This window comes from Pimephales promelas, chromosome 19, assembly GCF_988280905.1.
Source record: "Pimephales promelas chromosome 19, fPimPro1.hap1.1, whole genome shotgun sequence".
Lineage (NCBI taxonomy): Eukaryota > Metazoa > Chordata > Actinopteri > Cypriniformes > Leuciscidae > Pimephales > Pimephales promelas.
The window spans coordinates 16,435,411-16,557,306 of record NC_142787.1 but is presented as its reverse complement, the minus strand read 5'-3'; the positions used below and the strand labels follow the sequence as shown (position 1 = coordinate 16,557,306).

The 121,896-nt window shown below is 37.0% G+C and overlaps 3 protein-coding genes and 1 long non-coding RNA gene across 10 annotated transcripts in view; 2 read left to right on the top strand and 2 right to left on the bottom strand.

The window, feature by feature from the left end:
• Positions 1–316: 316 nt before the first annotated feature.
• On the bottom strand, positions 317–90,808 carry LOC120490733 (putative E3 ubiquitin-protein ligase HERC1). Of its 6 annotated transcripts, none has more exons than XM_039688121.2 (78): positions 90,505–90,808; positions 83,854–84,820; positions 82,366–82,461; positions 82,036–82,221; positions 80,539–80,850; positions 80,175–80,271; positions 79,752–79,895; positions 78,396–78,523; positions 78,138–78,282; positions 77,253–77,424; positions 76,734–76,868; positions 75,059–75,224; positions 73,761–73,886; positions 73,326–73,547; positions 72,189–72,341; positions 71,017–71,149; positions 70,526–70,717; positions 70,108–70,320; positions 69,828–70,001; positions 68,590–68,701; positions 68,085–68,211; positions 66,782–66,953; positions 65,212–65,500; positions 65,034–65,112; positions 64,873–64,921; positions 63,606–63,844; positions 63,267–63,464; positions 62,658–62,778; positions 60,705–60,945; positions 60,253–60,407; positions 59,097–59,356; positions 58,884–58,988; positions 58,625–58,792; positions 58,305–58,544; positions 56,665–56,748; positions 56,331–56,547; positions 54,230–54,539; positions 52,722–53,497; positions 51,644–51,845; positions 50,788–50,945; positions 49,845–49,928; positions 48,513–48,720; positions 47,624–47,751; positions 47,108–47,316; positions 46,281–46,549; positions 46,150–46,202; positions 45,707–45,904; positions 45,417–45,591; positions 44,712–44,970; positions 44,327–44,543; positions 43,288–43,550; positions 42,542–42,669; positions 42,260–42,384; positions 41,249–41,464; positions 41,028–41,155; positions 40,027–40,226; positions 39,260–39,374; positions 38,965–39,096; positions 38,795–38,896; positions 38,506–38,679; positions 36,678–36,983; positions 35,580–35,645; positions 34,392–34,517; positions 34,136–34,274; positions 33,859–34,040; positions 33,622–33,777; positions 33,400–33,522; positions 32,774–32,876; positions 32,462–32,631; positions 32,228–32,366; positions 7,732–7,898; positions 7,293–7,462; positions 6,321–6,486; positions 6,174–6,250; positions 5,358–5,610; positions 5,109–5,261; positions 2,618–2,923; positions 317–1,865 (listed from the first exon to the last, which is right to left on the bottom strand). In XM_039688121.2, exons 2-78 carry the CDS (start codon positions 84,784–84,786, stop codon positions 1,680–1,682), a joined length of 14,400 nt encoding a protein of 4,799 aa, XP_039544055.2. In that variant the 5' UTR covers positions 84,787–84,820; positions 90,505–90,808; the 3' UTR covers positions 317–1,679. The 6 variants fall into 6 exon arrangements, with proteins under 6 accessions (XP_039544055.2, XP_088980018.1, XP_039544059.2 ...); XM_089123892.1 differs by having other exon boundaries at positions 43,288–43,547; XM_039688125.2 differs by having other exon boundaries at positions 52,722–53,473.
• LOC148970787 (uncharacterized) lies at positions 16,991–21,298 on the bottom strand. Its single transcript, XR_016147685.1, has 5 exons — positions 20,565–21,298; positions 20,145–20,251; positions 19,486–19,648; positions 19,310–19,391; positions 16,991–19,129 (listed from the first exon to the last, which is right to left on the bottom strand). It is a non-coding gene; the product is annotated as an uncharacterized LOC148970787 (long non-coding RNA).
• A 6,652-nt stretch (positions 90,809–97,460) lies between the features above and the next one.
• esm1 (endothelial cell specific molecule 1) lies at positions 97,461–100,090 on the top strand. The gene is made up of 3 exons (XM_039688130.2): positions 97,461–98,013; positions 99,558–99,701; positions 99,836–100,090. Exons 1-3 carry the CDS (start codon positions 97,608–97,610, stop codon positions 99,916–99,918), a joined length of 633 nt encoding a protein of 210 aa, XP_039544064.1. The 5' UTR covers positions 97,461–97,607; the 3' UTR covers positions 99,919–100,090.
• Positions 100,091–114,257: 14,167 nt separating this feature from the next.
• The window catches only part of arhgap24 (Rho GTPase activating protein 24), a 133,447-nt gene continuing 125,808 nt past the window's right edge, over positions 114,258–121,896 (top strand). The window contains exon 1 of one of the 2 annotated variants that reach the window (XM_089124034.1): positions 114,258–114,412. The gene's annotated coding sequence lies outside the window, so the exon portion shown is untranslated. Of the gene's footprint in view, positions 114,413–117,275; positions 117,699–121,896 lie in introns of those variants that run through there. The other variant, XM_089124033.1, reaches the window with a different exon arrangement.

The following is a 121,896-nucleotide window of genomic DNA, read 5'->3' as shown; positions in this document are numbered from 1 at the left end:
GTGAATCAGACAACACATTTCAACCCATTTTTTTTTTAACTTGTGTTGTGTTTCAAACATCTTTTCATGTCGTGTGCATATTATATATACATACTGTACGTGTATAGCATGCAACTTCCAATCTTTTGGATGAGTAGACTGCTTCAGAGAGGAAATGCAAGGTGTTTTCCCTTTGTCTTGTCTTTGGAAATTAGAGACTCTGATTGCACTAGAATATCTGGAATATAAACAGAAAATCATAAACAAAAACCTGTGCATAATCAGAAAGAAAAACATTGACAAGCAAATTAAAACGACTTACCAAGATGACACAAAAGTCTGTACACAAAATTTAATTTACAGTACAGTGCATTTTCCATCAGAGAGGCCATCGTCAGAAGATATCGTACAGTTTAAGTAGACTTCTTTGAATCATTCTTGTTTTATGGCTTAATCTGAAATTTAAGCATCGTAAAATTCCACCATACCGTAGCCTAATGAATCAGCCTTAAAGAAATCTTTTGTTGTTCAAGTTAATTCTGGATACTTATATCAGTAGTGGCTCAGGATGAGAGAATATCTAGATAAAGGAGTCTGGAATCTTTAAATATTGTAGTGAATAAGATTTTCCTCTAATGCCAAAGCGCAATGCATACAGGTCTAAAGTGCAAAACAGCGCAACAGTCCTCATTCTCTCTTCCAACACAAAAAGCTCACTCAGATAATTTTTTTTTTTTTTTTTTTGGGGGGGGGGGGGGGGGGGGTAAAAAAACAACAACAATAATTTAGCAATACTGTAAACCACCGCATACAGAAGTACGAGGGACTCCCCTCTGTGAAACGCATGTTCACCACATGAGTAAAAACAGTCAAAATATGTTTTACGTACATCCAGCACTGAGGCATAGAAGCCCCGAAACACATAACACTGATGATCAATCAGCATAGCGTAACAAACCTGCACTCTCGCTCTGTGAGAATGCACAGACGTACACAAGTCGCCAAAAGTCTCCGCACGCTATTTCACAGTTGCAAAAAAAAAAAAGGGCTAAAATTCATTAAACCCTATATAATGTACAGCATCAGTACAGTATTTGGCAAATAAAAACTGAGTGCACACGTGCATGGCATTTGCAAGTATACATTCATTTAAGATACAAGCTAGCTCCACACAAACGCCCCAATGACGTTTGCTCTGCGGCTCGTTTCCTAGTACTTTCCCTCTACCACTTAGTCAGAAGGTATCGTGTATAGTACAGTACAGTAGTTTAAAAGCCTTTGGCATAAACTGGGACAGGAAGCTAGCTGCCAAGTGCTCACCGACAAACCGACCCCAGTTTCTGTCGCTAGCGCCAAGAGAAATCTCGCGACCAATCTACGTGTAGGCACAAGAGCTTGTAATGGTGTCGTAATATTTTTTTAGAAATTCTTTTTTAGGAAGCAACATTCAGAGACACGAATGATATTGACAACGATATAGACAAATGAATTGCTTAAATATCCTCCCTTTGACCAGGTGGAAGAACTGGCGTCTGCAGTGCGTTCTGGGTACTGCAGAGAGTATGTACGTGAGGCTTTATGACTGAGAATTGTATTGCATGTATGAGGAAGAAGTGCAGCCGGAGACATTTATAAGATTGTTATTGTGTTGTTTTTGTGCTTTGTAGCGTAACGGTGTCTGTTTTTTTGCGAGCACCGCATCAGTACTCCGTGTCAGAGCCGTCCGCTGGGTCGGTGTTGCGGGACAGCATGTAGTTGTCCATGTCTATGGAGGGGCAGTTGTGAATGGAATAGCGTAGGCGCTCAGCTAATATGGCCTGGCTTGTGTAGGGAGGAAGGCGGAGCTGAAAGAAGCACGTCTGGGCCGTAGGAAGGCCGTTCAAAGGCTGTTGAGAGAACATAAAGGGAAAGTAAAGACACAATGCAGACACTGCTATTAGGCAAGGAAAGTATATACTAAAGTATTCTGACTATTCCTTCCAGACACCTTTAATCAGCCAGCCTGATTTATCATAGGCCGGTAACTTTAACCCTTTCAATAATTTCTCTTTTAGTGACCAAAACTACTGACAAAACTACTGAAAACATTAATAATAATTTATTAATAAAATAAGTAATTTCCAAATTCATTTTTGGGTGAATTCTAAATTAATTCAAATGTTATATTTTAATGTTATATATTACAATGTTATATTAAAATATAATAAAAAAGTAAAAAAAAAGAAATATATATATATATATATATATATATCCTTCTGTATTTTTTATTTAAATAAATTCCTTTTTTTTCTCTTCTTTACAGAAAAAAACCCTTTTTATTCATCAAATAATCCTTAAAAAAACCAGCATATTAGATTTCGATTTCAGAAGGGTCATGTGACACTAAAAACTGGAGTAATGATGCTGAAAACTCAACTTTACCATCACAGGAATAAATTATAATTTAAATGATATTAAAGTCTACTAAAGATACTAAAGTAGTTCAAAATAAAAATTATATCAAATAAATGAATCCATAAACTTATTTCAAAAATATTTTAAAAAAATCTAACTGACCTCAAACTTTACATATTTTCAAGAAATATTTAAATAAAATAATATTTAAATGTCATATTTAATCATTTGACGGTGGTCTTACTCGATCAACTTTGATGATCTGAAACTTCTGTGTGATGTCTGCCGGATTGGATGGCAGTCTGGAGCGTCCGGACACAAAGCGCAGGAACAGTACTCTCTCCTCATTGGTGAATTCCTCAAGGCTCTGCCACAGCCAGCCAATGAGTTGGTGGCTGTCGGTAACATCACGGTATCGCACCACCTTCTTCAGCATCTCCACAGAGACCTCGGGCAGGCCACAAACCAGCTGTTCCAGCTGCCGAGCCGTGAGCAGAGAGAGCAACGGGACTGGGATGATGGAGGACATGCCCTCCCTCACTGCTGCCACCTACATAAACACAGACGCACACATGCTGCGTTAACACTGATGTTCTGTTGGCATGCAAGATCAGTTTATTGGGATTATTATACACTGCAGAGCCACTAACACTGCTTGATATGGCATTAGTTGTTTTAATTTACCTTTACACATAGAGAGAGTCAATCTTTGAGTATTTGTGTCAATTTGCAAGAAAGACCAATAAGAATAATTCATAATACCGGTTATAGAGATCACAAAAATTCATTATTTTTTAAAATCAAAGACATTGAAATTCACTGATCTGGTTCATGTTCAAACAGCACAAATAATGTATAAAGCAAAAAACAACCTACTTCCAGGTAATATTCAAAAACTGTTTTTTAATAAAGAAGAGAGGTATAATTTTAGGGGTGAGTGCGACTTTAAACATTTCTGTGTCCGTACAACATTAAAACGTTTTTTTGTATTTCTATATGTGGAGTGAAGCTGTGGAACAGATACAAAAATATGGTTAAGAAGGTCATTGACTAGGTGTTCTCAGTTTATTTATCATTTAAGGTGGATATAAACATAAATAAATATGTATGTTATTTTTGTATTTCTTGTTGTGTGGAGATAAACCGATTAAGATGATCACCCAACTGGATGATTTTTAATGGGCAGAGGAGAAGGGGTAGGATTAAATAAGCTTATGCTTCTTCCTACTCCTTTTCATACATGTATAAGTTAATATTGTTTAGCTTTCTGTTTTGTTGAGTATTTTTTTTGGCCATTAGCTTTTATTGCATTATTATTATGGTTTCTTTTACGTGTTTTGAAATAAAGCCATTCAATCATTCAGCTATTGTAGCTTTTAGTTCATTTCTGTTTGCTAATATGCTCCCAATGTTGACAAATTCCCTTTTAGCAAATAAGTGGACTGAACATTTAGACATTTTCAGGAAAACATAAATAACAAAACAAAATAAAAGCTTGATGGTTTAATACTTGAATTAAGAAACACAATAACAACTGTAAAATGGCAATACTAATAATATGTTATTAATAATTAATTAATGCTAATTATATTAAGTATTAATTTATATTAGTATGTTATTCAATTGTATTGATTACTAGATGGTATTTTACAGTGAAATAGTAGTAAAATAGTCATTTCTATATTTTTTTAAAATAATAACAGATCATAATAAAATTACGTTATTATTATTAAAAATTTCAGTTACGTTGATTTAATTAATCACAATACAATTTTTTGGCCAAACTGTCCAGCCCTACAAACAAGCAAGCACAGTAAACCTTTAAAATAACATTTGAAACTTTTCCACACATTTTAATCAGAATTAAAGCTGCAAGCAGCATTTAGCGGGGTTCAAGCATTTAAGGCCTTTAAGCACACAAGGCAATTTAGTATGTTTTCTGAGTTTTCCTTTAGGATTTATAGACTTTTGAGTGTATTTTGTCACGCCCCTTCTAAATGACCCTGTTACAGCCACCCAAATGCAAAAGTTTAACTTTTCTTCAATTATGGATCTAGAAAGTCCAGAGAATTGCCCAAGACTGGTCCGGTTCTGATTGGGTGAAAAAACTGTGACTAGGTCGTAAAAGTACGTTTTGAACAAAATTGGACATAGCAGAACCTCTTTGCTGCCTAATTCGAAACTGCAGATATACATTTTGTCCGTCTTGAGCAAGTGATCACAGTGGTGTAAAAAGCGGTTGATTTGATTCTAAGTCAAATGGTCTAGGTGTTGATCAATTTAGTACTTTTGGTTGATGTAGCGCCACATCCGTATGGGCCAATCGGGGTCATAATCTGATAGGTTCTCCCCAAATTGAGGCTAACCATCTGGCCATGTTTCAAGTCTCTAGCACTTACGGTTTGGTTTGCACGATTAGTTTTACAAATCCTTGCAATTACAATAAGGTTTCAGCACTTTGAGCTTGAACCCCAAAATAATCATGTCACTTTTTCAACATTATGAATTAATAAATTATTCAATTATCATCATGGGGCGTCTCAAGATGGCAGTATCCAAATCATGAATTACAAATCTTCTAAAACCTCCTATGGTGTTTCATGAAAAAACAAAACATGGGTTTGGAACAATAATGGCAGAATATCCATTTTCGGGTTAATTGTGGCTTTAATTGAGAATTTTGTGAATATAATCCCATTCTATAATTCTAAAGTGTCCAAAAGAGAGGCAGATACCTGTCTGTCCATCTCATGAAGTCTGTAGTGCAGGGCTCTCTCCACATAATCGTTCCTGTTGGAGAATGTCAAGGGGAAGTTATGCCCACCAGGAATCACTGGAACCAATGTGCCATCAGCACTGTGAGCCACAAACGAGTCCAGAGGGATCATCTACAAATCCAGAAATAAGACCAGATAGTGAGGAAGTGATGTGTTTGATAACTGAATGGGTGATTTCAACTAGTCTCTCAGGATTGCATGGCTCACCACTGTGAAGTTCTCTTCATTGATCACGCTGCTGTCCAGGTGTAAGATACCCTGAAGTGAACGGTACGTAAGCAGGTCCACCTCCTCCAGGTCGGCAGCTCCCAGAGGAATGCAGCACATTTGTTTCCACACCCATGGCGCCAGGTGCAGATCCAAGGGCTTTTTGGTTCGAATGGCCACCGCCATTAGGATCCCCAAGAAGCGAAACTGCACCATGTGATCATCTGAGACTGCTGCTGGGCTCAGCAAGAACCTGTCCAGACAATGGAGGTTAGCAGAAAAACAGTCTCTTTTTTTTTAGAACCTACAGTGCTGCAGGGATGACATATTTTTGTAGGCCAAAACCCAGAAACAAGTTAGCATTTTAGCACTTCCGGTTTTAGCGTCCTGGGTTTTCAAGGGCTCAAGGGCTCACTGTTTGGTTACCAAAGAAACTCATATAGGTTTAGAACAAAATAAGGGTGAGTAAATGACTACATTTATAGCTCTTTAATGGTGGTTATGTTTAAGTTAGTTGACCGTGGTGTAGTTTGTTTATATCTTACAATTCACTTTTTACTTTTGTTGATTGTATTCAGGCTAGTTGTGTTCATTTGTGAAGATTATCTTAAAGAAAAAAACATGTAAGAATCATAAACTTTTGCCGGTCACAAAGTTTGTTTTCTAAATTAGTCCAAAAGCCAATGGGAAAAAAACAAAAACGTTTTTGTCGAGGGAATCAGGGTGATGCGAACTTCTGGGTCGGTCAACAAAAACACATCATCACTGCCACACTTTATTACATTCTGCTTGCACATCTCATTGTCTACAACATACCGGTCCGTGTTACTACCAACATCTGCAGTGCTGTTAGGAGTGTGAATAAGAAGGTCGACCACACCAGACTGCAACTCCTAAGAAAAGAGAAATCGGTTTTGAATGCATGATTTCAGTAAAAAGCGACCCCCTGGATGTTGGAGTTACCTGGCACATCTCAGTGATGGTGTCATCAAACACGCCCCCGGCGTCATCCGCCCCCTCTCCAACCAACTTCACCTTCCATGCTCTGGAGGGCAGACGCAGCTCAGTAGGGTTCAGGTTCACCACCTGCTTGGCGATCTGCACGAAAATGGGCTTGCTAGAGCGCCCCCTGTGAATTTGGTAAAAACACAAACATTATCAACTATCTGTCAATAAATTCTCTAATAGTGTTGTCAAAAGTACCGACTTCGGTACCAATTGGATACTGAAATTTTTAAAAAGTTAAGATTTCCCTCTAGCATTTTTAACGCTGTTGAACTGATTCTTTAACACCTCTGGTTGGCCATTGCGTTCACACAATCAACACGTATGTCTGGACATTGCGTTCACGTGCTCAACATGTACATCTCCGATTGGCCATTGTGTTCATGCGCTTAACATCTACGTCTGTGATTGGCTTCAATGATCAACACTTCAAAGACATTTCGTCTTCACCAAGCGCTTACACAGATACACATGGGAGCATTTGAAAGCAGTCATCAATCAGCAGATTACTGCTGTGCTTTCCAACGTTCCCGTGTGTATCTGTGTAAATGCTTGGTATTGTCACATTTTTTTAATTTCAGTACCAAAATTGTACCAAAGTCGGTACTTTTGACAACACTATTATCTACATTTCCTAATCCAGTGGTGTTTCTCTAATCCAGTGGTTCTCAAAATCTTGTTGTGGCCTCATGAATTTTCCATTTTGGATAAGAATTAAGGATATGATTTAACTTTCTCATTTCCATCCGAAACAACATTTCTGAGCTTGGCAAAACTAGAAAAATTTCCATGGAGCTCTAATATTTACATGTACTTTTCCAGGTCTAGAAATCGAACTTTTAGAAGTAGGATAATTCATATATCCAGGTTTTTCACAATTTAGGTTTTATTTCGATTAATTGTGCAGCCTTGGTTAAATTATTCTTGCACCTGGTGGAGATCCGTTTGACTGTGATCTGTGGGCCGTAGGTCTTTCCTTGTGTCATGGTTCTGCCGATAGTGCGAACGAGAGGAAGAGTGTTGACTTTCGGGGACAGGAGGCCTCGGAGTTGGCCTTGTACGATGGCAGCGGTACCTGAGCTGTAGCGTGAAGCACTCACCTGGAAACCAGCCAGAGAGTTACATGGTCAGACAAAACCCTAGCTCGAATATCGAGCGACAGAGACCTATTAGTCTGGAAGTAAAATACAGGAATCGTAACACTCACACACTGGACACAAGGACACAAATTCAGCTGAGCTTAGGTCAAATGATGAAAGGTTCTTGGCAGGAAGTCAGAGTACAGTTTCTTTCCAGTGAAACAGCAGGCAATGTTGTGATTGATACGAATGTGTGAGTGTGTTTATGTTTTATTAGCGATTATGCGTACCTGACTGCGAGGGTCGAGGTTCAGAAGCCTCCAGGACTTGTACATAAGATCAGAGAAGTGGTACAGGACTCTGAGACGAGTGTTTAGCACTTCAGGGCTGCAGTCTTTAAGGGCATTATACTGCGGGGGCACGGACTGAGGCAAACCCAGCTGAATTCCTGAACAACCTGCAAAATCATAGTCAGAGTTGTTGACATGAGATGCAAAAACAAATCTCACATCCAAACGCTGAGGAACTGAACCTAGAACAGTACGGTTCACTGATAAGGTCAGAAACTATGGAGATGTTAAACAAGCTGAATTATGCCAGGATTCAGCAGAAAACATATTGCATATCTGAATTGTGTATATTACTAGACTTCCATACATTTTGTACAATAAATAAAACACATTTCCAGTAGTTTGTGAAAACTAGATATGGATTTTTTAAAAATGATTTTTGTAGAGATTACTAAAAAAATTTAATATGTCAAAGGCAAGCATATCTATAAAGTTTGAGGTCAGTAAGATTTATGTTTATGATTTGAGTAAATTGACAATTTAAAACAACCGTTTTCTATTTGGATATATGTTCAAATCTAGTGTTCAGAGTCACGTGATCCCTTCAGAAATCATTCTTATGTGCTGATTTGGTGCTGATTTGGAAAATGTGAAATTATTTGTGATAATATTTTTTGAAAGATACTTTGATGAACAGGAAGTTTTTCAGAACAGCATTTTTCAGCAGTGCTTAACAAATGTATTAAACCTCCACCCAATGTAAGGTTTGTGCCACAGCTGCCCTAAACTAACAGTATTGGTGATAACCAAAATATAGTATGTACTGTATGTGTAAGCTATTAAGTCACAGTTGGCCGAGTCAAGTCACCTTTATTTATATAGTGCTTTTTACAATACAGATTGTATCAAAGCAGCTTGTATGAAAATAATACAACAAGTTTTTTTCTAGAAGAAAATTGCGTCAATGTCCACCTTAAGTAAGGCAGATCAATAATATTGTTGAATATTAAATGTCCCCAACTAAGCAAGCCAAAAGCCAAGGCAACAGTGGCAAGGAACCAAAACTCGATCAGGTGACAGAATGGAGGAAAAAAAACAACCTTGGGAGAAACCAGACTCAGTCAGGGACCAGTTCTCTTCTGGCCACCGAAAGAACAGAGAACAAGTCAAAGTGAACAAATTTGGGATTTAGTGGATTCAAAGATAAATCACACAAAAGTCTTTGGGAACAACATGAAACTTCTTGGAGGTCAATAGCAACAGAGACTGTGGAAAAGTACTGTACATAAAAACACATGTGTGTACACACATACACGTCTATATTACTAAAAGGGGACTATCACTCTACACTGGCCAAGAGGGGACTAGTGTTTCTGGTCATTTTGAAGAAACAAAAATGACGTACAAAATTCTCTTTTAAGGTCTTTTTTCATAATATAACTTTAAATATGCATTTTTTTATTTTTAAAAAAACATGCCAAGTGGGGACCTGAAACTCTGGCCGATGTCTACCTTACCAACAGGGGACTCATATAGCCTGCAATTGAACTGTGTGTCTGTGTGAACAGTGAAGTGAACTGGCAGTGAAATCTTGTCTTCATTTTGTAACTTATACATACTTATACACATATATGTGTGTGTGTGTGGGTGTGTCATTATATAATGCTCAAACATATACATGTCTATATTGCTACACAGCAGTGTCGCTGTACACTGGCGAAGAGGGGACATTCTGAATGATATCTATCCAACCAAGTGGGGACTTTGTGTGTGTGTGTGAACTGGCAGTGAAATCTTTCTTAATTCCGCTTACATTATATATCTATTATATACATTATATATATATATATATATATATATATATATATATATATATATATATTTATATATTTATATATATATTTATATATATATATATATATATATATATATAATATATTCACATAGAAAAACGCTGTTTTAAATTGTAATAATATTTCACAATATTACTGTTTTTTTTTTTAAATAATTGCAGCCTTGGTGAGCAGAAGAGACTTCTTTTAAAAACATAAACAATCTTACCGATCTAAAACTATATATTTCTATACTACTAACAGCAGTGTCGCTGTACACTGGCAAAGAGGGGACATTCTGAACGATATCTATCCAACCAAGTGGGGACTTTGTGTGTGTATGAACTGGCAGTGAAATCTTTCTTAATTACGCTTACATTATATATCTATTATATACATTATATATATATATATATATATATATATATATAATATTCACATAGAAAAACGCTGTTTTAAATTGTAATAATATTTCACAATATTACTGTTTTTTTAATCAAATAATTGCAGCCTTCGTGAGCAGAAGAGACTTCTTTTAAAAACATAAACAATCTTACCGATCTAAAACTATATATTTCTATACTACTAACAGCAGTGTCGCTGTACACTGGCAAAGAGGGGACATTCTGAATGATATCTATCCAACCAAGTGGGGACTTTGTGTGTGTGTGTGAACTGGCAGTGAAATCTTTCTTAATTACGCTTACATTATATATCTATTATATATATATATATATATATATATATATATATATATATATATTTATATATATACTGTATATAATATATTCACATAGAAAAACGCTGTTTTAAATTGTAATAATATTTCACAATATTACTGTGTTTTTAAAAAAAAAAAATTGCAGCCTTGGTGAGCAGAAGAGACTTCTTAAAAAACATAAACAATCTTACCGATCTAAAACTATATATTTCTATACTACTAACAGCAGTGTCGCTGTACACTGGCGAAGAGGGGACATTCTGAACGATATCTATCCAACCAAGTGGGGACTTTGTGTGTGTGTGTGAACTGGCAGTGAAATCTTTCTTAATTACGCTTACATTATATATCTATTATATATATATATATATATATATATATATATATTTATATATATATTTATATATATACTGTATATAATATATTAACATAGAAAAACGCTGTTTTAAATTGTAATAATATTTCACAATATTACTGTGTTTTTTAAAAAAAAATAATTGCAGCCTTGGTGAGCAGAAGAGACTTCTTAAAAAACATAAACAATCTTACCGATCTAAAACTATATATTTCTATACTACTAACAGCAGTGTCGCTGTACACTGGCAAAGAGGGGACATTCTGAATGATATCTATCCAACCAAGTGGGGACTTTGTGTGTGTGTGTGAACTTGCAGTGAAATCTTTCTTAATTACGCTTACATTATATATCTATTATATACATTATATATATATATATATATATATATATATATGAAGAGTTCAGATGCAAAAGCCTCTAAGTGCCGTTGGAAATATTCTTCAAAAATGATCATTTTTTATCAAGCTTATATATTCAAGTTCAGTAATTTCACTTAAATTACAATTAATAGGTAATCCTCGTTGTTATTTAAGTGAAAGTACTGAATTTAAATATACAAGCTTGAAAAAAATGATCATTCTAGAAGAAAATTTCAAATGGCACTTAGAGGCTTTTGCATCTGAACTCTTCATATATATATATATATATATATATATATAAAATATATTCACATAGAAAAACGCTGTTTTAAATTGTAATAATATTTCACAATATTACTGGGTTTTTTATCAAATAATTGCAGCCTTGGTGAGCAGAAGAGACTTCTTAAAAAACATAAACAATCTTACCGATCTAAAACTATATATTTCTATACTACTAACAGCAGTGTCGCTGTACACTGGCGAAGAGGGGACATTCTGAATGATATCTATCCAACCAAGTGGGGACTTTGTGTGTGTATGAACTGGCAGTGAAATCTTTCTTAATTACGCTTACATTATATATCTATTATATACATTATATATATATAGATATATATATATATATATATTTATATATATATATATATATATATATATATAATATATTCACATAGAAAAACGCTGTTTTAAATTGTAATAATATTTCACAATATTACTGGTTTTTTTATCAAATAATTGCAGCCTTGGTGAGCAGAAGAGACTTCTTAAAAAACATAAACAATCTTACCGATCTAAAACTATATATTTCTATACTACTAACAGCAGTGTCGCTGTACACTGGCGAAGAGGGGACATTCTGAATGATATCTATCCAACCAAGTGGGGACTTTGTGTGTGTGTGTGTGTGAACTGGCAGTGAAATCTTTCTTAATTACGCTTACATTATATATCTATTATATACATTATATATATATATATATTCACATAGAAAAACACTGTTTTAAATTGTAATAATATTTCACAATATTTCTGTTTTTTTTATCAAATAATTGCAGCCTTGGTGAGCAGAAGAGACTTCTTTTAAAAACATAAACAATCTTACCGATCTAAAACTATATATTTATATATTACTACCACAGCAGTGTCGCTGTACACTGGCGAAGAGGGGACATTCTGAACGATATCTATCCAACCAAGTGGGGACTTTGTGTGTGTGAACTGGCAGTGAAATATGTCTTCATTACAGTTAAATTATATATCTATTATATACATTATGTATATATATATACTATTTTTCTTATTTAACGCTCTCTCTTCATATACTTTCTATGCTTTGTTATGCAGTCCCTAACAATTTACTTGCCATAGTTATGTGCCATTGCACACACACGTCTATATTACTAACATATACATGTATTAACACAGAAGTGTCGCTGCACACTAGCCAAGAGGGAACTTTCTGAATGATATCTATCCAACCAAGTGGGGACTTTGTGTGTGTGTGTGAACAGTGAATTGAAGTGGCAGTGAAATACACATCCGTAAAGGGGGTCGCACACCGAATGAGAAGCGCAGCGCTGCGCCACGTCTAGGACAACTCCAAGTATCGCACACCGGACTCACACTTTCTCATCAGTGTATGGGCAGCAATATTGTTATGTTTAATGACATGAAATGAAGATGTTTGTTCTATGTTATAATTGTACTGTACAATTAAATACAATCGTTGCTGAGTCTGCAGTCTGAAAACTACCTCAGAGCATCAGTTAACTGAATGAATTGAGAATCTCACATGAAAACCCAATTACATCAGCAATTGTCATTCAAGCAGCTGATTTATGTAAATGAATGCAAAACTAAATTTATTGCAGCATAGGGCAAAGTCAGTATACATTATCAACGATTTGAGACAATAAAATAATTTAAACTTTATATAAAACTAAATGGCACTCTGTGGCGGCAGCAGGATTACGTTCAAAAGGTCACGGGCGATGTAGCCGTAAGTACAGAGTCAGTGTTTACAAGTTGAACGCATAGGTTGAATGTGCAAACTAACTCAAACGCTGTTTACAAAAAAGTAATTAAAAGGTAAAACAACGATGTCGGACGATTTTGATTCTGTACTTCCGGCTACGTCGCCCGTGACCTTTTGAACGTAATTACGTAATACGTGACGTTACAAACGCGCCTGACAGAATAGAGCAAGGCTAGCATTTGTCCTTAGAAAAGTTACATTTTTGGAATAAGTTTTGAAATAACCGATCGTTTTGCATGATAAGACCCTTATTCATCGTCTGGTGTCGTTTAAAGACATTTGAAGCTGCATCTGAAACTGTTATTAACCGTCTTTTGGACCTTGAACCGTCTGGTTCCCATGTAAGTCCATTATATGGAGAAAAATCCTGGAATGTTTTCATCAAAAACCTTAATTTCTTTTCGACTGAGGAAAGAAAAACATGAACATCTTGGATGACATGGGGGTGAGTAAATTACCAGCAAAAGTTTTTTAAGAGCCACAAACCTGTATATAAAACTCTTTTTATTCTAGATACACTAAATGCATACAAAGAATAGACAGGATTTTGATGCAATATGCAAAAAAAGTCAGAACAGTCACACAGCTTGATCAAACAGGATCATGTTATTTTATGTTTGAGATAGATATAGATAAATTTTGTTTTTTGTTTTTGTTAAGAGTTTAAGTAACACATGGAAGCTTGATTTCAATCTTCGAATTAAACTGAAAAAAAGTAGCAAATAAATAGAATAAAGAGTTTTTTTGGTATGTCAGAAATACTACAGAAACTGAATAAAGTAATCCAATGTAAAATAACACTGGATAGTCTTTTTAGTCCAGACTGAATTAAATACAAAGGCTATTAATTCTGATTGCTTAGAATTAATGCTATATTCTGTTGTTTTAATTCAACAGAATTAATGACAGACACATATGGCTGCGTTCACTTTAAGAACGGATCCCTGTCTCATTTGTACTGTCTGTCTGTCACACGCGTTTAATGCTTATTTAAGACATTAGACTGTCTTTACGAGGTTACTCACCAATACCAGAGTTTTGACATAATGTTGCGTGTTTTTAACTGTTAAAGCGATATAATCCAGGGATAAAACGTTTGTTTCAGGCGAGCTGTTTGAGGCGGATTGGCTTTACTGTATGTGCACGCAGTGAAAGACATCTCTGAGAGTGCGCGAGCACGGGATGGTTTAATATTGCTTGAATGTTTAAACTAAAACTTAAAAAGACGTGAAAATTATAAACGTTAGTTACCATCATAGGTTACGATGCAATGCTGGCCCGATTGTGCAAGTGAATATTTCGTCGTGTCCCGACTCCTAAACGCAAGTGTGTATCGACAGCTGCAGCGCTTAGTGTAGGGCTGCAGCTATCAATTCTTTTTGTAATCGATTAATCTAGCACTTAATCGATCGATTAATCGAGTAATCGGATAATTTGTTTATGTGTGTTTTTAAGCAACCAAAACAAATAATGTATTACGAAAATGATAAGGTGTTTGGCTTTTATTTATTTAAAAGAAAATAGAGGTATTTATTCCAACTGCAACATTTGGCTCCACAACTAATTATTGCAATTTTTACCCGTGTTTATAAGTGCCAGTGCCAACAATTATATAACAATACAGTTAAAACAATTTACTGTAAAACCTGTTACATGTAGCCCATAACATGTAAAACTTTGAATACAAACTTAAATAGTAAAGCCCATTTGGCCTTAGTTTTGTCTTCTTAATACAACATTACAAAAAAAGGATTGCACCTTCTGCAAATTACCCACCTGGAAACAAAAATATATTAATATAAAATATCAACCCAAACAGGTACACAAATGTGTACAATTTATAAAAAATAAATAAATGGAAATAAAACAATTATAAATAAGAATCAGACTTTTTCAACTGTAATCTCAAGACAAACATCAGAGTGTGTGTGTGTGTGTGTGTCTCACAATATTTGTTCCTCCATCACGTCCCGGTGAATGTATGCTGAAATTTTTGTTGCGTGGCTACATAAAAGTTTAAGCATATGATGAATTGCCGCAATTGGTCTGACTGGCGCGTGAGAGAGACATGGGTGCACGCGCTCGCTTACCTCTCTGCCGTCGTGCGCGAGCCGCGGTTAGGAGCTCAACATCTCGCATGCGCGCTCGCACTAGATTACAGGATATTTTAACTTGCGAATTAATATGCGGCGGTAAAACTAGTCGATCACGAGTGGCTCAACAGGTAGATCTATAGACGAACTCATCTTTCAGGCATTTGACCGAAGGGATATACACGCAGCGTGAAAAATCGAATTGCGCGAGTCTCACGCTGAATGCGTGAGAGTTGGCAGCCCTGCCAGGTATACTTTGCAGACACATTGCATCTTGTTCTCTCCCTTTATAAACATATAATGATCCCAAACTTTAGACATTCTCTGCAATTTATGAAGTCATATGTATCATGCGCTGTGGTGTGCTTCCTGAATAACGGTCCGTGTGAAACAATCAGATCCCTGCGTGCGCCATAGGAACTGCGTCATTTAACGAGGCTTCGAGGCAGATTTTTTGCCTCAAGGAATTTTTGTAATCGAGTAACTCGAGTAACTCGAGGAATCGTTTCAACCCTAGCTTAGTGCTTGCCTAGTGCAGTGAGACGAGAAGACGCCGCACCGCGTCCGCGAGCCCTTTATATGGAAAAAATCGATTCGAGGCCGTTGAGAATCGATTTTGAATCGGCCACATTTTAAAAAACGATTAATCGAAAAATCAATTTTTTTTGCCCAGCCCTAACACACACACACATATATATATATATATATATATATATATATATATATATATATAAATCACATAAAACATAAAAGCCTGCCGGAAAAGATGGGTCTCAAGGCAAGATTTAAAAACATGAATACTTTCACTGTTTCGCACATCCTGTGGCAGCAGGTTCCATAAATAAGGAGCAGCAAAACTAAAAGCCCGGGACCCCATAGAAGTAGTGCGGGTTCTAGGGAGAACAAGAGTGAGCGAGGAAGACGATCTTAAAGTCCGAGATCGAATATAGATATTAAGAAGGTCCAATAAATATGAAGGGGCAAGGTTATTGAGTGCTTTAAATGTCCGCTTTGGACAGTATTCATGTAAATTATGTCGGTTATGTCTTAAACAGTTGTGAGTGTATCGGATGTGCATCAGTGCAATTGGATCCGCATGTCATTGGAAATAATCCGACGTCTTAAAGTGAAAGTGGCAACAAACATAATGTGGTCTGTGTCCTTAATATTGATCAAGCAACCAAAGAAAAAGAGAAAAGCAATCACAGTTTGTTAATAGCTTTAGTATAATAAGGATTAATTATATTTAATTTACACAAAGAATATTTCTGCTTGAAAGAATAAAGAAGGATGTATGCATGGTTATAAAGAATGCATACTGTATATCATCCATTGAAAAGGCTGTGTTGTACTTTAGGAAAAGTGGTTTTTATTTAATTTTAAGATATTTTTTAAATCACAGTAGTTAAATCCGTATCTGTATTGCATGTTCAGACTTTTAAATCATTTATATTAATAGGTTAATAGATGTTTTCTTCGGGAGTGTATGGGTTTGTACATTTTATTCTATTCTAAATTCTAAATTAACGCATTACAATTTAACTAAACCCATTATATTTTAGTCGACTAAAATCCAATGTGATCTCATGAGAATACGTATGCATTTGTACGTAAAGTGTAGTTCTATCATACGTACATATAATTACGTTTTATATGCGCAGAAACGTATAATACTGACGTATTTACAGAACTAAAATGTAAAATATTTACGTTATTGACAGCACAAAAACGTAATTTATTTACATTTGAACAAATCCACCGATGTACACATTTGTACATATCACAATTTATGCATATTAAAATCGTAGCATTATGTTTTGACTCTATTGCATTCAACTGTCTTATTTATTACGTTTTCAGTCTCATTTATTGATATAATACTCATAAATATTAACATTTTGCTCGTTTCGCCTGCATGGTGTTAAACAATACACTATAAAACCTTAAAAATACATTCTTTAACTTTACTCGTTTAACCATTTTGTAATATAGTTTATTTGCCGTGAGGCACAGAAAGTGTTTTCTCCTATAAAACAAAACATAAATTCACAAAAGACATCAATTTTATTAGTTTGATGTAATCCAAATCTTTAGAATCCATAGCCTACGTTGTTTACAAGAAAAAAATCCTAATTCAACCTTTTATCCAGTCGTGATCTTCGCCTCCATTCTCAGCAGCAACCGTACACGTCAAATCCCGCGCTGGTGATGAATTCAAATTCAAAAATCGCGCCCTTGAGAAGCGATACGTCGTGTTTTACGGCAGAGATATCAAATGGTCATTGGCTCTTCCCTGCCTCATCACAGATTGAGACATGAAGGACTGTGACGGTTGGTTTAGTTCTTTTGAAATAGTGCGAAGCTGCGAACTGAAGCCGGATGAACATTTTCATTGATTATTAATTTAAATTCTGCTCTGTACTTCATACAAAACTATTACAATGTTGCCAGAGAGGACTGCGACTGCAAAGCATCTTCATGTGAACGGCTTTTGGTAGCGGTTTTGACATTTTCGCAATAAATATATTATTGTGATTATACTTTTCTGTTAGTCACGTTTTTCTTCATAATTGTAACGTTAGTTTACGTAGTTTTAACGAATTGTTAGGGGTAGGTTTAGGGGTAGGAGTAGGATTGGTGGCTCAAAATATATTTTAATGCCATATTGTTAATACAACTGCCATTTCCCAACACATCTGTCCATTATGTTTTATCCTTTTTTTATATTCTGTATAAAATACACTGTAAAAAAATGTCTTGTCAAATTAACAGTAACTTACTGGCAACAATTATCCAGTACTTGCTGTATTTCATTCAACAATAAAATTACTTTAACACTAACTACAGTACTGTTAAGCATACTGTAAAATCAAATAACATTATTTTACTGTAATTTCTTACCATATTAAAGTACAGTATTACACTGTTAATTTTTAATAATACTGTATAGTATTATACAGTTATGAAATGTTATTGTATTTATTTGGTGCTACTGTGTAACCTGTAGAATATGTAGAAAATCCGTAGAAATAGAGTATTATTTAACAGTTAAAATAATATTTCTATGGATTTTCTACATATTCTACAGGTTGCACAGTAGCACTATAGGAAATAGAAAAAAGAACAATTGAAGCTTTAACTGCTCAAGGTTTATTGTGTATTTTCAAACACATTACATTTACATATATACATTTAAATACATGAATAAAATTAAATACATGAATAATAATAATGTAATATAATACAATTTAAATCATGCATGAAAATCATGAACAATCATGCGTTTCAATTCATGCAAAAATGATTATGAACAGGTAAAATAGAAAAGATTAAAGGGGCGCTATCTGATCAATCTATTAGAAAGGGGGGGCTTAAACTAGATAGTCTATTGGTTTGAGATAGACTGTCTAACTGGTCAGACTGGTCTGTTGCTGATTTTAAAGGGTTTTGGGCTCCTTTATAACTAGAGGACCAGATTTGCAGGGCTGGGAGAAATGTATAACTACACTTTAACAACTACAGACCAGTGTCATTGCTCTCTCGGTTTTCTAAAATCCTTGAAAAGTTGTTTGCTCAAAAATTATTTTTTTTTTTTAGAAAAACACAAATTATTTAATGAAAAACAATATGGCTTTAGAGATAAAAAAGATTAACTGCTTTGGCATTAATTGAACTCATAGGAAAAATTACATCTGCAACTGAGGATAAAGCAATACACAGTGGAGGTCTTCATCAACTTAAGCAAAGCATTTAAAGGGTTAGTTCACCCAAAAATGAAAATTCTGTCAGTATTTACTCACCCTCATGTTGTTCAACCCCGTAAGACATTAATTCATCTTCCGAACACAAATTAAGATATTTTTGATGAAATCTGAGAGCTGGATCACTCCTGCATACTAGTCCATAGGCTTTGGTATGATTTTTTCTTTGGTATGATTGGCTTGATTTTTGTTAACGCAAATACACACAAATGTGGCATTTTCTTTTCATCCATTATCTGTTGGTCACAAAAGTACACAAACACACATTTGAAAACAAAAACAACAACATTTGAAAGACCCACAACTGTCTAGTTTGTAATGTCAAATAATGCTACAATCAAGATGAGGCTCTATAAAAGGAGTAATTAAAACAAAGAATAAGACAAACAATACGAAAACATTAAATACAGACTTACTATTTTAATTTTGCTGTTTGGCTTGATGTGGTCATCATTTATGTATCGTCCGAGATTTTCTGTAGCTTTACTGCCATCAACACTGTATGGTGAAATATTTTAAAAACACTGTATATAAACATACCATAATATGATGTAATTATACTTCATTAGAACATTTATTAATTTAATCTTACCAGTAAGATTGTCCCTGAAAGGAGTAGAAATATAAAAAAACTGCATCTTCAGCTGAGTAGTCTTTGAGAAGGGTCTCTCCTTCAGATCCAGCCATGTGTCTTCCAACATACTCCAGTAGGAATTCACCTGGCTCAATATGTTTTGTGGCGATTACTCCAAAACCTAATAAATTGGGTATAAATAAGTGTAAATTAAGTATGAGAAAAGATTCATAAAGTTGTTATGGTTGTCTAAACTGTTTTAAATGGTAGCCCTGCTTGGAAAACAAATACGATATCTACATCTAAAAGTGCAAAACTACAAAACTCATATGTATCATGACACTGAATATTGATAATTTCCATTGTTAAACAGGCCCCCGGAGTCTAACTGGCAGTTACATACAAATAATATCAAGATCACTCGCACATCTACACAATGGAGTTTAATTTGGACATCAGCAGCTAGCATAAATACAGGCAGGAAAACAGATATAAATCCACCTTTAACTGATTCAATCATGTTTTTTTGTTTCTCTTGTGTTTTTTTTTTTAACAGCCTGTTGTTTTTAGCTACACATTTTAAACCCAACCATTCGACATTATTTAGAGACCAAACTTAGCTTTTAATTAAGTTTTGCAAAGTCATATTGATGGCAGAATTGAATGCCGTAACTTACCTTTCTCTTCACACATTAATTTTTTCTCGAATGTGTCTTTATCTTTCCCCGAAGCAATGAAGTACAAGGCTTCCTTTTCAGGAGAAACTCTTTTGGGTCTCATTTTCCTGTGAAATATAAGAACATTTTATGCAGGATATAGTGCATATGCTAAGTAAAAAAAAAAAAAAAAAAAAAATAGAAAAAACTTAGATTTGTGTAGACAATAACTTATTGAAAAGATGACAATGTGGCTGATAATTTACTACATTTTTACTATACTTTTTATATCAAGTATTTTTATAAAATCATTTTAAAAAGAAACTGAATATCAATAATACCAATCTGCATGCACATTTACATTGTAAGAGGATGCAAAAACATTGTATAATGTTAGCATTTACAAATCATCATAAAATGAAGTTAGAATGTACAACTTACCTTTTACTTCGGAAAGAAAAAAAGTGAGATGAGAAATGGCTCAGTGCGCTTAGGATCTTGGGATCTTGTAGGTAGATAAATCTTTAAACTATAATAGAAAGATAACTCTCCAATGTAGGAAACAATCTCGTTGAAGTCTTCTAAAGTTGTGCTCTTCCAAATGCCAAACATGAAGTGTGAATTAGGAACCTGGAATAGAGAGATATACGTTCTGCTATCGGAGCAGTGATTGGGCCATCGGATAAACCACAGTTAGCCAACATTACTATTGGTTCTGTTATGCAAATGTTTTGTGATTGAAATCAAATAGCTAGATTAACATAAGGGTAGAATCTGTTGGTAAATTAGTTTTAAATCCAGTTGTAAACATCAACTGGATCAGGAAAAAGTACTTTTCATAATTAGTATTATTTTGCATGCATTTTAAATAGAGCACAGAACACAAACCTATATCAATGGCAGATAAAACATGATAAAGTTAATAAAGGAAAAGTTCAAAAATAATATCAAACTATGGGATGGTGCAGCATTTAAAGAAAGTAGGCGATATACAATTAATTTACTATTTAAAATATTTTAAAAGACAGAAAAAAGTAATTTACCACAATGTAAAAAAATAAATAAATAAAAAATCTGCTCATTTATAAATCAAATGATGTTATAGGGATGTAGCAGATTACCATGGGCATTCATATTTTTGTTGGTTTAACTAAACCTTTATACCACATCTGAAACGAAAGTGTTTTAAGTATAGGATGACTTGTTTAAGCATGTGTATTTTTAGGTCTAAGGTAAACTTTCACAGCCTGGCCTTTGAAGCCGTTCTCCATAGAGATGCTAATGTCCTGCAGGTAGTGGGGGTTGCAGCTCAGTCCACTCAGGGACTGAAAACACAGTGAGAAAGCGTCCGATCACAGCCATTGGGATATGTTTCAATCAGCTCTGTAATTTAGCAGAGCTGTTTACAATACAGTCAAATCACACCACATGTATTTTTACACGTTTATATATCAATGTTTATACTTAAACACATTAACATTTTCTAAGACAGCCCTTGTTTTAGCAGGTGGGGAATAAATGAAATATGATGAGTATGTCATAAATCTTGCTTTAGTAAGCAGACACTTGAGAGCTTAATGTTACTTACTCAGACTGTTAGTATTAAACAGATATGTTAGCTCAAATACAAAAACTTATACAATTGATAATACTTGATAATACATATTTGGAATGTCTAAAACATGGATGTGGTAAATGGATCTAGGAACACAACAAAGCTAAAACCATTACTGAAACCATTTTGATTCTGTCAAAAATAATTTCTAACAATTGCACCCCTTACATGTCCAGTCAGTCCCTAATTCAATTTTTTAAGATGTTTTCAAAATATCCACAGTGTATTTTTTAATGTATGTTTGTTTTTATTTGGTGTGGCTCAGATGATGAATGGAAGTGCATGTTTATGTTATTTTTGTGTTGTTGTTTTTTTGTCCCAAAATAAGAAACCGTAAGTGAGTGCTTGTAATAACTTCCAGTTAAAAAATATTCATAATTACCGGTTGCTTACATGCGCTCCTCACAAAGATTAATACATTTTTTAGGTTAAAGAGCTAAGGATGTTAAATCCACAAATATCTTAACTGTTATCCATAAGCCAACTGCAATTAAGACATTTGATCAAGAAGTTTATGACAAAGAGAACGATATATCTAGCACAGAGAAACAACCTGTAGGAGCGGGATTTGATCAGATGTGAGTGTGAGCGGCACACAAGTGGAACGTTTGCTTGGATTGGGTCGAGCGCAATGCAATCTTTGCTCAAATGCTCTGATTGGGATTAAAGATTTTTAAATAAAATGCCATAGAGAAACAGATACCATATTATTAAGATATCCACAGAACTAACCATTTAAAAAGTAAAATTCCTGTTTTTTACAACCCGGTCTCATCCCAAATCGTCATATAACTGACGTTTTGGGACGTCTTTTGACCATACGTCAATATTCGCCTTTTTAGGGCCCCCTTAAACGTCGGTAGATGAGGTTATGGGATCCTAACTCTACCCCATACCTAAACTTAACCCTAAACCTAACCCGTCACCTAACTGACGTTAAAGGTAAAGCGTCAGTTGTATGACGGCCCGGGATCGCCATCTACCGACGTTTAAGGGGGCCCTAAAAAGGCGGATATTGACGTATGGTCAAAATACGTCCCAAAACGTCAGTTATATGACGATTTGGGATGAGACTGTGTTATTTTTTACATAATGAACCTAAACAAAAGTATTTTACTTTTAAAAATCCTATTTACTTTAACTTTTTTAACGTTTTACATCAACCACCAGTATGTAAACGTTGAATTAACTATAAAGTAAGGTGAAGTAAATGAGTGACAGCCCTTTTCACGTCCCTAAGTTGTGGCCAAAATGTTTTTCCAGCTTTTGCGAAGAGTAGAGCAGACAATATAATAAGTGCCGAAGCAAAAACAGTCGATACACTTGTTACAACTGAACAGGTTATTTACAAATAGTTGATGAATGAATCCGCTTAGATGAATAGCTTATTTACAACAACAATATGATTTTCTGTCTTAATTCTGCCTCTGATTGTTTCACTGCTAGTATATCTGCTAGTGAATTGAAGCATTTAATGTAGTCTATTAACACCTGGTCTAGCGAGATAAAAACATGCAGGAAGTTACTAAACTGCAATCACCTGTGATTATCATATGTAAAGGCAAATTTACCTAGCTTGAATGTAAATCGTTAACCACACATTCCAAAAGAATAGTTTTAAGCACTATGTCAATGAAAGGATATTGCTGTTTTTTGTAACTAAAACAACTCAATTCACACTAGTGAATAGCTGCTACTATATGGCTACTTCACATCTGGGTCATTCACCCTTCTCAGTGTTTATTTTGCGATAATAGACGGCTGGATGTAGCCTACATCCCTTACTCACTTTACTAACTAACCAACAAATTATTTAAACAACAAAAAAAAAAGTTAGTAAAACTTAATGTTAGTAAAAAAATAAGTGGTTGGTTCATTTTCATTAATTTGGTTAAAAAACAATATTAATAAATGGAAACTTATAAAGTGCTACCCATTTTCAATGAGGTTGTGTTTTTTAAGAGTTACTATAAACTTATAAACGGTTGTGTTTTTATGAGCTCATATGAATAAGATAAATACACTTAATTAATGTATTATAATAGCATTGGTTACTTCAGATTACTGAATGCATTAAATTACCGACATTAAAGGAATAGTTCACTTTGAAATTAATTTTTGATATGTTTTATCTTACCTCAAGGGCATCCGAGATGTAGGTGTCTTTGTTTCCACAGTATTTTCAATTTTGACATTTTTTGGTCAAACCGTTCTTGTCTATCAGTCCAACACTATCTCACGACCAATTCGTACGAATTTGACGCATGATTAAAAAGTGTCTAATTCGTACTAATTCGTACGACCTCACTCGTACTAATTCCTACGATTTGTCTAAACCCACGTGATGGTTAGGTTTAGGGGCGGGGTCAGGGGTGGGTCATTCGTACGAATTCATACGAATTGGCCAATTCGTAAAATATGTACGATTTAGCAAAATCTTATTAATTCGTACGTGTGAGGTCGTATGAATTGTTACGAATTAGCCACTTTTTAATCATTCGTCGAATTCGTACGACTTGGTCGTGAGATCGGGTTGATCAGTCATACACTGGAGGTGAAGGGGGTCCACCAAAGAGCAGCACAGAGAAGTCCAAACCGCAATGGAAGACGATTTCGGGATATCTAAATATGTTTAGTAAAAGGTAAAACTTCCGAAATCTCTGTGTAAATATTGAGTGACGTCACACGCAAGCGATCACTTCCGGCGTAACATTGAACTGATTCAGTTCGGTTCAGTTGGACATTGAACAACAGATTCAGATCACTGTGATTACACGAGGTAAAACGATATAAATACTGTTGGTTTTCTCACACAAACCGCTCATTTCGTGTCTTAGGCCATCAATGTGTACTTACATTTACGAGTCATTAAATCATGTTTAATTTGGACTTCTCTGTGCATGCTTTTTGGTGGACCCCCTTAGCCTCCAGTGTATGACTGATAGACAACAACGGTTTGACTGAAAAATGTCAAAATTGAAAATACTGTGGAAACAAAGACACCTACATCTTGAATGCCCTTGAGGTAAGATAAAACACATCAAAAATTAATTTCAAAGTGAACTATCCCTTTAAGAAAGTACTGGACCATGTGTTGTTTATTTGGAGTTCCATGCATATTTAATCTAGTTCACTGTTTACTCACCAATACATTGGTATAACCCCAATTAATTTACTATTTAAAATATTTTAAAAGACAGAAAAAAGTAATTTACCACAATGTAAAAAAATAAATAAATAAAAAATCTGCTCATTTATAAATCAAATGATGTTATAGGGATGTAGCAGATTACCATGGGCATTCATATTTTTGTTGGTTTAACTAAACCTTTATACCACATCTGAAACGAAAGCTCATATTAATAGTTCCTCTTGTTGAATCTCTCAAAAAATACATGCAGAGTCCTCAGAGTGTTTTAAGTATAGGATGACTTGTTTAAGCATATGTATTTTTAGGTCTAAGGTAAACTTTCACAGCCTGGCCTTTGAAGCCGTTCTCCATAGAGATGCTAATGTCCTGCAGGTAGTGGGGGTTGCAGCTCAGTCCACTCAGGGACTGAAAACACAGTGAGAAAGCGTCCGATCACAGCCATTGGGATATGTTTCAATCAGCTCTGTAATTTAGCAGAGCTGTTTACAATACAGTCAAATCACACCACATGTATTTTTACACGTTTATATATCAATGTTTATACTTAAACACATTAACATTTTCTAAGACAGCCCTTGTTTTAGCAGGTGGGGAATAAATGAAATATGATGAGTATGTCATAAATCTTGCTTTAGTAAGCAGACACTTGAGAGCTTAATGTTACTTACTCAGACTGTTAGTATTAAACAGATATGTTAGCTCAAATACAAAAACTTATACAATTGATAATACTTGATAATACATATTTGGAATGTCTAAAACATGGATGTGGTAAATGGATCTAGGAACACAACAAAGCTAAAACCATGATATGATTTTCTATCTTTTAACTTATTTATATTTTTAAACATAAACGAGGATATTGTAGAGATTACCATATTGTTGTTTTACTGTCTACCTCTCAGCAACAAAAACTAGTGATTGAATGTGTATGTATGTAAATATTCACTGATTCAAAAAAATAAACAAGGTCCTATACACTTGGCATTAACTTATATATTTTTTTAGATACAATCATATTGGGACAATGATATACAGATGTAATCAGGATCTGAATGAGTTTGATCTTGTCTACTTTCGGCCATGATAATTGCAAACGAGGATGAAATAAAAGCTGTATTTAAATGGAGCAGTCCAGTTTATTTAAAGTACATTGGTAAAACCACAATGAGCTGAAAAACCATACACTGATAAGAACCGACAAAAAAGGAACAAAACACAGACAGAAACCTAACACTTTCAAGTAGGTTGAAATCCAATCACACATGGTGACATACACGTTTAAAGTGACTATGTGTAAACAGCCATTTGTCTTTTTAATTTCTTGTGATCAGATTGATGAAAATTCATGTTAATAACAGGTGTAAATGTGGCTCGATGTACATAATTTTCTTAGATTTTTAATTAAATTCATTATTGCTGTTGTTTTGTTTTGGTGTAAGACTACCCCAGGTGAAATACACCAATATGAAATTAACAGGAGTAAAAATGTATTGTTAATTGTTAAACGGTAATTGTAACAGGACTTTTAATGACTTACATAAAATGTTGCAGACAAAATAATCTGAAAGTTATATGGTGTTTATTTCTTTGGGACATTTAAAATAAATATATTTTATTAAAACTAATCTGAAGTAAATAATAAGATCTATCACAAAATCTATGTTATAACTAAGTCTTAAATTTACTTTTATATTTGTTTTTTTTTTGTTTCTTTTGTTTTTTGCAGTGTATAAGGTCAAAATTTTCTTGATTGACACTGGGCTAGTCCAATCACATCTTTAATCACCTCCCCCTCTGGGCTAAGAGAGCGTGCAGTGTCAGTGAGTATCTGTCAAAATAGTCAGAGCGATGGAGAAGAAACACAAGGAATGTGCAGAGAAATGGCGTGAAAAAAAAAAAAAGAAACCGCCTTCAGTGTCTGATTAGGAGTGAGGGGGATCATGAGAGACATTGAGTGTAGAGAACTGTTTGTTAGAGATATTTGACAATTACGCATTTAATTAGAATTATAATGAGAGTATAAGACCCGTTTGTAAACCATGTTTTTTGTCAAAATAAAAGCTGAATGCCGTTTCCATCAAAATAAAAGATAATGTTTTTATATCTCTTTCAAGTTACAGAAATTAGTTCTAAGCTAATAATGAAAGTTGCTTTTATTTTTCAGTGCATGTGTTTTACAATATATGGCTATAACTGTCTTGTGATTAATATTATAACTATGATTAATTATGTATTTAACATTAAAGGGTTAGTTCACCCAAAAATGAAAATTCTGTCAGTATTTACTCGCCCTCATGTTGTTCCAACCCCGTAAGACCTTCGTTCATCTTCGGAACACAAATTAAGATATTTAAGATATTAAGATCGCTCCTGCATACAGTCCATAGGCTTCTTGAGGGAATGACTCTTGATGGCATAGAAAAGTCATTAAAGACATCGTTAAAATAGTCCAAGTGACTACAGTGGCTCAATCTTAACTTTATCAAACGACGAGAACACTTTTGTGTGCAAAAAAACAACAAAAATAACAACTTTATTTCAACTATTGGTTTATTTCTCCCTCTGCGCGAGTCAGGTTACTAGTTTAATAGCGTAAGCTTCTGTTATTGTACGTCACACGCATCACACACACATGACCAGCGTCGGCCAATAGTGAGCCTTCGTGTGACGTAGCTCTACGCAATCACACTACGTTAACTGACTACAGGCCCATGGAGAAGGAAGTGAATAATTGAAATAAAGTCGTTATTTTTGTTTGTTTTTGTGCACAAAAATATTCTCGTCGTTTGATAAAGTTAAGATTGAGCCCCTGTAGTCACTTGGACTATTTTAACGATGTCTTTAATGACTTTTCGGGGACAGCAAGTGTCATTCCCTCAAGAAGCCTACGGACTGTATGCAGGAGCGATCTTAATATCTTAAATATCTTAATTTGTGTTCCGAAGATGAACGAAGGTCTTACGGGGTTGGAACAACATGAGGGTGAGTAAATACTGACAGAATTTTTCATTTTTGGGTGAGCTAACCCTTTTTAAAGCATGCCCCCGAACCCCCCTAGAGGGACAGAGGTGCGCTGACCAATACTATATTTCATTTATTCGGTTTGGTCATTTACAGATCATTCAATCAATCAATCAAAACATTCGAAACATAAACAGGGATTAAAGTTCTCCGTCGCTTCGACGGATTTCCTTTAATTGCAGCGGGTCTATGACGGATATCCGTCAATTGCAGGGTTCCCGTCTGTCCTTATGTCTTAAATTAACTTTTCATAATTTTAAGGCCGTAAATAGGCTTTCATTTCGCAAACAGTGTGATAAATGTCTTAATTTTAGTTTGAATAGGTCTTAAATTAAGGAAAGATGATGCGTATTCACCCTGCTGAGGGGGGATGTGATAAAGCCTGGAGTGGAGCGAAAGCACGTTACTCTCTCCACTCTAAGCATTCTGTAATCACTTTGCTCATGGTCCACTCCGGTTTTTCAATTCCCGCTCACGGAAAAACTGCTCCCTGGACCCTGTTCACTCAATCTTGTCAGGCGAGGCCACAGCTCGTTTGCTGCGGTCCCATGATAGAAAACAGAACGTGGGTCAATATTGGTCGTTTCTCAATACCAAGTACACAAACTTCGGACTTGCGTCCTTGGTAGTTCGGACTTGCCAAGTTCGACTCGAGAGAACAAACTCCCGAGGACGAGAGGACGCTGCTAACAGCGCGTTCTTGATCGCGTCACTCAGCACGCGGCTACTCCGGTTATCAACTCGGCCTTTTTTCATCAACACCACTGTGCCTCTTTTCATTTATAAATGAACATAATTATTATCAAAAACATATAAATGGCCACACAAATGTGGTTCAGGCAACGCACATTGATTATAATATATTTATAACAACACGAAATATAGCTAAAACACAAACCTGCTTCTTTTTGTTTTCATTTTAAAAATATATAACATTATTTATCATTAAAACTGACATTTAACAAACAGACAGGGTTGTGTCGTTTTATTGTATTATGCGTACACATACAGTGAAGAGAATGAATAGTAATATAATATTTTATATATTTTAGAATATATAAAATTACACAACCATGTCTCTTTTTTTGTTAAATGTCAGTTTTAATGCTAATATCCCGTTCAAAAGTATAAGTACCCTAATAGGTAGGCTATAATAAGCTATACAATGAGAAATAAAGCAAACAATTCAGTTAAACATAAGTAGGCTCTCTAATAGGCTACAAAGTTAAAGTTAAATAGCCTACATAATAAAGTTATAAAACTTCACTTAAATAAAATAAAATAAAAACATGCACTGAAAACTTATGTATATGGTTGATTATTTGTCAAGATAAGTAATTGTTTTTCATAGATTAAAATAGCTTTTAAATTACGCAAACTGGCAATATTATATTGGTTTTAAACATCTCCCCTTAAAACGCTATTGGTCTCGACTATTTAAATAAAGTTACAGGAATTTGACTTGGCCTGAAAAAAATTTCAGTCAGAAGAATTTTTTTCACTTTAATCCCTGCATAAATACTATAGATGACCAGGTGCAGGCAGAAGCTAAAGCTTATTATGCCTGCCCTTAACTTTAGAATGAAATGTAACTTATTAATGACAACATCTGTTCATAAAAATAACATTAACACTTTCGTGAACCATTGTCCACACCAGAAGCAAGCCTGTCTAATTCATTTTTATTCTTTTATAGTTTTCCAATGTTATTCTCTTGTAATATTGTTTAAACTGAAAAATAGATGTGGCTTGTTTTAACTCATTACAACAGCTATTCCACAATTTAACTCCTTTATTTGATAAACAGTGTTCTCTTAATGTAGAATGTACTTGTGGTTGGTTAAATATACATAATCCTCTAAGATCATATTTACTTTCTCGTTGGGAAAATAATAATTGCAAACATTTAGGAGTTTTATTATATTTGACTTGATAAATAAATTTTAACGTGTACAAATCGACAAAATCATAAAACTTCAAAATTTTTGATTGATGAAACAGTAAATTACTTGGTGCATTGTATGGGGTATAATTAATTTATCTAATAACCTTCTTTTGTAATAAAAAGATTGGATTAGTTCTAGTTTTGTATGTATTTCCCCAAATTTCAATACCATACATTAAGTATGGTGTAACAAGTGAAGTATAAAGTAAATGTAATGCATTTTTACTCAAGATATACTGCAACTTGTACAAAATTGCAATCATTTTAGATACTTTCTTCTGAACATTAAAAATATGCGGTTTCCATGTCATTTTACAATCAATAATTACTCCAAGAAATTTTATATGATTTACTCTTTCTAAAATATTTTTATTAATAGTAATCCTGATCTCATTATTTAACTCTTTATTACTAAATACCATGAATTTCGTTTTATTTAAATTTAGTGACAATTTATTTAAATCAAACCAATTCTTTAGTTTATACAATTTTTTCTCTACCACCAACACAAGCTCTGTAAGATTTGGGTCAGAACAATAAATTGTTGTATCATCCGCGAAAAGAATAAAATTTAAAACATCCGACACTTTGCATATATCGTTTATATATAACAAAAATAACTTAGGGCCCAAAACAGAGCCTTGCGGAACGCCACAATTAATGTGGCGTTAATATACAGTTAATATATAAACATCTTGTGAGAAAGACTGGTATTGCCAATGCAATTGGAGAATTGTATTTTAAACTTAGTAGTTATTTCATCTCACTCATTAGATGGGGTTGGTGGTTTTAATAGGAGTTGTTGGTATACATATTCAAGGGCGTACACAGTTCAGTTGTGTGTATGTTCATATGTAGTGGGCCAGTCTGGGCCAAAATGCCCAGGCCGATTTTTTTGTCCCAGTCCAGCCCTGGGCGGACTGATAATACTGGAGCACCAACTAGCGTTCATGACTTTTTTTTACAGTCTATACCTCAGCTAATAAAAAAAAAAAAGCAGTGAACATGAACGAAGACGCTGACGAGACCCCTTCGGTTGGTCCTGTGGATGGGAAATTTAGTTATAAGAACGAACCGATGGAAGCGTCATTAAGAGCATGGTTGTTGTGTGCAAGCTATGCAACAAGGAATTCGCATATCACATCGACCCTCAAGTTTCACCTCAACGCAAAACATATACAATTGCACTGGTCTGTTGGATTTGGTTGAACAAAAATAAACAATATTTTGTTGCTTAAGCTTATGTATTCAGTCATTATTAAATGATATACTAAAAAATCTTCTCACTGTTCTCAGTTCAAATATTTATGCAATTAAAATGCGCTTAATTTCGATTTATTAATTACAAAGCCTCTAATTAATTAGATTTTTTTTTAATCGAGTCCCGGCCCTAAAAATAATATATATAATTTACTCACACATTCTAAGTGATCTTATGAACCACTGACAACTCCTAAATAACTGGTTTGTAAATAATGCTATACTTCATTTAGATGTAAATTGATCATTAATAAAGTATGAAAATACAATTATTAAACACATTATAGATATGCTATTAAAACAAGAAAAAAAACATTTATAGCTGTATTTACATATATACTGCTTATTAATGTATTTTAATGCTTAATAAATGGTGAATTATCAGTTCACTAATGCTTAACTAATGATTAATACCATGCAGTTATTATAAAGTTACTGAAAGTTCCTATAAGCAGCCAGTTCACCAGCAGCTCTACAGTCTCAGAGCCTCTGGGACAGCAAGGCATTCAGACAATAGAGAAGTGTGAACGACGTGTGTTAATGGGCCATTGCAGTTCTTGCTCCAGCCTACAGGAGCGCTGCTGAGTATGGGCTTAAACACACACACACTCGCAAGTCCCCACTTGGTCAAAAATGTAAAAAATTCACCAGAGCGTTTTTTAGTTGATTTTAACATGTTTTAAGGCATAACTAACAGGGGACTTGAAAAATGTCCCCACTTCGCTCGGCGGTCCCCTGTTGGTGAGTGTGTAACGACACCAAAGTCCCCTCTTAGATAGGTAGACAAGTACACTGTACATGTGTGTGTGTGTGTGTGTGTGTAATGTGTATTGTATATGGATAAAATTAATGACCCAAAACACTTGTATATTTACTGTTGTTTATTGTATACAGACTTTTTTTTAGGATTTTGTTGATTTGTATAATGTCTTCAGGCCTAAAAATCAATTATTTTTATTTAAAAAAAGATTGCAATTAACCAAAAGGTGCTAGTTGTGTGGTGCACATGAGTGAACATCTGCCCATGGGGGAGCGTTCCAAAAAGTTTTACTTATGAGGTTCCAACCCAACTCACAAGAATTTTTTTCCAAGCCTGTGGTGGTGTGTACCTGATGCTCTGGTTGACAAAGCTGGTGTGGTCCAGGCTGAGGTATGACAGCGTCCAGCAGAAATCTGCCTGATGTTCTTGCCCTGCAGAACAGTAACTAGAGTGGGCTCTTTGACGGGATTGGAATGGCCCAGACCCAGCTGCAATGTACACATAGAGGACATAAGCTCAACTAATTATTCACCCAATCACACATGATGGTAAAGGGTCAGTGCAGTATTCCAGCTAACTTTACCTGGGCCTCACAGTTGCAGCCCCATGCGTACACATCTCCAGTGTTGGATAAAGCAAGAATGTGCTCGCAGCCCACAGCGATGTCCTCAATAAACACGCCCTCCAAAGCAGGAATAATTTGTGGCCGGTTGTGATTCTTTAGCATGGAGTCTGGCAGACCTATCAGACGCTCTGTAAAAACATACACACACGTCAGGGCTTAACATCATAAAGGTGCTTTTGAAAAACACACAGTCAGCTTTACGTTCAAAAATGTAAATGACGGCACATTTACACATAAATACATTTGGATGAAGATTCCTTGAGGGACTACCTTGGCCAAATGTGTAGACGTGCCCATCTTTTGCCAGAACCACTGAGAAATGCGTTCCACATCCAACCTTTTTGATGCCTTTATTGCAAAGAGCCTCCACTTTCTGCCAACCAATAGAAACGCAGGTCAATGAGCCAATGGGTAAAACCCATATATTACACTTCTGTTTGAACGTTTGGTGTCAGTAAGACTTTCCTTTAAGATTTCAATACTTTTATTTGGTAAGGATACTTTAAATTGATCAAAAGTGACCATAAGGGCCTGTATCATTCAACACTAATAATAATAATAATAATAATAATAATAAATGTATCATGAGCACCAAATCAGTATATCAGAATGATTTCTGAAGGATCATGTGACACTAAAGACTGGACTAATGATGCTGAAAATTCAGTTTTGCATCACAGGAATAAATTACATTAAGAAAATACAATAAAATAGAAAACAGTTTTAAATTGTAAAAATATTTCAAAAATTTACTGTTTTTACTGTTTTTTTGATCAAATAAAAGCAGTTTTGGTGAGATTTCTTTAAAAAAAATCTGACCAAAACTTACCAAACCCAAACTTTTGAACAGTATTTTAGCTTATGATCAGCCAGTGAGAAGATCAGTACAATGGTACCTGTGGGTAGCACTTCACTGTGCATGGCCCGATACCAAGTTTTCCATAATCGCCATCTCCGAAGGCCCAAATGGTCAGGCCGTCTGATGAGAGGACCAAAGTATGATTGATACCACAGGACACCTAAACATGAGAGGAAAGGTCATTTAGACTCATCACGCATTGGTCAAAGGTCATATACGCACATAGTAGCATGCAAGTCAAAACAAGGCAAAGTAGCACCTGTCCAATGTGGCATCCATCTAATGCTGTAACCCTCTCCGGGATCATCTTGTTCGAAGTTGACCTTTGACCCAAGCGTCCAGAATCTCCACTGCCAAAGGTGAAGAGTTTTCCGTCTGCTGTGACGACAGCTGAGTGTTTGAATCCACAGGCCAGCTGAGAAGGGGAAAGGTTGTTAAAATGAAAGCTGATCATGTGATCCTTTTGGCGATTATCTTAGACAGTGATTTCCTATACCTGCACAACTTCCTCTCCCTGCAGAGCCTCGATCTGTTTGGGTCGCCGTTGTCGTTCGCTGTTCCCGTGGCCAAGTTTCCCATAATCCCCATCACCCCAGCTGAACACCTCTCCAGTCTCGGTGAGAGCCAGTGAGTGTCCATCTGACCCGTATGATGTCACTAGTTGCGTCACTACATAACCTATTAGAGAAAAAATAAATCATTTTCCATGCAATACATGCAATATATATTTCCTGCACAAGAATATAACATTGAATTCAAGTTATTTGTAGTACCTTGTAAAGCTGAGATGATAGTTGGGGTGTAGAGGTCGTCTGAGTTACCCTGTCCGAGTCGCCCATAACTGCCCTCCCCTACAGCCAGAACTGAACCATTAGCCTGAACCAGGAATGTGCAGTTCTGACCGCACACCACCTAAGAGAAACACACATCAGAAGAATATAAATGGATAAATGGAGAGGATAACTCTTATTAAATGAGCACATGCATGTTTTGTGCTAGTTTTGCCAGCATTTTGTGTTGGCACTCTACCTGTTGAGTCTGAGAGAGGGAGGGTGCAAGGCTTGGCACAGATGCGCTGGTTCCAGCATCCGCCAGCTGCCCGTGACGTCCATTACCCCACAGGTACACCTCACTTTTACCACCCTGCTGCCAGTCCTGTAAAACACAAACACAATTTTATTAGATTCAAATAATATGTTTCAGAGCATATTATGCTATTTTTAAGGTTCATAATTTTGTTTTGGAGGTCTCCTACAATAGATTTACATGTATCCAAGGTCAGCACTTGATACACAAACTAGAACAATGGAGTCGGTTTCACTGCAGAAAAAAAAAAATGCCTTCTCTACATTTCGATGACACGATTGATGCAGTTCACGGGCAGCCAGTGAAGATCATAGACTGGTATTATGCAAATTTGTTGCAAAGAAAGACTGGATCAACTGATGATTTGTTTAATGGAGTTCAGAAATGTTTTTTTTTTCTTTTGAGAGAAAAATCACACTTTAGATTAGAGTCTAATTCTCACTATTAACTATGACTTTTGCCACAATAAACGCTTAATTGATGCTTATTCACAGAATAAGGCATTAATGTGTGCTTTATAAGAACTAATAAACAGTCAATTCAGTCAATGCTAATAAGCAACTAGATAATAGTGAGAATTGGACCCTAAACTAAAGTGTAACCATAACTTTGTTGTACACTTTGATTTGAAACTTTGCAGACCTACATTCACAGACAGATATTACACACTAAATGAATGGTAATATCTGCAAAAGCCTATTTGGGGCACTTTAAAATGACAACATTATTTCCTTTTGACACAACAAATTACAAAAGCATTTTTCTTAAATGCAATCTCAATGTACTGATGCGAAATAAGACAATGTCCATTAAATAACCAATTCATCAAGCTGTAAAGATAAAAAAATGCAACAAAGATATGCTTTATATGAGTACGAAACGAGTTTTAATGTAGAGACAGCCAGGTTGTGTGTGCAGCTAGCTGGTAGAGTTTGTGTGAAGTAATTTATAAAAGACGAATGAATAAAAACATGTGAAGAGCGATAAAAAACTGCCTGAAAGAACAATGCTAAACACAAAGACTATACTGACAGAGACGAATGAGGAAGATCAAGGAACATCCGGATGCCGTAACGCACGCTTTCACATATCTGCTAAACCTCACACACATTCAGGAACACACAGACTTACTTCAGGTCTGCTGGTCGCCCAGGACATGAGTTGTTCATCCATCATGAAACTCCATTTACTGTTGTCCTATAAAGAGAACAAAAGAAACTCTGCATACATTCTCATATCAAAATAACCTTTAAAGGGTTAGTTCACCCAAAAAATAAAAATACTGTCAGTAATTACTTCTATTGTAATTGAAACCTGACGGCCCAGATAGTTAGTAAAAACAGTTAGATAGTTGTTTAAATAGACCAAGTGACTAAAGTGGCTCAACCTTAAGTTTATCAAGCAACGAGAATACTTTGTGTGTGCAAAAAAACAAACAAAAATAACGATTTCTTCATCTTCTTCTATGTGGGCCTCTGAGTGAGTTCACCTCGTGTAACAACCCAGCGCTTCTGGGTTGACCATTTGACCATGCTGGTCAATAGTGAGCCTACGTTCTAACGTAGCGCTACGCTGTTACACTACATGAACTCACTCAGAGGCCCACACAGTAGAAGATGAATAGTTGAATCAAGTTGTTATTTTTTTTTTTTTTTTTGCGTACAAAAAGTATTCTCGTCGATTGATAAACTTAAAGTTGAGCCACTTTAGTCACTTAGACTATTTTAACAATGTTTTTACTAACTTTTCTGGGCCGACAGGTTTCAATTACAATAGAAGCCTATGGATTATATAATAATTGTATTGGTTTTTATTCACTTTCATAAGTTCATTCAATCCCTTCAAATACAGACTCTTGTACTTTGTACACAATTTAAAACACTGAATTATCAATATGAAATTGTCACGATCACCAGCTGGGGTGCCTTTGAGAGCCACCATCACAGACTATTGTCATTCCCTCAAGGACTACTTTTCCCATAATCCATTGCCTAGACTCATTATGCCTGATTGCTTACAGCTGTGTCTCATTAGCTTGTTGTTTAACTCTGCCTATTTATTTCGTCACACCATTTACTTGAATAGTGGGTAACAGATATCTCAGAGGGGCTTTTGAAAGCTTTAAACCAGTACTTCATGAAGTATTTTTAGGATATATAGACATTTAGCTGTCATGTTGGTACTCAAGGATGCACAGGTGTATAATCCGAAGCTTTCTTAGCTTCTTACTAGAGGTTTGGTGAACTCTGTGGCTCCAGAATGATGGAACTCAGGTGCGATGAAGGCTTCTGGGAAGGGCGTGCCACGAGCAAATGCCTCGGCGGTCTTCACTGTGGTTGAATATGTGGAAAGCCAGTTCCACTCTGAGGGGCAGAAGGATCCAGGGGCCCCGTCCCGATCAGGCCCCGTCCCGCTGTGATGAGGAGGTCTGGGCTGACGGCACAGTAACTGATCCAAGAAGAGACCCACAGCCAGTGTGGCCAGACTCTGAAGAAATGCACTGTGGGTCAACTGATCACCCGCCATCACATGACTCTGTGGAGCAAGACACACATAAAGGGATATGATGTGATATAATATATTTAATGCATATAGAATACTTTTTTGAAACAAATCTTTTATGCTCACTAAGACTGCATTTATTTGATCAAAAATAGAATTGTGAAATATTATTAAGTTTTCTCTTTTCAATATATTAAAAATATAATTGATTCCTCTAATAGCAAAGCTAAATTTTCTGCATCATTTCTCCAGTCTTCAGTGCCACCATTCCAATATGCTGATTTTGTGCTCAATTTTGATAGGTGTCCGTCCTATTATTAATAATGGTTCTTATAATTATCAATGTTGAAAACTAACATTGAATTGCTTTTTTTTTTTTTTTAGCAAAATGTAATAATTTGTTTTTCAGTATACGTTGATGGATAGAAAGTTTAAAGAACAGCATTTATTTGAAATAGAAATCTTTTTTTAGAAGTGCATTTTAGATCAAATAACATAAGTTGACAGAAAATATTTAAAAAAAAATCTTCACATTCCTAATGTTTGACTCAAAGGGTACAAGGTAAAAGCTTGAAGGAAAGTTTCTTTGATGGTTTTTACAGAGCTGTTTTGGAATATCTGATGTGTGATCTTCATTCAACTATTGCATCTCAATGACTTTACTGACATAAACAGGAACATTTTAATATTTAATGTTCTTGGCCTGTATAAAAATCTCCAATTAAATAAAAATAGGTTGTTCTGAGGTGCTGTTGACCCAGAGAGCTGCAGTTCATTTATCAGAGCAGAAGTGCAAAGTGCGCTCCCAATTCCTAATTATAATTCCTAAAAAGTTCCCAAATAATTCCTATTAATTCCTAAAAAGCTCACATCAGTTCATCGCGATCTCTGTTATTATCAATGCATCTTTCATAATATCTACACTTTGTTTGTTATAATTCGAGGATTTGCCAGCTTCTCTGTACATAGTAGGCATTATTAGTATGGTGTTTACTGAGTTTGATAATATCATGTATTTCTTTTAATATTACCGTCTAATGCATTGAGCTCCGTTCAGAACGTCTCCGAGGAGGACGTGGGTTTTGTGACATCTTTGCGTTCAAAACAAGTCAAATTTCATCGGCTAGGCACCAACCAATAAAACGACTCCTTTGCCCCCCTCCCCCGCCTTTCTCTCTCGCAGCCACTGAGTTCCAAGTGCACAAGTTTGTGAATGGCATTTTACACATTTGTGACTACTTGTCTGCAGCTTCAAATTCAGAAAACAGGTGTGTGACTATTGAGACTATTATTGACTATTGACAAATCTCAAAAGTGAACTTCAGATTAGAATTTTACAGGTTTTTCTATCAGAGCTGTGAGTGTAAATTTTAGCATAAAAGTACGAATATTTATTGTACAAGCTCTGAAATACACATCTATATGCTCTCGAGTTTTGCTACCCTTTTACCTTCATAGTTATCGGCCATATAAAGAGAGCAAAATATAGCTCATTAAAAGGACAGTACATGTAGTGAATTTTGAATTTTCAGTTTTGATGAGAAAGTGTATGTACCTTCTCATAGCTGTACTGCTCCTGAAGCAGTGTGGGAAGGCGCTCAAGAAATACAGCCATGCAGGGAGCACGATTCAATCCCAGAATGCCCTGACTGCGTAGAACAGAACGGCAGGAGGCCAGAATATGATTTTGAGATATCCAGTCTGGGGTACAGCGAATTAGCAAAACATCCTGAGATTGGAGAAATAAATAGATACATGGATTAAGCAAAAAAAAAAAAAAATAATAATAATAATAAATTAAATATTTATTCAAATTAAACACATTTTTAGGAAGTATTTAGTACCTTTGACCTTCCAGAACAAGCAGTCACCCCTATATGTTGTATCCAGGTGGTACAAACTACAGAGCCCATTCCTGTAACCACAGTCTGCAGGACTGAACCATCCTAGAACAGATGGGAGGAGTGTTAACAATCAAAAACAGGAGTTTTGCAAAACTAAGCGTTTGACTCACCCTGAGAGACCAGATGTTGAGCACCCCTCCGATTCCTCCGGACACCAGAGCAAGCCCACTGGGGCAAAATGATAGCGTCTTTACCGCGGTAATGTGTCCACACAGTCGGAATACACATTTAGCATTACCTCGCTGAAGCAAACACACCAAAAAAACTGCTTTAGTGACACATTTAATCTAACAGAGCGAAAGTGAATTTAAAAGGTAAGGTTAAACAGGTAAGAAATAAGAAAGCTTCATTTACCCCAAGCAAATTATCTCCCCCCCAAAAAAAAGATTAATATATAATTCTGACCTTGATGGCACTGTTCTTGTCTTGGCTGGTAGATGGGGTGAGGAAATTGGGCACTGAGACATTAGTGCCCCCTTGAGGAAGAGTCCACACATACAGGAGGCCATTTTGACATCCACTGAGGAAATGAAGAAAGGAAAATCAAAACACTTGGATGATGGATTATACACCTGTGCATCCTTCAGTACCATCATGACAGCTAAATGTCTATATATCCTAAAAATACTTCATGAAGTACTGATTTAAAGCTTTCAAAAGCCCCTCTGAGATATCTGTTACCCATTATTCAAGTAAATGGTGTGACGAAATAATAAAAGTGCCATATTATACACGTTTGATGTATACACTTATAATGTTAGTCAAGATTTCATCCACCAAAGCTGTTGTAATTTAATTTGACGGATAGAGGACTATTTTCACATCCCTCTAAGACCTTAAAGTCGGCATGAAATGAAAATACACCCAATTTTGTAAATGCAAATTTTTAATTGTAATGTTTAATCAACATGTCATAACTGAATCTTCAAGTGAAAATGACGGAATTTTGTATCTATTGGCATATGCAGGACTTTCTGCCTTCTGCCTCAACCACATCTCTTCTTGCTTAATTCTATATGTAAAAGGATTCTGTATACTTTTTCATATGTGAAATGAGTTGTAACAGCACCAGCAAGTTGCTAAAATTTGAAGTGGTTGGAATTATTTTAATGTGCACAAGTTCTGAACATGTATGTTTGCTTTAATGGTTATTAAACATATGCCACACTCACACTGCCATCATAAGACGAGGCTCCGCCCCTCTCCCGGGCAGAGGACACCACTCAGCCGTGTTGACAGTGCCCGTGTGGAACAGAGAGTGGAGGGTGACCCACGCGCCGCTGGCACGACCCCATATCTTCACCACCTCAGAGCGGCCCACAGACAGCAGCAGATGCCCTGTAGGGTCCCACCTGAGTGCACTCACACTCTCCTGTTAAAAAAAATAAATAATAATAAAAAGCATCACTCTCCAAAAATATGGGTTTATTTGTGTAAAAGAATGGGTTGGGTTTTACACAAAATCCTAATCGGTCCATACAAATAAACTTTTGTCTTATACATGTCTTATTTATTTCATATATATATATATATATATATATATATATTTGGGTCATCATTTAAAAGTTTTCCAGTCCCCATGTAGCATTCTATTTATAAGAATATCATTTATTTTTGTGATTAAGTAATGAATCTTTAATGTTGAAAGCTCTCTTATGTTCATCAAGGCTGCATTTATATGATCGAAAATACAGTAAAGACAGTAATATTGTGAAATATTACTACAATTTAAAATAATTATTTTCTTAAAATAATTATTATTTTCTAAAATAATTATTATTTTAAAATAATTTATTCCTGTGGTGCAAAGCAAAATTTTCAGCATCATTACATAAATCGCATTGACCCCAAACTTTTGAATGTTAGTGGAAATATTTAAAAGCTACAATTCATCACCATTATTTATTAAATTATATAAATGAGAGTGGTTTTATTCCTTTAATGACATCACACTAATCAGATTAATAAACAAAAATATATCAAAAACTAACAGAAGAGAATATTTTCTAAATCCATGTCACTTATTACTTACAGTCTAGTGATTTATAAATGCTTACAAACTTCGGTTCAACTGAATCATTAAAATGAGCTGGTATCTACCTGCTCATTTCCTACTAAGAAAGTATGCGATTTCGCATGCAGCGTGTGAGTGTTTTGATGACTTCTTACTCACAGGAAATGCTGTTAGCAGAATGGGTGGGTCGGTCTCATAGCTCTCTGCTGCTGCGAGGAGAATTTTACCATCAGGATAGCCCACAGCAAAGGGTTTATCAACACTGTACCAGGCCAGACACTGAGGTGCTGAACAGGAGGAAAAACACACAAAAGTTCGCTACAGAATTTCTCCAAACATGTTAAAACAAAGATATTTAGCACTTTTTTTTTGCTACCAACCTTCTTTTCTGTGGCAGTGAGTGAGCTCTGTTCTCCCCACCCTCAAGTCCTCTGTGACCTCCAGCCAGCAGAGGGAGCCGTCCAGCCGTCCCACCAGCAGACTCTCAGGAGGACTGACCTGACTACAGGCTTCCTGACTGAGGAACGGAGAAGAGGTCTGAACCCACGAGAGTGCCGTGACCCAGGATGACTGAGCCTCTACGTGTGCCTGATTACCTAAAGGAAAGAAGACAAACACAAATAAAGGTGCTTGTACTAAATCCAATAGGTCCAGGACATTTTCAGATCCACGTATATATACACTGCAGGACGTTTCAATCCATCAGGATTTGGCTGGATTGGGAATGTTAGACTATGAAATTATTAGTCAAGACAAGCACCACTAAAAGATGACACAATTTGTGAAAAACACTGCATAGAACTGCATAACAACTAGGCAAAAAAAAAAAAAAAACGTTTTTACTAAGTTTTTATTTTATTTTTATACAGTAATTAAAATAAAGTTGAAATAATAAAAAAAAAAAATTAGATAAAAAATGTAGACTAATATTTTGATAGTTTATATTTTTATATTTCCAGTTTACATTTAATTTCAGTTAGTTTCAGTAATTCTGTTTTGTTTTGTTTTTATATTTCTATATAGATTTTAGGACAAATACCACACTGACCATTCTGCTAGTACAACGATAACAAACGACAATAACAAGCACATCTCTTCACCCCAAACTAGTGCCAGAGGCAAGTACGTGACATTGTGTCGACATTTTTATATTCAAAAACAAACGATTTGCGAAATCAGACACTAGTAAATGTTCCACATATATTCCGTATCTCAAATGAAAAGAACGATGGGCTCTCAAGCAACGGCAGCAAGGCATTTTCAGAAGAGTGCTGGTGTTTCTCTTACAGTCAACTATAAAGTACATTTTACATGTTCCCTTACACAAGACTTGGCAGCAGAAGAGCTGTAACTGTGTGTGTGGATATGTGACAGTGTATTGCTGGTCTGACCGTTGATGGTCCAGATGTTGATGAGTTTGTTCTGGAACGCAGCCAATAGAGTTCCCCCTGCGCTCCACAAGACAGAGGACAGCAGATGAGATCCCATCGAACCATCTGAGCTCTGAGCATCCTCACTGTAGAGATGACACACACAAACACAGAGCTGTCAGTCAGAGCCCAAAGCATACATTTCCATCTCATTCTACAGAAAAATGAATTTCCCATCAGACCATTTAAACATTTGGATTTCTCGCTATCCTAATCAAAGAGACGAAAAGCAAGGAGTCTCACCTGACAGTGCAGGTGTGTGTGTGCTGCAGCTCTGTTGTGTTTGGTGTTATGGCCCACAGACGAACAGTTCCGTCCTGTGATCCGGTGGCCAACAGACCTTGTTCTGTATTCCAGCTGCAGCTGCTCACCTACAAACACAACAGCCAATTACATACAAGTCAAGGCATTCTGTGATGCCCTGGGCAAAGTTCACAGTAAGAATAGCTCTGTTTATATTTAGAATATAGAACAATAGCTCAGACAGACAGATAGATGGATAATTATAACATTTTCCGGACTTGAAAAATAGAAAGTTCAAAAGATAGTTTTAATATAAAATAGAAATCTTTTGTAACATTATTTACTGTTTTTTACAAGTATTTACTGTCACTTTTGATCAATTTAATGCATCCTTGCTGAATAAAAGTATTATTTTATCTTTAAAAAAATCGTATTGACCCCCAAATATATAGTTCAAATACATAAAGTGCAATTCAAATTTGAAAAAAAAGTATATATATATATATTACACACACACACACACACACACACACACATGCATATATGCACACATACATGCATACATACATACATACATACAGTATATCATATATTATTTTTATTTAAATTTATTTAAATTTTAATGCAAAGTATAAGCAGGATAAGCATCAAAATGAGTTGTATCTATTAGCAGTTGTGTACCAATGAATTAATTTGCGAGGCTTTCTAGCATGTTTCGATAAGTGTTGTATTTATGTCCTCTTTACCCTGTTCTGATGTCCCTCCAGCTTCCTTACGGGGCACTTGCGCAGATCTCCGGCCATGTCACTGTATGTCTGGGGTCTGGCGGTGTTGTCTTTCTCAAAAACCGCCAGAGCCTGGACCAGCTGTTGTGCCGCCCATTGACGGTGTCTGCTGGTCAGCCTGGCCGACAAGGCACATGCAGCGAGCGCATTAGTCAGCTCCAGAGGTCCGACCCGCACCCCTGCTTGAGAGAGAGGCGGTCCTGGGGGTGGAGGGGTTCCACCTTCTGTCCAATGACATGTGGCGTTAATTAGAACAAATTAATAGCAAATATTTTATTAGTATTTAAAGTTCATACATGGGTAGATAAGAGAGTCACTTGAATCAAAACCAGCAAGGTTCCCAAAACCATTGTTCATGACTTTTCCAGTCATTCATGATCACTGGTTAGTTAGTTAATTTTTTTGTAGGGACTGCATTCTCAAGGAACACTTTCTAACCAATTACATATTTTAGAGATACAATATTTAAATTCACTATAGAATATTCTTTATTGTAACTTTTCAGTCCTGGTAATCATGATGTTAAAATTCCCTGATACTTCAATAGACAGTTTAGGCAAAAAAATTTAAATAATAAAAATTTAAAATATAATTTATATGGCAGTGGAACTTATGAGAAATAAAAACTAAATTAATTAATTAATTAATTTATTAATTGAAAATAGATCAAGTAATCAAATATAAATCACTTACCAAAAAAAGAAATATTTTATTTTAATAATTTATAAAAATAAATATTTTATTACTATTTAACCACCGTCAAAGCACCATAAATTTCCAAATGTGATGTTGAATTATTTAAATATTAACTTAAAATGTTAATTGTTCAATTAATCATTTTAGATCCAATGGGTTTGGCTGAAAATACATTTTGGGAATTCCTGGTCTAAATTAAACAAAACTTTTATGGAGCATGAAATACATTTTTCTTTATTTATATAAAAAATAATTATAACCATTTAATATGTACCTGTTTGAGTCAAAAAAAGTTATTTTTTACCCTTTGATTCAGTGGATTCGCTTCTTTCCACCTTGTAACGGAATCGGACTCCTTTCTCAGTCAGGAGGGACACCAGACTCTGTGTGACCAGAAAGGTGGGTGGAGTCAGATCTCTCGGCTCCTGCATTGCTCCCTTCAGGGCGGAGCTTTGCCTCATTCTCTGCTGCGGATCGGTGATAGCACTGATGTTCATCCCTGTAGCTGCTGCCATGAGATCCTGAGAGGAAGGACATGCAGGGGGGACAGCATTAGGAGGAAGGCAGGATGATGAAATGCGCTCAACAGAGAGAATGATGAAGAGAGTAACAAGGATAATGAGCTGAGAAACATTAGCAGAGGAGTCGGGAGGATGGGGAGAGAGAGAGAGAGAGAGAGAGAGAAGTACCTGAGTGCAGATGTCCACTAACTCTCTGTAGGCAGCAGGACTGTGGGACACTAAACTGCCGATAGCTGAGCTGAGGAAAGACAGAAAGGCGGAGCCTGTGCGATCGTTCACAGAGCCACGCCCCACCCCCTGCTGGTCCACGCCTGTGTGGACCGTCTGGACACGCCCTCCCGCTGCTAGACACATCAGTCGCACCAGGATACGAATGTCAGCCAGACCCAGAGCTTCTAGACCACTAGACTGATTGCACACTGAACTACTGTAACACACAGGGACAGAGAGAGCTTTGATAGACAAAATGTGCATCGTAATGTACAATAACATGTTCATCACATTGTGTATACATATGTATATAAAAACAGACTATGTTGTGATGTAACGGAAGTAGCAACCGATTATTTGTTTCATATTGTTCTGTACATCTGAAAAACAGAAAAAGAAAAAAATGAAAGACAGGTACTTGGTTCTATCCATATGATGTGGACTGGATGGAGGCAGATCTAAATAAGAGCATGTGGTTGACAAAACATTTTTGAATGATGGGTGTGATGTTGATGGGTGAATGATGGAATTCTGCAAGGCTCAGGTCAGTCAGGCATTGATGGATCAATCACAGTATGACATGTCAGACTCGCTGTGAAGGAGTTCACAGAGCAGATGATATTCTGCAGGGCACTCTGGTAGAGGTGTGTGAGTGGTTGTTACCTGGAGTAGGTCTGTGAGAGAGCTCTCATCACCATACTGTAGGCTAGCAGGATCTGAGCGGTGGAGGTGACTCTCCTCAGAGCTAACAGTCTCTCCTGGGGTTCCCGAAGGGATGCTGCCTGCTCCCCTAGACTCAGAGGAACCGAGGAGCTCTTCAGCTCAGTGCTAACAACGCCTAAACACAATGAATAAACAACAATGTGATGCATTTCACTGTGATTTTGGAAAGCTCTTACATGCAATATGTATTGGACAACTGTAAACATAGTTGTTGAACATGAAAATATTACCTTTGTAAAGCAGATTGGTGTCACCACTGACCAAACCACTGACCAGAGCTCCAAGAGGGTCGTGTTCCATGAAGGGGATGGGGTCGGGCACGGGCTTCTTCTCACTCAGACCTAAAGGTCTCAAAAGAATCCCAAAGTCCTCCAAACCCGTAAGCCGGTCCGAGTCGGAGTCTTCCTGATTACCTGGATCCCACTCATCTAATACACACATTCAAATCATTACACATGAATTCAAGGTAAGATACCACTGGTGAATACAGTAGTTTACCTAATATACATCACCATAATTCCACCTTAAATTAAGAATTGTAAACCTTTTTTGCATTACCAGTTTTCTGAAATGTTATGTTTAAATATGCATAAAAAATATGTTTTTGCATGTAGTGTTTTGCCTCAATAAACAGCACAAGTTTGTTTTAACAGAAAAATAACTGGACACATACCTTCTGATGTACCATCCAACTGACCAATCAGATCAGACGCCAAACCTCTTGCCCTGGAAAAAAAAAATATATATTATATATATATTAAAAAAGTAAATGCCTAAACATGCTTATAATTTCCTATTCTTCACCTATCCTGTTTGGAGTTCATAATGCCCAGATTTGAAGCCAGATACTTTTCCCTGCATGCACTGCACAGGAGGTAGTATGGGCTTCCTGATCCGCATTCGCCTCCGAACCAGCCGTCCACGTAGGCCCCATTGCTGCGGTAACCACGGCGACCGGCGCTCTGACCGCAACCTGGGTGGTGACGCTTCATGTGGTTGTTGAACTGCAGGGTGAGAGTGTTACACAGCTCACACTCCACCATCTCATGTGGATCTGGATGCTCTTCTCTTCCCTGAGACAAAACAGACGTATGTTGACTCAACTCTGAGGTACAGGAAGGAAGGATAAATGAAAAATACATGTATACAAAAACAAGGCAAGGCAAGGAATAATTAAATAATTAAATAAACAAAAGATAGAACGATGAAAGAACATAAAGATAAATGTTTCACAGAACGTTTCAAAATTTTAAACGAAAGAATGGAAAACAATAAATTATATTTGATTGAAATATAAATCAACGGATATATGGATGGAATGAGAAAAGGATGGATGGATGGATGGAATGATAAAATGATGATTGGAGGGATGGAATGAGAAAATGATGAATGGAGGGATGGAATGAGAAAATGATGGATGGATGGATGGATGGATGGATGGAATGAGAAAAGGATGGATGGATGGATGGAATGAGAAAATGATGAATGGATGGAAGGAATGAGAAAAGGATGGATGGATGGATGGATGGAATGAGAAAAGGATGGATGGAATGGGAAAAGGATGGATGGAATGAGAAATGGAAGGATGGATGGAATGGGAAAAGGATGGATTGATGGTCAGTCTCCAGCACCTCTACCATCCACAGCGTGTCCCTCTCAGAGGTGATGAACTCTGGGGTGAGCAGCTCCTCATAGGGCTCTTCATGGTACGGATCATCCATATAACCCAGCTCTGAGTCTTCTTCAGCAGCAAACGGGTGCGTTTCAGCCCGCTCCGGCCACTCTGCCACTCCCACGTCCTGTCTGTACAGCGATGGGACAGGACTGGGAGATGGGGAGTCTGAAACAGACAAGATAGGGGGAGCAAATATCAGGGCAGGGTCACTGAAATGTGTCCTTCATAATGTACGGTACACTCTGGGTAATCATTTCACATCCACATAAATTTACATATCCATGTACACTAACGTTTAAAAGTTTAAGGTCGTTGTTTTGTAAGATTTTTAATGTTTCTTAAATAACTTTTTTGTAATATTAAATTGCATCCAAGCTTGAATAAATTAATTCATTTCTTAAAAAAAAAAAACATACTGACCCCAAACTTCTGAACGGTGGTGTGCATTAATGTAAACTGTGTGAAATCTGACCTGCTCTCCTGAAGGATGTTCTCTGACCCACTCCAGATCGCTGTCTCCGTGCAGGAGGAGGTCTGTTCCTCGTGAGGTGAACATCTAAGAAGTTCTCTCTCTCCACCAGGTCCAAACCTGCTAACAGACTGGAAAACACATCGGAATACACACAGTGAATAAATACAATATGCTATACAGTGTGCTCTGTTGTGTACCCTATTTCTTTTAGGAAATGTAGTATGTCACTGTGATCTTGCAAACAGAAAATGAGCATTTTGTGCAACTATAGATACTTTATACTAGAAAGTAGTATGCTATTCCAAAAATAGACACCAGATACACTACCATTCAAAAGATTTTACAATTTTTTTGTAGTCTATTCTGCTCAGAGGCTGCATTTAATCATAAATTGTGAAATATTTGTTGCAATTTAAAATAACTGTTTTCTATTTGAATATTTTGTAAAATCTAACTTATTCCTGTGATCAGAGATTAATTTTCAGTATCATTACTCCAGTCTTTAGTGTCACATGATCCTTCAGAACAATTCTAATATGCTGATTTGCTGCTCTAGAAACATTTCTTATTATTATCAATGTTTAAAAAAGTTATCATTACATAATGAGTAAATGATGACAGAATTATAATTTTTGGGTGAACTATCCCTTTAAGTTTTTTATGCACATTTATAGAATGTAGCTTGACATTTTTGGACATTTCCATAGTGGTTCTTATGCAATATCCCAATTTATTTGCATAAAAATAGGTGGATGGAAACAGCTACTGAAACCAAGAGGCCATCAAAATATCTTACTATCAGTTGCGGTTGATTAGGACTCAGATTAATATGCAAGAGATGTGATTTATTGCTTGTCACTTTGTCTTGTGCCTGGATGTGTGAATTCACCTCTCGCTGGGTTCTCTGCTATCCTGTAGGGTCAGAGGAGCAGGGGACTCGGGGCACTGGACCGTCTCAGGCCCTTCAGATGAGGGTGTATCAGTGGCGCCCCCTACAGACGAGCCCTCTCCCGCCTGCTGCTCCTCTGTGATGGGGTGTTCCAGCATCCAGCTGGCCAGCACCTCGATGGTGCGCGAGTCCACCTCTCCAGTGACCCCTAAGAGATGTCACAAAAAAGGGTCAAGGAGAATGCCCCCCCAAAAAAGTTCGGACACACTTGACTGAATTTATGATTCCTCATAAACTTAAAAAGTTTGAAATTATTCCAATTATGTCTGAGAATATTTTTTTTAGAGTTGTTTTTAATTTAAAAACAAAAACAATGGATAATGACTTGAACCAGATAGTGAAGGGAAAGCAGCCAAAATGTAATAAAAAAATTTTTTTTGTAACTGACTAATTTTTTAAGTTAGTTTTGCAAACAAAAATAAATAAAAATATATAACATTTTATTTTTGTAATTTGTACTGCTCAAGAAAATCTAAGTATGCAATAAAAATGATACAAAGCATACAGTACATACACACAGACGCGAGTATATACAGTATGAAGAGTTCAGATGCAAAAGCCTCTAAGTGCCATTTAAAATTTTCTTCTAGAATGATAATTTTTATCAAGCTTGTATATTTAAGTTCAGTGATTTCACTTAAATGGCAATGATGATATTAATTGTTATTTAAGTGAAATTACTGAACTTAAATATACAAGTTTGATAAAAATCATCATTAAAGAAGAAAATTTCAAATGGCATTTAGAGGCTTTTGCATCTGAACTCTTCATATATACATATATATAATATATATATATATGCATGCATACGTGCATACTGTATATGCGTGTACACACACACACACACACACACTTTTGATTTTGATAGCAATACGTATGCAAAACATTATGAAGAAGTTAGTTAAATTGTGAACATTTGCAACGCTTAATAAGACTTCATGCGGTGCTCCACTAATATTTCCCGTGATTCCTAAGTGTTACAGTGAGGAAGAACAGTGAGGGGGGAATTGAAGCAGGATCTCACAGGGGAAGTGTAATGAGTGAATCAGCAGTAAATAATTATTTAGTTACAAAAACAACCAAATGCAGTACAAAACTTGACATAGTTATCCAATATTTCCATTTATGAATAACTACATTGCTTTGAAAATTCAATAAAACTGACAAGTGCAACAGTGTAAGAGGAGTTTAACAGTAATCTAATAACATGATTGTCTCATTCCTTAACAGCAGGTAAGAATGAGTCTAGATGTTGCAAGCACTAGTTGGTACCTGCTGCCTCCATGGCCCTGTAGATGTGCCTCATTGAGAAGCCCATTTCAAGCAAGCGAACTGGGACAAACATTTGGGGCTGTTCTGAAGGACAGAAATAAAAAATATTAAGTGATGAATCAGAATATGTCTGGACTGGGCTGACTGATCCAGGCAGGAAAATATGATTCACTAATTATATTATTAATATCTCCATTAAAAAATAAAGTAAATGTGGTAAAGCAGGCTTGGGATTACAAATTCAATTATTATTTTATTAATCATTTCTTTTAACCATTTTATATATTATATTTTATATTATATTATACATTTTATTTTTTAAATAAGGTTTTATTTGAAGTAAAAAAATGCCTAAGATCATTTTTCTTAGTCACTAATAACATTTTTGATAAAATAAGGCATAGTGAAATTATATTTTAAGTTTTATTTATTTATTTTTCAATTGACTTTCACTCAGATTATGCTGATAATATAATCAAATATATAAGTATCATATACAAATATTTTGTAATATAATTTTTGTAATTATTACAAATAAATGTATTTACTTTATTAAAATAGCAATATTTTCATTAAAATAATTCATAAAAATAAAAATGTATAGAAGCAATTGGTCTTGTAATGCATTGTGAGATTCAAGGTGCCATTTAACAGGTGTGAAAATGCACAAAAAAAGGCAAACACTTTTTTTGCAACCAGTGAGTAAACAAAACAAAACATCCTATGCAAGACTCAAGTGTAAAACATGCACGGGCCATCAGGTTAAGTTAAAGGAAACTTCTCAAATTCCGGTGCTACAATCTTCATGTTAGTTTGTTAAACAAAAAAAAAACAATCATCTGTTGACCAGATAAAGCATGTCCATGGACAGCATATGCTAGACATCCACTTTTACTAGTCTCTTATATTCCAGTTTGTCTAGAACCTGCGCTGTCAGTCTTACCCACGGGAGTCCTGGTCTGACCACAGGGCTCCAGGAAGCTGGTCTGCTGCTCAGTGAAGCCCTCACAGGACGCTGAGCTCGTCAGGCTGAGCCCGGGGGGCAGAACCGGACTGTGGACAAGACCTGCCAATGTGGGAAAACGGGCCAGCACCATCCGCCTAGAGGAGCCCAGCCACACACACATGCACACACAGACACAGGAGAACCGCTTGCACCAGCTCTAAAACAAACATTCAGTTGAGCGCGTGTTATATTGAGGTGTTAAATCACCCTTGTGTCATTAAGCCATGCTCAGACACTTGGGGTTAAGAGAGGAGCATGTGTTTGTGGGGTTATAACGCACACAGCCATAGCTTTACACTCACACACATACCTGTATTCTCATTCACACTCTCAGTAACCTGTGTCTCAGACGACTGCGATCTGGAGTGAGAACATCCAGACACGTCAGAGAGTTTACAGTGTGTGTGTGTTGGACTGAAACTCTTTTCATGCCCCTTTGCTTTTGTCTTCAAACTGACAGTGAATGGCAGAGTAATTATGATGTTACAGGAGATGTCATCATTAAACTGGCATTAATTCACAGTACTTCATAATTATTTCACTAATTCATTGGTTCCTTTAAGGCCAATTCAAAATGCACCGACAGACTCGTTCATCGGATTTTGGCTGTTGGAGCTTGTTTTCACTGATTAACTTGTCAGTCTGAGAAGTGGTGGAATCTGGTGATGGTCTACGTTTGTGGAATATATTTTATTATTGCTTAATATTTTCTATTCTATTCAATTACATATGCAGATATTTGAGGGCTCACTGCAATGAGAATAAATTGTAACGGGATCAAAGAGTAACTCACTGGAGCAGGTTGATGGGCAGGAAAGGGTTAAAGTTGTCCAGGCCGTCAGCCTGCAGGGCAGTGAGGAGGGAGGCTGTGAGGTCATTGGTAGAGGGTGAAGCGGACTGCCCGAAGATGGCGGTGCCCTCAGAGCCGTTGCTGTAAAGCGAGACTGAACTGGAGGATTTGGACACTGGCTGAGAGGAAGAGTGACCCCCTGGATCTATGTACACAAACACAAATGACTTCATTAATAATACACAAGAAAACAAAGAAATTAAAAATATATCTGAATTATTAGCATTATTATAATCAGCTATTATTACAGACTTCTACTTTTCTAAGCTATATGACATACTACAACTACTGCTATTATTAACGATGTAATAAATTATATTAATAAATAATGAAAACCTAAATAAATAAACAAACAGCAGATACAATAATAATTGCACACACACACACACAAATTACACACACATACATATATTATATATTTACAAACTTATGTTAGATGTGATTAATCGTGATTCATTAAAGGTTTTCAAAATATATGAATTAATTAAAAACAAATAATTAGTAATAATAATAATAATGTATTATTATTAATAATAATACATTACATTATTATATAAAAAAAATTAAATTACATTATAAACAGTTAAAAACAATAAATGAACAGTAGTAATAATATTCTTAAAATACATTAATAATTATTTTCATCCAGTTTACGAAGACAAACGTCTGTAAAAAAAACAGCAAATAATAACACTGATAATAATACTATTATTAATAATAAATAACATTATTATTACTACTGTTTGTCTATTTTTTTGTTATAAAATAATAATCTAATTTATTATTAATAATAAATTACATTATTATTACTACGGTTTGTTTATTTGTTTTTAATTTTAATATAATAATGTTTATTAATAATAATAAGTATTATTATTATTATTATTATTATTATTATTATTATAACTACTATACCAAGTTAAGTTAACCAGGCTTACTATTATTTTTTGAACATTAAACAACTGAATAAAGCACATTCAGCATTTCAGCTTGATCACATGTTCATGCAAAAGCAACAAACCTTTGTGTTCCTTGCTTCCATCCTCATGCAGTCTGTTCAATGCTCCTTTAAAGATGATGATCTGGGCCCTCTCGAGGTCTGATAAAGCCATGGCCTGTTTAATGGGACAGGGTCTGACGGCCCACTTCACCATGCTCCGCACCACAAATTGCAGCACAGAGCGCGTTTCGGCGTTCTCCTCCCCACCGGCAGAGGTCCTCGCTGGGTCAGGGCTAGTTACGCTGACCCCTGCATCTGATTTGGGAACCAGGAGAAGATCCGTGAACTTCCCGCAGCTCAGAATGACAGCCAGAGATTTTAGCGCCCCCAAGAGGAGGTAGGAAATGCGGACTGCACGAAGTTCCAAAGCAAAGAAGTCCACCCTGGGTTGGAGTGCGAGTATTGGTGGACAGGGGGCGCCAGCGCGGTCCTCGTTCGACTGTGTGAGGGTTCTGAACGCGTCATCTTGGTTCTCCTCTCTTCTCTCCTCTGCGTTATTTTCGCCCTCATTCACGGGACAGCTCGTTCCCTCTTCGTCCATCATAATGCGAGCGATGTCCTCATCCAAACGTCTCTCAAGCTCATTGCGTGGGCCGCCCTCTGAGCTGATTCGGTTCCTCTGCAATGCGGATGATCCGGAAGGAAGCTCCTGCTCATCTAAGATGCCGGTCATCAGGATGAGGTCGAACAACACAGATGCTTTGAGGCCACGGCAGCGGGACACGTCCAGCTGGGGGATGTCACACGGCTCCAGGGAGGAAAGAGGCGTGTCGCTAGGTGACCAAGAATTCAGGAAGCTTTGGGTTAGTGGGACCACAGCAGGTCACAAGCAGTATGAAGATGAGGAGAGGAGTGAGACGAAGGGGGCAAGACAGAAATAAAAGAGTGGAAAGGAAAGGATACCATGATTAGAAAAAAATGAAGAGGACAAAAGACAATACAAGAAAAGGGAAGTGAAGAAATCAAAAAGGAAAAAATGCATGCAACTGGCAAAAAGAACAGGACAGATATAACATACAGAATATACATAAATTACAAAGGCATCTGAACACAGAAGCCAAACGACATTACGTTTTACTCTAAAACAAGGGTTTCAAAACATTTTGATGCCAAGAACTCCAAAATATGAGGGAGCTCTTTCCTAAAATAAAATATAAAATAGCAAAATAATTACACTGAACTTGGTAAAGGTGTTGTAAATATATTGTGTTAAGAATAAGATACTTGAAATCTTCAGTTACGGTAACAAATAGTAATTTCTTAGTCTTCTTTGTTTCTCTAAATTTAGTTTCTCTTAAATTTTTTGTTCCCACTCACAGACCCCAGCTTGAAACTAGATTTACACAAGCATTTTCATTTTTCAAATTGTTATTATTATTTTTTTGTCTGCATTTAAGAATATTGATCACATAGCTGTTGGTGTGATAGGCTCTTACTCCCTAATTTTATATTACAGCAAAATAAAATACAAACTTTCAATTACTTGCATGTCTGTAAGAGTGCTGTGTACTGTATGTATGTGTGCTTACCTCACAGTATAATCGGTCTCCTCCCACTGAAGCTTAGCCAGGGGGCTTCCGTCTTTCAAGACCCCAAGCAAGGTGGCCCGTCGGCCGCTGGGTTTGTGGAGGCAGGTCCCCCCAGCACGGAGACCGCTGTCCACCCCTCCGATGAGGGCCATGACAGGCCAGACCTCAGTGCACAACATGTTGAGCTGGGCGTCAGAGAGCCCCGCCGGGCCAGAGAGGTGGTCTGTCGACATCCCAACATCTACCCAAGCAGAGCCCCTCTCTCTGTTCACTCCACATTTCTCTTCAGACTCATTACTGGCATGACCTGCTGGCAGAGGACAGAATACAGAATATATTAACCTTTCAATGAGCCCTCTGTTCTTCATTGTTTTAAATCATCCTGTCTTATAACAGGAAAATGTACTGTTTACCTGCACTTATTGGTTTACAATGACATAATCAGTGTACAAACTCAACCTTTGTTTTGTGGATTATACAGTTTAAGTGTATAATTAATATATATTTTGTATACATTTTAATGCATTGTATATAGATTTTGTATTTGAAATATTTGATACATCTAGTTTATTTCTATAATTGATATACTACAGGCTGATACAGCATAGTAAAGCTAACAAACATGGTTTAAACATTTCCAAAATTACCATTTGCAATGATACCAACTAGAATTCCCAACTAGACTAGAATTATATATATATATATATATATATATATATATATATATATATATATATATATATATATATATATATATATATATATATATATATATATATATATATATTAGGGGTGGCACGGTACATGAAAAAACACCCGAACCGTTCGGATCGCTTGTCTCGGTTCGGAGCGTGTGTGCGTCTCACGGTTCGACGCATGCGCAATGTAACCTCGTGCCCGTATGTGACGTGTGTTTTCTTTTCGCGCGACATAAGCTAGTTCGACTTGGACCGGTGTTGTGCCGAATTTCGACCCCCGCCAAATTATTACCCCCCTAGTATTGGTAGGTTTAGGATTAGTTGTGGGGGAGGGGTTAAGATTAGGGGCGGGGTTGGGATTAGGCAATCAGGTACTGACTTCAACGAGGGGGGTAATAATTTGGCAGGGGGTTGAAATTAGGCACAACACCGGCGCTGCACAGAGCGACCGGTGAATAACATCACACTAGAGCGGGAACGACGGCTCCGTCACTCACTTTCGCGATATTTGATGTCATTACCGATCGCTCTGTGCAGCGCCGGTTCAAGTTAGTAAACAAGCCAGTAAAAGTGGAGTATGGAGCGCTGCAGCAGGTCACGGCACGCGGAGAAATGGCAAGTGGAAGATATGAGGGAGTTGGAGGATGCGCCAGTGTCCTATAAGTCTATAAGTCCGGTGTGTGGGGACATTTTTGATTTCATGTTATGGTATTTTAATATAACGTTACAGTGGCACTTTATGTTTAGATAAGAGCTTCGGCCTTTGCTATTTCTATAGCCTAATTATAGGCAATGAGGTTTCATGTATATTGACTTATTCATAAAAGACAGTGTAGTTCCTCTTTTTTTCTTTTAAAAGATAGAATTTTTGTAAGAGCTACAAAAGTTGTCAGTTCATAAATGCAAGTTAATTTCTTTGTGTAAATAAGATTTGTGTGATAAAAATGCACAAGTTCTTGTAGAGATAGTGATACACATTCTCCTTTTTTTTGCCAAATAAACGAAAAGCATGTCAATTTCTTCTCTCTTGCTGTGTCAAAATCTCACCTAGCTTTCCTCTGAGATAGTCCCAAAATGTGCTTAAAGTCAAAGAGTCAAATTCAGTTTGTGCATGATTGCATGAATATAATTTTTTTTTATACTGTATCCTAAAGTGTGGATAATTAAGCTATATATCACATGCTGAAGTACATTTCTGAAGTGTTAAAGATTAAAAGAAAAAAATAACAAGAACCATACAGAACCGAAAACCGTGACACTAAAACCGTGATACAAACCGAACCGTCGGTTTCGTGAACCGTGCCACCCCTAATATATATATATATATATATATATATATATATATATATAACGTGTCTATTCTTGTAAACAAAGTAAGCGTTTATATTAAGCAGTTAACAGACCTATCTTGCCATGTCCCTCCCTCATGAGAGGGTTGATGAGCTGTAGTTTGTTCAGCATGTGCTGGTTGATATGTTGAACCCAGTCATCGTTCACATACAGTCGTCTTAGCAGCTGAATCGTGGACTCCAGCAGAACCGTTGCCCGCGGGCTGCAGAGTGGCTCTCCTGGTAAAAGATCGCTAGGCATGCCACGCATCTGAAGGTCACACAGCGCCACCTAAAGGCCAGCGGAGGAACAAGAGTCTTTTTTAGCAAGCTTATTATGGATTGTATTTCTTTTCCGGTATAAATTTCTTATAATGGGCCCTTTAGTGTATATGTTCAAGAGACTGACCTTTTCTCCTGGGTTACTGCTGTAGAACAGAACACAGGGGTAGAGTTCTGTGGCATCCACTCCTTCAAACGCCAGCTTGGGCTCCTACACACACATAGAAATAGTTGGCCCATAGATTTACATTTCAAGGTCATTAGTCTTTATATATTATTATTCTATTTATGAGTGCAAAATTATTGTCTGTAGTAATACAGTTTAACACATGCCCTCACCTAAAGGATAATAGAGGCATACACCTGTTCAGTTTCTCATTAATGCAATTATCTAATCAACCAATCACATGGCAGTTGCTTCAACACACTTAGGGGTGTGGTCCTGGTCAAAACAATCTCATGAACTCCAAACTGAATGTCAGAATGGGAAAGAAAGGTGATTTAAGCAGTTTTGAGCGAGGCATGGTTGTTGGTGCCAGACGGTATTTCACAATCTGCTCAGTTACTGGGATTTTCACACACAACCATTTCTAGGGTTTACAAAGAATGGTGTGAAAAGGGAAAAACATCTAGTACTATGCGGCAGTCCTGTGGGCGAAAATGCCTTGTTGATGCTAGAGGTCAGAGGAGAATGGGCCGACTGATTCAAGCTGATAGAAGACCAACTTTGACTGAAATAACCACTACAACCGAGGTATGCAGCAAAGCATTTGTGAAGCCACAACACGCACAACCTTGAGGCGGATGGGCTACAACAGCAAAAGACCCCACCGGGTACCACTCATCTCCACTACAAATAGGAAAAAGATGCTACAATTTGCAAGAGCTCACCAAAATTGGACAGTTGAAGAATGGAAAAATGTTGCCTGGTCTGATGAGTCTCGATTTTTGTTAAGACATTCAGATGGTAGAGTCAGAATTTGGCGTAAACAGAATGAGAAAATGGATCCATCATGCCTTGTTACCACTGTGCAGGCTGGTGATGGTGTAATGGTGTGGGGGATGTTTTCTTGGCACACTTTAGGTCCCTTAGTGCCAATTGGGCATCGTTTAAATGCCACGGCCTACCTGAGCATTGTTTCTGACCATGTCCATCCCTTTATGGCCACCATGTACCCATCCTCTGATGTGCAGGATAATGCACCATGTCACAAAGCTCGAATCATTTCAAATTGGTTTTTTGAACATGACAATGAGTTCACTGTACTAAAATGGCCTCCACAGTCACCAGATCTCAACCCAATAGAGCATCTTTGGGATGTGGTAGAACAGGAGCTGATGTGCATCCCACAAATCTCCATCAACTGCAAGATGCTATCCTATCAATATGGGCCAACATTTCTAAAGAATTCTTTCAGCACCTTAATGAATCAATGCCACGTAGAATTAAGCAGTTCTGAAGCCGAAAGGGGGTCAAACACAGTATTTAAGTGGTGTTCCTATATAATCCTTGTATAATATTCCTTAAAATGTGTCAAAAAAGTACAATTTGCAATAGAAAAACTAAATTATTTTTGACTTTTGAAACAATATTCATTTTTATTTCATGTCATCTTTAAGTGTAACTACTGTAGCTTCTAAATCAAGCAACAATTTGTTTGATGGCAATTATAATTAATTTGCTACATATGCTATTGCAAATTATACCTTACATTGTTGAGCTACAGTAAGTGGGAAAGTATTCTTATCTCATAAACGTGCACTGACCCTGTTGTTTTTGGCAAAGGAGATAGTTCTAGCCTCCATGTCTAGGATGCAGGTTATTGTGTCGCCCTGGGTGAAGGAGGGCAGGGCTCGGCCCAGTTCTCCTCCATGATACAGGCTACCACTGTAGGCCCGGTACAGCCACATGTCTGTGGTGGTGCGATGGTTGTAGTCCCGGATGGGCCATCGGGACACTCCGATACACGTCCCTTCATTTCCCCTGTTCTCCTTCGTGATAAAAAACTGAGATATGGAGCCAAAAAAAAACACATTAGAACATGGACCCTGTTAAGAACACCAGTGACTGTATTTTGCATTGGTACCTTCCAGATGAAGCATCCAGATGTGATGGCAGTGGTGGCCAAACCGTACCCTTTCCCCCCCGATCCATGAGATAGTACACTCCCACTCTCCAGAGAACAACAGATCAGTTTATGTGGGTCAAAAGAGAAATCACCAATAGGAATACATTCATCTTCACTTCCACTGTCCTGGAAGACACATAAGCACATATAAAATAATCAAAAATCAATGAACACAAATACAAGTGTGTAAAATGTGTGCAATAGAGATATCAAATACCCTATTTATATTTTCAGAAGTTCTCTCTTTTTCTAATTTTTTTCTCTGGGCCACAGGTTCCTCCCACATGTACTTGGACAAAAGGCTAAATAATTGCTCCACAATCTAAAACAAAACAAAAATGAAATGCTTATTAGTCGGAATCAATCAAGAACCAATCATCCAGTGTCAAGTGAACAGCACTAATAATAAAAAAAGCACTTTCTTTCTCACCTGTTTCATGACGACCGGGTCTGAACAGGCTGGGAGAAGAGCTTCTAGAATGTGGAAGGCAAGCAGCTTCGTACGCAGGTTGTGGAGATGAGGATTTCCAGAGTTGCATTTATATGAGATAATTGACATCAGTGGATCGATCCACTTGACAAACGCAGAGACTCTTTTGGCCACCCTTAGTGACAAAATGCGCCTTAGGAAGACTAGAAAGTCAGAGAGCTGGGACTCCACGACCCTGCTGCTGCGAACTATATTTGCACCTAAAATTAAACAAAAAGTTCATATATAATACAATACAATACAAAATTTACCATACCGTTAAATGTTTGGATTTTGAAAGATTTTCAAAAATGTTTTTGAAGCAAGTCTCTTATGCTCAAAGCTTTATTTGCTTAGTGAAATATTATTATAATTGAAATACTTAATTTTTCTACTTTAATATATTTTAAAATGCTATTTCATGTGATGCAAAGTTGAATTTTCAGCATTATTTCTCCAGTCTTCAGTGTCACATGATCCTTCAGAAATCATTCAAATATGCTGATTTGGTGCTTGAACATTTCTTATTATCAATCTTGAAAACAGTTGTGTAATTTTTTTCAGGATTTTCAAAAAAACAGCATTTATCTGAAATGGAAAGCTTTTGTAACAATATACACTATCAAAAGGTTTTTTTTTTTTTGAAGAAATGTATACTTTTATTCAGCAAAGATGCATTAAATTGATCAAATATGATAGTAAAGACATTTATAAAGTAGCAAACACTTTATGTTTCAGATAAATGCTGTTCTTTGAACTTTCTATTCGTCAAAGAATCCTGAAAAAAACTGTACACAACTGTTTTCAACTAAAATGATTTCTGAAAGATCGTGACACTGAAGACTGGAGTAATGATGCTAAAAGTTCAGCCTTGCATCACAGGAACAAAAACAATTAATTTCAATTGTAACAATATTTAACAATATTACAGGTTTTAGGATCAAATAAATGGAGCCCAGTTGTTAAGCAAAAGAGACTTCTATTAAAAAATATTAAAAATTCATACTCATCCCCCATATAAATATATAAAATACATTTTATATGAACAAACAAGTCTGTTAAAACAGTAACGACTACAGTAATACTACACTAAAGAACATGTGTTGTAATGACTCACTATCTCGTTTGGGTGTTTCTTCTTGGATGTGTTCTGTAGAGTCACTCTCTAGCACCTCCTGCTGGTGGACAGCATGTAACAATCCCTGAAGCTGCTGGCTCATTACATCCATGAGAGCCTGGGACACGTCCAACGGCAAGGTCTCTTCACAGGAACTGGAGAAACACACACATACACGTTAACTGCAACTGTACAACTTGGCTTATCTGTAGCCATGTGCTGTAGCAGGTGGCCACTCATTGTGGTAAAAGTAATGCTTGCTGATACTAAAACCTTTAGATGAAATTATGTTTTGAAATTTCTTTCATTTATACTTCTTTCTACTATGCAAAAACTATTATGATGTTAACATGAGGAATGCTTTGAACGTGATTATCTAAGGCAGCAGTTTTCAGTGTGAGAGCATATTATGGGAGGCGTTTTGTATTTAATTTTCTAGTTTATAATCTCACCTGGCCGCTATGGCAAATATCTGTAGGAGTCTGGCAGCGGCCAGCTTCACCGCCCCACCGAGCTGCATGTGTCCGGACATGGAGGCGGCCAGCCAGCGTTGGTTTAACAGCACACAGGTGTTATCAGTCAGTGTGGACAAGATCTCCAGCACGCCACATTTAATAATCACTACCAGATCCACCGGCTGATAGTGAAAGTTCAGAGCAAAGACTGTAGCTAACAGCAGGTGCTGATAAGAGCCTGAAATGAGACAAATCTATGTTAAATCATTCACTACTTACTTAAACTGGTGTATTACTACAGTAATACTGTGCCAAACTACAAAATGCAGTCAAGCTCAATTTTAGGCTCAAAAATGAATGGCATTGACCACAGTTGAAACAATGGGCAATGATAACAATAAAAGCTAAACAGTTTAAATTTTAAACATTTTAAATAAGAAAATAAACTGAACTACTTTTAGTTTTTTTTATTTATTTAAGGGGTTACTGGAGGAGTTTTGAGATAATAGTCCAAATAAATTTGACCCTCCCCTCGCCAGAAATACATTTTTCTATGACCTACAGTAAATGTACCTAAAGTACTCTGTTACTTGTTTTTGTTTTCAGACATGATAACAGTCGTTTTATACAAATTTTTGATCGTGGACGACGAACAACTTAATCTGTCTGAGCATATACGTCTCATCACACCGGCAACCAGTTTGTGTGTCTATAAGTTGCTTAAATTTGCAAAATAAGCCCTTTTAATTATGGTCTATGTTTTATAAAAAAAATGTTTTGGAAACTAAATAATGTTTAGTGAAATTAGAAAATATGTAATTTTAATCACTAATACTATTGTTACTATTTTAATTTTTTTTTTATATATAATTTGTATTAATAACATCAAGATACATTGTAAAGTACAAGATAGTTCATTTAAACGGAGTTAATATTATTTTACCTGTTTGTATATGATCTACTCACTAATAGCAAGAATAAAATATAAAACAAATATAATTGAGTAAAAAAAAATTTGCAAGTACAAAACATTTAGTTTAAATGTAACCGATATTGTTTACATTATTTTTATACTATTTATTTATATTGTTAATTATAAATTAAGTAATTTTAAAAATGAAGTACTTATATAAAAATTAAAAAAATCTATGAAACGATAAAAAAAATATTTAAGTTTAGCTGGCTTAAAAAATACAAATTTAATGTCTTTTTTTTAAGTTCAGATAAATTCTACATGCGTGAATAAAGGCCCCGATATTCTTCAAGCGAAATCCAATAACGAATTGATGTGACGTCATTTAGAACAAAATCAGGCCAAAACAAACTTCATTTGGAGTTTATTTGGAAGTTCGAAACAGGTTGCCAAAGCGAACTTTACGGAAATGCTTGCTACGACTGGTAAACACCTTTTCACGCAGAAATCTTTTCATTTCTCCTGCTCTGTCCGTCAAGTTCAGACGACTACAAGTGAAAACATGAACACACTGGAGAGCCGCTTTTCAGCAGAAAATGAAGATGTACTTCTGTTCTGATGAAACGAGACCCTAACACTGTTTTTCATGTTTAATATAGTAAAGCTGCTTGTTTTTAAGCAATCTATTGTGTAAACTGCTTTATAAATAAATGTGGCAGGACTTTACAAAAGTGCCAAATTGCAGAGCTTAACCAAACATATCCACACTGCTATGATCAGATGCTTTTCTTATGTTTCATTAAATAAATGCTTGCAGTTTTCTCAATTGTGTTGTGTTTATTTTGTTATTTAAAGAAAAACATGCTGCACATTTTTTTCATATTCATTTAAACGCAGCTTTCAGCAGTGTGGGCCATGTAGGAATTTCGATAACAGTATAAATCTGCTCAAACATTCCGAACTTCGTTTTATCCCTGACCGGAGAACGGAAACGAACTTTGAGTGAGTATATCAGGGCCTTAAGAAGCATTACCCACCTGCTTGCTCTCTCTCTAGCGCCACCTTCTGTCTGAGCACACGCACCAGCTGCTGATAGAGTGTGTGAGCTGCAGACTGTAACTCCCTCTGAACACAGATAGGGGCCGACTGAGTCCCAGCCTACACACAAAAACACAAACAAAGTCATCTAAACACCTGCAATTGTATTTTAATATATGTTTAAGATCACGGTCATTGTGCATGTGCATCTAATGTAAGATGTTTGTGATACAAGTGCTTTTGTCTTTGCTTGCAAAAAAAAAAAAAAACATTTACCCCAAAAAATGGGTGGGAGTTAATTTTTAAACCATTATAAAAAACAGTCACGTCACAAAATTATTTTTGTTTTTACTTAAACAAAGGATCACCTTTATAAATGTTAATTAATATTTCTTGCATTCATTCAATAAAATTCAACATAAGCACGATCTACATTTACGTTTATTCATTTAGCTGGCGCTTTTATCCAAAGCGACTTACAATTGCTATACATGCCAGAGGTCGCACGCCTCTGGAGCAACTAGGGGTTAAGGGGTCTTATCCACTGCGCCATCACCATCTAAAAATGAATGTGTATTTAGGCTGATGTCATTAACAGCATGTCTTACTGTATAATGGTGAATCTTGTTGTTCTGAGCCACTAGACTGCCGGTGATTGGGGCTCCCAGGCCAAAGCAGCCAGAGAGGAACTGCAGCTGCACTGACTGCAGGAGACCTGGGAAACGTGGGGGCGCTAGTGAGCTGACACTCTTTTCTTCCATCTCTGACAGGAAGGAGGAAATCTGACACAAGGCCTCCAAACGCACCTGGACAGAGAGTATGAAAACAACTGTAGTGTCTACATCATTATTACTGTGTGAGAATATTACATAACTGTTAATGCACTAATTTCTTCTGAACTTTAGCCAGTAATTGAACATAAAAACGCTCTGACATGGCTTTCCCACCTGAGCTCTTTGGTGTTGCTGTGCCATGGCTACAGTGATGGCTTTGGGGTCCGCCTGTGTACCTCCATCTTTGTCCATCAGAGAAGAGGTCCGGAGGAGGCTCCCACACAGGAAATGGAAGACCTGGCTCAGAATGGTTGTGCCACCTCCGCCCGGGCACAGCATGGTAGTGGGACTGATGCACTGCCGCAGTCGTTCCCAGGCGTCTTTCATGATGCCCAAAGAACAGAGAGGAAGGCCTAGCAAGGAACATGACTGATTGGCTCTCCTTTCATATATACTGCAGTCATACATTTGAGTTGTCTTAAACATCACACCTCTGAGCTAGAGAGATGTAATGTGAGATATCAGACATGTGTGAAATTAAACAGATTAGACATGCGAGATCAGATTTGTGACATTCTTCTGAATTCTTCAGAAATCAGATCAAACGTGAGATCAGGCAAGCGAAAGGGAGAGATCAGAAAGGTGAAAATTAAAATGGGAGAAATCAGATATGAGAGAATATTCTTTTTACAAGATCAATTATGTGGGATAGGAGTAAGATGACACAGATCAGACATGTAAGAATATGTGACTTCAGACACGAAAGATTATTTATATGAGATGAAACACATAATATATTAAAAATGAGAGATAAAATGTAAGATTAGACAGGTGCATATGAAATTTGACAAAATTAGATCTTAAAAGATCAGGCATTTAAGAGATCAATTATGTGAAATATGTGAGATCAGACATGCAAGATAAGCAAGACCAGATGTGAGAAATTAGACATAAGAAAATATATGAGATGAGACACATGATAAATAAAAAATGAGATCAGTTATATTAGATGAGACATGAGAAATTAGAAACATTAGATCAGATATCAGACATGTGTCAATGGTCTGACATGTGATATCAGATATGTAAAAGATCACGCATGCAACAAATCCACTATGTGTGAGATCAGATATGCAAGGTAGATGTGAGAAATCATACATGCGAGATTAGATATGTTAGGGATCAGTTATATAAGATGAAACATGAGAAATTAAAAACGCGAGATCAGACCCCTGAGATCAAATGTAAAAAATAGATGTCAAAAATCTGATGTGATATCGGACAGAAGAAACAAATGCACTTTGTGTGAGATCAGATATGCAAGATGTAAAATATTAGACATTCAAAATCATACATGCGAGAACAGACATGTTAAAAATCAAATCTGCAACAGATCCAATATTTGTGAGCTCAGACTTAATATGCTACTATAAACACTCACCCATTTTATTCTTGAATGACCCTGTGGAGCTTTTAGACTGATCTATCATCTTTAAAAGAGACGAAACAGACCACAGATGAAAAACAAACAAACAAAAAGACCCATATGAGATATCAATTCATCAATATTAAACTAAGGGGAAACATGGGATGTAGAAATACCTCTCTCTCACTGAATCTTCTCTCAGAGGAGGACTGTAACTCCATCTTTGTTCCAAACGCCTCATAGTAGGGTGGAGATCTGTGAAGTGAGAGATATTTATCACTTACAGACAGTAAATGTACTGTATCCCACCAGCATGTGCAAGCAAATGTTCTGTAATTGTACACAAAAGCAGACCTTGCCAAACTGCTCTCAGTGGGCGTCGCAATCTCCTCCTGCCAAGCAGCTCGAACCCCCAGCAGAAGGAAGAGGCATCGGGAGACCAGCAAGTGGCACGCGGCCGGGAAGGACAGGCCCTGGTCACTGGTGCTGTGGTGGTCCAAGGGCCGCTGAGGAGGATCCCTGTCTGGCGTTCCCGGGCTCTCTGTGCTGCTGGGTAACGTGCTAGTGCCAGACGACTCATACACAGTCTCGTTCTGTTGGAGCTGCATTGCCTCACGGGTGGCCAGGAAGCACTGCAGCACCTCTGCAGGGAACATGCAAACAGTTTGCAATTACACAATACAACACCACAAGTACTTTAGAGCAAATAATGCCACATATCAATCACAACCATGACCATATACTGTAAAAAAAAAAATGATAGGCTTTGGATTACAGGTAATAATGCTGTAAATTAGGTCAAGTTCCTTGCACATCCCGATCATTTGGCTTCATAAGACCTCAGTGTATCGTCAGGATACACTGGCTATTAACTCTTTCCCTGACCCTCTGATTTTCCAGCTTGATTCTATTTTTATCAACACTTGAATGTGGGTAAATTACATAAAAACAAACATTTTAAGCAAAAAGCTGAGAAAAAGTTGTTTTTGTCAAAGGCTACATCCAGATCGGATTCAGAACGATGATCAAAACATAGATGGAGTAGATAGAGTCCATCAATATCCCCAAAGCTTCAGAGTGCTATAGCTCGTCCTGGATCGACATTTCATTCAGTAACATTAGGCAGTTTTGATTGATATGCTGTTTAATGTTGATGATCGCGTTATTTTACATATGCATACAATTACATAAGACATTGCTTGTGATATCACATGTGTTTTGATCAGGAGATTCAGTACTCTTTGAAAAGATGTGTTATCGCGCCCCTAACGCATTGAAATTTCCATCAATGGTGGGTAAAGAGTTAATGCCTGTATTTTTTTTTACTCTCAAAGTGACGGTAGCCATTGACTTGCATGACATGAATCACCAACGACCACAGTTTTAGCTAGAAATCTTTATTTACATTTCTACTGAAGAGAAAAATCTTGGATTGCCTGGGGTTGAGTAAATAAACGTCAAATTTTCATTTTTGGGCGAACTATCCCTTGAATTCAATGTGTCTGTTTGCAAGTTTACTAGCAATTATTGAATAAAAAATTGTTTCAAAGTAAATCCTGTGATAATGTGTTTCAGTGTAATGACAACACAACCTTAAATGTTAAATATAAAATGAAAGAAACAAAAGAAAATAGGTCTCAAGATGTGAAAAACTAAAAGAACTAAAAACCATGCAAATATCCTCCTAGTCATTGTAGTCAATACTTACTCTCCACTTGTATATAAAAAACCCCTATATATTATTATTATTATTATTACTAAATTGATTTTAGGCATTTAATCCCAGAACAATGGCCAAAAAAAGGAGGAGTGCACCACAACACTGAGATTGTAGAACAGGCCTTTTTCTGAGACAAAGAAGCCTTTGGTATACTGCACGGTGGAACAGAAGCAGAGGGAAGAGCACAGAAAGCAGCGAGTTTACCCGGCAGGTACATACTGCTGATGCTGGGTGTCTCCTCCTCTAGGGGTTCTTCCTGGTTGTGTTCAGCTGCGTGGGATGTCTGGCTGCTGGGATCTGTGTCTCTTCCCGTCTGCTCTCCTGAGCTCCCTGCCTCCTGTCTCTCCTCACTGGGGCTCTGAGAGCCTAATGAACTCTGGAAAGGACGAAACACAAGGAGGAACAGTGATAATATTGGTAATATTAACCGAGTGGCCTGGGGTATCAGACCATATCAGTGTTATCATTGTTCACTCGCACAAAAATCGCTGCAAAAGATGCCTTCCAAAAGGTTTTATAGTAGTAAGCATCTTTTGCAGCGATTTTTGTGTGAGCATATCAGTGAACACCCCAGACCACTCTGTGAGTTTCACGTCTCCTCAACCACAGAAACCGAAAATTCTTGGGCCAGCAGCATGTGTCCAAATTGCAATCTTAACCGTTCTATTTCATCAGAAACAATCTTAAAACAGGGCTTTAAGAGTAAAATACAGAACTTGTCTTTTAATGTTATTTTGTTCCTGGTTGCATGAATTTGTTTTATTACATTACAAGTTTGTGACAATTTGTTTTTTCTAAAGAATAAGTGCATTAAATACTAATATGATTTTTTTTTAAATATTTTTGAAAGAAATCACTTATGCAGAACCAGGACTGCATGTATTTGATTAAAATATGTTAAAACAGTAATATTCTGAAATATTATTACCATTTAAATGACTGTTTTCTATTGTAATGTATTTTGAAATGCAATGTTTTTTCCTGCCATGAAAAGGTGAATATTCAGCATCATTACTCCAGTGTCACATGATCCTTCAGAAATCATTCTAATTTCCTGATTTGCTGCTCAAGAAACTTTATTATAAGTCTTGAAAATAGTTGAGCTGCTTAGTATTTTTGTGGAAACTGCAATACATGTTTTAAGAATTATTTGATGCATTGAAAGTTCAAAAGAACAGCACTTAATTAAAATAATATAATATTATAAATGTATTTACTGATAATTGTAATCAATTTTTAATCAATTCAATAATTTCTTTAAAAAAAAGGGATTTAAAATATAAATTGGATATGTACAGTATATAAAACAAAGACATGTTTTAACAAAAAATAAAGAATAAATATTTATAATTTTGCACTATTTCTAAGTCAACAATGAAATATAATTTGTGACATTAATCATGTGATATTTCATTATTTATGTTAATTTTAACTGAGACATTTAAATCTGAGACTTATAAAACCTATTATACTACATTTACATGAAATGTTTTTTAATGTGTTTTACCTGTTTGGTGGCTGTTGTTGTTTGGACGCTGCTTGTGTTTCCTATGCTCTCTTTATAGGACAGTAGAGTGCTGCGGATTTTATACACCACTTGATATATTTCAGTCAGCACCTCACAGGGCTCATATCTGCAATCAAACACACACACACATTAATGGACAGTTTAAATGATTGGTTCATCCCTGCTGTTGTCTAAGTACTGAGGAAGGTTTATCTGGATTCATGACTATCAATTCATATTTACCAAACTCTCACTCTCACAAATGAGTCATTATGGCTAAGGCATTTATCATGTGAGATTTCACACAGCACGGAAAGAGACATGGACTGACACTTTAATATTCACATATAGATCATTCTTTAAATAGAGCATATATTCATTAAATCTAGGTCAACTAATTACAGAGTTCATTACACCATAGCATAAGTGAGACTGGGGAGGTAAAGGTGTAAAAAAAGATGTAGGTAAAGAGAGAGATAAAGGGCGAGGTGTGAATCTCACTCACTTATCCTGCCAGTAGGCTTCATGAAGGCCAGCATGTTTGAGCAGAGCAGCCAGACTACAGCGACACGCCATCTCTAATAGGGAGTCTCCCACTGATCCACTACTGTCCCAGTCTATAGAAAAACACACACCAAGGTCAATATTTAGACAAGCACATGATGACAGAGCTTATTGTAATCTGAAATACCTGACTCTAATTGGCCAATTGCAGGATTCTGCAGTCAACAGTTTGATAAGACCACTGAACAATGTACTATATCTATATACATTGACTGATTTCCTACATTTAAATATTGAATTAATTATATATATATATATATATATATATATATATATATATATATATATACACACACGACACATTTAGTATATATAAAACATTTACATTTATTTTTATAAATATAATTATTTCAAATAATAATACAGGTAATGTAAATCAGTAAATTAATATCTTGCAATGTTTTTTACCTTCTTTTCATATTCTACAAACCTTAAAGGAGAACTCTGGCGCAAAATGAACCTTTGGTCTACACTAGTATATGGGGGCATTGACTAAGTAAAAAGAAATCGCTAGTTTATACCACTAACAAGGCTCAAAATAGCCTGACACTAACACAGTAACATAATGAGGGTCCCTACATGCAAAACGAAGCATTGAGAACTTTGTAAGTGTACAGACCGTTTAATAAGAAGATACTTTATGAAGACAGTTCACTTCGCAAGTATACAGGCAGGAGCCATCTTTGGAAAACAGTCTCGACAAGTCAAACCACGAACGCCGTTCATACAGTTCAGAAGTTTGCTGAACTTCATACAGTTAAGCTCACTTGGCACGTCGTTCGTAGTTCGACTTATCGAGGCTGTTTTCCAAAGATGGCTTCTGTCTGTATACACACTAAGTGCACTGTCTTTATAAAGTATCTTCTTATTAAACGGTCTGTACACTTACAAAGTTCTCAATGCTTCGTTTTGCATGTAGGGACCCTCATTATGTTACTGTGCCAGTGTCAGGCTATTTTGAGCCTTGTTAGTGGTATTACCTAGCAATTTTTATTTTTCATTACTCGATGCCCTATATACTAGCGTTATACGCTAAACAGTTTTTAGAGATAAAACTCTTTATATTAAATTATCATGAAAACAAATCTCAGAGAACGGTCAACTAGGAACCAATGTGTAATTAGACCAAAGGTTCATTTTGCGCCGGAGTTCTCCTTTAAAAAATCCTGCCTCTCTTACCTCGATTCGCTGCAAACTCCTTCATTTTCCTCCAGAGGGCGCTGGCTGGTTCTCGCGGGGAGCCGAGGGCGAGTTCCACTAACGTTGTGTTCTCTTCCGACAGGCACAACTCAGCTATTCTCACATCCCCACAACCCACGAACACAGCCTCAGTCAGCCAACCCATTGCCCAGTCTACAGGAACATAGATGAGTATTTTATTTATTTATCTATATTTATGTATGTGTCTATGCCTTACAATACAAACAAGGGCTGATGCCCCCTGGTGGTAGGTCATTACCCAGCTGATCAAAGTCAATCTCCAGCCCGTTTCTCAAGAGTGGGTTACAAAGCCAGAACTCTGCCGTCTTCTCCTGGATGGAAGGGGGCTGCCCCTGCAACATACCTCCCAGGCAACGGCCAATGGCAAGAGCTACAGACCTCTCCAGGTCAAGAAGCCACGCCCAGTCATCTGATTCTGGTGGCAGAATTGGTTCAGAGGTTTCTGATGCTTCTGTAACAGGAAGGAAGGGTGTGTAATTAGCAGTAATGAGTGCATCTCAGTAAATTTCTTCACAGTGCATCACTGTGATGATCTGTCATTTGTAATTGAATGTAATTGAATTGTAATTGAATTCTTTCTGAATCGTTTGAATGCCAAACAATTCATTAAGGTATCTGAAATGTTTTCAGAGAAATTCTGAATTCTGGTGCTTTACCCTGTGAGTTTCCTTCCAGCTCCAAGTTCTCCAGGTGTGAAGTATTGGGCAAGTAACAGTTGAGCTCGTTGAGATGTTCAAGCAGAGTGAGCAGGTGAGGGAGGAGGGGTTTGACAACAGCCAATGGCAGCAGGAGCAGGGAGTACATCACCTGACACAGTAGACTGCCAGCTACCGAACCAAACAGCACAGCTACAGAAAAACAAGACAACCAACTCAATGATTGATTGATTGATTGATTGATTGATTGGTGGATGAATGGATCCAAACCAAACAACACAGCTACAGAGAAACAGACAATGGATGAATGGATAGATGGATGGGAGGGAGGGATGCTTTCCTCAGTAAACCCCTGTTAAATAAAAACATGCTTTGTTTTTCCCCCCGAACCGGAATTTGTTTGTACCGTTACACCCCTAATGGATGAATGGTTAGATGGACGAATGGATGGCTAGATGGACGAATGGATGGCATGTAATGTGTGTTCTTACTGTGCAGTTTCTTGATGACGTGTTTGTCCAGTATGCTCTCCTCCAGCAGAATGGTGGATCTCCTGAAGGTCTCGGCTGCGTATGGCAGCAGCAGGCACAGGTGCTTATGTAGCAGCACTACGCTGCTGTCATCCTACACAACACACGAGCAAAACAAAACAAAAAACTATTTAAACACTTATACAGGCTGCCTCTGGGTTCTTGAACAAGAAATAAAGGTGACATATCATGAAAATCAGACTTTTTCTGTGTTTAAGTGCTATAATTGGGTTTAAGTGCTATAATTGCTGTCATCTACCAACCCAGAAAACAAATTACAACACAGTAACTTTGTTTTGGTAAGCCACTCCAAGCAGGTAAAAATTACAAGCATTATAAAATTACTACCAATTAAACTGCACGTTTCCACCCACAGAGCCCAAAATTTGGTTTTGCAAGCGACAACAGTGTAACCAGTTCTAACACAAAGGCAAAAGTTTGAGCAAAGCATGCAAACTATTCTGTCGTCACTCCACAGACGAGCACAGAACACTATTAGAGTCCCAGATTCAGATGAGACAGAGAGCAGTGGATTCATTTTATTTTCAACAGAAATCCACCAGAAACAGATGAATCAATGTAACTCCCCAACAACTACATAAATGTATCCACTAACCATTTAGAAATGTCCAGGTGAAGTCTAAAAGTTGCAACCTCTTCCTGAGTCTCTCTGTAAGTCTGCACTCCGCAACTGGTTATTAATGCAATTTTGGATGAGTGAGATTATTCGCACGTTTTGTTTTTGTATCTGAACCTTGTATAAAGGATTGGCTATCTTCTGAAAGTGGGCGGGGAGCAGCAGCTCATTTGCATTTAAAGGGACACACACAAAAAAACGGCGAGTTTTTGCTCACACCAAAAAAGGGACAACTTTGACAAGCTGTAATAAATGATCTGAGAGGCATTTTGAGTTGAAATTTCACAAACACATTCTGGGGACACCATAGATTCATATTACATTTTGTGAAAAGGGGCATAATATGTCACCTTTAAGCATCTTTGACTAAACAGGCTCACACAACGGAATTTTATTTCTTAAAACTACAATCCGTAACTACTGCAACTGGCAACCCGAGGGAGGGAGGTATCATATGGATCAGGTTTTTTACAGTAAATGCGTTGTTGTACAGTACCTCAGTGCCTGTGTGGATGTAGCAGTGGGCCAGCAGGTGTCTGTGAAGGGCTGACAGCAGGTGGTGGAAGTGTGATGGAGCCTCCGTCTGTTTCTGGGACTGACTGGAACGCTGTTTATCACTGTTCTTCTCCAGTTCACCAAACGCACGCTCCTGTGTGTACAGCAGAGTTCATGGAAAGGAGAACATGTTATGAATTGTGTTTTGATTACTAAAAGTTTCCTCATAATATATTAAACCAAAATGATTAATTTCATATATATCCCAAAACACCTGTTGAGTTGAGTTGATTGTTCATTTACTACACAGGTGTTTAAGGGAGCCAGAGATGAGTGAAAATGAATACAATTAAATTATTATTATTATACACTACTGCTCAAAAGTTGTATTCAGCTAGGATGCATTAAATTGATCAAAAGTTTTGTAAAATTTATAAATGTCACAAAAGTTTTCTATTTCCAATAAAATGTTCTTTTGAACTTTTATTTAATCAAAGAATCCTAAAAATAATTTCACCGTTTTCACAATAATATTAAGCAGCATTTTCAACAATTTCAAGTTCCTTGAGCATTAAATAAGAATAATAGAATGATTTCTGAAGGATCATGTGACACTGAAGACTGGAATACATAGGAATACAATACATATTAAAATATATCAAAATAGACAACAGTAATCTTAAATGGTAAAAATATTTTTTACAATATTACTATTTTTTTTTAATCTAAAATAAAGTCTTGGTGAGCGACTTCTTTCAAAGACATTTGTTTTAAAATCCTACTGACTACAAACTTTTGAACAGAAGTATATATAATAAATCATTATATCAAATATATATTATCAGTTATATTTTTCGCTATATTAATTATTAGTTATATATATATTAAATAATGATAACCAGTAGTCAAATTGTTCTAATGTCAGTTTTTAAAGCATATTTCCTCTCGTAAACCATACACAGGAAAAAATTCCCAAAAAAAGTCAATTTCCAAAGTGTCTTTGGAAGGAGGGGGTGTCGTAAATGAATATATGCTTACTTAATGCTTTTTTATTATTATTATTCTTTAAATTTGAATTAAAATGAAACCAAGGCTTGGAAATAAATCGAATCTTTTGAGTCGGTCAATCTGGACTGACCGTATAGAACCCAATGCTGAGCAGCAAGGTCTTCAGGAGGACCTCGGCCAGGTGAAGTTGGTCTGGAGCTTCTGAACTTGAGCTAACACTTCCAGTGGGGCGGTCAGGGGTGGGCGGCAGTGCCAGACCTGCACTCAGCTCCCCGGGCGAGCTGTAACCCAGCAGAGACGCCACGTGACTCTGTTCCTGCAGGCTGTTCAGCACCATATCCAGCTGTAGGCGCTGTAGAACAGGAAACAGTAATATCACAGAATAATTAGCAAACATTTAATACAATACTTACATGATATGGTAAAAACGATGCGTAATTGAACGGCAGGGTTTGAGAGACAGTTTTAACTTGAGTTATATTGATTTGAGGGCTTTTCTCAGTAAATGTGGATATATGCACGACACGTAACAGCCAGAACTTTGATAGTGTTCCTGTATGAGTACCTGTCCTTTAGACAGGCTTTCCCAGCTCTCCGGGCCCTGAGGTAACAGAGAGTGCAGCAGCTCCGTTCTCTCCCTGAGAGGAGGCAGCAACAGAGACGCTCCGATGGACAGCGTGCTCATTACAGCCTAAACACACACACACAAACAACAATTAATTTTCACGGTGAAGGGAATGACTCATATACTGGCATTCTGACAGATGACTCAGTCGAAGCGGTTACACTGAACTCTTGAAGGTTGTGAAATGTCGTGTCCCCTGCAAACTCCCTCGAAGAGAATACAGAGCGACCGATTCCATCATCTTAGTGTTTTGAACATGTGGGCAGAAGTCCAGCAGCATAATGTGAGCATTCTGATTGGCTGAAGTTGTTTACTGTTGTGTAAGCCAGAAAATATAGCTTGTGCTGTTGGGAGTGTGTGTTTAAAAAACATAAAAATAAAATGAACATAAAATGTGTTTTGAGATTTTGCATTAAAAAAAAATTCAAGATGAAAAGAATGACCAGATTTTAATATAATCCACGTTTACTTGAAGCAGATAAGTTTGTTTAAAAGTATAATTATTTGAAAATATATAATTTAATGTGTACTAAAGGGGTCAGAGTAGATTTTACAATGACCACAACTTCCATTTCTATTAGTATTTTAGCATTCATTTCCAGATGATTCATTTTTGTTCTCTTGATCGCAAGGTATGGAAATGCACTTTATTCACAATCTTTCTATCATGCATAAATATGGATAAAAACTTTGCTACTGACATCAAACATATGCCATGCCAAGTATAATTTTCCAAAGAGCACAATAAATCACATAAAGAAACAGATATTCAGCACTTTCTGTGAGCTTAACTAATTTCTTGTAATATGACTTTAAGGTACAAATTAAAACCGTACAATACTGTTCAAAAGTTTGGGGCCGGTATATTTTTTAATGTTTAAATGATCAATTTAAAGTCTCTTTTGCCCACTAAGGCTGCAATTATTTGATTAAAAATACAACAAAAGTAATATTGTAAAATATGATTACAATTTCAAATAACTCTCCCATTTTAAAATACATATTAATATAATCACATTTCTGTGATGGCATGTCACATCTGAATGTGGGATTCTTTGATGAATAGAAAGGTCAAAGAAACTTTATAAATGTCTGTCTATACAGCCACTTTTGATCAGTTTAATGTTTTCATGTTGAAAAAAAGGGTTAATTTCTTTAAAAAACAGTAGTTTTCATCAAATGGATTACATGAATATATGTAAATTATAAATATAAATGTATGGTGTTTGATGGCAGACCTGTTGTATGGAGTCGGGTACATTAGAGTCAATGAGTCTGAAGAGCAGGTTCCTGAGGGGCCGACCCTGAGCACCAAGCACTGTGGCCCCTGTTCCCCCTGCGTGGGCCAGCGACAGGTGTATGGACAACAGTTTCATACACAACAACACAAACTGGTGATGTTCCCTGGGAAAGAAACCAAGAGGGAGAGAGTGACAAGTTTAAAGATGAGAAGTCTAAAGTGACCTTTACCGAGTGCCAGGCCATATGCTGCTCTGACCCCATCCCTGTGGGTATGAAGATGGTTATGGGCTTATGCCAGTTACCCCTGTGGCTGTGTGTGTGAGTGTGTGTGCTGTTACATGAATGTCTTTCAGCAGCTGACGTCGACACAGATAAACCAGATTTCTTGCTTGCTCATGCAAATCTCTAAGTCACAATCCTAAAATGTGTTAGGTGGATGCTAAGGAGTTGCTAAATAGTGACCAAGACAAAAAAAAATCTAAAATACATGCAGAAACTAACTAGCTTTCATATGTATCAGAATTAGCAATGGTAACCATGATGCTGGCCTTTGAAAGCACCACTAAAAAATAAAGATGCCTAAAGCAGCATATAAAGTGTTGGGGTATTCTGGGAGCTTCCACATAATGAGATCATTAAGACATTTGACACACTCTCTCTCCCTTCTTTCTTTAGAGATAATGCTGCAGAAATAAATGTTCTGACCTCAAGGTCAACATAAATCACTTACCATCTTGTTGTGCCCTCAACAGGGAAATATCAGCGGTATTATGTAATCTGTGTGACAGCTCTTATGTAATCTTAAAGCTTGCAGTCTTGCAAATGTCCATGCATCAGATTGGCATGATTTAAACATCCATCCATTACTCCATATCTGGGTTAATATTATTATTATTATTATTAACTGAAACCATTAAAAAAAATGTACTTGACAAAAATAAACGTAAACTGAAATAAAATATATATATTAAAAAAAGTTATTTTGTATACCAAAAAAACTAAAATACAAAAAAACCTATTAAAATGAAAATAGAAAATATAAACATTAAATCTAACTTAAACTATGAATCAAAACTGTATCTCAGTATCTCAATGATACTAAAATAACACTGATCCATATATCCATTATCTTAATTAATAATATATAGAATAAAATGCACTTTTGAACAAACTAAAAAAAATATTTAAAAAATAATTGAAATCAATTAAAATAAATTAATTAAAAATGTTACAATTTGTATAAAAAATGGATTAATAAATAAATACATTTAAAAATTATGGATTTGTAATTTAAATATATATATATCTATATTTTATTTTTATTTTTTTAATAATACTATTTTCCACAAATAAATCAAATGTGAATTTAAGCATGCGTGTTGCTTTCAAGTGTTCCTTGTCAAATGACGGGTGTCTCACAGGTCACAAGCCACTGTGGAAAAAGACTCCTGGATGCTAGCTGGATATAATTTCACACCATCCATCTATCCTCCAACCTATCTATCTACAAGATTTGTTGCATATTTTATGTTTCTAAAACAGCAATATCTGACATTTTGTGCCTCTATATACACTATACAGTCCATATTATTGTTTGATCGTTAGTGGTTCAAATTTCAATTCATTTGTAAATCTAGGTGGTTTGGTGCGGGTGCAAGTGTGTTTATTTACCTCTTAGAGGGGAAAGGTGCAGGAGGTGTGTCTCCACTGATACTATCGCAGTAACGCTCCAGGAAACTGCGCAGGTATGTAAATGTGCTCTCCTCAAGATCCACACAAAATGGCCTGTGCCAAGCCACCAGCTGCCTGCCACACACACATAAGACGCATAGATAATTCACATTCAGTCAAGCCAGGAAAACAATGTTACGTGAACATATTTGAATAATGGAAAATGGAAATGCAACTGCATTAATGCATTAGTGGTGAAACTCACTCCAGATGGAGCGATACGAGTTTTGATTTGCATGACGAATATGAGAATGGTGTGGTTTCCTGTGGGTTTAAACTCATTTCAGGACAAAATGCTTTTGGTTTGGGTTTAAATGAGGAAATGAGGGCTTTTTATTTCTATTATCCACAGACAATGAGGGACATAAACAATGACATACTGTGCATGCATTGTGGAAGCTCCTTCATATAACTTCAGTCCTCACAACAACTGAAATAGGTCTTTGTCTCTCTGCTCACCTGTCTGTAGGAACTGCTGTCCAGGCCAGGCTGTGGGACGTGCCTGCAGTGATCTGCTGTATTGAAACCCCTTCTAGACCAATCACCTTCTTGGGTTTGGTGACTGGCGTTGAGGTGTGGCCCTGCCCACACTGGCCCATGGCATTGTTGCCCCAAGCAAACACTTCGTTTTCTATAACAAAAAACAATAAAATCGCATAAGCATTTTCATGAAGAAATAAAATGAAAGCGGCATGAATCTGAGAATTTCATTTAATTGAATAACGTCTTTTCCTCACATAGGCTCATCATGGGGTTTCAAAAGATATGGAATGTAGTGCATAAGTTGTATGGACTTTTACAGAGTCCATTATAAGGCTTGAAAACATTATTTGCCATTGAAAAAAGTAACTAGTATGGCTCTTTAAAACCCTCTTTTTGTGTCCCACAAAAGAAAGAAATCAAAGGTTTGGAAAAACATAAGTATTACAATTGTCAGCTATTAAAAATAGTTTTAAAATAAAGCTAAAATAAATTAAAATACAAATATTAGCTATAACATAAATGATTAACACAAACTAAAATTAAAATAAAAAAAATATATATAGTAAAGTTGATTAAAAGTATTTTTAAATATAATAGTATAAAATAAAAATAATTATAATAAATTATCATTGATCGACAAATAATTTCCATAAAATAAATTACTCATTAAATACTGTTAACAACACATAAAATCTGTAGACTTACTTTAGAAGAAGAAAAAAAAAGAAAAGATTTTGTCTAATAATATTGCAGACAGCAAAATTTGCCTAGTGGAGCAAAAATGACATATTTCAGTTTTTTAAATCTTATTTAATCCTATTTTTATTTTATTTTTTCCATTTGTTTCTCCATATCTCTCACCGTGAGACAGAGCGAGACAGTGGCTGTCTCCGCAGGAAATGTCGATGACTTTAGTGATGCTGAGTTCCTCTATCAAGCGAGGTCTGAGTGAGGTGGTCTCAGACGAGCCGCAGCCGAGACACGAGCCGCAGCCCCACGCAAACACCTGCATCGCACACACAGGAGAGCGTAGAGACACAAGAATTTATAAGGGTGGATATAACGGACGGTACATGTTTACTCTGTTCAAGTCTGGGATAAATGAGAGGTTGTATATACCTGGCCAGCAGATGTCAAAGCCAGTGATGACTGGCTCCCAGCACACACTTTTCTGATAATAAAGCCATGCAGGGATTCTATCACTTTAGGCCTGTATACACGGTTTGTCTCCCCATGTCCCAGTTTACCTGTAACACAAACACACACTAAGAATTCCCTCTGACATGGACCACAGTAATTTGCGTCAGGTTTCGTAAAGGTGCGTCATATTCAGAGGCCGTGCCAGTACTTGCATCAACAACTGTTTCTATATATCACTCTTATTTCAAACATGTTTAAGCTTGTCTGTGGATATTATGTCTGATAGTGCTGCACTGCAGAATTTTTCTTGCTCTACTTTTGAAAAGCAAGCGTCACTATAACCTACTCACTCTGCAGGGCAGAACACAGAAGAATGTGAATGGGCACATTGATTTTGATTCAGAAAGTTGCATGAACAACTGCTGTAAACTGTGTATAGCTGTTAAAATTGTTGTGGCAAATACAACTTGAGTGAAATATTCCCTCTTTGCATGCCATTCAATTAAAATTCTTCAATTCATATGGGGGAAAAAAACACAAAAATCTATTTTTCACAGATATTCCTTGGGTGAACAGGAGCAATTGGATTTTGAAATAAGAGACCAACTGATAATGCTTATTTATGCATGGACGGATGGATGGACAGACTACTAAATTAACTAAATAATTAATATTTGCAATAAATGTGTGTGTGTGTTTGTGTGTGTGTTTGCGTGTCTGTGTTAAGATAAACATGTTACGGTGCCTGTGAAGACCAAGTATTTGTAGAATATCAGTGTGAATATCTGTTTAAAAATAAATAAATAAATAAAAAGAAAGATTTAAAAAAAAAATGTCTCTCTTGATTTGAAATCCCAGGCAAAACTTTATTAAAATGATTTGAGGGCTTTCAATCACCAAAATAGACTCACTATTAGTCTGTACACGTTACTGTACACGTAACAGCCTTGAAAAACATGCTGAGCTAAAGGATGACTTAATATCTTACATTTGTCTGGTAACGTCTCTATGAATTCACTTCAGCGAGATGACGGAAAATGTTCAAGAGAAATAAAAACATGACTGATTTTGGTGCAAAATGTGGAAAAATTTAAATGCTACAGAAGCATATAATACGGGCACTTCATCCACCTTATTTATAACTTAAATGTGTATGGCTTTCACTGTCATTTGCTTACAGTTATTTTAAACATCTCATCGTGCTGCTTGATATTGCAAACTGGCATTCATTATATTATTTTAATGTACTTACATAATTATAAACCCAACCAGGAGTCTTGCACATTCACAGAAAAGAAAAACACATTGCAAAATAAGGTGGATATGAAATATCACCATTGTCCCCTCCTCCAAAGGACCAGACGATTCGGCCATCTTGAGCCACAGCGATGGTGTGAGAGCTTCCACAGGCCACTTGCCCGACCCCACTGATGTCCTTGACCAGAGTGGGCACGTTACGACTGTGACTATCGCTGTGACCTACATGACAGACAAACAGAGTTAAAATAAAACAGAGACAGACTTCTGACACAGCAGCCTGACTCAGTCTTGTCGACTGCCTGACTAATTATTTCTCTGTGGATTGAAAAAACAACAACCTCTGTGCACAGCAGTCTTTCAAACCATTAAACCACCTCACAGAAATCAATAGTGCATTGTATTTCACTGACAACACTACATCTGAGAACATATACTCGGGTCTCAAGTGTGTGTGTGTTCAGTGATGTTAAGGGGGTCTGTAAGAGGAGAGTGATGTACCGAGTCGACCAAAGTCGCCTTCCCCCCAGGTGTACAGCTCTCCGTCATTAGTCACCGCAGCACTGTGTCTGTATCCAGCAGACACACACACCACCACCTGCAACACACATACAGGAAACACACTTTTACAAGTGCAATAACAACACACAAACTAGTTTCTTACATTTTCTGAAGAAATACTAGTGTTGGCCAGGGTGTTCTGGAATGTTTGAATGCAGTTTCAGGTCATGTGGTAGCTAATTGTAAACAGCTACCAGAGTATTCAGGAAGTTGCTCACTCGCCCAAGCCAAAAAAGCTCAGGGTAATACTCTGGATAAGACACGATTGGAAAGAAAGCATGTAGAAAACATGATTTCCACTCACCTTCCCTAAAAGAGGGCCCTGTATAATCTTAGGGTATTTCTGCGTGGCGCTGTTCCCGTGGCCCAGTTTGCCGTAATCTCCGTCTCCCCAGCTGAACACCTCTCCCTCTGCCGTGACGGCCAGCGTGTGTCCGTCTGATCCCTTGGACGATGACACCTTCCTCATGGTGCGAGGTGGTTCCAGAACCAGCTTCTTAGGCATAGACTGGTTATTAGAGTCTCCCAACCCCAGACGCCCATAACTACCCTTCCCACAAGCCTTCACTGCACCATCAGCGGATACAGAGAATGTGCAGTACTGGCCAGCCTCAATCTGCAGGTGGAAAAAGAAGAGCCGAGTGAATTGAATCAACTGTGATCGAGGATGTCTAAACTGTATTAGTGAAAGGCACAGTTGATTAAGATGCGGCTGCTGTTTTCGAAATTGTATTTCTCAGTAATAATGAAAAGACATGTCTGAATTAAAAACCAGAGACTGTTGGGCCTGAATGCTACTCCAGATTAGATAACAAAACTTTCCACAACACATATTCTGTAAGAGAAGAAACTACAAAAATTAGATCGGTACAGATGGTTTGCTATTATTTATAATATGTGACCCTGGATCACAAAACCAGTCACATTACCAGATCTCTCTCATAAATTTTTTTCTCCATTGTTGCACGGGTAAATTTGTGGCAGTGGGATATTGTGGTTTAAGTAAAGATCATGTAAATTTCCTACCGTCAATATATAAAACATTTATTTTTGTGAGTGAATGCAGAACAATCACAAACATTAATGGACAACTTTAAAGGCGATTTTCACAAGGTTTCAATTTTTTTCGCACCCTCCGATTCCAAGTTTGCAAATAGTTATCTCAGCCAAACGTTGTCCTATCCTAAAAAAAAAAAAAAACATATCAATGGAAAGCTTATGTATTCTGCTTTCAGATGATGTATAGATCTCAATTTAAAAAAAAAAAAATACCCATGTGACTGGTTTGTGGTCCAGGGTCACATATAAGCCGGACTGCATTATAAACATATACTGAAAAAAAAGAAAAAAAAAAGTCTTTGGCCCCATATAATGCATTTCTTTTCGTGCAACTAATAATTTAAATTTACATCATCTAACTTTTTTCTGTCATACTGAAAAGAGGAACCAATGTGCTCAGTTCCTATCTACATGAACAGGTTAATATTTTCTTATAAACAGTTTACCAAGCTAACATTTCAATAGCATATCTGTTTCCATAAAATCTGACAAAACAGCTCATATTAGACTGCAAACCTGTCAATCTACAATAAATGAGCTAACAGCCCAGACAGTGCCTTTACCAACAAGCTCTTTTGTACAGCTGTCAAATTGAGAGTTTGGATCTCTCTCATAACATTTTTCTTCGAGTGGTCTTTCTCTTCCTTCTCATGCTGTCTCTGTTGGAACTAATGTTAGCTTCATGACAGCTTCCAGTTATTTGGGTTTTCATCACACTCGAGAAACATAAACCCACACACACCATTTGTGCATCGCTGAAGCCCTGAGCCAGTTTGGGCTGTAAAATCTTCTCCAGCGTTCCCTCTGCGAGCTGATGGCTGCTGTTGCTACCCCACACGTACACCATGACGGCGTCGCTCTCCGAGCCGGAGGAAGAGGAAGAGCCCGTGTTACATGAGCACAAGCAGTTAGAGGCCAGGGTGCAGATCTACAACACACACACACAGATTAAAGATTTATTTATGAGAATATAAACTCTTAGAGGCCAAAGTCTCTCCAACTTGGCATGAGAAATCTTAAAGCCCTATATAACAGTCTGTGAACACTTGTGTATTTATTCGCACAAACACACCTCTTCAAAAAGGCAAAGAGCCACATGCGAGAGGCTACAAAGTCCGTCAGCATCTTTCTTCAGCACCTGAGTATTGACGGATTCACCACGAAAAGCCTGTAGGAACAAACAACAAATTAAAGGCTACAGTACATCGTTCAAAAAATACTGTAGAACCACAAAAAACCCTGATAACGTACATATGTATTATCTCTGACTAAAGAAAATGCTGCCTTATTGTTTGAAGTCACAATGAAACAGAAGTACAGTAGTGACAGATCTTTTCTTCCTTATTATGACATGCATCAGAGAGAAATAAAAATGGGCGAGGACTTCTATTAATTGGCTGTTGATTGAATGGAGGCTGCAAGAAACAGGTGGATAAAGCAGAATAAGTGTTTGGAAGTACAAAATATCACTAAAGAGAAGTCTGTCACTTCACAGGAAGATCAAATTAACAGCATGTATTTATATTTTCAAATTTTGTATTCAGTCGATCAATTATAGGATTTGAAGGCAAGAGGAACCACTTCCAGCAACCTACTTCTCTAATTAAAGGGTAACTAAACCCTAAAACAACTTTTTTTAGTTGATGATCTGTAATACTGGGGCTTTATTAATGCTGTTTATTGATTCAAGTAATTTGTTTTTTCACATTTGGGTTTAAAGTGTTTTAATTCTACAATATATAGTGTAAAAACGTCCAAGTGCTGCCCTCTTCGGGTTGAACGGTGGCTACTGCAGTTGAATTTTCCAATTGGAAGTTGTGGTACTCTGTGATGTCAGTGAGTTTCAGCTAACCACGCCCTTGCCTACAGAAAGACCCGTCTCGGGTGTGCGGTTAGTGTTATCAAGTGGCAAAGCAACCTAGGTGACATTTCATTATCATGAAAATAAAATTGTTTCATATTTTGACTGAAGATTACAAACACCAATGTGCTTAACCAGCTAGATTTTCACAGAACAAATCAACTTTGAACTCTGGAGTAGGAGAATCTACGAAAAAACACTTCAATATGGGGAACACGTTCTGCTGAACTTGAAGCACAAAAGCCTTGAAGTAGACATATTTCCCATTAATTAAGACATGAATAAATAAGAGCATGGCAGAGTGTGGCTCAGGCGGCTTTCAGTGCTGGGAAGTCGGCCAAGAGCTCCCAGTCAAATGAAAGCCACAATCTTATTTAGAGCAAAAAAACAACAACGTTTGAGCCATTCCTGCCCTCCATGAGAGGAATACAGAATAATGGTATACTATGGTATGGTTCTAATGTATTAGAAGTACAGTAACAATTAGCAACAATGATTTTGTTTAAGTGCCGAGAGAGGGATGAGCAAATGGAGGAAGGTGTTAGCCAAGCCTCAGTTCTGTAACTCTATACTCTCTCTTCGTGCAAAAGAGGCACAGCTTTCAATACTAGTGTCCATTACCCATTAGTATTTCTGTATATTACTTCACTTATGCTATTAGCATAACCGCTAGGTCAACCGCATGATGTAGGAACACACCGTGTGCTGGCGCATTTGTTGCAGTGTTTGATGGATCAGCTCGTAGCCCACTCCAACTGTTTCAGAGGTGGTGGAAGAAGCAGAGGCGGCCAACGCCACCTCCACCCACTCCAGAAGGAAGCGCAAGGACCCTCTTTGTAAGGCTAGCGAGAGAAGGAGCTCCAGGGCTAGCCTGCGACCCGCCCGATCCGCCCCGGACCCGCTGACAGCCGTCTTCTTCAGGAAGTCTCCAACTTGCGCAAGACAGTCGAGCCCCACTGTTGGGATCTTGTTCTCGTTGGCCAAGGAAAGAGGAGGCAGGGCGGCCAGGACTGAAGACGCGGTGGCCAATACCTCATTGCACAAAGCGACATCTGGTGGGTTCTCAAGACGCCCCCGCTGCCAACTCTGCCTCAGTAGAGCAAAAAGGAGACTCAACCCAGTCCGGACACCCATTTCGATAAGAACGTCCGTGCCTGACTTTGAACGGGAACTGCCTGTTGGCCAAGGCTCAGACACTGACTCTAGAGTGCCCCCTTCTGCACTGGAGGATGAGGGCTGCGGGGGGAGCGGCGCTCGGAATCGGTCATGATACTTGCTGTGGAGGGCGTAGAACACCCTCTGGAGGATCACCAGCCTGTGGTGCAGGGATAGGGCAAAGGGGGTCTTTGCCAGCATGCGGTGGGCCAGGCATCGTTGACTGTGTAGCAGTGCGGATAGATATTCCTCCTTCTCCTCCTCAGCACTGGATTCATACTGGAAATCAGGCAAGCGTGGACCCATTAGGTCCTGCACTGGCTGGGCCAAGCCCACAACCTCCTTGTTGTAGAGCAGTTTTGCATAGAGAGCAGCCGCTCCGCGCCGTGTGGCTGTCTGAACGCTGTCCTCCGCTGCCCAGGAGCTGTTCAGGTGCTCCTGCCACTTGAGCATCACGTGCGTCTGAGAAGGCACCATCACTGTACATTATTCACACACAAGAGGCACATAGCTGGAAAAGAGACAGAAAGAACAAAAGTAAGAGACATTTAGAAAGTGTATATAAAAAAAAAGAGTTCTAATTAGGATTGTGTATCGAGAACCGAACCGGGGATTCAATAAGACACAGAAATTGCATATAAACTTGAGGGCCTAATAAATTTGAATAAATTCTAATAAATAACTCAAATTAATAAATTTAAATAAATAATCTAATCAGAGTTTGTCTGAACTAGCATTACTCTTCATAATGGAAACCTGGATATAACCTAACAATAACACTGTAGGCATTTGGGGGGGGGGGATCTCACCCATAATATTCAGTCTATCACATTTCAATCTAGAACATGTGGTTATACTTGTCAGAAACGGACTACAAACCGCTCTCCCACCCCCCCCCCCAAAAAAAAGATGTGCATGTCTTTCCTCCAGAGCCTTTCTGAAGGAAATTTCTTGACAGACTGCACTTGTTTTCCTGTCGGGATGTAAGAAATATACAAGAGAACATAGAAGGGAATCAAGGTCATTTTCCGGAGGCACGGTTTGATAGAACATGAAGAACACATCAGCTTACTACCGAAGACAACAATAGTCATACTGTACATTACAGATTAATTAGCAAATCACTGACCCCTACCCCTATTTGTGACTCATTAATCAGAAGGTTTAGACTTCACCCTAATGTGTAAAAGTGATTACAGACACCAGCGGCTGAAACTAGCCAACGAATAACCTAATTAGACGTCACATGAAAACAGCCTGAAAGCACCTGGGTTTCTCCTCTCTGGATCTCTTTACAACCACAGAGACAGTTAGCATTCATTTGACGAGAACAATGAATACTTCCACTTAAAAACTGTGAGAATGTTTTTTTAGCTCAAACTACAGTATATCTATACCCGTAAACTCCAGATATTTTTTTTTATTCCAGCATTCCCTTTTGCTATCCTTTTCATTTTACATCAGGAACGTACAAAAACATACTTTGTATTACGCGGACATATAAATTCATCCTTGGTGAGTGAGCATGTGAGACCTCTTTAAAAAAAATCTCACTGACCCAAAACTTTTAAATGGCAGCCTGACTATGCATTATCTTTTACGAATCACACACTATACCAAAGCTGTGATTCAGATTCTTTTTTATTTCATGCCATGTCAGCAGTCAAAGCTACTTTCATTAGATTAGAGACGTACTCATGATATCTTATTTCTCGAAAAACATGATCATATGACTATGAAACCTCAATAGCTGTTCAAACAGTATTGAACGACATGATTAATCCAACACTTGGACGGAAGTATGACTCAGATTTAAAATGAAAATCCAGGTCTAAAAACTTGAATGAACCAGACACCATCAGCCTGGGAACTGAACAACCTGGACGCCTGCCTCCATCTCTGCTTGAAATCTCTCACGTCAATGAACCCAGTGACCTACTTGCAAGTTACCACCACTACCCGTTGGTTAGTGTCCATGAGCAACATGACCCAGCACTTCCACGTCTGCCCACCGTCTAACAGCCCAGAACGTATTACACCTGGCAACCTCTACAGTTTCACTATGTATAAAAATAAAAAGGATGCTTCTCAAAGCTGCTTCACAGTTATGTGGGAGATGGTGTGGGACCGAGTGTCACATTCCCCAGGAACTCTGACTAATCCTGCAAAAATCATGACAACAACAAGTCCTTAATGTGGAGGACTATGTAAAGAGATGCTGAGCTTATACTCTGAGGTGTTTACCACTGACATATTGGCGTGAGTACAATGCTATGGGTGTAAATATAGACAAATCTTAGGTTACACATTACTATTAATAATGAGATAGAGGTAGTTATGCACCCAAACAGTAATTTTAGATCATGTTTAAAAATAGAGGCAGAGAACATGCAGTTTTAAACCAGTGTTGATCTGATAGCTCATGGGTGTGCTTTCCAAATTAAAATGGAGGACAAAATAACTGTTGGGTCATTCCTTCGACGAAGTTCAGATTCATGTTCACATGTCTACATGTGTTGGATAGAAAACTCACAATTTTTAATATGAAAATAATATTAAACAGTTTTCTTACACTTTTTTTAATGTCTCTTGCGCTTACCAATGCATTTATTTGATGAAAAATACAGTAAAAACACTAATAATCTGAAATATTATTGCAATTTAAAACACCCGTTTTTTATTTAATGTATTTGTAAATGTAATTTATTCCTGTGATGCAAAGTTCAATTTTCAACATCATTACCCCAGTCTTCAGTGTCACATGACATTTAAAAAAAAATCATTATATGCTGATTTTCTACTCAATAAACATGTATTATTGTCAATATTAAAAACAGTTGTGATTAATTTGGAAATGGAATACATTATGTTCAAGATTTCTTGAGGAATAGAAAGTTCAGCATATTGGACATAGAACTCTTTCTGACCCAAAACATTGGTAATATCTTAGCAATCATTTTTAATTACTTTGGTTTGAGAAAAATAAAAATATCGATTAATCTTTCTTTGGGAAAAACGTTTTAATTGGCAATCAATCTACAGGCTTTTCTGTTTCCTCAATATCACTGTCCATCCAGTTAATCTTTTGTAAAATCCCTTTAACTATAGCCAGTTCCTTAACAACATTATCTTCCAGGTAGTGACATCATTTTAACAGGAAAACAACAGCTCAATCATTAGTATACCAGCAATGGATTTTATTTATGTCTTGTTACTTTTTTGTTTAACTTTAAATAATTCAATCCTGTTTGATAAAATTACAGAAATCATTATGATATTATAAAAAAAACCCTCAAAAGATGGTTAAAAATATCCACATTAACTATTAAAAATATCAAAATTAAATATTAACATTGAAACCCTCATGCAAGCCAACTTTCAATCCCTCACTAATTTTACCATCTTTGTCTTTGTGTAAATAATCACATTTGACCAAAGCCTAAATATGAAAGTATGTGACGCCTTTTTTATGGTAACATTGTCTTACTCAGGATTAGTTCACCCAAAAAATGAAAATCGTCTCATCATTTATTCACCCTCAACCTCAAGTTGTTTCAGACCTGTATGAGTTTCGTTCTTCTGCTGAACACAAAAGAAGATATTTTGAAGAAAGCCAGCATGGTAACCAATCAATAGGAAACCAAAACTACTTGATGGGCCCCATCAACCTCCATATGAAAAAATAAATAAATAAATAAATAAATAAATACTATGGAAGTCAATGGGACCCATCAATGGACATTCTTCAAAATATCGTCTTCATACAGGTTTTCTACATATAGGTTTGCTTCAAACAATTCATACAATGAGTAATGAGTAAACAATGACAGATTTCTCATTTTTGGGTGAACTCTCCCTGAAAAGACAAGCGTAAGAGTTAATGCTGCATAACAGGAGTGACTCAGTAAAAATGTGTATAATAAAAATTATCAATCTGGTGTCTCATTTGATCATTTAAAATAATTAATGAAAAGTTTTCAAGTATTTCTTGGAAACCCAGATGCAAATTAGCTCAGTCAAATAATGGAAACGCACAAAGAATGCTAACCGGAAACAAAAAGCGCATGGAACCATAGGGCCATTCCCAGCCACAGAGGTCAAGGACTGAGCTTGAATCTGTCAGACAAACATAACGCTGCCCAGCCAAGAGTTTCCACTGCCAAGTGCCTATCACTGCTGACCTTCTGTTGAAATGAGAGAGTGAATTCAATTCAGCCAGTCAAAAGGGGGCTGATAGTCTGAACACCTGACTAATCCAGGGCAACTGTGACAACTAAAACTTCTGTCCGGTGTGATCACATTTCACACAGAGGGCATCAAAATATAGGACATGAAGAGAAAATGGTATACGCACAACTGTGAACTCAAAAGTTGAGCTTTGGGGTTTGTGCTGAGAGCCACATGTCTCCTGTTAAAGTGATACTCCACTTTTTTTGGGAAATAGGCTCATTTTACCACTCCCCCAGAGTTAAACAGTTGGGTTTTACCGTTTTCGAATCCATTCAGCCGATTTTTTGATATTTAGAAGAATGTCAGTAACCAGACAGTTTCTGGTCTCATTGACTTCCATAGTATATTTTTTTCCTGTCTGGTTACTGATATTCTTCTAAATATCAAAAAAAAATCAGCTGAATAGATTCGAAAACGGTAAAACCCAACTGTTTAACTCTGGGGGAGTGGTAAAATGAGCCTATTTCCAAAAAATGTGGAGTATCCCTTTAAGATATTTGGATCGAATTGTTTGCAGACATGAACAATAAAGATGGTGATTACGACACACACAATACATGCTACGGTGAAGTTCTCCTCACAGATTTAAGAAACTGACTGATAATTATTTATTAGAACTAATTATTATTATATTACAACCAAAATGATTATTTAGCCAAAGTGATTGTCAGTCCACTTCTTGTGGGAACAGTAATCATGGAATAGCCTGGTCTTAGAGTTCTTCCATCATTTACACACGTTCACGTTCTTCCAAGCCGGCATGAATTACTTTTTTCATACTAATATATTTTGCATAAAATAAATACAATGAAAGTAAATGGGGACTGGAGCTATAAAGCTCCAATAAATACAAAAAATAAAAACACCATAGAATGAATCCAATCAACTTCTGCATTATATTAAGATTTCTGCAACAATAAGATAGTTTTGTTTGCGAAGAGATCTAAATTATTAAAGTTATTTACCACAAATTTTCATTCTGGCTCCGAAATATCTTTTGCACTGTGCACATTTAAATGAATTGACTTAACAAATGACATGCAGAGAACCAGTTATTTTTGACTTCACTGACGAGTTGAATTAATATTCACATGAATTAATTATGATATTTCAAGGTGCCTTATGTCATTTTTAAGCTCGACTCGACAGCCCTGATGTCCATTCACTATCATTGTATGGAAAAGATAAGCATTGACAAAATTCTGCAAAATATATTTTTGCATTCCACATATAGGACAGGAAAACATTAGGGTTAGGGTGAGTAAATGATGACAGTATATTTTCATTTTTGGGTGAACTGTCCCTTTAAATGCATTGCTCAAAGGAACAATGGAGACAGTTCACGGTTCACCTGTTCTCTGCTGTACAGACCAAATTGGACCAGCATGAATTTCAAAGTTTGGTGCTTGTCTAGATATTGGGCCAATACTTTTAAGCAAAACACAATGCTGGTCAACCAGTATTGTCTTTCTAATAAGGCTGGTTAACCAAGGGAGGCTTGCTTTGATAAGGGAGTTACATTCAGAATCAGGCATCAAAAGGTCTTTTAGGACAGTGGTTTGAACCTACAATCTATAACCCCAACACCACAAAACTCCCCAAAATCTGCTATTGTGTTAAGCATGGTGGACCAGAATGCATCAGTTATGGTCTTCCAAACAATGCACTGTCCATCTAAACCCTGAGTTTTGATCAAATACAACACATTATGCAAAATGTGAACACAATTAGATCAGTTACCACAACAACATGTATGAACTGTCACTTGGACAAGACTTGACATGGAATTGACGTACATTGTTGCATCAGCTGAGACTAAAAACAACAGTGATAGATACAAAAATAGCTGACATGACGAGCTCAACTGTTTAAAGAGCTAAACCACATTACGGATAGCAGCTACGTAAAACAATTATCAGATAGTGTCGAATGAAATATAAAAAAGACAGTGTAAATAACGCTTACCAAACGATTCGAAATTCTCTCTTCTGTCATTCACGCCCAGCAGATCAACCCACTGCCTGCCCCCCGCAAGGCTCTTTAAACCTGCTGTCTATCAGAAAGGACGTGAATTCTCCGCTTTATTATCAACCATATCCTGTATTTACTTTCACAAATACACACTTTTGAATTAAATATAACTAAACGACACCCGGCAAAGAGGAGTTACGCAATGCGAGGACGAAATGCCGGTTAATCTCGCGCTGGAGGGTGTTTATAGTAGGGCAGGTTGCCGCTCCGCAAAGCTGTTGCCATGAAAAATAGCGGCGTTCGGTTCGGGAATGCGCGTACAGCGGAGGATTTTACGCATACGGCGTAGAGTCGTGACGTCATGACGTTTATATCATAAGGGTCCGTTATGTCTAGGTTTTGTTTTTGTGATATTATTTACCATTACTGTATCAGGGTTATTACCGTTAAATATATATATATATATTTTTTTTACCATTTTGTTTATTGAAATAAAATAAAAAAATCGCTGTTCTTTTTAATCAATGAATCCTGAAGGTACCAAACAAATATTAAGCAGCAGAACTGTTTACAACATTTATATTAATAAATCATATAAGAATGGTTTCTGAAGGATCATGTGACACTGAAGACTAGAGTAATAGCTGATTAATATTCTGCTTTGCATCACAGGAATTACAGTTTTTTTTTATTTGCTTTGGTACTATTTTCACAAGTAAGATGTACATTTTCAAAACTCTTAGTGCTAATATCACAACAGATCATCAAAAGTGCACTTTTTTCAAACATTTCATCATGTTTTCAACTGTGTTAGTAGCTACAATTCACACAATCACAAAGTATCCTTTTCACAACACAAAATAAGTGTTTCATCTACATTATTGTTTCATTCACAGTAACTGCCTTTCATAAAGCTCTTACTATCAAACTTTTGATTTGCATCTCTTTTTGTTCAGTTTAATACTTTTGTCTATTATTTAATCCAACAGATCTTAATGGTTAATCAATTAATCATTTGGTAAACCTATAGATTTTCATTTCAGCAATATACAGTATATGGATTTTGAGAACTACAGAAATACTGTAATTACAATTTAAAATACATTCAAATAATAGAAAACCACTACTTTAAATTGTTGTTAAACAGTTGTTCTACTGGGGGACTTCAACGCTCACGTGGGTAACGACAGTGACACCTGGAGGGGCGTGATTGGGAGGAACGGCCCCCCCGACCTGAACCCGAGTGGTGTTCAGTTATTGGACTTCTGTGCTAGTTACAGTTTGTCCATAACGAACACCATGTTCAAGCATAAGGGTGTCCACCAGTGCACGTGGCACCAGGACACCCTAGGTCGTAGGTCGATGATCGACTTTGTGGTCGTTTCATCTGACCTGCGGCCATATGTCTTGGACACTCGGGTGAAGAGAGGGGCGGAGCTGTCAACTGATCACCACCTGGTGGTGAGTTGGATCCGATGGCGGGGGAGGAGGCTGGACGGACTCGGCAGACCCAAGCGTACTGTAAGGGTTTGCTGGGAACGTTTGGCCGAATCTCCTGTCAGAAAGATCTTCAACTCTCACCTCCGGCAGAGCTACGACCAGATCCCGAGGGAGGCTGGAGATATTGAGTCTGAGTGGACCATGTTCTCCACCTCCATTGTCGAAGCAGCTGCTCGGAGCTGTGGCCGTAAGGTCTCCGGTGCCTGTCGAGGCGGCAATCCTCGAACCCGGTGGTGGACACCGGAAGTAAAGGATGCCGTCAAGCTGAAGAAGGAGTCCTATCGGGCCTGGTTGGCTCGTGGGACTCCAGAGGCAGCTGACGGGTACCGGCAGGCCAAGCGGACTGCGGCCCGGGTGGTCGTGGAGGCAAAAACTCGGGCCTGGGAGGAGTTCGGTGAGGCCATGGAGAAGGACTATCGGCTGGCCTCGAAGAGATTCTGGCAAACTGTCCGGCGCCTCAGGAGGGGGAAGCAGTCCCCTACCAATGCTGTTTACAGTAGGGGTGGGCGGCTGTTGACCTCGACTGGGGATGTCGTCGGACGGTGGAAGGAATACTTCGAGGACCTCCTCAATCCCGCCGTCACGTCTTCCATTGAGGAAGCAGAGGCTGAGGGCTCGGAGGTGAACTCGTCCATCACCCTAGCTGAGGTCACCGAGGTAGTCAAGAAACTCCTCGGTGGCAAGGCACCGGGGGTGGATGAGATCCGCCCCGAATACCTCAAGTCTCTGGATGCTGTGGGGCTGTCTTGGTTGACACGCCTCTGCAGCATCGCGTGGCGGTCGGGGACAGTGCCTCTGGGATGGCAGACCGGGGTGGTGGTTCCTCTTTTTAAGAAGGGGGACCGGAAGGTGTGTTCCAACTATAGGGGGATCACACTTCTCAGCCTCCCTGGGAAAGTCTATGCCAGGGTACTGGAGAGGAGAATACGGCCGATAGTGGAACCTCGGATTCAGGAGGAACAGTGCGGTTTTCGTCCTGGCCGTGGAACACTGGACCAGCTCTATACTCTCTACAGGGTGCTGGAGGGTTCATGGGAGTTTGCCCAACCAGTCCACATGTGTTTTGTGGATTTGGAGAAGGCATTCGACTGTGTCCCCCGAGGCGGCCTGTGGAGGGTGCTCCGGGAATATGGGGTCCGGGGTCCTTTGCTAAGGGCTGTCCGGTCCCTGTATGACCGAAGCAGGAGCTTGGTTCGCATTGCCGGTAGTAAGTCAGACTTCTTCCCGGTGCATGTTGGACTCCGGCAGGGCTGCCCTTTGTCGCCGGTTCTGTTCATAATTTTTATGGACAGAATTTCTAGGCGCAGCCAGGGGCCGGAGGGCGTCAGGTTTGGGGACCACACGATCTCGTCTCTGCTCTTCGCGGATGATGTTGTCGTGTTGGCCCCTTCACACCAGGACCTTCAGCATGCACTGGGACGGTTTGCAGCCGAGTGTGAAGCGGCTGGGATGAAAATAAGCACCTCCAAATCCGAGGCCATGGTCCTCAGCCGGAAAAGGGTGGCTTGCCCACTTCAGGTTGGTGGAGAGATCCTTCCTCAGGTGGAGGAGTTTAAGTATCTTGGGGTTTTGTTCACGAGTGAGGGAAGGATGGAACGGGAGATTGACAGACGGATCGGTGCAGCTTCAGCAGTAATGCGGTCGATGTACCGGTCTGTTGTGGTAAAGAAGGAGCTGAGCCGTAAGGCAAAGCTCTCGATTTACCAGTCAATCTACGTTCCTACTCTCACCTATGGTCATGAGCTTTGGGTCATGACCGAAAGGACAAGATCCCGGATACAGGCGGCTGAAATGAGCTTTCTCCGCAGGGTGGCTGGGCGATCCCTTAGAGATAGGGTGAGAAGCTCGGTCACTCGGGAGGAGCTCAGACTAGAGCCGCTGCTCCTCCACATCGAGAGGGGTCAGCTGAGGTGGCTCGGGCATCTGTTCCGGATGCCTCCTGGACGCCTTCCTGGGGAGGTGTTCCGGGCACGTCCCACTGGGCGGAGGCCCCGGGGAAGACCTAGGACACGCTGGAGAGACTATGTCTCCCGGCTGGCCTGGGAACGCCTCGGTATCCCCCCAGAAGAGCTGGAGGAAGTGTCTAGGGAGAGGGAAGTCTAGGGATCTCTGCTTAGACTGCTGCCCCCGCGACCCGGCCCGGGATGAGCGGAAGAAGATGTATGTATGTATGTATGTACTTTAAATTGTAACACTGTTTCAAAATACTGTTTTTATTATTTTTTATCAAATAAATACAGGCTTGATGAGCATAAGATCAAAAAAATTAAAAGTAGCAATGTTTCCAAACCTTTGAACAGCATTATATACTGTATGTATATGATGAAAAAAAAATAAGACTTATTTCAGCAATTGTCATTTAGTTTAACTGGAAATAAAATGAATAAAAAATAAAACTCAACAAAAAACTAACACTGAAGTAAAAAGACATGAAACCCAAAATAGTCATATTGAAAAATGAAAATAAATATGACAAAAAAATTAAATAAAATTAAAACGGTCTTAAAAATAAAAGCTAATTTAAAATATGTATACAACCTACAATGGTATAAACACTACAATAACAATGTATTTAATGAAGTGAACGGAACACAATTAAAACGGATTTACCATTTTTCACACTATGTTTAATCAATCATTTTATGTTTATGGACAGATTATGAACAAATCATTTATAACAGTTTTGACTTAAATTTCAATCATGTTGCTTGAGAAAGGCTTGGAATATGCAGTAGGACACGAGTCATATGGACCCATCCTTAAAAAGTTTTACAGTGTCATCTGGAGCTTGACAAGCCCATCACAAACCTACAACAAAAGCACACTGAAACCACAGCGCCTTTTTCAAAAAGAGTTTTCATTACAATTCAAAGCAAATCAAAGTCTTCTCTCTTGTCTTAACGCTGAAAGGATGGATGACAGAGAAGTCACTTTCTTCTTCAACCTTCTAATCCTGGCGCTCTGCAGTTTCACCCGTTTCCTGTTTTGTAAGCTTGGCATTGGCCAAGTTTAAACTGTTCTGAAGCGTCATGGATGGCAGGGTAAATAGCTGTGTGAAATGTTGCATCGTCCACCGGAATGAATCTCTGATGCCCCGTTGCTTTCATCCACACTAACCCTCACAATCTCCTCCACAGCTTCAGTGTTTCTCAATACAACATCCACACGCCTCTCAAGCCTTCGCCTGGTGTGTGGTGGCTTCTTCTGCAAGTGTTTTTTTGGGAAGTTAAAGATGGTGGGAACAGCAGCTGAAGTAAGGCGCACTTTGCCCAGACGAGTTGTAAAGAAACAGATATCTTCAAAGTGGACAGAACACAGCCACTGCTTCAGCCTGCTCTTATCATCTAAGGGAAACTGAAGGAGAGATAAAGAAATAGACAAGTGGATATATATATATATAGAGAGAGAGAGAGAGAGAGAGAGAGAGAGAGAGAGAGAGAGAGAGAGAGAGAGAGAGAGAGAGAGAGAGAGAGAGAGAGAGAGAGAGAGAGAGAGAGAGAGAGAGAGAGAGAGAGAGAGAGAGAGAGAGAGAGAGAGAGAGAGACTTATTCAGAAGACTGGATCAACCGATTCACTACAAGATTCAAAGATTCGATTCAAAAGAAGCATCGCTGAATGCACAGTAATTTCGTTCGTTACAACTGTTCAAATGTGATTTAATATAAGATGTACTGCTGGTTAAAAAAACATTCTGTTTTAACAAATAATCAGTTTACTTTTAATAAAAACGTCATCCAGCGGAAAACGTTTTTACATAAATATTGGCAGAAAAATTGAATGTGAACTATGCCTTCTTATTTATTTATGTATTTAGTTTTGTTTTGATTGTTTATTTTCTGTTATTATTTGTATGTTACCTTTTCTGCAATTTAAAAAAAAAATAAAATAAATATTGGCAGAAAGAAATCATAAATAAAAGTAAAATCATTCATAAATCATAAAGTAAATATAACTTACCGAAAAAAATGTACACTACAACCTTGTGAGTGGCGATTTGTACAATTTATAGCAGCGCACGGCATCATATAAAGCTACAAGTTGAAAGCAATGACTAAAAATATAAAACTACAGAAAAAATACGAAGGCATGCACAAGAAATACTTGCTCTGGAACTTCTGTCGTCTGACAAACCGATTCTTTCCGCCTCCTACTGGACTGGAGTGTAGAGAGTCAGGATGTGGTTGAATGAAAAAAACACAATAACTATTGTCACAGTATCATAAAAATTATCCATACGAGTCCGCATATCTTCTGAAGCCACAATGACTTGCGTGAGGAACACACAGAAGTTAAATTAGTTAAATCACCCAGTTATATTAAAGCCTTCCCTGGTTCTACCGTAGATATCCTGCCATTATTTAATGAAACAGCGCCATCCAGTGACGGATAGCCTTCACTGCAGCGCTGCTGCATTATGTCTTGTGTTCATTTCCGAATTATAAACTTTTATAAAGACTAAATCGGACGCAGAATGCAGAAAAGAGAATTCAAAGATTTTGACTTTCAAGATAGGTTTATACATGTCTCATTAAAACTCAGTGGAAAACTATGTATGCTTAGTAAAATAACGTAGCCTAATAAAATTAGATTATTTCAAGGCATTTTCTATCAATTATCATTTTTATGAAAAACATAAATTATACATTAAAAAGACGTTTTTTTCTAGATTTACCTATTTAGATGAATATTCATTACATATTAGGCTATTCATTAGGCTATAATAAAGAATTCTAAATGAGTTAAAAAAATATTTATTTTGTAAAACAATCTTGAACTTAAAATTAAACATAGGATTTTATTTTTTTATCTTTTACGTATGAATATGAATCACATAAACTGAATGGTTCATTCCCTTGTTCCAGATTTATTCGAAATGTTTTATTAAACTCTAGTTTTATTCATTTAAAATAGGCTACTTAATAAAAAGTAAGGATGGTTTAATTTAATTTGATGAAATGCGTACATTGCTAACTGTTTTTAGTGTATCTTGATATTTTCTTTAAGAAAAAAAAAGCAGAGAAAAGAAATGTTCAGATCACAGGCCACTGAAAGAATGCATCGAAACGTCGATATGTTATATTTATATAAAATGTCTCCATATTCACACACATAATCTCCACAAAGACACTCTTCATGTCATTCTATAAATAAAATAAAGAAATAATCTAGGTTGTCTTGCTGTATACTGACTGGCTCATTTAGGCTGTCTGAGCACATTTAATAGCCGAATAATTGCATTAAATATTGCATGTTGTTTGGGTTTAGGGGTTTTTATGATTACAATGACAGAAGAGACTTAGGCCTACTTTCCTTCTCAAACTAGGAAAGGACCATTTTAATGCTCCTCTGACCGAAAACATCTCGTCATGCACGTTCACGTCAGGGTCACGAGGGTCATCTTTAAAATCCTTCAAACAAACAACTTCAGACTTCAGTGATGACATCAATTCCTGGATGGCAGCACGGCTCTAATTCCACTTCCACGCCGGATTTCTAAAACAGGGGTGGGGGGGCTGGCAAATAGACAACAACACCGGATTGAGGAAATTGACGAGGGCATACTATGTGCAAAACAAACTTGTTTAAAGCTGACAGGCATGCAGCACGAGCTGTTTCATTCACTGTCCCATCTAAGAAGAGAACAGCTCCTCCCTAGTGCACAGCATCCAGCGTGGGGTTCGCTATCGCTTCCAGTCATGCGTTTTTACGCGATCCCAGTGTTCCTGTTGATAGTGTTTGGAGGTGCTGACGCGTGGGGTCCCGGGGGTAAATACGCCGTCCACTGCCCGGACAGATGCTCCACCGCGCAGTGCGGCTCGACGCAGCGCTGCAGGCGCACGGTGCTGGATGACTGCGGGTGCTGTCAGGTCTGTGCTGCGGGACGGGGAGAGCACTGCTACCGCACCGTGTCCGGGATGCACGGCGTCAAGTGCGGACCGGGACTCTTCTGTGACTTCTACAAGGACGAGGATGATTATGGAGATGAATATGGCATCTGTAAAGGTACAGTCTGCTCTGCTTGTGCACCTGTTTAGGCAGATGGGATTGTGCATGGGGGGGGAATCCACTTATTCAAAGTATTCAATGATTTTGTAATCAGTGATGTTTTCAGGATTAACACAACTGAACTTAAAATCAAATGCAACTTTCAGAGCAAGAGAACACTTTAAAACGATTTCAATTAAGGTGACATGAAGACATGTCCAAAGAGATGAATCACAGATCTTCTCTTTATTTAAATCAAATAATTGAATATATATTTATCTATACTCTAGGCTAAATATTTACTATATACATATATATATATATATATATATATATCACAGATCATCTCTATATAAATCAAATTATTGAAAAAAAAATATATATATCAATTTACATGAAATATATTATATTTCACAGATCATCTCTTTATATAAATCAAATTAATGAATCTATCTATCTATCTATCTATCTATCTATCTATCTATCTATCTATCTATCTATCTATCTATCTATACTCTATATATTTACTCTATATAAATCAATTTACATGAAATATATTATATTTCACAGATCATCTCTTTATATAAATAATATATATATATATATATATATATATATATATATATATATATATATATACATTTGTATAAATGTGAATTTGTGTTTATAAATTAATTATGTTCACAGATGTTCTAATGAAACACTGTTTATTCAAATTTAAGTTATGTTATTATTTTCTTCTATTATTTTGATGTTTTTATTATGTATCCCACGGTTTGGTAATATTGTATTATTTACAGTCCTGCCAATTAAGCTATTTTAAATTTGAATTTATATATATATTTATATATCAAACCTTAAATATTGTGTCTCATGGTCAATATACTGTAGTTTTTATAAAGGCTTTAAAAAAAGAAGAATCATAAAGGAATTTCAAAACAATTTGTATAGAAGAAACTATGCGTATGCATGGGGAAAACAAATATTATAACAAAATGATTACAAAATCTTTATAATATTGTATTATGTCTGTTAACTGTCCTCACAAATTGAGAATTGATTGTTGAATAGCTAATGTATCACACAGCTTCAACTCACCTGTTCAATGCAGATTTTTCTTTTTAGGGTATTCAAATATTTACCAAAAGCCTCATGTTAGCTGGAGTTTTTTGTGTGATCTCAGGTTACAGGTTAAAGAACAGTTCAGCATACTAAAGAAAACTCAACCCCAGAGTGTCTTTTCAGTGGAGTCCTTCTAGGGCCCCTCAAATTATCACTTAATGTATTATGTAAGGACAACGTGAGTTGGTGAATGAACACTTTGTATTATCCCTCCACACCAATCCCTCACACTCGGCCCTTTAATCGAGTGTTAGATGTAAGTGAGCCTTTCTGATCCTTTTGCACTTTATACACAAATACTGGATCAGCAATTAGCAAACATCTTCAAAACGAGAGTATTTGCCAATGACAAGTGGAAAAGTCATGGCAAATATTTACCTCCGGATTCTGTACTGGCTAAATTAGCTGTAACATGTCTTTTTTTTCCCCCCTCTTATTAGAATGCACGTATGGGACGTATGGTATGGAATGTCGGAAAGCATGCAACTGTAAAGCAGGTGGACTGTGTGACAGAGAGACGGGTGCTTGTCTGTCCTTTAAATTCTTGGCTAAAATGGCCATGCTGAAATCTCATTCAAATGAAGGTGAGTTTATTGTTTAGTGATTCATTTTAATGATACATTTTTAAAAAATCACCTTTGATATGTGTCCTTTGTTATGATGTGAAAGTGTGTAGAATATGATTTGTATTAAATATTGTTTTTTAATCACATGACAGGTAATGAACTGGGCTCGGGTGACACGAACACTGAAACCAGCAGCAATCGGTCCTCCGCTCGCAATTTCCTCCCCCCTCGCTGACAGAAACTCACACTCTTCAGTTTAGTTAGTGTACATGTAGCATAATATATTCAAGGAGCAAACGGATTTATTTTAATATGTTTAAAAGGAAGACGATATGTTTTATTCTGTATATTTTACATATGTGTATGCCAGTTATGTATTTATTCCAAAGCATGTCTCCATGAAGTCACACTCACACACATATATGCAATCATCGATTAGAGATTAGTGACAAAATAATAATGTTCCCTCAGAAACGTATTATGCTTAGATGTTAAAATGATGGTTGAACTGAATGAACACACACAAACACTTTTACATTATGAATGTATTGCAATTAAACATGCAGCAGTGTTTATATAATCATATTTAATGACAAACACATTCTAAGAGTATATACCAGGCTCAGTTCCAAGACTGATCAGCATTAGCATCAGTTATGACTTCACATTTGACCGCATGCTAAACTCCATCAGGTTTTTAATGTGGTATATTAAGGCCAGATTGTTATAATTTATGGACTGTATATCCTTCCAATATGTTTGTAAATTATTATGTGTAAATCTTTGCTTTAAACCCCCATTGAAAGAGATAATATGAATTCTTACAACTTTATGTATGAGATTTAAATTAAAACCATGTCATTCTGAGAAAAATTATCCTGGTTCATTTTCTTTTTTTGTCAAGTATTTAAAGTGGAATCTCTTTTTAGAATATTTTAAAAGTGTGAAAACGAATGATAACTGTGATAACTATGTTATGTATTATGTTTAAATATACACACACATGTACATACTGTAGGCTACATTTTATATCGTATATATATATATATATATATACACACACACACACATGAACACATACACATGGACACATATATAGACTCACCTAAAGGATTATTTGGAACACAGGAACATACGAATACTGTGTTTGACCCCCTTTTGCCTTTAGAACTGCCTTACGTGGCATTGATTCAACAAGGTGCTGAAAACATTGTTGGCCCATATTGATAGGATAGCATCTTGCAGTTGATGGAGATTTGTGGGATGCACATGCAGGGCACGAAGCTCCCGTTACACCACATCCCAAAGATTCTCTATGCTCTACTGTGGGGGCCATACAGCAGTTTTTATGCTGCATTTTAGTACTCAGTGTCATGTTCAAGAAACCAATTTGAAATGATTCATGCTTTTTGACATGGTGCATTATCCTGCTGGAAGTAGCCATCAGATAAGAAACGCAAAACACATTATATAAAGGTAATAAATTGATTAGCATTTGATCAAGTGAAATAAGTATTTGATAGGACACGGGAGGAGCTAATATGACCACTCAAGCCCATCTGAAGTTTGCCAATGAACATCTAATGATCTTATGAATGAACATCTCAGAGAAGGCTTGGGAGGAAGTACTCTTCTGCATAAACTTAACTCGCCGTGTTTGGAGGAAGAGAAATGCTGACTGTGACCCCAAGAACAGTGGAAACATCATCCTGTACCCGTTTCTTTGGGGTACAGGACGACTTCGCCGTGTTGAGGGGCTGATGGACCAACCCGGTCTCATCCCAAGACGTCATATAACTGACGTTTTGGGACGTCTTTTGACCATACGTCAATATTCGCCTTTTTAGGGCCCCCTTAAACGTCGGTAGATGAGGTTATGGGATCCTAACTCTACCCCATACCTAAACCTAACCCTAAACCTAACCCGTCACATAACTGACGTTAAAGGTAAAGCGTCAGTTGTATGACGGCCCGGGATCGCCATCTACCGACGTTTAAGGGGGCCCTAAAAAGGCGGATATTGACGTATGGTCAAAATACGTCCCAAAACGTCAGTTATATGACTTTTTGGGATGAGACTGTGTTAGATGGACAGGGCCATGTACAGTCAAATCTTGGATGAGAACCTCGTTCCCTCAGCCAGAACACTGAAGATGGGTCGTGGATGGGTCTTCCAGCATGACAATGACCCACAACATACCACCAAGAACACAAAGTAGTGGCTCAAGAAGAAGCACATTAAGGTCTTGGAGTGGCCTAGCCAGTCCCCGGACCTAATCCTATACTAAAAATCTGTGGATGGAATTGAAACTTCGAGTTGCCAAGCGACAGCCAAGAAATCTTAAGGATTTAGAGAGGATCTGAAAGAGGAGTTGACCAAAATCCCTCCTGAGAATCAAACCTGGTGACCAACTACAAAAAACGTCTTTCTCCGCCAAGTACTAAGGTATGTTTTGCTTGGGGATCAAATACTTATTTCACTTACTGAGATGCAAATCAATTTATAACCGTTATATAATGTGTTTTTTGTTGTTGTTGTTTTTTTTGTTGATATTCTGTCTCTGTCCGTTAAAATAAACCTACCATAAAATTATAGACCCTTAATTTCTTTGTAAGTAGGTGAACTTACAAAATCAGCAAAGGATCAAATAATTATTTCCCCCATATACACTCTCAGAAAAAAAGGTACAAAAGCTGTCACTGGGGCTGTACCTTTTCAAAAGGTAAACTTTTGTCCATTTTAGGTGCTATGTACATTTCAGGTGCCAAAATGGACATTTTAGGTGCTAATATCTACATTTCAGGTGCTAATAAGTACATTTTAAGTGTTAATAGGTACATTTTAGGTGCTAATATGTACATTTCAGGTGCTAATATGTACATTTAGGTGTTAATATGTACATTTTAGGTGCTAATACGTACATTTTAGGTGCTAATATGCGTATTTTAGGTGCTAATATGTGCATTTAGGTGCTAATATGTAATTTTTTGTGTTAATATGTACATTTCAGGAGCTAATATGTCCATTTTAGGTGCTAATATGTCCATTTTAGGTGTTAATATGTACATTTTAGGTGTTAATACAATTTAGGTGCTAATATATTTTTAGTGTTAGTACATTTCAGGAGCTAAGATACACTGAAAAAAATAATATGCTTTATCTAATCAATAAAATTGTGGCAACATATTACAAGCAATATTATTAATTAAATTGTACAAATTAGAATTAATTAGAATATTAATTTGATTAACTATTACTCAATTCTAATTTGTTCAATTTAATAAATAATATTGCTTGTAATCTGTTGCCACAATTTTATTGATTAGATAAAGCATATTCATTTTTACAGTGTATATTTTAGGTCCTAATATGTATATTTTAGGTGCTAATATGTACATTTTAGGTGTTAATATGTACATTTTAGGTGCTAGTAGGTACCAATATGCAGCCTTTGGGTGCAAAAGTGTACCTTTTGAAAAGGTACAGCCCCAGTGACGGCTTTTGTACCTTTTTTTCTGAGAGTGTATATATATATATATATATATATAAACATACTATAACAACACTGATTTAAGAATTCTACCTTTATCTTGAAGTACTGTCTTAAAAAAATGTTCTAAAGCACATCTTTACTTAAAATATATTCTTGGAAAATGAATAGATTTTTAGTAACTTGAAACAGTAAAACTTTTTTTTCAATGACAGAGCTGTCTATAGTGTCTTACCACTGATAGAGAACAAAATTATTTGCTCTATAGTGTCTTACCACTGATAGAGAACAAAGTATTAAATTATTTGCTCTATAGTGTCTTACCACTGATAGAGAACAAATTTATTAGATTATGTGTAATTAAATCAATTAAATACAATCAATTGTATTAGATTGCATTTAATTTTGTAATTAGACCCCCCGCCCCTTCTGCTTACAATTAAGCATATTTCAACTAATCCAAAAACTCGAAACCCTTAAAAATAAAACATAAAGTTTGAAATAAAGTTCATTCAGATGCTCTAACCCTCTTTACAGAGGTTTCATATGAAAACTGCCCAGTGACACGTCCTCATCCTGACCAGAACTACAGCAGATGCTCTGAAAATACCCACCGCTGACTATTAATAACCGTCAGATCCCACACCTCGCAGAATTCTCATATGAGGCCGTTTCCCAGCATCCCACTTGTTTATTTCCTGTGTTTCCTGACACCTGTGAAAATGGCCTTACTTCCTGTTGTTGTTGTGTCTGCCTCTGGGACAGGATTCAAAAACGGCTGGAATTTGTCAGCTGACACACGTCACTACAGGACAGGACGGGAAAAGAGGAATGTTACGCTTCCGTCACAGCAGCAGGTTTACACAATATCTTCCGCACGACACATTTATTGACGTGTCTCTGAATGAATTCAAATCTTTGACACACAAAGTGTCTCTGTGTTAACATGAACACATCCCATATTGAAGTCCAGTCTGAAATGTGTAGCCTACATTTGGGACATACAGTGATATAGAACAGCATACACCATCAAGTCATTTCCACCTAGGGGTTTTAATGGCCAGAAAGCTCCTTCCTGCCAAAGCTTATTTTTAGAGTCCTGTTTCTTGAGGATTTTCCTTCTTTTCATGCATTGTTTCCTCAACAGGCGCAACGATTCTTTCCTCTATAAGCCACAATGAGCTTAAGTATGAGACACCTTTGACTTCATGGCACTGCTTTTGACTCTCTCTCTCTCACCCTCTTTCTCACACACACACACACACACACACACGCACACACACACACACACACACACACACACACACACACACAGACACACACACACACACACACACGTTGGTTGACACACACACACACACACACACACACACACACACACACACACACACAATATTTGCTCTTTTGCAACTTTAACCGTCAAGATTTAGAGCAGATCTAACAAAGATGAATCAGGATGTTCGATGAAATCTAGGGGAGAGCGGGGGTCAACGTAACGCTTTTTGACTTTCTCCGTTTGTGTAAATCTACTTAGGGTTTTGAGTATTTCTTTTTTTTCCCCCACATGTCTAGTACAATTATGTGGTTTTGTTTTATTAATATAGTGTATACTTTTTTCTTGATTTACCCTAAAAGAATGGAAGTGAAATGTGACAACATGCCCCATAGGTAACATCACCATAAGACAGCTTAAAATGCTTTCTGATCTAATCAAAAACATATACAAGTCAAACTAATATATTTTCTTAATAAAATACAATTATTAACTTTTTCATATAAAATAATGACATTTTTTAATAATTAGGCTAAAAATAATAAAATTTTTAAGTTTGACAACAAACACACTGGAAAACACAGCTACATAGTTCAAAACAAAATAATTAATAATTTCTGAACATTGACTCTCAGTCTTTATTTACACGTTTCTCATGTTTTCTCAATAGAATCCATAAAAGTATAGAATATAATAGCACATTTCTAATAGGGGCACATTGTAACGCAGTGTTAATTTATTCCTGTGACGCATCATTACTCCAGTCTTCAGTGTCACATGATCCTTCAGAAATCATTCTGATATGCCCCCAATCTTTTTAATTGTATAGTGTAGGCTATCTCAAAGATAGCAAAAACATTAATAGTTTCTTGAGTAGCAAATCAGATGATTTCTGAAAGATCACACTGAGTAATGATGAATTTAACTGAGTAGCTTTGCCATCACAGGAATTGCACAGAATAAAATACATTTTACAATGTAGGCCTATAAAAAGATAAAAATATTTCACAATGTCACTTTTTTTTATTAAAAATTTAGCCTTGGTGAGCAAGAGACTAATTATTCCTAACTTTTAGCCGTAAATGTAAGTGAAAAAGAGAACTGTGGAGTTTTTCAAGATAAACTGACACCACTCAGGCCCCGTCCACACTACTGCGTTTTCGTTTAAAAACGGAGACCTTTTGCTACGTTTGCACCTCCTGTCCAGACTAGAACGGAAAAAAACGAAGACCTAAAACGGAGAAGTTTAGAAACGCTGCAGCTCCGTTTTGCGTTTTGAATCACCGGAGAACGTTTTAGTGTAGACGGGACAAAACGGAGGAGTTTAGAAACGATGACGCAGAGGCTCACGCTCGCTCGGCTCTGATTGGGTGTCATCAGTCATGACGTGTCCTTCCCTGATTTCGTCAGCCACTGTTTACACCGGCACGCACATGCCCAATGATGGTGAATGGTCACATGATCTGCGTTTAGTCGTTTTAATGTGGACGGAGATCAATTCTAATACGCAGATAAAACGCTGGTGTGGACGGAGATCATATTTGTTTTAATTCTCCGTTTTTTAAACGAAAACACAGTAGTGTGGACGTGGCCTCATAGGCTTTTTTTTCATTAGGAAAATGTGTGACCATGACCCGGTCAAGACACAAAACATGCTGACGGTGAGACAGACAACGAGAGAGACCTTTGACCTTTATTTATAATTACAGACATTACTCATAAACATCTATTTTCTCAAATGAGCATAAGTAACCCACTCACAAACTCATAAATTCTCATAAACATAACAAATTATTAGAGATAGGGATTAGAGAAATTAGAGAGAGAGTGAGACAGAGAGAGATCTGATAACACAGATCTGCTTCACTCAGGCACGAATAGCGGTTCATCATTCCCCTGAGAACTGAGGAGCAGGAGTCTTGCTGCCAAACAAAGGCCTTGTTCGGAAAAACAGGAAGGAGTTGGTGAGAAATACCCTTTATCTGACTCCTAACACGTCAACATCGCCCTTCAGAAACAAAGATGTACAAAGTGCCTCGTAAATACACGTCTGTTTTACGCCGTGTTGATCGACGGCAACAGGTTGTTTATTAGCCAGGGTGAAGTGCATAACGGTAACCCGAATAACTTTCAGGTCACAACCTTCACAGAAATGAAGCGGTGTCTGGGTCGTCCACTTCAACAACAATGAATCGGATGTCTAAATTTAGGAATAAATACGCAGACGAGAAATTGATTAGATGTTTGGAATTCCACAGGCCTACAGAGTCTTGAAATAATGTCTCGCCCACTCCGAGACATTATTTAAATTTTTCAACTTTGAAGCCGACATTTCTGCACACAAACCGGTCACGACTTAACACAAGTTTACACTGTTTGTGGAGGTGTTTAGGTCGACAGTGTGTGTGAAATAAACAATTTCCCACAATCCCTGTAATCTGTTATGACTGATGGCTCAAGGTTCGGCTGTTGGCCCTGCTGGTTTCTGTACACCATCTATGCAAAGGTTTTTTTTTTTGTTTAGTTTTTTTTAATTGATGCCCATTCAATTGTTGCTTCTGCATTTTAATGATATACCAGTTTTTTCTCATCCCAAGAAGTCATATAACTGACGTCTTGGGACGTCTTTTGACCATACGTCAACATCTGCCTTTGCTACCTTTAAACGTCGGTTACATGATGATCCCGGGCCGTCATACAACTGACGCTTTACCTTTAACGTCGGTCAAGTGACGGGGTAGGTTTAGGGGTAGATTTAGGTCAGGGGTAGGATTAGGCTCCGATAACGTCGTCTAACCGACGCGACGTTTAAGGGTACCCTAAAAAGGCGAATGTTGACGTGTGGTCACAAGACGTCCCAAGACGTCAGTTGACTTTGGGATGAGACTGCGCATTTCATATATTTCATATTTCATTGTATTAAAGTGGATCATTTTCCTTAATAGATTCAAATGGATTGACCCTATTAGGCTATATAGACCCTCACTGTAAAAAAATATTTTCAAGATTTGTTATCACAACATTATTTTCTTTTGTCAAATCAACTTTATAATAATTTATTTAGATAACTTATAACTTAGATAACTTATTATTTTGAGTTTCTGATGGTTAAATTAATCTACTTCATTGTATTAACTCACTTTGTCCAGTTCAATGAACTTAAAATTTTAAGGCAACCCAGGTTACTTACTTTTTTAAGTTAAACCAACAATATTTTTTTATAGTGTATGGTTTAAAAAACTATTTTCTATATTAATTTGTTTTAAAATGTAGCTAATTAATTCCTGTGACTCAAAGCTGAATTTTCAGCATAATTGCTCCAGTCTTCAGTGTCCTTCACTCCATAGTCCTTCACTCAAAAAAATGAACTTGGAAGATTGTGCACTTTATTTATATTTAGTTTACTTTACTTACTATAATTGTGTTTTTTGACTTGAATGTTTTTTTTTTTCTAAGGTCTATGTAATTATGTTTCAACTTAACAGTACAAAATCCCAACGCGTTGTCTAAACACAAACCATTTATGTTAAGTAAAAAATTCTTACATCCAGAGGGTGGAAGTATAGTGCGAGTCAACTCCCCTTTTGCCCGAACTTAATTTGATTGTGTCCAATCTGCTTAAATATATGTACAATTTAAGTTTACTTAATCCGTTTGTGCTGGATTACATGATTGATTTGTGTCGCATTAACTGAAACTGGGTGGTGCTTTTAGTTCCCAGCATGCATTAAGAGAGAATAAATGTTAAAGTTAAGTGTTATTTTATGTTTTTTTGAGAAATTTAGAAGCAGGGAAGACTTGATAGTGTGTAGTTGTGTTTAATGTTAAATTACATTGGAATTATTAAACCATTCAAATTAGAGTGGGTTACCATTGTGGAGAAGAGTGGAGCATTTTGTTTGGCTGATTTAATTATTTTCTATTGCTTTGATTGAAGGAGCATGTACAACATGCTAAATGTGCTACTGCTAGCAAATAGCTAGCAATAGTCTATTAATTTAATTGTCACTGAAATGAATTAAATATAAATGGATGAATGTACATTAAAAAAATATCTGAATCAGGTCAAGAAGGCTTTAAAAAATCACATTGAGACTACTTAAATTGGGTAACTTAAAATTACTTAATTCCATGATGTTGAAGTTACGAACAAATTATGTTTGTTCAACGTAATCCAGTCATATGGAACCAGTCCATTCCAAGGCGTCACCTAACTGACCATTTTGACCATGCTTCAATATCTGACGCTTTAGGCGCCCTTTAGCGCCAGTTGGATGACGCCCTAGGATCGCGTGTAACCCTACCCCCACCCCAGACCTAAACCTAACCTCGTCATCTATCTGATGCTTTCCTTTAGCGTCAGTTTGATGACGCCGTAGGATCGCGTCATGTAACTGACGCTACACTGTAAAAAAACGTGATTCATGATTTGTAATCACAACATTTTTTCTTTTGTCAAATCAACTTAGATACATTATGTAGTTCAGATAACATAATATTTTGAGTTTCTGGTGATTAAATTAATCTCCTTCATTGTATTAACTCAATTTTTCCATTTAAATGAACTTAAAATTTTAAGGCAACCAGCTTACTTATTTTTTTAAGTTAAACCAACAATATTTTTTTACAGTGTAAAGGGCACCTAAAGCGTCAAATATTGAAGCATGGTCAAAGGTGGCGCCTTGGGGTGAGAATGCGTTGGTGGAACCTGTTGATGACAAAAATAAATAATTAAAGCCAACATATCATATTTTTTTTTTGAGTGTTCAGAAATCATTCTAATATGCTGATTTGCTGCTCAAGAATCACTCATTATTATTATCAATGCAAATAACAATTGTGCTGCTTAATATTTTTGTGGAAATTTTTTGTCAGGATTCTTTGATTAACTGAAACTTCAAAAGAACAGCATTTTGTTTTACAATTTTTTTGTAATATACATGTCTTTACTCTTACTGACCAACATAATAAGTCCTTGCTGAAAAAAAGTATTGATGCGTATGTACATGATGTACATTTTTCTTAATCTGCTTTAAATAAATTAAATTATCTTTAGTGGTAGATTCAGAATAAATAAATAAATAATTGGATGGCAGATTACATTGAGCACATTTTAGAAAAAAATAAATAAATAATTACACATCACAAATTCAATATAATTCAAAAACTGTAATTCGTTTCTGTCAAACGGAATTGTTTTCCTTTAAGATCCCACCCAAAATTGAATATAATGTTATTCTAGAGAATTGAACACATCTGTTTTTTAGTGATAAATAGTCTGGGTTATTTTAACCTGCTTGTGTCTCTTATTAGATGTAATCAGTCTATTTGATGTTGTTCACCTTTTCTTTCTATTTTCTGACATTCCACCACTTAGCTAAAAGATGCAAATATTGATGTTTTCAATGCATGGCTATTCATCGCGTAGCTCTTTGTTTTTATAAGAGACACGGGCTTCTTATCACTGTTTGGGCAGATCAACATATCACATCACAGATTAATGTAGATGTCAGTGTTTTTTCCCTCCATGTGAGCGTGCGAGCGGTGCTGTTGTTCTCATCACTGACTGTTATCTGTCCGGAAAGAAAACAAATCATTTCACAAACATCATGAAACACACAAACAGCTCATTATGTCTGAGGAAATTATCTGCAATTTTCAGATAAATGCACATTTTATTTTGAAAGAAAATCGTTGGTCATTGCAAGACAAAATTAAAAGAACTAATGAAGGCAAATGGTGATGCAATGGTGACGTCTCATAAACTTAAATGCTTACTAAATTCTTGACAAAATAAAGTCCATTGGCCTTAATAAACAGTGAGGTAGAAAAAATAAAAATAATTAAAATACTAGCCATGTCAAAACAAGCAACTAGTGAGTTGACATTATAAACACTGAGGAATTTACAGTAACTCAGTCTCTGTAGCCTAATGTTTTTAAACATTTTTGAAAGTGGTTTCTTATGCTCAGCATTTATTTGATCAAAATATAGAAAAACAGTAATATTGTGAAATATTTTTACAATTTAAATGAACCGTTTTCTATTTTCATAAATTTGACATTTTAATATATTTCTGTGATGTAAAGCTGAATTTTCAGCATCATTACTCCAGTCTTCAGTGTCACATGATCCTTCAGAAATCATTATAATGTGCTGATTTTCAGCTTAAATAATATTACTTGTGCTGCTTAATATGTTTGTGGAAACCTTGATACAATTTTAATGGTCCTTTGATGAATAGAAAGGTAACAAAAAAAATCATCAAACTTTGAACAGTGTACAGTAAATAATACAGACAGATGCATTCATGCATTATGGCCACTGGAGGGCACTAATGTCCAATAAATATTCTTTACAATCTTTCTTCACTATAGCTTTTTCCTTCTAGAGTTCTTACAAATAGCAGACCACTCAACATGACCTTGCATAATATATGGTTTATAATGATTAATAAAAAAAAACTGTGTGCCGGAGAGAGAAGTAAAGAAAATGGGGTAAAGTTAATTTAATGACTTCGATATTTTTGGTTAAAAAAGCATGCTTGTTGCATGCTTGTAAAGTCATTGGACAATTTAGGATGTTACATATTTGTTTGTCATCCTTAATTTTGAAGTTGTCTTGTCACCTGTTTCATTTTACAATTCCCAAATGGAAGATGCAGAATTTTGCACACAAAAAAAAAAAAAAATGTTGTTGAAAAACGAAATGAGCTAATTGAGCTTTTTAAAATACTCAAAATAAGACGGTCATAAAACCAGCTGAGGGTGATGACCCCTGACAGCACCTGTCAGCGCGGGCAAACTCCTCGGCTTTGAAACTCAAGTCCCATGCTTGTCCTAGCATGCCTGATTTCTCAACGGATTGCTTCAACCTAACTCAGACACTTTCTTAAAACACCCCAAAACCCCTTGGAAATCCTCATTGGTTGAATTATTCATTGAAAATGAACTCTGTTTGATGTGAGAGCCTTTTATGCCAACTCAAGCCCAATTTTCACACTTGTAGGCTGAAGAAACAAATTCATACATGTTTGGAACAACTTGAGGGTAAATGATGACATATTTTTCATATTAAATCAAATGAAATTAGTCCCAACTGGCAGCCACATATATTCTTAGCTGCAAAAGTTCAAATGTATCTGAAGCTTAAAGCAGATTTGAAAATTCTCCAACCAGATTCATATTCGAGTTCTTGGATACCCTTTTCTGTTGTCGAGGTGGAGTCCCTCAAGGTTCTATATTTGGACCTTCTTTCTTTCCTTTCTTTTTTTTAAACGTTGAAATGAGATCTCATTTCATGTTCAATGAATAACACACTTCTATTTTGTCATTTATGAAACATTAGTATACTATTCATGAAGTCCTTCAATTTCTTGTGTCAGGACATGAGAGAGCACAGAAACTGTGGAATGTGTCAACACAGAAACTATCACCACACAAGCAGATTCCTCTCTACTCCCAGCTTGGGTAAACATGGAGGATCATCTCGCAGGGACAAACATCTCTCACGAGTTCCGTTCTCAGCAGCATTTGCCCTACTGTTACGGCACAATTTATAAGGGCCTGCTTTGACCTCTGACCTGACCTGACTTCAACACTGTGAATGTCCCATCGCAAAGACAGTAAGGTTACTGCCCTGGGGCTCAGAGTTTGTGAGAAATGGAGGACGAATCTTCGGACAGACACGCACACGCAGGAAAACATTTGCACATGGGAATAGCGACACGATTTGTGATGTTTACAGCTGGTGGAACAGATGCGTATGGTTGTACATCGAAAGGTCAACAAGGTCTCGTGTTTATCATTCTAAAAGAGAAAACTGTTTTTCAAGATATGTCCAGGGAAACATCACACACACACAGAGTTCGACATCATGACCTCTGACCTGGGGATTTTTCTCTGTAAAAGTATGTGTCTGGGCGGGCAAAAAATTCAGAATTAAAGAAATCAATTAATAAATTATTAAATGTTGCATGAATTTGCATAAAAGGTGAAGAGATTTACTGATTTCTCAAGAGTGGGATTTCATCACACCAAAGTTTTACAACAAAACGTAATTTCATGTAATGATCTGTTTATTTGCTGGTATGTTGAAAACTACTTTAAACTAAAATATATTAAACATTTAAAAAATATTTATATTTTATAAATCAAAAGTACATTTTAATTTATCTTTACACACCCACAAATTTTCAACCTTCGAATTGGGGTTCTATATATGAAGCATAGGGTTCTTTACTCAATTCCAAAGAACCTTTTATGCTAAAAAAAAGGTTCTATAATGACAAGAAAGAACCCTTTTGGAAAAAATGTTCTTTATAGGCTATTATTCATTCATATATTATTCTGCAACATTTTGTAATTCAATTATTGTCTATTAAATTGTTGTAGTAAATTAATATAACATTTTAATCATGCTGATTTTTGGAGGAGAAAAACTGAAATGGCACTCTTCGTGTGTGATATTGATTAACTATATAAAATGATATAAATATATACATTTTCTAACCCCCATATCTTGAATTTTGTGATCATTCACATGCATTTATAAATACATTTCAGGGTCTTGATGTTTGTCAATAATATGAAACATTTAATCCGGAAAGGACAAAACAAATGATAATAAATGAACCCAAAAGGTTCGAACCTTTTTCCTGGTTACAAAGAACCCTAAACGGTTCTTATTATTGAACCCTTAAAAAGGGATGTGTATAGAACCTTTAAAGGTTCTAGAACCTTTTCTTCTAAGAGTGTATTGTTGTGAGTTAAAATTTGAAAAGTAACTATCTGAAATGTGAATATTTATATAACTAAATAATTAAGTTTGCGTTCTCAGGCCACCAATATGCCGTTGATGTAAATGAACAGCCAGATCGCATTAAATCTTTTCTGTTTTCAGGTGAAAATGGAGTCATAAGCTGCCCCTAAAGTTAATAACTAATGATTTTTACAACAGAAATTAATCAATTAAAAACTTAGGCTATTTTATATATATATATATATATATATATATATATATATATATATATATATATATACTCCATACGCTTTGTTTATTGCTGGCCCTTCTAAAGTTCTTACACCAGCCCAGCTGTTGGTCTTTTATGCCTGACTGGTAGCAGGAAAGCATCTATTAGTTTAGCGTCCAATTACAAAGACGCATACCCTGAACAAACATGCCATGTGTTTGTATGCTCTCCCCCATCCATCCACAAACTGTGAACCATGGCCAACTGTTCTGGACACAAGAAATGAGCCTGGTGAAGCCTCTGCAGGTCCGCTGAACCATGCGGTTGCATTTATAGGGCCAATTGGTATGAATTAAAGGAAAATCATTTTGTTCTGTTAGTACACTTATTTGCTGTTAAGAGACAATTTTTTTGGCTTCCATTATGGAAAGAAGACTAGTGGAAAGGTGTTATACTTAATCTATTTGGGTCAGCAGATTTTAATAACAGTATCTTTCAAGGAGACAGAAATCCCCACTTCTGTGTCACTTTGCATACACCAAACATTCCAGTTTTATTACTTAGATTAAGTTCAACTTATTGTTTGCACATTATATAAGCATATTCATAATAACACGAGGGCATCCCAAAGGCTCCAAGTCAAAGTTAATAGCCATGGGTCTAATGAGTACAAATGGTGTTCAATAAATAATGAATCTTTGTGCCTCAAAAGTTAATTCAGACCTTCCATGATGAGTCAGACTTTCCAGTGGTCGTCACCACGGCAACAGTTTGATGATCCCAGTAAGCATTGTGACCTCTGTCTCTCCTTGTGCATTGTAGGAAATAGAATATCAGCAGCTGTTGCGCAGTGGGTGATTTCTGCACTTCATCCAGCATGGCTGGCCAACATAACCACCATGATTAATAATGACACAGAGATCTGGAACCTCTTGAGTGGACGGCACACTGCGCCAATGAAGCGAGGCGGATTTCAATCTGGATACAGAAAAAGGTTAATGTTTTTAATCGTTCTAATCATGAGAAAGATATGTATGCTTCTTTTTTAATATGTGTTAAAGCCAGTGTAGCTTAAATCGACCTGTTCAGTGGTGTGAGTTTACACAGTATCGTATTGCATTAAAATCTGAGGCATCTGCCCAGAATAACAGCTCCAAAAATACTTTTAAGTTAGATTTTAAAGGCTTAGATGTTCATACGTAATGGGCCATAAAAGCAGGTCAGAGTGATAATTGCAACCACAAGTTACTGTAAGGTTTTTATTTTTACTTGCTACTTTTTATTGACTGAATAAATAAAGTTTTCCAGATGCCTAAGTCTTCAATATGCTCCCCCCCCCCTCTATTAAAACATCGCAGCATCTTATGCAAACAACACACACATATATATATATATATATATATATATATATATATATATATAAAAACACAAAATAAATAATCCGTGCATCATTACAGACTGTACCAGGTTTTATTTATTATCAAATGCTTAGTATGAGTCAGATTTCATTCAGATCAAGATCCAAATTCAGGTACAAATCCATATTCAAATCTATACACCCATATCCATACCCAAAATCAGATGCAAAAATATGTTCAGATCCATATTGAGATCCAACTTCAGGTTCAAATCCACATTTAAATCTAGACCCAGATCCAAAACTATATTCATATCCAGATTCAAATCCACATTTTATTCTAGACTCGGATCAAAAAACATATTTAGATCCAGATTCGGATCCAAATTCATATTCAAATCCACATTTAAATTTATACCTGGATCCAAAACTACGTTCAGATCCAGATTCAGATCCGATTTCAGATTCAAATCCACATTTAAATCTGGACCCAGATCCAAAACTATATTCAGATCAAATTTCAGGTCAAGATTGGGATCCAGAGTCAGGTCCCAATAGAGATTCCATTAGGTCCAGATCATTTTATTACTTTTTTTAAAATTATTATTCAATTTATTAAATGAATTAAAAATTGTTCATTAATTAAATCAAATCTCATTCCAAAAATCCACATTTAAATCTAGACCCAGATTCAAAACTATATTGAGATCTACGTAGATTCAGATCCTAAATCACATCCCATTAGATCCAGATTCAGTTATTGGAATTTAGATTCAATTGAAGTATATTCAAAGACTAGCATGAGTCAGATTCAGATTTGTCGATGTATATTCATGTTCACGGACATCTTACATACAGTAGCCAATACAATGATGGTATTATACCCTTGAGACAGCCATTAGTCTCAAAGCTGTACAAGAAAACTCTATAACTCACAACAGCAGTAATAAAGTCTGTAACAGCAGTCAGTCCTCCCTCAACCTCATACACACACGTCTCTCTCCTCCTGCCTGACTCTACTTGAATCTGTGCAGCAATCTTGTCAACAGGACCACTGAGAAAACACTACAATTTAAGAAACATCTCAAACAAAAGCATCCTGTCCTGATAAACAGAAGCATCTTTTTGGAGATAAGATAATTTACTTGTATGTGCCTGAAAGTGTATTGTACAAAAAAAAATTGATCAAAAGAATCATGAACCAACGTTCAATTTCCGTTTCATGATATACCTCCAATATTACATGCACAGTCTGTCCACACAATATGGCCAGCACATTTAATTTTAAGATAATCCTCTTTCTGACACGACACTTGATTTAACCTTGCTTTGGCATTTTCTCATTTCCAGGAACATTGGTTTCCCACCTTGGATTACAGCGGCACTTCCTCTTGCATAGGCTATATATTAAACGTCTTTTCTTTTTTTGTTTTTTTGTTTAAATGGTTGAGGAGCCCCACCCTGTTGCCACATTGTGTTTGATGGTTTGATAAGACAGTCATGAAAAAGCAAAGCTCAGGAATGTAGGCTGTCTGATGTTAGACCTCTGTTTGAAGTGTCACTATGACACAAAGATCAAGCCACAGTTAAGCTGAAAGGGTTTCATTTAGTCATAAATGCTGTATGGATTTATGGGAACCAAAACAATTTAGAGACAAGTTTTGACCAGATTTTAGTCAAAATAAAAGTCTTGAGCCAAGATCAGATTTTTAATCAAAGAACTGATTTGATTAAACTAAATTTCTTTAAATAAAATAATTATTACATCACAGACATAAAGACTTGGAGGGCAGGCTTTTGTTGTTCTGTCAGTTTTGTCAAATGTCAGTTTCAAGAGTGAGGCCATTGTGTAAGGTGATTGACATGTGACAAAGGAATATCACTCCTCCAGGTATTCTTTTAAAACACTGTGTATTTTTTTTTTGACTAGAATTTTGTGTAAAACCCACAAATAAAGTAATAAACCCCAGTAAAATAATTTGTGTGATGAGGGAGTTTGGTATACCTGTTCCTTGTTGATATTAAAAAGATGTCGTGTGTCCCATATTTAGAATAAGAACTTCGCGAATCGCTCTTTTGAGTCGGTTCTCTTCATTGAATCGGTCATTGTGGAAACTCACGCACTGAATCATTTGAGGGGATCCGATCGGGGTCTGTAAAAAATAGCTTTACTCAGATCACAGAAAACAAAAAGTTCACTGAGTGGATATTTAGATACATCCATTAACTAAACTTGCAGATGCCATCGTTTGCCAGCGATGCAGAAGTCACCTGCGTGTGAGCCGATTGTGAACGACTCTGTACTGCAGGTGCGGACATTTTTAGACCAAAAGCAAATTGAAAACCCAATACTAGAATAAGAAAGACAACCATCTCGCATTTGGTGGCAGTGATGGAGACTGTCACTGTGATTCTGTATGCAATTGAACCGAACAGGGAGTTTGTGTGTGAGGTGTTCGAATCTCTCCTCCTCTCACACTTCCTCAAACAAGCTCACGCTCTCTCGCTCTGAGGTCGCAGTCCTCCTGTCTGTGTATCGGCAATGCTCGTGTGTAGTGTGTGACTGTACGTTGAGGGGCTGAACTCAAAGCCCCCCCCGTGGTCGTCCTGACTGAGAGCTAAGGGAGGCTGTCGATTTCCCCAAGAGACCCCATTGCAGGTGGTGTGTGAGCAGTGAGGGGAAAAGTTTATGACAGCTCTGCTGTTTTCGGTTCTCGGTTGCCCCATGGAGCTTTTTGATTTTACGGATGCAGCTACAGACTTTTTACCAGGCTGTCTGACTCAGTAATGCACTTGTATCGGACAGAGTCACGTTCGGGATTGCATATTGGGTTACAGTGAATCCACGTAACAGTTACTGGATTGGTTTTTGAAAAAATTCCACTTCATTTCTGTGGACGTTTTCTGGATAGCAGTTCTCAAGGTAAAAATAGTCTGTTTACAGTCATTTGGATGCTGCTAATGACAAGTTGGCTGTGTGAATGTGGTTGTTTTGCTGCCGTGAGACGCATAGCCTATATTGTTTTGCTAAGCTGTAACGTTATGTAGAGGTCATCCAGCACTAAAGTATGGATTGCAGCTATATTTATTTCTGTCATAGCCACAGAAACACAGAATGAACTATAATCAGTGTGTAATAGGCTAGGTGTTGCTCTTTATGGGTTGGTTTGTATGTCAGTCAGTGACAACAGCGTCTTGCTGTGTGACATCTTGTAGCCTATACTTTGTCTGTAACTAAACAAGTTTCAAAAAGTTTCAAATATTTTGTTATTTTAAAGTTATTTTTTTAAATATGACGTAAGAAATATTTTATTTTTAAGAAATGCTACATATCAATGGCTCGAATGACATGCTATCTTAAATCTTGATATAAAAAAGTGCATGCATGTCATTTTGTCAACTTCCCATGTTAAACAAGCCTTAATAAGTTCCATATATCATTGTTTGACAAAGGTATGATTTGACAATTTTAGGAAGTGTTAAAATAGCTCAGATGTTCTTACCTACTTGTGTTGGGCATCCATAGGTTAGAGTTCTCATTTTTATATTCTTTGTCTCAGATATTTCTCCTAAAATTCGTAAGGAGTAATAATAATAGACTAACGATGGTACAGTAACAGTAGAGGTAAAAAAAAAAAAAGTGTGAAAGCATTAGCAGGGTAATTTCAGCTTGGAAGATTTGAATGCAGACTTTGGCAAATTATGCATATTGAGAAGATATTTTCTAAAGCTAGAGGAGACACATGAGATTACTGGGGTGTTTTTCTCAGGAGAAAAACCAAGGGATTTAAAGGGTTAGTTCACCCTAAAATGTCAATTTTGTCATTAATTACTTACCCTCATGTCATGTCGTTCCAATCCTCATTCATCTTCGGAACACAATTTGATGAAATCCGAAAGCTTTCTGACCCCCTATAGACTGCAACTAGGCTAACCGCCACTTTCAAGGCCCAGAAAGGTAAAGACATTGTTGAAATAGTACATAGTGGTTCGACCTTAATTTTGAAGCGACAATAATACTTTTGTACACAACCACCCCCCCCCCCCCCCCAAAAAAAAAAAAAAATAAAAATAAAAATAAAAAGATAAAGTCAACATTGACATAGAAGTGAATAATTTTTTTATTTTTTTTTGCGCACAAAAAGTATTCTTGTCACTTCATAACCTTAAGGTTGGACCACTGGAGTCAAATGGACTATTTAAATGATGTATTTACTACCTTTCTGGGCCTTGGAAGTGTTATCGTTGCAGGGAGGGTCAGAAACTCTCGGGTTTAGTTAAAAATGTCTTCATTTGTATTCTGAAGATGAACAAAGGTCTTGGAATAGAATGAGGGTGAGTAATTAATAACAGAATTTTCATTTTTGGGTGAACTAAGCTGTTAAGCTATTTGCTGCTCTTCATTTATTCTCATTGCTATCGACACCGATTGAGATTGTCTCTCGATTGCTCTCGATTGTCGTATTTATTTTTTATGAACAGAGAAGAATCTCATTTTGTGTACTAATAAATTCTGCTTGGAGTCAGTTTGAGTTTCATGTTGAGTTAGAGGAGGTGTGGAGGTGAGTGGCAGAGCGGGAGAGGTAGATGGAGATGCAGATAGAAACTAATGAAAGGAAGAGGCAGGAATGAACAACAAGCTGTCAGCTCTCTGACACTGTAGGAGATGATATCTGGAAGAGAAGGACGTACACAGTTCAACAATAATTCAGAAAGAGAATGGGTCATGCTGATCAGATCTGTGTGCTTAATTATTTAATTTCGTTATGCAACTGAGATTTTAAAGACATCTCATTTGTGATTTTTCTTTTATGGGTGATATCATATACAAAACATACTGTACCGGAGGTCCTAACCCTCTTCCAATCTTCTAACCTTATTACGACACATTATGGTGATTTAACGCTGATGGAAGAACGTTATTTGCCAGTAAGGGGAGAGCGACATAACCGTAGCTATTTAGAGGAGTGATCTCCTTTCATTTCCCCTATCAAACCCTGCATGACCCAACGCTGTGATTGTGTTTGTGATGCGGGCTTGTCTGTCTCTGTCTCGTTCAGGCATTGCGTGCAGCTCGCTGTAAACCATCTCATCTGCTGTTTGGGAGCATTCAAAGTCCGAGAGGGAAATTCATTGCGTCACTTTTGCGTCACTATTTTAGCCTTTGTTTTCAGTCTTATTCACTATGTTATTTAAAAATGTTAGTGTAGATTTGCCAGCAATCCTGGCAGCAGTAATTCATCGATTAGTGATGAAATGATGGAGATTGGTGTTGTAGCACTATTATGTAGCACACATTTGCCACATTTGGATTGATTTACCCAAAAATTTGGATTTAAATTTATCGGCCAATATATTGGTTATCGGCTTTCAAATATAAAGAATAAAAGAAAATATAGAAAAACAGGAAAAGAATTATCTTCATAGCACAGCTGATTGGTTGCTGTTGCATCAATGCAGCCAATGAGCTTTCTGCTCAAACATTGGCTCCACCTGCTACAAGGTTAATTCATGTGTTACATGTCCAGCAGCATGTCTTACATGGTCACAGCAATATTCGTGAATGTATTGACCGTAGCAAGTCTAGGTACTTGCCCTGCTGCCACAGATCTATAGGGGATTATCACGCTTCCGGGTGTCATGGGCGGGATTTGTCAACTTTGTGCATGTCCGCTTCCGACGCAGTTCAAAAATGCCTGAGACGCAACATGACATCATGACTTTTGCGTAAACATACAAACACACGCGGAATGACGCGGACGTTAATGGCGTAGACATACACGCATACACGCGGATAGCTCAAAATGCTTAGAGATAACACGCCACTTGACTCGAAAGTGGCGTGTTATCTCTAAGCATTTTGAGCTATCCGCGTGTATGCGTGTATGTCTACGCCATTAACGTCCGCGTCATTCCGCGTGTCTGTACACGCAGTCAAATCTCCAGTCATAAAATGCCATTAACCCCAGTGACGGTTAAGTTTAGGGATGGTGTTGAGGTAAGTCATATCTTTTTTTACCTAGGATGGCATACACACGCTACTTCATGAGATCAGTCTGCGAGACGAATGCTATTTATGTCACTGCTCTGTTCCACTTTGTAAATCTAACCAACAACGCCAACCCTACTTAAGTTTTCATGGATTCCCGACTGAATTGAGTATAAGGAAGAAGTGGATTAAAATTTTGAAATAAAACAAGGTAGCACGTTTGTTTGCAGCTGGCACTTTAGTGAATCAGACTAATTTACCAGGGATGCCATATAAATAAACTTAGTGTAGTCCTTCATCAGTTCGCCAGCGAGATCGGTGATTCAACGGAAGAGGCAGTGCACAAAGATCACAGAATCCGGAAGTACTACGTATCAGCGTGATAATCCCCTATTCCACCAAGACCAAATACATTGACATTGCCATATTCATTACCACGCCAATCTCTATTACCATAGTACCAATCTCCCAAAAGTTGTCACGACAGAATTATTGGTTATCGCTACCGGCCAAAATTTTCAATCCCTATCCCAATCTATAAGACTTTCATTCATCTTCGGAACATAAATGAAGATATTTTTTAATGAAATCTGAGAGATCTCTGTCCCTCTATGGAAAGTCTATTTAAGTCTGACTCTTCGAAATATTAAAAAAAAAAGGTGATGATACACAGGGCAACTTTTTGAGCAATGTTGCTGGGAAATCTTGCTGAGCGATTTTTGCTTGTACACTCTTCCATTGAAAATGGGCAAAACATTTCTATCTGGATAATTTAGATCAGTCGTGGATTGTGGTCTGAAAAGTTCTAGGTTTGGCAAAAGTTTCTCACCTGGTTGTGAAAGCAGTAAAGGTCTAGAGACTAACACAGTATGGTCTAACGTGGGTTCTGTCTCTCATCTGGTTGCCCGTTGACGGCAACATTGCCCTAAAAGTTGCCCTGTGTATCATCACCTCAACAGATTTAATTTAGGCTTGTATTCAGAGAAACAATGATAAGAAAACATACCTGTACACTGTGTACAGTACATACGTCCTACCCCTGTTCCATGTACTTACCTTATATTAGCCTGTACTTTCTAGGTAAGTACACTGTAAGTACCCTGAAAGTACTGGACTGTAAAAGGAAGCGTTA

Coding starts and splice junctions, on each gene's coding strand:
- LOC120490733 (XM_039688121.2), bottom strand. CDS start 84,786: ATGGTGCCTTCTCAGACGCACGTGATGCTCAAGTGGCAGGAGCACCTG. Junction 62,779..63,266: donor ACAAGATTCACCATTATACA/GTAAGACATGCT, acceptor TTTTGTGTGTAG/GCTGGGACTCAGTCGGCCCC. Junction 59,357..60,252: donor AGAAACACCCAAACGAGATA/GTGAGTCATTAC, acceptor GTTTAATTTTAG/GTGCAAATATAGTTCGCAGC.
- esm1 (XM_039688130.2), top strand. CDS start 97,608: ATGCAGCACGAGCTGTTTCATTCACTGTCCCATCTAAGAAGAGAACAG. Junction 98,014..99,557: donor TGAATATGGCATCTGTAAAG/GTACAGTCTGCT, acceptor CCCTCTTATTAG/AATGCACGTATGGGACGTAT. Junction 99,702..99,835: donor GAAATCTCATTCAAATGAAG/GTGAGTTTATTG, acceptor ATCACATGACAG/GTAATGAACTGGGCTCGGGT.